Raw genomic sequence first — 138,958 nt, 5'->3', positions numbered from 1 at the left:
GGACCAGCAGAGCCCAGCCCCGGGGTCTGCCCTCACCAGCCCTGTCCCTGTCCCAGGTGCTCTGCTCTCCCAGCCCTCCTGTGCCAGTGTTGGGCCATCTCAGGATGGGGAGAGCCTGGTGCAGGCTCAGGAGGGTGGGCATGGGACTCTAAAACCTCTGTGCTCTGAGGATGGGGATTTGCTGAGAGCCTTTGCATGCCTTCCTGGGGGACTTCTCTTCTCCAGCTATTTGCCTTCCACTGGAGTTCAGCACTTTTGACTCTGAATAAAAGCCAGAAATTCCCCGGACTCCAGGAGCTGGATGAGTGGAGGGACTTTGTGACATTGCGGCAGAAGTGTTGAGTCATTAAACTGACATCCCAGAAAATGCTCTTTGCATTAAGGAGATTAATCACAGATTTCTTTATTTTTTTCTAAAAACCTCCTTAACTTCTGTGAATCCTTCCTGTGAGTCCTTCTCTGTGCTGCCTACGATACTTGGCCTCCTTGGCTCAAGCTGAAACTGATTTAGCATTAAAAATGCCATTCCCAACAGTATTAATAACACCTAAACCCTAATGGGTGGAAATCCAAAGAGCTGATCTCCTCTCTAAAGCAGCCTGCCAGCGTTCCTTCCCTGGGGAAGGGGCACAGTTTACAGTAGTGGGAGCTGCAATAAGAATCTTTCAGGGATGAAGTGGAGGGTTCAGTCTGGGCAGCAGAACTACTGAGCTGCTGGTGCCCACCCATTAACCCAGCACTGCTGGGATGGGGAGGCTGTGCCCAGGCCAGCTCCGATGAGCTCTGCCCCCCTGCTGGGTGGGGGGCTCTCCTTCCATGCCAGCAAGGATTCCGCTGGAGCAGCAGGAGGAAGCCGAGCAGGAGGGTGGAACCTGCTGGCCCAGGCTCTGGAGCAGCCCCAGCTCTGGGAGATCTGCTGAGCAGAGCAGAGGTGTGGGGAGAAGCTGTCAGGAGCTGCGAGAGTGGTGCCTGAGGGGATGTCCCTCTGGGACAGTGCTGGGGACACTTGGAGGGATCTGGCACACAGGAGCAGGGCTGAGCTGGGCATTGGCTTGTAGGAAGTGACCCTACAGTGCCCAGGGAGGGGAAGAGTAATTAATTCACCCTGTCAGGACCTCAGAGCATTCCTGTCCAGTCAGGAGAGCAGCTCAGAGCTCAGCTGCTTATCCTGAGCATGTAATGGATGATACAAGACTTCCACACAAGGATAAACATTATCCAATAATTTATTCTTAGATCTTTATACATGAGCAGAGATTGAGATTTATTCTCAGCAGTGCAAACTGCTTTCCATGAAGGTTGTGTCTTCAGGCTTTGAATTAAGATGTGCTGAGTTTATTTCTCCCTGCCACAGCTTTATGTGACCAGACTTCAGAATTGGCCTGGTAAATCCAGCAGAACATCTCTGGGCTGTGCCGTGAGTAAGAAAGAGAGATTTAATAGCACACATAACTGACTGGAGGAAAGACCCCAGTGCAGGTAACTGCTGGCACACCTGGGCTGTCTTTTGGGCTGAGCTTACAGCAGCAGGGGTGGAAGGTGCTGAAAGGAGAAGAGTTTTGCACCTTTTGACACAGAGCAGGAGATCAACCAGTTTGTGGATTTTTTCAAGAAAAGAAAACCACTGCACTGTAAGAGTAGTTTGTTAATTTGCTTCTCTCCTGATTTTACTGAGTTGATGTTTAGTTTCCCTCTATTTTGAGATGCAGATGCTCATATTAAGAAGAGGTTTGCACTCATGGCTTAATTTTACCCTTTTCCCAAGACTTGCTGACAAGTCTATTGATAAAAATGATTTTGTTTTCACTCAGTACAAACACAGATGGAAGAATATTTGGGTGTCTTAATAAAAAGATTGTCTGAGTGTCATTTAATAAGCTAAATATTTTTTTCTTTTTACAGTAAAACCTGAAATAGATCCATAGAAAAATAAATCCCATGGCTGTAGCATTTGCCACGTGGTGTGAAGATGCAGGATCTGGCTGCATTCCTGGCACCTGGGTGGGGGCACAGCAGTGCAGAGAGATGCCCAGGGACAGCAGATCAGTGGATTGTCACTGGGATGGGGTGTGGATCTGAGATTTTCCATGAGGTGGCCCAGAGGACTTTGAAAGTCCTGCTGTCACTGAGGTGACCTCAGCATTTGTTACAGTGTGGTGCTGTGGGTGATGTGCAGGGATCCCCCTCTGCCTCCTCCCTCCCCTGCTGCTCCAGCAGGGAGCTAGGCTGAGCCTGGAGCGAGGCACCCCCCAACCCTGTCAGCAGGGGCAGTGCCACGGTGTGACCACCAGAGCCCCAGAGAAGGCCTGGCTGCCAGGAACTTGTAAGGGAGCTGGAATCAGGGAATTGCCCCCTGGCCACTTCCAAAAGCTGCCCCAGTGACTTGTTCTCCACCTTGGGAATAAAGCCTTGAGATTTAGGAGGAACTTAGCCAGCTGAAAGCCAGCCTTCAAGTCCTTGCAGAAATTCCAACCAGGAATTAGTGCAAGCCTGCTTACAGTCCCTGCAGGAAAGCCACAGAACAGGTGGGTGCAGCCAGGGGACACAGGGATGGAGGGAGAAAAGCAGAGAGTGCAGGGTGAGAAGTGGTGGTGTTAAATATGAAAACACATCAAGCTGCTCGTGGTGGTGGTGTGGGAGAGGAGCTGGGGTTGTTTAGACAATCCTGGAGCAGTCTCTGCATCTCCTCCCTGTGCTCCAGCACAGGGACAGCTCTGAGAAGGTGAGTCAGAGCCTGGCCCTGCCCCGTGCCTGGGCCACGTGTCCTCTCCAGGGTAGGAGACCCCTGAGGTGAGCACAGGGGTGAAGTTCAGCCCAGAGGTGACACTTGAGGTGCAAAATGCCTGGCTCAGCAAGGTGAAGAAGCAATCAGCCTGTCTGCACGTGACCATCCCTGCTCCTGGTGATCGATCTGGAGACATCAGCACCTTCTAATAATGCTGCAGTGCTGGGGGGATGGAAAACAGATGGTTTGGCCAGCCCCTGTCTGAGTGCAGTGACTCAGGGAAGCTCTTTGCTCAGGGATGGGCACACACCTGACACCTCCTGGGCTGCCCCCCTGGCAGCCGGCACTGCCAGGGCTCAGTGCTGGGCTGCAGGCAGCTCCCCACCGTCCCATGGGCTCTCCACAGGGTGGGAGGGAAGATCCCAGAGGTGGCAGCCCAGGGTCCTGCAGGTTCTGGGAGCAGTGTCTGCCTTTGCAGCCCAGTGGATGGAGCAGGAGCGTGGGATACTGGCAGGGAAGGGGGCAGGGAAGGGGGCAGGGAAGGGGGCAGGGAAGGGGGCAGGCTGCCCCCAGCCCTCAGAAATGTCAGTACCAGCCACTGCTGGGATGAGGCCAGAGGAGAGAGCAGGAAGTATTCATTGCTGGGCATTATTTGAGCTGCAGCATGTTTTCCTTGGGTAGAGACAAAGGGAAATAAAGCAGCAGCTCAGTGTGTCCCATCCCATTCACACATTCCATCCTCAGTGGTGCAGGCTGATCACAGTCAGGGGATTTTCCTGGATTTATTCCTGTGCATGGATCACTGGTGGCACCAACTTCTTTTGGAGGGGTTTGGGATTGGGGTCGTTTTCCCAGTCATCTTTTTCCTGTTTATTTTCACACCAAAGAGCTCTTGTGGTTGCTGATGTGAGTCCTGTGCCATCAACTCTTACCAGAGACCTGGCAGTGCTCACCAGCCAGGCTCTCCTCTGGGACACCCTAACCTAAGCCTCTTTCTCCAGAAGGTAGGAGGAAATGCCCTGCTCAGGTTCCTCTTTGCCTCTCATCCCTGGATCCTTCTAGAGCTCAGCTAAAGCACAATTCTGACCTGCCTGCAGTAGCCAGGGCCAGGTAACCACCCCAGCCCTCAGCCTGTGTGAGGAGCAGCAGCAGCACTCGGGTGTCTCGGGGCTCCATCCTGGCCCAGGGCCCAGCCCTGGCTGTGCCATCAGACACCCTGTGAGAGCTGAGCTGTTCAATCATCTCTCATTAATGTCAGGCCTTGGAGAAGCTTTGGGATATTGCACATGGAGCTGGCAGAGCCAGAGCTGTCCCTGCTGGGTGGGCACTGCTGGCTGTGCTGCCCATGGAGGGGCTCATGGGGCCCTGCCACAGAGTTTCTTTTTTATTGTAAAGGTCTGAAAAGCCCTCTCAGATGGTGGAGTGCAACCCCTCCCCCAGCACTGCCAAGACCACCACTAGCCCATGTCCCCAAGTGCCACATCCACACAGCTTCTGATGTCACCAGGAACAGCAACTCCACCACTGCCCTGGGCAGTTGTGCCAGGGCCTGAGCACCCTTTCTGCGAGGAAATGTTCTGAAATATCCAATCTAAACCTCCCCTGGCACAGCTTGAGGCCATTTCTTCTCATCCTGTCCCTGCTTCCAGGGAGCACAGGCTAAAAGCCCCCTGGCTGTCCCCTCCTGTCAGGAGTTGTGCAGCGCCACAAGGGACCCCTGAGCCTCCTCTTCTCCAGGCCGAGCCACTCAGCTGCTCCTGGTGCTCCAGCCCCTTCCCCAGCCCCGTTCCCTTCTCTGGACACACTCCAGCCCCTCAAGGTCTCCCTTTTTGTGAGGATCCCAGAACCAGACACAGGATTTGAGTTGTGACCTCAGCAGTGCAACAGGGGCAGGCACTGCCCTGACCCTGCTGGCCACACCATGGCTGGGAGAAGCCCGGTGCCACTGGTCAGGTGCCACTGGCCTCTTGCCCACCTGGGGACACTGGGGGGGGTCCTGCACCCCCGAACTGTGGTGCAGTGACTTTGCCAGCTCCACAGTGCTGGGACTCCACTAGGATTTCTGCTTTGCTCAGTGGTTCAGGCACCAGTGCTGTGAGTTACTGGGAGCTTCCTACATGCAGCTGACGTCCTCTGGTCCTCCCACACGCAGGGACAGGCTGGTGGTTACTGCTCCAGCAGCTGCCTGTTGGCTTCCTCCCATTCATGCCAAGTTAGCACAAAATGATCAAAGCAGCCAGTCAAAACTCCTTCTTTTTCCCTGCAAATCATTGGTGGCAGAGATTTGATCCCTTTGAAGGGAAGAGCTAATTAACAACTCACTGAATTAAGTAGAAGGTGCAGTGTATGCTCTGACTTTTTGCTGTTTTCGGGGCTGTCACGAAGATTACTCATCCCGAGGAAATAATCGTTTCCATAGCGACTGATGTACTTGGTAGGGGAAGAATTGGAGACACAAATAAAAAAGACAAAGGCCAAATCTATAATGCAAGGAGGAGGATGCAAACACAATAAACCCCAGACTGCAGTGGGATGGTGTGAGTGGGATCCCAGGAGCAGGGGAGAGTGGGAAGGACTTTGACAGGGCGAGGGGCTGCAGGGCTTGGTGCAGGCATCTCTTCCAGGGAGTTCAGGTGGCTGCTGCTGCAGGATTTCTTGCTCAGCGACAGCCACAGGCCTCCTTAAAATCACAGAGAGGTTCAAGCTAGCCCAGGATGTGCAGAAAGAGCAGTGTTTGGAAGATAGGCAGGAATTAAATCTTCTCTCCACCTCTGCCTGTGAGATAACGCCTGACTTCATCCAGGTGAGTGATCCACCAGGCTTTTGCCTTATCCAGGCTGCAAGTCCTGTTTCTGTAGCCCTGAAATTCAGTGATCCCATACTCAAGAGCAAACTGCCTCCACCTGCCAGCACCAGCTCCCTGTTGACTCCTGAATTGCAGGGACTGCAGAGGAATGTGCCTGGAGCAGCCTGCCCTCTGCCCACAGAATGGTTTGGATTGGAGGGACCTGAAAGCTCATCTCATTCCACCTCCTGCCATGGGCAGAGACCCCTCCCACTAGATCAGGTTGCTCCAAATCCCATCCAGCCTGGTCTTGGACACTTCCAGGGGTGGGGTTGATTTGGTTTCTGATGGTTTGGTTGGAAAAAGGTCCAACAAGAGGCCTACAGACATTAACTGAGGCTGCTCCCAGGTGACATGAGTGCTGGAATCCATCAGCAGGCTGTGACCAATATCACCAGTCCCATCACCATGAAACACTCTGGCTCTACCACTCTCAGGTCTGAAGCCTTTGGACCTCAGAGCTTCTTCCAGGCGTTCTACACCAGGGTCAGTGAAACATGGGTTTTTATATGAGCTGTTTAATAAAGCAGATAGATCTGAGCTGCTCCCCTGAGGTCCCCAGTCACAGCTGCAGGTGTGTGCATGGTGAGCTGAAAGAATTGGGACTGTTCAGCCTGAACAAGAGGAAGCTCCGTGGCAGCCTCAGAGCCCCTTCCTGGGCCTCAAGGAGTTCCAAGAGAGCTGGAGAGGGACTGGGGACAAGGGCCTGGAGTGACAGGACACAGGGAATGGCTTCTCACTGCCAGAGGGCAGGGATGGATGGGAAATTGGGAATTAGGAATTGTTCCCTGGGAGGGAGGTGAGGTCCTGGCACAGGGTGCCCAGAGCAGCTGTGGCTGCCCCTGGATCCCTGGCAGCGCCCAAGGCCAGGTTGGACAGGGCTTGGAGCAGCCTGGGACAGTGGAAGGTGTCCCTGCCATGGCAGGGGGTGGAATCACCTGTAAGGTTGCTTCCAACCCAAACCATTCTGGGATTCTGTGATTCTTCTTTGAATCTTCTATGATTCTTCTTGGCAGGTGCCTCCAACCCAGCAGCCCCAGTGCTGCCTGGAACACGTGGGAAGTTTGGCATCAGGGAGGGCTGAGGGGGGAGACACCATGCTGAATAAAAATGCTCGAACAAGGAGGGTTGATACTGGCAATTCCCTTCTGGCTCTGGCTCCTGAGCTCCACGAGCTGTGGATAAATGCTCCTGCCAGGTGTCAGACAGACCCTGAGGTTTCGGGATTGTGACAGCCTCTGTGCTCTTGCTGCCAGGCTCTCCCCTGTCAGAGCCATCCTGTACAGCTACAAGCTGGCAAGAGGAATTCCATCCCTTGTTCCTTGGTCTTCTCTCTGAGGAAAAGGAGCTGGAAGTGCCACGGCAGCAGCGGGACTGAAGCTCTGGCTCTGGCTTGGCAGCCCTCCCTCGCTGCATGCCCAGCTCCCTGCAGAGTGCAGCCTTGCAGAACACACCTCCCTCCCTCCTGCTCCAGTGCCTCTGCCTCCTGCAAATATCCCTGAGGGCACCTCCATAAACCAGGGCTGCTTTGCTGAGGCAGAGGAACGTCACTGTGATATTTTATGAAAAATCCCTTCGCCAGGATTTCTTCTCTTGGGAAGCTGGGAAGCTTCAGCTCCTCCCTGTTTTGGTGCTGTGGAATGTGATTTGGAGAATTGTTCACCCAGCATGTGAATTGTTTTAATTTAATGACAATCACAGCCAGCTGTGTCAGACTCTCGAGTCTGTCACGGGTTTGTACTATCATTACTTTCTAGCCTTCTGATGTATCTTTTCTCTATTCTTTTTAGTATAGTTTTAGCATATAATATAATATAATATAATATAATATAATAGAATATAATATAATATAATATAATATAATATAATATAATATAATATAATATAATATAATATAATATAATATAATATAATATAATATAATATAATATAATCATATCAGCCTTCTAAGAAATATGGAGTCAAATTCTCATCTCCCACCTCATCCTGGGGACCTCACAACTCCACAGAGGAACATTTTCAAGGAATATGAGAAATGGCATCGCTGCTGCCCCAGGTAAGCCCGAACCCCAGCGTTCAGGGCAGCAGGAAGGAGGGACAGATTAGGATGGATGAGTTTTCCTCTGTAGAAGAACCTCTTCAAGAGGCAAATGTACATTTCTTCTCATGGGCACCTCTCCTGCACTCCAGCATCTTTCCCATGAGACAATCCCAGGTGTCCTTCTCCTGTGTCCAGAGCCACATCAGACCTGGGGCCAGGGGAGAGGGGACTTCCTGTGCTGGGCATTCTTCTCCAGGTCATTTGTGCAGGTCATCTGCCTTCTGCTGAGGACTGAAGGCAAATAAAGCACTGCCTGAGATTAAGAGGAATGGCAGATTTGTCTTTCCAAACAAGCTCTGGGTCTGCTGGTAGGTAAAACCAGCACTGGGAGATAAAAGAAACAATGGGAAGGATTCCACTGATTGATGAATGGAAAAAGATATTTGCCTTCACAAATAAACTGTAGGTTTGCTGATAAATGAAATTAGACATTGAAAGATGAAAGAAACAATGGGAAAAAAACCTAAATTCCATAAGAATTAAAAATTAAAGGGGAGGGTTATACATTAGAGGGAAATCTCTGGAATCAGGTGTTCTGGGAAGTCTGAACCTCCCAGGTACCTCAGCCAATGGAGAAAGAGAGAAGGGAACTGTGACTGGAAATTGGGATAAAAAGGAGGCTGTGTCCTCCAAAAATTTGAGAGACCCCAGGGGAATGCCACATGGCCTCTGCTTATATTCAAATAAAGTAAAAAGGATTCCTCTGTCTCCTTTTTGGACATAAACCTCTGATGTTTGTGGATTAATTTTCCTGACAAGATTTTAGGGGATGCAGATGGTTCAGACATGATTGCCCTCAAATCTTTCTTTTTTTTTTTTTTGGCCACCGCAGAGGTATCCTGGCATAGCCATGCAGGGCAGGATTTCCAAAAGCTGCCACTGACAGAAAGGGTGGCACTGGCACAGCTGCCCAGGGCAGTGGTGGAGACATCATCCCTGGAAGTGTTCCAAAGGTGGGTGGATGTGGCACTTGGGATGTGGGAACTGGGCTGTGCTGGGTCAAGGTCTGGGCTTGACTGATAGTCTTAGGTTGGAAATGGGTGTGTGCATCTGTTCCTGTCTGGTGGGGCAGTTCTCTGCTGTTCATTGGGCAGTTTTCTTTATCTCTCCCACAGCCCATCCTCCCTCCAGGAGATCTCTGCTGTTTATGGGCCATTAATTATTAATTATCTTCTGCTAACGGGCCAGGGAGTGTCCCTGCATGGCTGATCAAATTCCATCATCCCAGGGGAGGAGCCAAGCATTCCTACCTGGATCCAATCTTCCCTGGGAACAGCCCAGCAGCCTTTGCCCACTGCATTCCCAGAGGAGCAGCTTTCTGCTGCCCTGCATTCCCAGAGGGAGAGCAGGCCCATCTCCAGCAGCCCTGGAGCTGCAGAGGAAAACTCCCCCCTTGTGCAGGATCCCTGCTCCAGCAGAACCACAGCTGGCACTGCAGGAGGGCTGAGCCCCCCTGGGATGGGACTGTGCCACCACCCTGAGCCCCCCTGGGATGGGACTGTGCCACCACCCTGAGCCCCCTGGGATGGGACTGTGCCCACCACCCTGAGCCCCCTGGGATGGGACTGTGCCACCACCCTGAGCCCCCTGGGATGGGACTGTGCCCCCACCCTGAGCCCCCCTGGGATGGGACTGTGTCACCATGATATTTTATGAAAAATCCCTTCACCAGGATTTCTCTCCTGGCAAGATGAGAGGCCTCTGCTCCTCCATGTTTTGCTCCTCTGGAAAGCGATTTGGAGAATTGTTTACCGAGAATGTGAATTTTTTAACTTAATGTCTAATCCCAGTCCAGCTGTGTTGGACTCTCTGGTCAGTCACGGGTTTTTATTATTAATTCCTTTCCAACCTTCTGATATCTCCTTTCTCTTTCTTTAGTATAGTTTATAATATAATATAATATAATATATATAATATAATATAATATAATATAATATAATATAATATAATATAATATAATATAATATAATATAATATAATATAATATAATATAATATAATATAATATAATATAATATAATATAATATAATATAATATAATATAATATAATATATCAGCCTTCTGACAACTTGGAGTCAATTCTCATCTCTCACCTTGTCCTAGGGACCCTCACAACACTGCATCAGGACTGTGCCACCACCCTGCCACCCTGACACAGGGGGTCAGGGGCTATTCTGACTCTGGCATGTTTGTGTTGTACTACTGCATTGTTTTGTTTTGTGGTTGGTTTTTTTTTCCTTCCCTAGTAAAGAACTGTTGTTCCTGCTCCCATATCTTTGCCTGAGAGCCCCTTAATTTCAAAATTATAACAATTTGGAGGGAGAGTTTTACATTTTCCATTTCAGGGGAGGCTCTTGCCTTCCTCAGCAGACACCTACCTGTCTGTTCAAACCAAGACACTGACTTAAAGGTCCTTTCCAGCCTTAATGATTCTGTGATTCCATGCACAAAGGAGTTTGTAGCTTCTTGGACTGGGCAGTTGGTGGTCAGAACTTTCCTCCAGGAATGGAACACACCTGCTGGTGGGACAGGCTGTATGCTGGGCTCTCCACTGGTGGCACTGGAGTGACCCCCCCCCCGATATGGGTTGGGTGTGCTACGGGCACAGGGACCTCCCTGAGCACCTGCTGGACACAGCCCTTGGAAGGGCATCCCCTGCTGCAGGTGCCTGTACTTGCCAGCAGCTGGCACACCAGGGATTTCAGAGCAGGATAATGCCATCATCCCAGACCTTGGGATGCTGCTGCTAGCACTGAAAAATGTTTAATTGCAGGGTGGAAATTCCCTCTCAGTATTTTTGAGCCTGGGACATATTCAAGCAATTTCTTTTCTTTGAAAAACCTGTGGGAATTCATCTGCAAAAGGTGGGATCATTAGTGCTGGGAAAAGGCCTGCCTGGAACAAAGGCACCTTGGCAGCACTGCAGGCGTGTCTGAGCTGCAGGGCTGGAGCTCTGGAATGGAGAAATACAGAAAGGCATGGAATGGCACCGGGATGGGATGGGCATAGAATGGCATGGGGATGGCCATGGGATGGCATGGGATGGGCATGGGATGGGCATGAGGATGGGATGGGGATGGGTATTGGGATGGAATGGGGATGGGATGCACTGTCCTGCACCAGGGAGACTTTTTACACAGGCAGATAGTGATAGGAAGGAAGGGTTTTAAAGTAAAAAAGGAGAGATTCAGATGAGATGTTAGGAAGAAGTTCCTCCCTGTGAGGGTGCTGAGGCCCTGGCACAGAGTGCCCAGAGCAGCTGTGGCTGCCCCATCCTTGGAAGTGCCCAAGGCCAGGTTGGACAGGGCTTGGAGGAACCCGGGATAGTGGAAGATGTCCCTGCCTATGGCAGGGGGTGGGACTCTGTAATGTCCTTCCAACCCAAACCATTCCATGAGGCCTCTGTCAGGTGCAGAATGCCACCAGGCATTGTCTGTGCTCCAGGCTGTGTCTGTTCTCCAGGGCAGAGTGTGTCTCTGGGGATTGGTGGCCTCAGGTGGTGTCTTCAGTGTGGGTGAAAGCCCTGACCTCACTCTGCTGTTCAGCTGGATCACAGCTGTGCTGACAAACCCTGGTGACCAAAGGCTTTGGGCTTTCACATCCCCCAGCACCTCCAAGTCTGGCAGTGATGTGGCAGAGCCTGGGCTGCTCTGACCTGCAGCTGCTGCTGGGGGCTGGCTCAGACATCAGCCGTGCCTGTGTCATTCCCATTTGCTTTGACTTCCTCCCGCTGCTGCTCCCTCCCTCGCCAGTCCCTTGGTAAGAAATGAACTATTGATTCAGACACAGCATTCCAGAGCAGAGCACTGCTGGCCTGCACTGCAGGTGGAACTGGCAGGATCCAATGTTGTGGTTAATGCTGGGTCTGGGTCCTGCTGGGACCTGAGAAGGGGTTCAGCCCAGAGGGTTCCCCTGAGCCCCTCCTGACCCAGCCCCTGGGTGGGCTCTGCCTGTCCCTCTGGGGCTGCATCCAGAGGTGACAGAGCCAGGTGCAAAGGCTCCTCCTGTCTGTGCCACAGGCTGTCACATCCCAGTGCCTCCACCAGGAAGCAAAACCTCCTGCCTAGTGTGTCCTTTGTGTCCCTGCTCTCCTGGCACCCCTCTGTCCTGGTGGAGCCTTGGGATGACAGGGAGACATCCTAGTAATTGATGCAAAGACCTCCCTCCCTCACAGGGAGCTCTGCAGGTTAATTACCTCTCAGGAAACATTAATTTGACTCTTTCCTGATCACTGTCTCCAGGTGGGCCTTAGGAGAACAGGGCTTGCTTTTCCAGTGAGGACCTTGAGATTTTCCATGTAACCTGACTTTCTCTTCCTGCTTCTGCCCCACTGACTATTCTCAGAACAGAATGACTTCTTCCTTTCCCCACCCTTCTCTCTCAGAGAGGCCACCCAGCTCACCCCAGTGGGCCCCTGCACAGCCCTGGGCTTGGCTGGAGCTGAGTGCAGGGCTCAGACTCTCCTCGGGGCTCTCCATCCCCTTGCCCAGACAGGAACCTGCTAGAGCTCAAAGAGTGTTTGAAAAATGCTCTCAGACACCTGGTGGGGTTGTTGGGGTGTCCTGTGCAGGGCCAGAAGCTGGACTCGATGTGGGTCCCTTCCAGCTCAGGATATTCTGTGACCCTGACCACAGGCAGAGCCCTCTGAGCCTTTATCACCCAGCTCTGCTCTCAGGACACCCTGCACAGTCTCCTTCCTTCACAGGAGGTGGAGAAGTGTCTTGGTGCCCCAGTGGGGACAGCACTCCAGGGTTGCTGGCCTCGGTGGGAGAGTGACTTCTGTGTTTCCCCACCTGCCAGAGACCATGGTTTTGACCGGCAGGACTCCTCTGGGATACTGGGAACCTTCAATTCACCAGGAAGCACAGGGTGCTTGGAGTGCCTGAGCAGGGAGGTACTTGAGGAGCAGCCAATTAGCTCAATATAATGAGCCTTAAATACTTTCCTTGTCATCCCCCTCTTCTAGCTGCTGCCTTCTTTGTGCTCAGCCCTGCATCCAGGTTTCCATAGGCATTCACTCCTCTTTGCTTCTGTGATTACTTATAATTCCTGTTTAAATGCTTCTCATTTTCACAGTGTAATTAGGCAGATGAGCAGCTTTTGTTCTGCAGTCAAAAAGCAATTAGCTGTGCTTTTTGCTCGGTGGTTGTTTTTTAATTAGGACTTTGTTGATGGCTTTTGTCCTCAACACAAAATAAGGGTTGAGGGGTTTATGGGCTGCAGCTGCTGCCCAGGGCGAGAGGGACTCCCTGCCTGCCTGGGGAGGTGGCCCAGGGCTGTCCCAGCAGCCTCAGTCGTGTCCCAGCCACTGAGCTCCTGTCCCAAGGCCTGGGCAGGAACGGTGCTAGGGTGAGGTAGCCCCAACAATCCCGGGGTGTCCTGAGCTGGAAGGAACCCACAGGGATCATCCAGTGCAGCCTCCGGCCCTCCACAGACACCCCAGCAACCCCAGCCTGGGCAGCCCTGGCAGCATTGTGCAGTTGTTGCTGCAGGTGGTCAGTGCTTGTGGTGATGCCCCACAGAGGGATGCCCCTGGGGTTTGTTGTGCACTTCCTTTTGTCCCACAGAATCGTTTACTTTGGAAAAGCCCTCCAAGATCATTGAGCCCAAGCATCAACCCAGCACAGCCAAGCCCACCACTAAACCATCTCTCCAAGGGCCACATGCAGATATTTTTTGAACATTTCCAGCCATGGTGACTCCACTGTCTGTTCCAATGCCTCACCACCTTTCAATGAAGAAATTTTCCCTAATATCCAATCTAACAGCCCCTCTGGTACAGCTTGTGGCTGTTTCCTCTTGTCCTGTCCCTTGTTCCCTGGGAACAGAGCCTGACCCTCACCTGGCTGCAGCTTCCTGTCCCAGGGAGTTGTGGAGAGCAAGAAGGTGCCCCCTGAGCCTCCTTTTCTCCATGCTGAGCCCCCCAAGCTCCCTCAGCCTCTCCTGGTCACACCTGTGCTCCAGGAGATCACCCTGTCTGTGTGAGCCCTTCCAGCTGGCCAAGGTTGAAGTGGCTCAGCAGCATTCCTTAAACAACTGGAGCACTCCCCAATCCCATCTCTATTCCTGCAGAGTGGACAGTCCCTCCTCAGCTGAATGAGTGTGAGACAAAGGCACTGCATCTCATCTCACCATGGCTTTTGGGACTGTGTGTAAGTCACAGCAAACATCCCTGTGGGCAGAGCCCTCATCAGAAATTGAGGTATTTTTAATACACAATACCCAGCAGTTGATGAGGTTGACACCAATTTCCTCACTGCACCCTTCACCTCCCCTAAACTCTGCCTTCCTAATGGCACTGAGACATGGCCCAGTGTCCCATCCATCCCTGCAAGGCCAGGCAGCCCCATGAGCCCAGCTCAGCCCATGCTGTGCATCCCTGGGAAGGGCCATGACATCCCAGCCCAGCCCTCCAGCCCTTCCTGCAGCTCTTTGGGCTTTGGCTGCCCTGCAGGGAGTGCACAGGGGAGGAGCTCTGCAGTTCCTGCAGTGCCCAGAGGAGCCTTTGGAGAAGAGCTGATGGAAGGGACAGGGCTGTGTGGGTGTGCTGGCACTGGGCACGGGGGGGATGGAAGGGACAGGGCTGTGTGGGTGTGCTGGCACTGGGCACGGGGGGGATGGAAGGGACAGGGCTGTGTGGGTGTGCTGGCACTGGGCACGGGGGGGATGGAAGAGACAGGGCTGTGTGGGTGTGCTGGCACTGGGCACGGGGGGGATGGAAGGGACAGGGCTGTGTGGGTGTGCTGGCACTGGGCACGGGGGGGATGGAAGGGACAGGGCTGTGTGGGTGTGCTGGCACTGGGCACGGGGGGGATGGAAGGGACAGGGCTGTGTGGGTGTGCTGGCACTGGGCACGGGGGGGACGGAAGGGACAGGGCTGTGTGGGTGTGCTGGCAGCGGGCACAGGGCTCGCCCAGCAGGGCACTGGGCATGGGGCTTGTGCCACCAGCAGCCCTGTGCCATGGCAAGGGGAGCTGTGGCTCCCTGCATGGCTGTGCCAGGGGGATGCTGTGATGGGGAGCAGGAATCCGAGATCCTTCCACATCCCAGAGCCAGGTCCTGGGCTGCTCCCAGCACCTGGGAACTGCTTTGTGGGGAGACCACCCTCCCCTCGTGGGGGGCAGTGGCTGTGCTGCCCATGCAGAGATGAGCAGGAGTGGGGGACAGCCAGGGGGAGGTGGCCATGGCTGGGGGACACCCAGGGGGAGGATAGCCATGGCTGGGGGACATACAGAAGGAAGGTGGCCACGGGCTGCCCTGGCTGCTGGCCAGCTCCCAGGGCCCCAGCACCCAGCCTGTGTCCCTGCCTCTCCCCACAGCAGGGCAGGGTTGGGGCTGCCTCGGGGGCCCAGCAGTGCTGGGGGTGTTTGTGCTGGAAGTGTGGGCATCCACAGAGGGATTTGTAGCTGCATCTCAAAGTGTTTGGAGGAAAAATCAGAGCAGGTGCCCAGCACCCTGCACAGGGATGGCAGTGGGTGCCACCAGTGGGATGTCTCCACCCTGGCACACACTCCCTGCCCACAGCTGCCCTCACTTCACTGGCACAGCTGGTGCTGAGAGCCAGCTCTGGTTTTTCCCAAGGCAGATGGATGATGGGAGCTGTTTCACCTGCCAGCATCAGCACTCTGCTGCTAAACTCTGCTGCTAAACCCACCCTCCCCAAGGGCTGCTGGCAGCAGCTGAGCTGAGTGTTCCCCTCCAGGAGCACTGTCAGCTCTGTTAGGGGGGACACAAAACCCCAGGTGTCACCTCAACATTGATTTGTTTCCTCCTGTTGAATTCTGAGTAGGGTGGTTTGGGGGCTGATTTCTGTTGGGAGACACGAGTTAATGCCGTGCTTAAATCCTGCTGGGAGAGCCTGGCAGGTGTCAGGGTGGGCAGGACACCCAGCCACAGCACTCCTGGTGTCACCTGATGAGGTGTAACAACCACCATCAGCTCTGGGCTCAGGGGTGGAGGGAGAGAGGTGACAGCCAGGGATGCTTCCAAACCATCCTGCCCTCTGGCTCTTCTATTTCTTGCCTTTTTTTTTTTTTGCTGCATTTCAGGTGTCTAAGATGAGTCCATCACTGTTCAGTGCTAGGAGCAGCAGGTACTTCCTGATGGAGATGATTTGCATGGAATAACACAAAGCTCCATCTGCAGAGCAGCTCTCCTGGAGGATAATGACATCTTGGGCTGTGCAGTAGCCAGGACAAAGAGCACTCCCGGCTTGTAATCCCCTGAAAGGCACTCAATAGCACTTGAGCAGGGTGTAAGGGGGCAGGGCGGCGTGCCAGCCCTCTCCCTGCTGCCCAAGCTTATCCCAGATGCTATTCTTTAACAAAAGCTCTGAGTCCGGCTCTTTGCTCTGGCTGAAAGCAAAATCACAGCCATTCCAAGCAGCTCCTTTGGAACCTAAAATTATCTTCACATCATATTTCTTCTCCAGTGGTGCCAGCACTACATTTTCTCAAATTCTGAGTCAGACATCAGGAGAAAGAGCGAATATGTAATTGGCTCAAATACACAATCAGGGAATAACTCAGATTGGAAATCAAAGAAACAGGGCGGGAGACATCTCTCCTTTTTGAGGCCTTCATTTAAAGTGATCAGCTCAAGGCTAGGAGGCCCGAAGGATCCGTGGGTTCGCCATGGCAGCTTCCTGGAGTGATTCAGAGGAAGAGGCAAATGCAGCTTTGTCCACTAGCCTCAGAGCTGGGGGTCCGGCCTGACGAGAGCAGGTGGGGGTACACACCCCCTGGGTCCCCAATTTTGGTTCGCAGTCTCGGGTCCTGGCTCTAAGCAAAATCTTCTGAAGTTGTGATGAAGGGCCATTAAGGTTTTTCAGAGTCTCTGCTGGCTTCTCACCTCACCCCTGATGTCTAGAGACCACTTTGATCTCTGAATTCCATATTGGCCCGCTGGTTTAGGGGTTTATTAATTGCGTTTGGAATGGAGGCTTGCCCCATTGCATTTTGGCTCTAAATTTATCTGCATATCAACTCCTGGTTCCCTCCCCTCCACCGTCTGGGGGGATGCCATCCTCCCACCAGGCCCCAAGCAGGGTGCTGCTGATACAACAGAGTGAATTCCCAAGCATAGATGGCTAACGACCCGATACTTAACAGGTGATTCGACAAGCAGCTATCAAAAGCACTCCTCGCCAGAACTGGTTAAACTTGTAATTCTACAACTTTTGGAAAAAAAATGGGTAACCCTTTTTTTGTTCATAACAGGAAGACCTCTAAGACAATCCAGTTCAACCATTTCCCCAGCACTGCTGTGTTCACCACTAAACCATGTTCCCAGATCCCCATCCACACGCCTTTTGACCACTTCCAGGGACTGGTGAACAGTTCCAGGGGTGGTAAAACATTTTGTCATACCCAGGGATAGGATACAATTTAGAAAAGGATCCCAGCATTGAGCTGGTTTTCTCCTTTCTGCTGTCTCTAAGCCTTTAAGACCCTCTGGAGCTGAGGTTTGGGGTGTGGAGCTGTAGGATTTTGCTGTTCCTTTGTGTTTAACAGAGCAGTGCTTATCTGCTGGGCTGCCCACGGTGGTGCTGTGCCCATTGGAGCTGGGCTGTTCCTGCTGTGATATCCAGCTGTGCTGTGTGCAGGAACCCCTCATTCATTCCCTGGTTCTTGAGACATTCCTGAAAGAGCCAGGAGCCCTCAGCATTTTACTGGAAAATAAAGAGAAGCAAACCTGCCTGTTCCTTGCTGCTGGTGAAACAGGCTGGGACTCTCCTGTGCTGGGGTCCCCTCCCTCCCCAGGCTGCTGAGGCAGAGGGCATTACTGCTGCTGGGGATGGGGACATGGCAGAAGTCCTCCTTCCCCCGAGGCAGAGCCACCCAGCCCTCCCTGTCCCCAGAGTGCCAGGCAGCTGCTCCTCATGTCCAGCACCTCCCCAAGGAAACCCTGCCCACCCTATACTGCTCCTCCGCACTGAGCCCAAACCTCTGCCCATCCTCCCCTGGCAGGTGCAGCTTTAGAGCTCACAAAACCCTGACTTGCTTCTTTCTTGGCACGAGGACATGGAAGGAATGACACTAATTACATTTTTTCCAGGCCTGCTTTGCTGACCATGAGCTGTGGCAGCTGATGTGACTGTCACCGCTGCCACCACTGCCACTGCTGCTGCTGTGACTGTCACTGCTGTCACTACTGCTGCTGCCAAGCAACCTCAGGCTCTGTGGTCCCTCTGCCTCAAGCCATCCTCCCACGGGACCAGGGGCAGACTGGAGGGAACGCTGGAGCTGCCAGGGGGGTTTGGGCTGGGTATCAGGGAAAGGTTCCTCCCCAGAGGTGCTGGCACTGCCCAGGCTCCCCAGGGAACAGGCATGGCCCCGAGGCTGCCAGAGCTCCAGGGATGCCCAGGGTGGGGTTGTTGGGGCTCTGGGCAGGGCTGGAGCTTCGCTGGATGATCCCTGTGGGTCTCTCCAGCTCAGGGTATTCCATGGGCTGTGATCTCCTCTCAGCATTTCCCCCAAGAACTGCAGCCCCTTTCCCTGGAGCTTCTCGTGTTGCAGCGAGACCGAAGGCCCCTGCCATGCTGAGCAGAGAGAAGTGCTTGGTTTGGGAAGAGCTGAATGGAAAATGAAGGAATGGCCCAGCTGCAGGGAGCACGGGGCAGCTCCCCCAGGGCACAGGGGAGCCCTGAGCCACCTCAGGCTGAGGCAGCCCAGCTCCCACAGGGGGAGTGAATTCCTTCCTCCAGGACATTGCCCTGGAACCTGCTTCACTGAATTCAGAATTTATGAATTGTCCACATCAGTAACTTCTGCTTTGGAGAAAAGTTCTTTAAAAATCCTTCCTTCCAAGGACATTTTTATTCCAAGAGCATATTTTCTATTGTGACTTATATAACAGTGTAACATTTTAAAGTATCAGAAGAAAATGTACCAACTTTTTTAGGATACACAATTCCAAAATGATTTTTTGGGATGAAAATATGAATGTGCCTTTTTTCCCCTTTTACCCATATGCCGTTGGAAGAATTTCAAAATGTCAGAAATTTCTGGAAAATGATGGTCCTGCTTCCCTCCCTCCTGGGGCTCTGGGTGGGAAAGACCTGGACTTTTCCTTGTGTGGTTTCCAGGAGTGCCTGTGACTGATCCCTGTGCACAGGTTGGATGTTGTGGTTGTGAAAAATGGGTATTATATGATTGGCTTTTTGCAAATATTAAAATGAATATTATATGTGTTATGTTATAAAGTAATGCTGTATTTATTTTTTTTAAGTAGTGTGTTAAATATAGCTTTAGGTTATAACAAAATGTTAATAAAAACACTTTGTGAGTTTTTTTTTAAAGAAAGGAATGAGGTACTCACACCAGATACCAGCCACAGGACTACTAAATCTTTCAGAGAAAAAGAATTTATTGCTGTCTTATCAGAAGAAATGAACTTCTTCCTGCCTCACTCAGCCCTGAAGATGCTGTCAGGATTCAGAGGAAGAAGCTGGCACTGCCTAGACAGAATTCTGTGTTTGAATGAAAATTAAGCATCATGGATGAGGTGTATGAATATGCAACAGGTTATTGCTTTTAAGGGTTAATCCTCTGTAAACGTGGGTCCTTTTTCGGGCTTATTTTGCCCAGAAAGAGGCACCAAAACTGTCTGTAACTCTTTGTTTTTATTGTCTCGTATTGTCCTAATCCAAATTATTCAAATTATTATTACTCTAATTATATTGCTGTTTTTATAACCATTTTATTACTATAAAACTTTTTAAATTAAAACAAACCACGTGATTAGCGTTTTTCACAGGAAGAATTTCAAAATGTCAGAATTTTCTGGAAAATGGTGATCCTGCTTCCCTCCCTCCTGAGACTCTGGGTGGGAAAGACCTGGACTTTTCCTTGTGTGGTTTCCAGGGGTGCCTGTGACCAATCTCTGTGCACAGGTTGGATGTTGGGTTATATTATATTATATTATATTATATTATATTATATTATTATATTAGATTATATTATATTATATTATATTATATTATATTCTATTATATTATATTCTTTATTTATATTATATTATCTTATTATATTTATATTATATTATATTGCTATACTAAACTATAGTAAAGAATGAGAAAAGGATACTTACAGAAGGCTTAACAAGAATGAATAATACATATTCGTGACTGACTCTTCAGAGTCCGACACAGCTGATGGTGATTGGTCATTAAGTAAAACAATTCACATGAAACCAATCAAACAATGACCAGTTGATAAACAATCTCCAGACCACATGCCAAAGCAGCAAAACAGGGAGAAGCAATCAGATCATTATTGTTCTCATTTCTCTCTGAGGCTTCTCAGCTTCCCAGGAGAAGAATCCTGGCCAAAGAGGATTTCTCAGAAAATATCATGGTGACGCCGCAGGGTACCCTGTGCTGACCCCAGAGCAGGACGGCCCCGGGGTCCCGCCTGTCCCCGCCCCAGCGCTCTGCCCAGCAAGGAAATCGTCACCCCAAGGGACCCCGGCTCCCCGACCCGCTCCGACACGGCAGTTAGCGCCTTCATTAACGCCATGGATATTAACGCCTTTATTAGCGGCTTCCCCTCGGGAACAAAGAGCCTTTCTCTTGGGAGGGACAGAGGGAAGGGGAAGGGAAGGATCTGTGCAGCTCCTTGGAGAGAGCTCATCATGCACCAACCAATCTGAAGAGCCATTTGAAGCTCTGGGAGCCCCTCACCTAAGGCAGCGAGCCCTGAGTAACTCCCAAGATGATTTTGGTTGGAAAAGCCCTCTAAGATCAATGAGTCCAATCCAGCACTGCCAAGCCCACCACCAAACCATGTCCCTGCATCCACACAGCTTTGGAACACTTCTAGGGACTGTGACTGGCCAGTGCCTGACCACCCTTTGCATGAAGAAATTCCTCTTGATGTCCAGTCTGAATCTCCCCAGGCACAGCTTGTGGCTGTTTCCTCTTCTCCTGTCCCTTGTTCCCTGGGAACAGAGCCTGACCCTCACCTGGCTGCAGCTTCCTGTCCCAGGGAGTTGTGGAGAGCAAGAAGGTGCCCCCTGAGCCTCCTTTTCTCCAGGCTGAGCCCCCCCAGCTCCCTCAGTCTCTCCTTGTTCTCCAGACCCTTCCCCAGCTCCATTCCCTTCTCTGGACACACTCCAGCCCCTCAATGTCTTTCTTGTCCTGCAGGGCCCAAATGATGAGGAAGCTTCTCCCCCTGTGACTTGTTTTTAAAATTACAATTTATTGATTTCTTTCCTGCCTGAACTCCCTCCTCAGCCCTCAGCATTTATTGTGGTCATCAGAGGGGCTAGTCCCTGCAGGGATTGGGTCTGGATGATGGATTGGAGCATCTGTAGTCTCTGCTTTGCTTTGGCCAGGTACAATCCCAGCTGGGCTGTGCCAGGTTTTTCTGACACTGATGAAGAGACAGAGTGGGAAACTGCAGGCAGGTTTAGTTTGGGGACCCAGATGAGGCTCCTTCCCTGTAAAACATGGACAATGAGTCTTGCCTTTGTTTGCAGCCAAGGGGCTGCAAAGTCAGTGAGAGCAGGGAAATCCTGAGAATCCTCTGGAGAAGCCCAAAGCCTGCCCCGAGTGCTTCAAGGGAGCCAGCTGGGGTTTGTCTGCACTGGAAACCTCGCAGCTGCTTAGGCTGTAAGGGAGGATGCTGAAGGAAGGGAAAGGAGAAAGGATGGATTAACCTCTGTCCCAGCATTCAGGAGCCCCTGGCAGCCTGCAGCACTGAGAACGGGCACAGACAGCCCAAAAGGGGCTCAGAGGCTCTGGGCACTTGGGGGTGCTCATTTCCCAGCAGGAGCCTGGGTTACCCCACAGCTGGGGGCAGGGAGCACTGGCCTTGCTCTGGGGTTGGCAGGACACCCCAGCCCAGGATTATCCTGTTATCCTGCAGCTGGAGGGGCAGCCATGGGCAGAGCTGGCACCCACCTCTGCCCTTGACCCTGGACCCACCCCTCTGTCCCTGCTCATGGTCCCTGGTGTCACCTCCCTCCCGCCTGCCCTGGCACAGACAGGGCTGCCTCTCCCATCCCAAAGGGGCTCAGGGTGGTGGCACAGTCCCATCCCAGGGGGGCTCAGGGTGGTGGCACAGTCCCATCCCAGGGGGGCTCAGCCCTCCTGCAGTGCCAGCTGTGGTTCTGCTGGAGCAGGGATCCTGCACAAGGGGGGAGTTTTCCTCTGCAGCTCCAGGGCTGCTGGAGATGGGCCTGCTCTCCCTCTGGGAATGCAGGGCAGCAGAAAGCTGCTCCCCTGGGAATGCAGGGGGCAAAGGCTGCTGTGCTGTTCCCAGGGCAGATTGGATCCAGGTAGGAATGCTTGGCTCCTCCCCTGGGATGATGGAATTTTATCAGCCATGCAGGGACACTCCCTGGCCATGAACAGATGATAATTAATAATTAATGGCCCATCAACAGCAGAGATCTCCCGGAGGGAGGATTGGTTGTGGGAGAGATAAAGAAAACTGTCCCACCTGGTTTTAACAGGTGGCCTAATGAACAGAAGAGAACCTTTAACAGATGGCAATAGAACACACACCCCCAGCCACATCTGACAACCCAGGACACTGGGACAGTGGAAGGTGTCCCTGCCATGGCAAGAGGGGTGGAAGGAGGTGTTCTGCAAGATCCCTTCTTGCTCAAGCCATTCGAGATCCTGATCCTGCAGGCTGCTGAACAGCTTGGCTCTCACCCAAAATATCCCCCCCTGCCCCCACCTTGCTGTGTCAGAGACAGGTTAGAAAGGCTGAGAGCCCTGGGAGACAGGAGCAGCCTCCCTGGGAAAAGAGCCCCTGTCCCAGCTGAGAACTAAGCAGTGTTCAGATCCCAAGCAGCTCATTCCCAGAGCTCCAGGCTGTTTTGTGTCCTGGGCCATCCTGCCCTGGGGTGCCCGGGGTGCCAGGGCAGGGTCCTGCTCTGTGCGTGCCTGGCAGGCTGTGAGGAGCTCTGGCAATGCCATCCTGTTGGCAGCACTCCCAGGTGACATGGGGACACAGCTCTGGGGGTCTGGCAGTGTCAGAGGACAGCCACTCTTTGTGCAACAAACACTTTGACAGCAGCTTCTTCCTGCCCCTCCTTTCTCGTTATTTTTGGGGGGTGCTACAGAGAGGTGCTGGTCTGTCTGAAACCATCCTGGCTGGAAGTGAGCTCCAGGCTGGGCTGGAAGTGCCTTGGCTGCTCTCTCATCTGGCTGATGCTAATCCTTCCACACTGGGAGAGAAGGAAAACACAGCAAACTCCACATCTTAACAACCAGGATTTGCTTGTGGTGTTTGCTCCCTCCCAGGGCTCCCGGGGATTCCTTTCCTCTCGCCTGTGAGGGAGGAGTGCCAGACTGAGGGGTGCTCTCTGCAGAGTGTGGCTAATGCTGAGTGCTAGGGGTTGTGTTTTGGGGCAGCAGGGCCAGAAAGGAACTCAAACCTCATCAAATCTTGGAATCATTCAAGTTGGAAAAGCCTTCTAAGATGATCAAGTCCAGCCACTAACCCAGCACTGACAGGCCCACCACTAACCCCTGCCCCCAAGAGCCACATCCACACATTATTTTGAGCAGTGATTTGAGGTTCGAGGCATCCCTTGGCCAAATCACTGCACTTCTGCCCCAGCTTTCCCTCTGGATGAGCTCTCAGCAGGCATTTCCCAGGGGCTGAGGGCTCAGGCACAGCCAGCAGTGCTTCCCAGGAGTGAGCCAGGCTGGAGTGCTGGCTCTGAGGCACAGGGCAAAACCTGCATCCCTGCACAGCCCTGCTGGGCCCAGGGACAGGCTGGAGTGGCCTGCTTTTTCCAGAGGCAGTGATCCCTGCACAAGGCAGCTGCTCATGCATCTGCAAATTGCCTGCCTGGCACCCAGGCAGGGCACAGGAAAGCTCTGGAGAGCAGCCTGGGCACAGGGAAATGAGTCTGGCTTAAACCCTGCTGTCACCTGTCCCTTTGCAATGGGAATGTGAGCCCCAGAGGGTCTGGGGGGTAAAGGGATGCTGGCACCCCTGGGGCAGGGAAGGCAAGCTGCCAGCTGCTCCCAGCTCCTCTTGCCATGGGAGCAGTGGATTCTGGTGGGAGAGGAGCACTCATGGAGCTCTCCAGAGCCCCAGCACAGATCTGGTTCCTGGTCTGGAGAGCCCAGGGACAGGATGCTGGCACTGGCCATCCCCAGCTGCTCCATGGGAAGTTCTGGGTGTCCCACAAGAGCTGCTGGGGGGAATCTGCATCCAGCCCTGGAGCTGTGAGCAGCACGGGGATCAGCCACTGGAGGACAAGCACAAACACAGCTCCAGATGACAACCCTGCTGCCTGGGGAAGCACAAGGAATAGAAGCAGCACTTGGCTCTTCAGAGCAGCTCATCCTCCCAAACTCTTTAATGCACAACACCTCCTTAACCCTGCCCTCCCCACAAGCACTTCTAGCACTGTGATTTTGTGCCCTGCCTTCAACATGGCAAAATTTACCCCATTTCACTGCAAAATGAACATTCCAGTTTTCTGCTGTAACACCCAGCTTCTGATCTAGGAAAGAATTCAGCCAAAGAAAGGTAAACCAGATGTGTGCATTCCTTCCTTCCTCTTCATCACCTGGCTGCAGGCAGAGGGGCAGTGTTTGCACTGCTCAGCTGCTCTGCAGAGCTGAAATGGCTCCTGAACATTGCCACCCTGTGCCTGGGCCACTGCCCTCTGTGTGGGACCACTGGCCTCACCCTGCAGCGTGGCCAGGTCTTGGGGGCCCCTTCCCCAACTGGGGTCAGGATGAACATTTCCCTGCCCCATGGATTATTCTCAGTGCACCCCAAACTGCTCAGCCCTCATGAGAGGGCGTTCCCTTCATGGTTTTCCCTGAGCTTGAGAGCCCCAAGGATGCACAACTCCTGAATTCCAGGCTGTTGGTTGCTGATTTGGACATTGCAGCAGCACGTGCTCCTCTGGCACATCAAAACTCCACTGAGGCTGGTGAGGGGTTCCTCCCCATGAAGGGCAGCCTGGGATCCCTTACCCAGACTGATGGGACACTGTCAGAGGCACTTATCTATCCAACCTGACCTGCTGGACTGCTCTGCTCAGCCCTTGGAATGCAGCTGAGCAGGGATCCTAGTGGCACCAGCTCAGCTCCTGCTGCCTTGCACAGGAGGGGGATTTGTCCCAATGTCACCTCTCAGACCCAGCCCTGGGTCTATTGTCAACACAGGTGAAATTCCAGGCAAGGAGGAGCAAGAGCCACGTGCCCATCTGATGGTGTCTGTGTTTTTCCACAGAAACAGAGAACTCAACTCCACCTTGAGGGCTTTTCTTTAGCAAAAGATTCCTGTGCTTGTGCTCTTGAACTTCTGGGGTGATTGAAAATTGCACTCTTAGGAAGGAGAAGAGGAATTAAAAAGGCCCTCAGCCTTCTCTGTTCAAAATAACTCGTGGTTTTGAGAGCCTGGGCTCTGACTTGGGAACTCTCAAAGGCTGGAAACACCATAATTGGAACCCAGGGCCCGAGGCAGTGCCTTTGGAGAGCCAGCTGGAAAAGCAGCAGCTCAGAAAACTCTGTAGGGCTGTTAAAATCAAGGATTTAACAGCTTTTCCAAGTTTTTAGCTATCAGGATGTTCTGGTCACAGCTGGATGCTGATTTGTCTTCCAGCCACTGTGCGGAGGGCTACAGGAGAGTGAGATGTTCCCCATCCTGGGCTGGGAGCAGCTCCTTCATCTGCATGGGAGGGACCTTGGCAGGGGCAGAGCTCTGCAGGGATTTAGGATCCTCCTTAATGTAACAGAGCTGCTTCTGCTGACCCCTGAGCCCCTGGCCTCGTGGACAGCCTTGTTCACAGGGGCTGGAGAGCAATGTTTGCAGCAGCCCCTGGCCGTGCCTCAGTTTCCCCCGTAGTGGGGACAAGGGGATGATGGGCAGCAGGTCCCATTGTTGATTTAAACTCTGGTATGAGCAGAAATGAGATCAAAAGAGGACAAAGTGCCCTGGTTTTTTTCAGTATTCCCCTGTATGACTGCAGTTAACCCCCTCTGCCCTCATTTAAGATGGATCTGGCTTTTCCCATGTTCTTTTATGAGCCTTAATTACCTCTACATTTCCTCTTCTCCCAGCTTGGAGCTCTGGCACATCTGGCCAGGCCTGATTGTGGCTTTTTCCACTTCATCCATGGTGTCTTTGCTGTGTCAGGGCAGCATTAACCCATCTCCCTGCCCAGCCAGGGTCACTGCCAAGCCTCAGAGCAGCTCCCCAGGACTGATCTCTCCAGCTGGGAGTGCACGGAGCCATCAGAGCCCCTTTCCCCCCTTGCTGGCTCTGTGCCCTGCTCCTCAGCTGAGAGCACCCCTGTCCATCCACACCAGGGCTCTGAGCATCACTCAGGTCAATACTTCCACTGTTTTAATCCAGCACAAGTTAGATCTGAGCTGGGCTCCCTCCACACCACTTGAGCCTCACTGGGTGTTCCTGCGGCATTTCCAATTCTGAAAAATGGGCCTTGGAACAGGAAGAGAAAGGGAAAACAATTCCTGAGCTGCTCAGCTGATGGCAGCCTGAAACCCTGTGAGGAGCCTTTAGTGTCACACCACTGCAGGTGTGGCAGGGGAGTGTCCGGGCTGGAATGGCACAGCCTGGAGCTGGCAGCACAGCTGGGCTGGGTCTGTGCTGGCAGCAGGACATGGATCCATCTCTCCACAGCAGGCTGGACTTGGGATCTTGCACAGCACAGCCATGGACCAGCAGAGCTGGAGGGATGGAACACTTCCAGCAGTGTGGCCTCTTCCACAAGGGCTCCACAAGCCCTTTCTTTGTGGGTCTGATATTAAACAATCACTCGATTCAGTAAAAATCCACAGAACTGCTGAAGTTGGAAGGCCATGCTGGAACTCTTGAGAATGAAAACTTTCCTCACACAAAGAGTGCTCAGGCACTGGCACAGCTGCCCAGGACAGTGGTGGGGGTGCCATTCCCAGAGGGATTTATCAACCCTGTGGATGTGGCACCTGGGAGGAGGGGTTGGTAGTAACCTTGGCAGTGCTGTGGTATTGGATGGGCTCAATCACCTCAAAGGGCTTTTCCAACCTTAATGATTCCATGATTCAAATTCCTGCCCAAAGCACAGCCAAGGGAGCAGGTTGGTGTCCTGGTTGTAAAGTATGGCTTGGGGCTGTGTATTCTATTGCCATCTATCAGAAGTGGGGCAGTTATCCTCTGTTCATTGGGCAGTTTTCTTTATCTCTCCCACAACCAATCCTCCCTCCAGGAGATCTCTGCTGTTCATGGCCATTAATTATTAATTATCATCTGTTCATGGCCAGGGAGTGTCCCTGCATGGCTGATCAAATTCCATCATCCCAGGGGAGGAGCCAAGCATTCCTCCCTGGATCCAATCTGCCCTGGGAACAGCCCAGCAGCCTTTGCCCACCGCATTCCCAGAGGAGCAGCTTTCTGCTGCCCTGCATTCCCAGAGGGAGAGCAGACCCATCTCCAGCAGCCCTGGAGCTGCAGAGGAAAACTCCCCCCTTGTGCAGGATCCCTGCTCCAGCAGAGCCACAGCTGGCACTGCAGGAGGGCTGAGCCCCCCTGGGATGGGACTGTGCCACCACCCTGAGCCCCTTTGGGATGGGACTGTGCCACCACCCTGACTCTGGCAGGGTTGTTTTGTATTACTGCATTGTTTATTTTATTATTTTCTTCCTTAAAAAAGAACTGTAATTCCTATTCTCATAGCTTTGCCTGAGAGCCCCTTAATTTCATAACTATAATAATTCAGAGGGAGGGGGTTTGCATTTTCCATTTTGGGGGAGGCTCCTGCCTTGATCATCAGACACCTGTCTGTTCAAACCAAGACATTTGGTCAGGGCCATCTCCAGCTGGACTTTGAGCATCTCCAGTGATGGAGATTTTGCAGCCCCTCTGAGCAGCCCACTGTGTTCAGCCACCTCATGGTAAAATGTCTCTTTCTGATGTTTAGGAAGGATTTTCTGTATTTCAGTTTGTGTCTGTTGCCTTTTGTCCTCATGCTGGGCACCACTGGAAAGAGCCTGGCTCTGCCCCCTTTGCATCCAGCTTCAGTTATTTATATCCATCAATAAGGTCCCTAGCAAGCCTGCTCTGCTCCAGGCTGAGCAGTCCCAGCTCCCTCAGCTTTCCCCACAGCAGAGCTGCTCCTGTCCCTCCACGTCCTTCACAGCCACTGGTGGAGCTGCAGAAGCCTTTCTTGCTGCTTTTTTTGCTGCATGCCAGACCCAGATCTAGATGGACTTTGGCTGTCCTGACCCCATCCCAGCACACCTGGATTTGTATTCACACAGTGTCCTTGGATTCCTGGTTCAATTCCCTGCTGCCTTTGCTGGATTTCCTGCTTGTAAGGGTGAAGTGGAGGAGTTGATCCCTGACAATGAATTGTGGCTTCTGGACCCCTTTTCTCTCCAGGATTGCATCCTGTGGGACTCTTCCAAGCAGATCCCTCAGGAGGCTGAAGTCTGCTCTCCTGAGCCTGGGTTTGTGATCCTGCTTTTTGCTCTGCTCCATTCTCTCAGGACTCTCAGCTGCACTCTCTCCAGCCAAGGCTGCCCCTCATCCTTCACACTCCCCACCAGTTCTTCCAAGATTTTAGGTGTCAAGACACATCACAGCATTTCCCCTCTTTGTGTTCTTGTCCACCTGTGCTAGGGAATTGTTTCCAGGGTGTTACAGAAGCTCCCAGGATTGCTGTGCCCTGCTGTGCTGCCCTCCAACTGGTACCATAGGGGTTAAAGGCCACGGCTGCAAACAGGAACCCCCCTCCAGCTGTCTGAAGAAAGCTTCGTGCTCTGCTCTCCAACCCAGGGCTCTGCAGGGGACACACAGGACTCTGTCCCCCACATCCCTTTGCCTCCCAGCCCAGATTCACTTCCCTGGCTCATGATCCATCCCAGGGCAGAGCTCACCCATTCCTGCTGCCCTCACACTCAGGACAGCTTCCTCTCCTTGGCTTCTCACTCAGGGCATCCTCCCCCTCCCCACAATGACGCAGAGATTCATGGAAAAAACCCAGCAAATGTCACTGAGACGTGGCTGGGTGCCAAGGGAACAACGGGCCTGGCCAGCCCTGGCCTGGCACCTCCTGGCTCCCACCTGGACCCTCCCACCTCTCCAGTCTCTGTGTGGCCCTGGCACTGCACCCCCACGGCACAGGAACCCCTCTGACAGCCCCGTCTGGCGCTCTGCCTCTCTCCCATCTCCCTCTGTTTTCCCTCTCCCTCTGGACTCCCATTCATGTCTCATATTTAACTCTTCCCTGTTTCCTGACAGCTTTGATAGCTGCTCAGACATGGCCATGCTCCAAACGGGGCTGCTCCTGGAATTCCTGTCATTTCCTGCCAGTTTGCCTTCTCTGAGGAGGCTGCAGCCTTCTCCCGAGGGTGCTGCAGGCTCCATCCCAGCATTCCAGCCGGGAATATCCCCACTGCCCTGGCCACAGCCCCAGGCACGGCCAGCACCTGCTTTGGCACACAGCCCTGGGAAGAGGAGCTGCTCCCTTAGGATGTGGGCTGTGAAAAGGCAGGGTTTGCACAGCTCAGAGGGGGCTTTAAAGGGAGGCAGAGTTGTGTCTTCTGCCCTCTTTTCCTGGTGGAGACCCCCAAGCACAGATGGGGAAGCGAGCTGGGGCCTCAGCCTCAGCCTTACAATCAGTAGATGCTGCAGTACAAATTCCTTTGGCTGGAACACAAAACTCTCACCCAGCCAGACCCTTTGGAGGGGCTGGGAGCTGGGAGCCAATGTCAGAGATGTGTCCTGGGCACAGCTGCTGCGAGCTGGGCACCATCCCCTGGCACTGCCCAGGCAGAGCTGCTCCTCCCGCTTTGCCCCCTCTGCTGAGGGCTCTGCTCCCCTCATCTCTCCTGGCACACTCTGAGTTGCTGCTTTCCCTGTGCCATCTGTGCTCCCTCTGACCCTTGATGGGCTGATGGATGAGGGAGGGCTGGGCAGGCTCCTGGCACTGGGAAAAGGGAAAGCACCACAGAGATCTTCCAGGGGCTGGGGCAGCCCTGCTGTTGGCACAGCCTGGGGAGCAGGGCATGCTCAGGGCCGGGTTCTCAGGAGGTGGATGCACCTTAATGAGCGTTAATGAGCATAAATGAGAGGGCTGGACACCCAGACTGGGCATCAGCAGACCTCTGAGACTGGGGGTGCTCCCAGCCTGCAGCTCCCAGGGGATCCTGCCTTGGATGGCCCTCCTTTGGTGCCCCTCTCCCCTAACCTAGGGGGCTGCAAAGCTCCAGGCTGCCCACAGGCTCCGTGGTTTTCCTCAGCCCAATGGAGGTGTCCTGCTGTCTTGGTCCTGTCTCAGCCTGGTGCTGAGGGTGGAAGGTGCAGCAAAGGACAGCGAAACAACTTTTGCTGCTCTTCCTTTCAGGTCAGGGTGTCTCAAACAAGCACGGCAGAGCAACCACACCCTGCAGAACCTGCCTGACTCCTCAGGTCAGGAGGGATTTATCCCAGCTTCTGCTGGTCTTCACCAGAAGCTCCTGCATGGTTCTGCCATGACTTCAGTGACTTGGGAAAGCTCTGAGTCCCTAAAAGTTGGCTCCACCACTGATGCACCACTGGGCTTGCAAAACAGATGGTGCAGGGAGCAGGGTACAGAGAGAAGGTGAAGGTGAGGAGGAGGAGGTTCCTCCACCTGGAGAGGATCCCGTGTTTGGCTGTGGGAAGGGACCTGAGGGAGGGAATGGGACCCATGGAGAGGAACAGAGTGCCCTGAGGGTGCTGGTATTTCTGGATACCTGCAGCTTCCAACCACGGTGGCCCAGGAAGGGCTGGGGGCTGCTGGGTCTCACAGGGTTTGCTGGCAGCAGCAGTGGGAAGGAACCAGGGGACAGGGGTACCTCACTGGCTGTGCCTCAGGAGGGACACCAGGAACCAGCATTTCTTGGACATTTTGGAGGGAGGAGGGAGGATCCAGACTTCCAAGGAAGACTTTGTTTGCCTTGGAGCTTTAGGAAGCCCCTCTTTGATTCAAGAGCAAGGCTGATATTTACCTTTCCTTCTCTGCCCTCAGCTGTCAGCTCAGGCCAAACTTGAGACAGGGGAAGCAGAAAACCAGTGAGGGAAGGGATGGATGGGGAGCTGAGGTGGGAACAGGAGAGGCAGTGAGGAGGGATGTGCTGGAGGATGGTAAGGAAGGAAAGCAGATGAGGATCTGAGTATGGAGGCCTCCAGCCAAGCCACCAGTGCTTCTCTCAGCCTGTCTTTCATGTCTCGTAGTGTTTGGGTTTCTCTAAACTTAGAAAATCCCACATAAAGATTTTTTTATCCTATCACCAAGACTGCTAAGTGCAACCCAAACTAAGAGACACCACATAGAACAAATGCCTAAACATTAAACCCACAGAAATCACAAGCAAATGGTGCATTTGTTATTTCTGTGTTAACCCCAGGAGCTCCAGGGAGGATTGGAGGGAGCAGTGAGAGAGGATGCAGCAGGAATCAAGGGAAACCTGGTAAAGCTGGAGAGGGACAAGAAGAAGAGCATTGTGTGGGTGCAGGAGTCTTGACAAAAGCAGGTTCAGGTTCCTGGAAGCAGAGTCCTACACGCCCAGAGATGTGTGGAGGTGCCAGCACTCACACGACCTCAATTCTGACTCTGCATCCCATTTACAGATTTCAGTTGGAGCTGGGAACAGCCTTCTGTTTCTTCCAGGGTTAAAAGTTCAAAGTTTTGTCATTTGCTGGGTGCTAAGTGGAACCCCCAGTATTTGCTGCTTCATTCCACCCGAGCTCTTGATTTCCTCATGAGATGAGGATCAGCACTCCCAGGCTCATGGGATTGTTGGGATGCCCTGGGCAGGACCAGGAGTGGGATTCAATGATCCCTGGGGATCTGTTCCAACTCAGGATACTCTTTGATTCTATGATTTTAGCCTGAGCTTTTGAACTTTGCAGCAGACAAGCTTTCAGCCAGATTCTGCTTCCTCCACTCTCATAACCCAGATCTTAACCCATTTTCATAGCCCTGCCCAGCCCAGCAGCTGGCACAGCTCCTTGGCAAGGCTCTACTGGGGCACATCCCCCATTCCAGGTCCTGCTGAGCTGAATGTGGTGTGCAGCAGATGTTGTGCCACCATCCTGAGCAGGCTGTCACACCCTCACAGGAGCTCTCTGGAGGGGAGTGGCTGCTGAGTCAGTGTGGGGACCCAGCTGTGCACCCCAGCAGCCTGGGGCAGTGCAGGAGCAGGGATGGCAGCACAGGGATGAGCTGGAGAGGGCTGACAAGCTCCTGGCATCCTGCCCCTGCTCACAGTGTCACCTCTCTCCAGATGTTTCAGCTGCCCTGAGCCTGTCCCTGCTCCTGGGGTGGCTCTGGGGAGGAGCCTGAAGGAGCAGTGGCCCATCTGCCAACCTGGCTCCTGAGCCGCTCACCTGGAAGCAGGCTGGAGCTTGAGTGTCCCCAAACTTCCAAGACCTGCCTGTGCAGCCCAGGCTGGAGCTGTGAGCAGCTCTCTGCATCATTGTACTGCCTTTCTGAGCTCTGAAGGAGCAGCACCCTTCCCCTGCCCACTCCAGGGCAGACCTTCCCTCTGCTGTGGCTCCATCAGCATCCATGGCACAAAACTGAGGATCAGCCAGGGGTGGGACCCAGGGGTGGGACCTGATTTTGCAGCCTGCAGGAGCCTGGCTGAGCAGTGAGGAGAGGGTTTGCTACTGCCCCACATCCCCAGTCATCTGCTGGGGAGCAAAAACCACATTCCACTGTGCTTGGGCACGCTGTGCCCAGTTGCCAGAGGTCTTGGCCGCGGGAGACCAGTCCTCAGTGCTGCATCCCTGGGCTGGTGCCACGAACAGACTTTGCTCACAGCCCTTTTCCCCAGCTGCTGGACCTCAGTGACCTCAGTGATGCACTGGGGTGCATCAGGGAACAGGGAATGTCCTGGTATCCTGAGAGGAACTTCAACAGCACTGGGGAAACCTCTGTGCTGGGTCACTGCAGCCCAGGAGGCACACGGAGGGCAGCACACACCCAGCACGTGGACATGGCAGAGCTGAGCAGCACCAGGACTAGGGCAGCAAGGAGAGACAGGGACCAGAAAGGGTTGGGGCAGCAATAGGGTCACTCTCTGGGTGTCAAGGACGAAAGGGCCTCTGGGAACCTGGCTCCTGTGCTGGCAGCAGGGAGCCCAAGTGGCCCAGCAAGGGCAGGGCTGGGCTGGCAAGCAGAGTGCAGTCCTTCCAGGGATTCCTCCCGAGCATCATGCCCAGATCCGAGCAGCCTAAACCCATCTGCAGTGAGGGGGTGGAGAGCCATCAGCACAAGCAGGAAGCACTGTCAAAAAAAGCCTCGTCAGTGTTGTTACATCGGTGCAATCATGTCAGAAACACAAAAAGGCAGCGCCACCTGCAAAAGAGCAAAGGAAGAGCAGGAGCTGCCTGTGCCAGCCCCAGCGGGGCTCAAGCCCTGCCAGGGACCGCACGGAGCTCCTGCCGTGCCCCCGGGGATGGGCACACCCGGCCTGAGCCCTGGGCCCGCAGGTGACAGGGCACGGTTCCCTCGGGCACACCCAGCCCCACACGGCTCCCTGGAAGCCCCCCAGCCCAGCACAGCCAGGGGGAACAGGGGGCTCCTCTCCTTCCCCATCAGCTGTGCCTCCTGGCACCAGGCACTGCCCCAGTGTGCCCTGAGCCCCCCAAAGCCGTGGGGAGCAGGGCTGCAGCCCAGGGATGGCATTCTGGAGGTGCCAGCTGTGTCTGGAGAGCATCAATCACTGCTGGCTGCTGCCCCACCCCTGCCTGCTGCTCCTGCCAGCTCCTGCTGCTGCCTCTGGGAAACCAGGGATGTCACTGAGCAGTGGCAGCCCTGTGCCAGGGCCTCACCTGATGCCCAGGGGAAGGCAGACTTGCTCCCTGACCCTGCCTTTCCCCAGTCCTGACAGTGATCCAAGCAGACTGTAGGCAGCACGTTGGCATGTGGAGGCTCCTCGTCAGTGCTCCCTCCTCATCCTGCACTGCCCTCCAGTATGGGGCTGCTCAGGCACTCCCCAGGGTCCCTCCCAGGTGGGCAGGGTGTGCCAGCAGCAGATGCCAGTAGCCAGGGGCTCCTGGGGCACCCGGGGAGCATGCCAGGACACTTCCCTTCCCCTGTGCCAGGTAGATTTCAAACCTCCTTTACAACATCACTTCAAAGCTGGCCTGGCAGCCCAGGAGTAATATGTGCTCATGCACAAATCCAGGGGGATGACAGTCCCTGAGGGGGAGCAGCAGCTGGCATGGCCCGAGGAGCAGCTCCTGCCAAGCTGCTCATCTCCCCAGGGAGGATCTTCCCTGGTGCTTCCTGGCTTCCCTGACCCTGCTGTCACCTGCCAGGGGCTGCTGAACTCCTGCAGGGCCTGGGAGCTCCTCCCTCTGTTCTGCCACAGCCCAGCTCAGCCTGGCACCCTGACAGTCCCCTTGCACACCTACAGGCCAGGAGGTGCCTTCAGGAGCAAGCTGGGGATTCCTGGCACTGCTGAAGCACCAGAGACACAGAAGAGTCACTTGGAACTGCCCCATATTAAACGTTTGGGATCTGCTTGTCAAGCCCCAGCAGCTCTTCCCAAGCTGTCAGAACGTGCTGAGTGCACGCTCAAACCCCCACCTGCTCTAATCCTGAAGGGACTCCTCTGTTTGGTTCCTTGCTCTGCTCCACTTCATGAGAAGATCTGGTGTCTCCCTTTTTTGAAGGTGGATGCATTGTGTGCAGGAAGCTCTGTGTGGGAAGGAGAAGGTGCCTCTGCTCAGCTCGAGCCTTTGCTGCTCCTGGACAGCCCCAGCTGCCCCCCTGCCCTGTCCCACGCCCTGGTGGGGATTCTGTGCTCCAGAAGTTTCTGGGCACCTGTGTGGGGCCATCCCTGAGCTCCAGGAACATCCCTGCTGGGGCAAATGAAAGGCTGGCAGAGCTGGGGATGCTCATCTGGAGGAGGCTCCAGGGAGAGCTCAGAGCCCCTGCCAGAGCCCAAAGGGGCTCCAGGAGAGCTGGAGAGAGACTGGGGACAGGGGATGGAGGGACAGGACACAGGGAATGGCTCCCACTACCAGAGGGCAAGGATGGATGGGATATTGGGCAGGAATTGTTCCCTGTGAGGGTGGGCAGGCCCTGGCACAGGTGCCCAGAGCAGCTGTGGCTGCCCCTGGATCCCTGGCAGTGCCCAAGGCCAGGTTGGTCATTGGGGCTTGGAGCAGCCTGGGACAGTGGAAGGTGTCCCTGCCCTGGCAGGGGGTGGCACTGGTCCATTCCAACCCAAGCCAGTCTGAGATTCTATGAATTCATCCACGAGTGGAAGAGGTGCAGGAGGGAGGCTCAGGCTCGGTTCCCTCCCAGCAGAACAGGATTTCTTGATGAAGAATGAAAGTGCATCCAAGGACCTGGTGCCCCTGCCCAGTGAGGAAAAGTTTGTGTCCCATTTGAAAGGTCTGATGGCAAAAATCCAAGAGGGAGAAATAAGAAAGTTTAATAAAAGCCTTCAGGAAGAATGGGAGGGTGCAGTGGAGCCCGAACAAGGCTGAAGGAGGGAGTGTGGTGGAGACTCCTGGCATCTGAGCAGGGCAGAGACCAACACCAGCAGCAATGGGGACAACAGGGAAGAGCTGGGAATGTCCCCTGGGAGCAGAACATCCCAGGGGCACACTGAGCCAGGACAGGCCAGGTACCATGAAAAAAGGGAGAGCCTGGAAAAAGGGAATAGTGCAGAATTTCTATACATCAAAGATGGATGTGTGAAGATGAATGTAGAGCAAAGCAGAAATGCAGAGAGGAAAATCAGGCAGACCAAGGAAGAAATGAGTTCTGCCTTGAGGGATAAGACTATGAAAATAGAAATCTGTCTGTCCAGGAAAGTCTTGGTTAAGGCAGTGGGACAGAGAAGGGAATACCTGGTGACACGTGAAATAGCTGAACCTTTATGCTTTAAATGTGTACAGAAGTGTTCACTCTACCCAGATTACAGTTGGCAACAAGAGACTCGGAGCAAGAACAGAATAATGGGGAGGAATAGAGCATGGGAATATTCAAATTGTCAAAATCTCATAAAGTCTACCTTGGCATACATGAGAAACCAGTCACAGCCATCTCTGACCTCAGAAAGCACAGGCACAGGTGAGGTCCTCTTGGAGGGGAGCAGGGGGAAGCACAGCCTGTGGCATTAAAAGGGAGTTGGGAAATCCACTGGGCAGCCTGGCTTTGATACTGAAGAGATTCAAAAGGAATTGTTACATGGGATATGCTAAAGCTCTCAAGGATAATGCATGGTAAGGAATAGGCAGCAGGGATTTGCCAGTCATACAAAATATTGAACCAATGCAGTGTCCATCAGTGATAGGGACTCAGCCCAGCTGGAAACAGGGAGCAGTGGATATTCCATGGTGTGCTTTGGCTTCCCTGGGATTTTGGGATGTGCCATGGGAATGCTCCTCAGGAAACACAGCTGAGGGGGCACAATCCTAGCTGGGTACAGCACTGCGGGGGGAGCTGCTCAGCCTGGGCAGCTCAGCTGTGCTCACTGAGGTCCTGTCAGGTCTGTCCTGGAGCAGGTCCTGGTCAATATTTTCATTAACCACAAGGTGGATGGAACAGTAATCATGCTTATAAAATGCTGAATTAAAAACAGATCACAAAGGCTGCAACTGCTTCAAAGGACATGAGCAGAATGTAAAATAAAACTCAACTGCTGAGAAATGACTGGGAATTGGTAACAGCCGTTCAGTAAAGACAAATGCAAAGCAGGCGACCTGCAATGCACCACCCTCGTACAGAGATTCTGGCTGGGGACCAGAGGCACTGCTGGGCACTCTGCTGATGCCTGCTCTGCCTGGGCACCTTCTGCTGCCAGGGCAGGGCCAGCACAGGGCATGGCCAGAGAGGTGACCCCTGTAAGGCAGGGGTGGAACAATGAGTTTGGTTTGGGAGGAACCATAAAGCTCATTTTGTTCCATTCCCTGCCATGGCAGGGACACCTTCCACCATCCCAGGCTGCTCCCAGCCCTGTCCAGCCTGGCCTTGGACCCTGCCAGGGATCCAGGGGCAGCCACAACAAAGGACAGCTCCAGTGCTGCTCTGCTTGGCCTGGGGGGAATTTCAGCCACGTTGGTTTTTTTAGTTTTTACAGAGATACAAAACAAGCAAACTTACAAAAGAAAACAAACAAAAAAAAGCTTACAAAACTATGTAAGCTTTCTATCAAATTTTAAAAAATCTTTACAAATCTGTTTCCTACACAGCCAGAGATTTCTGCTGGTCATCTCAAGGAGCAGGAAGCAAACAGGTGAAAGTCCAGAGGAGATGCTGACAAGCTTAGTTAAAAATTTGAAAGACTTGAGCTTCAAGAAGGGGAAGAACAAATCAAATCTGGGCCTGGCAGGGTGAAGCCTGGGCAGGGATGTGAGAAGAGCCTTCTAAAATGTAAAAAACCACTAGAAAGAGATTAGTGATCACTTATTCTCAGGTCTACCAAGGGTGTTTTTTCCAGTAATTGGTTTAATTTGCATCTAGAGAGATTCAGGGTGGATTTTGATATTGCAAGGGGAATTTCCTTGTGCCACATGATGATGCATCAAAGGCTGGCTGGGATCAAGGTGCTCCAAAGCTGCCTTCAGTTCCAGCTGTTCTGGGGCTGCCAGACACCCTGGAGGGACCCCCCTGTGCTGGGGTTCCTGGGGAGACATCCCCGGTGAGCCAGGGCTGGGCAGGGAGGGTTGGGGAGAGTCACCCCGGTGCAGGGGGGAGGAGGGGAGGCCGTGGGGGCTGATGTCCTTCATGTTCCCCTCCCCAGCTCCTGCTGCCCCTGCCCTGGCAGAGGGAGCTCTCTCCCTGTGCCGGAGGGTGGAAGCCGTTCTGTGAGCTGTGCCGCTGAACGGGAAAATCATCTCCATGAGCTCCAGTTGTCCCCTTTGTACTGCATCCCTCTGCCTCTCTAGCCTCTCCTCTCAGTCTCTCCACTCCTGTTTTGCATCTCCTGCGTCATCCCTTTTCTGCTGCACCCCTCCCGCATCTTTCATCTTCCCCATCCCTCCAGCTGTGCTCCTCCTCCTTTCGAGTCTCTCCCTCTTCATCCCCGTTCTGTCTCACAGCAGCTCTTTAATTCAGCAGCTTGGCATTTCCATTTCAATTGCTTTCCTGCCTCCATCCCCGACCTGAGCAGAGCCAGGGGCTGCCTCCTGCCCGCGCCCCCGCCCGGGGCTGGCACAGGGACGGTGCTGCTGTCTCCAGCCCGGTCCCATTCCCTGGCCATGGCAGGCTGTCCCCAGGCTGTCCCCAGCCCTGCCGGGACAGCAGGGCTGTCTCTCAGAGAGGCAGTGACAGGGAGCACCCAGTGCTCCCCAGGGACATCCCTGTGGGACTCCCCACCATTCCCAGGGCACCTGCTGGCTCTGCAGGGTACCAGGCACACAGCTCTGTGCCTCCTGTGCCCATCCGTCCTCGTGGATCCCCCCTGGCACACTGCGGACCCCATGGCAAAGGCACAGGCGAGGACAGAGCTCTGCTGAGGGTGTGTCCCCAAGGGCTGCTGGCTGGGAGCAACCAAAGGGTTTCCAGCAGGCTCTGGGAGGAAGACTCTGCTCTCTTCAGGGCTCTGCTCTCATCAGGGCACCCCTGGATTCTGAGGCTCTCCCAGTGCACGGACCTGCCCAGCTCTGCACACACCCTCAGAGCAGCCACAGGGTCTGGTAAAGTTTGCTCCTTCCCAAGGGCCATCTCCACATCCTCCTGCTCATCTGGATGTTTTGGGGGCTGCTGTTTTGGGGCTAACTGCCTCTTTCCTGCAGTTTCACAAGGCCCTGTGAGCATGATGCCCTGGTCTGTGCAAAGCATCAGAATCTCTGCTGGCCTGCCCAGGCTGCAGCAGAGGTGCTGTGTGGCCCCCAGGGCACCTGAGCATGCCCTGCTCTCCCAGGAGAGCCCTCTCTGCCCTGCAGGCACCACCACAGCCACTGGTTTTCCACCAGAGGCACCAGTTGGGCACCAGGGCTGTGGTGGCACCATCTCTGCTGGAGCACCTGGGCCATGACCTTTCAGGAAGTTTTACCCTATTTCAACCTGAATATTTGAACTTTGCAGTGGACAATCTTTTGGCCAGATTCTGCCATCTTTACCCATTTTCATAACACACAGCCTGTAGCAACCATGTGGGTTGGGGTTGCTCTTCCTCTTCACAGTGTGCCCAGTGTCACCAGGACTGTCTCCAGGCAGAGGCCAGCCATGCCCTGTTCCTAGCCCCAGCCCTCCCAGGGCCAGTCTCTTGGCCTGAGAGCTTGTGTGTACCCCAAATGCCCTCTCCCACATCCCTCAATTCCCTTCTTGCATGGCAGCACATGTGAACATCCATCAGAGACCACTGGGCTGGCCTGGGACCTTCTCCAGCTCCCCAGCTGCCCTGGCCCTCCTGAGGCTGCAGTTGGTTCCCCAGCTGCATCACTGGAGAATGGAGAGCTGGGAAATCCCATCCTGTGATACCCATGGATATGGGAGGCCCTGTAGTGAAATCCCCAAGAGCAGAACCATTCCCTGGTGCACTCCCTGCACTGGGAGGCAGAGCTGGGGTGGGGACCTGTGAGCAGGCGGCTGCCCCCCCCCTCCCCAGCTGCTCCTGCCTGCTCTGGAGGCTCAGCCTCACCAGATCTGCCTGTCTCCCTTCCAGTGCTGCAGCCTGACCAGGCTCAATTGGATTTTCACACAGGCCAAGAGCTTCCAGCCTCCCAGGCTGTTCCTCTCCTTCTCTGCCAGGTGCCAGTTAATGGTTAATCTCCAGGAGCTTTCCTCCTGGCAAACAGGGAGCCCTTCAACATTCTCCTTCACCTCCTGGTTAAAGAAAAACCAAGAGGGCCAGTTGGTATCTGGGGAACTTCTTTATGTACCAGGTGGAAGCAGTGCCCACTTTGCAGATGCCCAGCCAGTGCAGGAGCAGCTCCAGCCACAGCTCCATGCCAGCTGTGGCACAGGGCAGAAGAGGGGTCAGGTTCACTTAGAGGACGGAATCATGGAGTAACAGGGTGATTTGGGTTGGAAAGGACCTTAAAGACTATCTCATTCCACCCCTGCCATGGGCAAGGACACCTTTCTGCAGCCCAGGTTGCCCATCCCCCACACAGCAGTTCAAACCCACAAAGGAATTTTCAGTGAGATCCAATCAAACAGAACATCCATAACTCCTTTGGAAAGTGATTCTTCTAGGATCTATGAGAGTGCATTTCCAAAACACTGGACTTGAAGTGAAGCCTCTCAAGCTCCAGCAACCAAGATGGAGAAGCTGGGGTGGATGGAGCTCGGGAGTAGCTGGGGATGGGGGTCCTGCAAGGACTTTGCTGGGAAAGGGACCCCATTGGGCCAGAAATCAGAATTCCAGGTGTCTCCTTCTCCAGGAGCAGGGCTGGCACTCTGATGTACTCAGGGAGCCTCAAGCCCCTTTCCATGGATTTAAAATCACTCTCAGAGTGCAGGCAGAGTGGGCTTGGGGGGCACAGGTCTGCACTTGATGTCTCCAGAAGCAGAGCTGCTGCCCAGGAGTTCAGGTTCTGCTGGAACAGAGCCAAGGGGAAGGACATTCTGTGGCCTTGGGTGTGTTTCAGTGGGTGTGTGGTGGCCATTGGTGGCCTCTGTTGTGGGGCTGGAACCAGAGGCTCTCTAAGGACCTTTCCCAGCCAGACCATTCCAGGACTCCGTGCCAAGCCATGGACACGTGGTGACCCTGGCACCATGAGCAGAGGGGCTGGTGCCGCCCTTGGGGACAGCAGCAGGGCCCAGAGCTGTGTTCCTTCAGGCTGGGCTGTAAAACAGCCCTTGATTCCCATCCTCTCTGCCATGATGGGAAAAGCAAACAGGAAAAGGAGTTCTCGCTCGGGTTGTTAAATTTTCATGGTGATTTAACAAGGCTGGTTGAGAGTCATTTTCCAGCTGATTTCAGTTCCTTTGAGCTGCTCCTGGGCTGCAGGGCCTGGGCTGCAAATGTGACAGCAGGGAGCTGCTGCTCAGAGCCTTGTCAAGGAAAAAGGCTGGCCTGGGAAAGGGTGCTAGCAGCGTTTGATAAGAGGTGATAATGCTAATTTTGGTCCTAAAATCTTTCTGAAAAAGAAATGAGGTGCTTGTATTGATCCCAGCAATTACAGCCACAACGGGCTCACACAGTCAGGGAACATCCACTTCTGAGCTGAGAGACAGCAGAGGCTCCCTGGATCGTGCCTGCTAATCCTGACAGAGCTTTGTGGAGGAAATTCTGCCTTTGGAGGAGAAATCAGAAATTTATCAGCTGTCAGAAACTGGGCCCTGCTCTCCCCTAGAATCACAGAGTCATGGAATGGTCTGGATTGGAAGGGACCTTGAAGCTCATCCAGTGCCATGGCAGGGACACCTCCCACTGTCCCAGGCTGCTCCAAGCCCTTCCAGCCTGGCCTTGGGCACTGCCAGGGATCCAGGGGCAGCCACAGCTGCTCTGGACACCTGTGCCAGGGCCTGTCCACCCTCACAGGGAACAATTCCCTCCCAATATCCCATCCAGCCCTGCCGTGGTAGTGGGAAGCCATGCCCTTTGTGCTGTCCCTCCAGGCCCTTGTCCCCAGTCCCTCTCCAGCTCCCTCCAGGCACTGGGTGGGCTCTGAGGGACAGGCTGGCCCACATCTGCCTCAGGGCTGGGTGTCTCACCAGTCCCTCTGACCCCTCTGCCTTTCGTGCCAGCAGGAGCAGGTGGCAGGACCTGGCTCTGCCCCAGTGCCAGCTGGGGCTGGTATCCAAGGTCTGGCATTCCCTGGGGTATTTCTAAGGATGCCTACAAGGAGCTTTTGCCAGAAAATGTCCCTTCTGGGGTGTCAGTGCAGGTGGGCCCTGCATTCCAGCCAGGGCTGATGCCTGGATCTGGTGCAGTGCAGCTGGGGCAGTGTGACCTGCTGGGTGTCCCCATGCTGTCCCAGGGTGTGCCCAGTGCTTGCAGACACATTTTCCAGCAGGAAGGAGCATTCCCAGCCTGCAGCACAGCACAGCCATTGCCTCAGCACAGCTGCTTTGCCCGCAGCAGCCACGGCCCTTTCTGTTGTGCCCAAAGCTCGGCGGGGCCTGCGGGGGGAGCAGGGCCAACACATGGCACGGGCACGAGCAGCAGGTGGGGCTGCAGGAGGGCACCAGCCCGGGCTCCTCTCCTCTGGGTGACCCCTGTGACCAGTGCCACTGTCACTGCTGCCCACAGGACAGCCTGGCAGGGGGGCAGGGGCTGGCAATGTGCCTTGTGGCAAAGCAGCCGAGCTGAGGGGGCGGGATGAGTTCCCCAGGGCTCCCACGAGGCAGGCCAAGGGCTCTGTTGTCACCACATTTCTCTTCACAGAGAAAAGCAAGGCACAATTCTTCCCAAGGATTTCTGAGATTCACATTCTCTGAACCTCAGAGAAAGGGAAAACACAATTCTTATCACTTGCTGTGCCTGTGTTGTGCCAAAGCAGAATGCAATATGGAGATTGTTTATCCACAGTGAGGATGTTTTGTTTCCTTGGCCTGTCAGGGCCAGGTGTGTGCGTGTGTGTGGGGTGACAGTCACGAGATTCAGTGCAGTGTGTGCAGGGTCGAGTGCTTGGCAGGTTCAGTTTTAGATGTATAGAATAATACAGTATAATAAAGTAATTAATTAGCCTTCTGATATCCATGGAGTCAGACACATCATTCTCTCTGCCCTTGTTGGAGTTGTCTTTGATTTACAATACTCTGTGCCAGGGGAAACCCTTGGGGGAGCTGTGCTGGTGCTTCTGCTGCTCCAGGACTCATCTGGAGCTGTCCATGGGAGCACCTCCAGTGCCAGTGTGGGAAATGGATTTGTAGGGAATTTTCCAGGCCTGACAGAAGGCTCACATAGTGTGCATCTGTATGCAAACTTTGAGCTAGGAAATGCTGACTTAGAAATGCCATGGAATAGGACAGACATTGCTGAGAAAGAAATGGAGCTAGAAACAAGGGCCAAAGGATGGCCTTGCAAATAAGACTGGATAATTTGGAGAAATAGAACTGTGAAAGATGCATTGTAGTGGGACCCCCAAAGGGTAGTTTTAGATGATTGGCTTTAAGGCATCTACAGCAGTCATCGTTTGAGCCTGGCGCAATGCCAGTGCCCCCACGAGATCACCTCCTTCTCTGGCACCCACTGTGAGATGTGATCAGAGACAGAGCAAATCAGGCTCCAACTTGAGGTTGAAAGGAAAAAAACATTTATTAACCTACAACTACAAAGGAAAACACTAAGGAAAACACACAAAACACATAGAACCCAAGATGAAAACCTTCCAAATTTCTTCCTCCTCCCCCCCACCTAGATTTCCAATTCCATTACCACCAAATCCACCCTTTAGATAATCAGTTCTCAATTCCTCGAGAAGAGAGAAGTCCCTCTTGCACCACAGACTTCCCCAGGAAACAGTAGAAACTTCTCGTGTTTCTATGTCACGTGTGGCACCGCCCGGAGAACATTTTGCCATCGTGACTTCTTCCTTCCATGTCCAGTGCTCTCACCACTGCACATGGACCAGAGCTGCTTCTAGGGTTTTTCCCTTTAAGGATACTTTGTCCAGTTCCAAAAAGAGCACAGTCCCTCTCCTTTTGGGACACCTGTCCCCCCCAAATTTCACCCCCTGGGGCCGAGGGGTCTCTTGAACAGAGATCATCTTCCTCTTCCTCTTCTTCGAAGACGGAGGGCACCACCACCACCCTCCTCACCCGTTGTCTCTGTTCTCACACCTCCACATCGCCGCACTCTCCTGGCTCTGAGCCATTGCCTCCCCCTAGAATGCAGTCTCTGTGTCACAGGAGCACAAGGGGTTCTGCTGTGGCTATACAAGCAAAGTCCAGCCAAAGGCCACTCCATCATCTCCTCCCACCTAGGATTCTTCTCAACATCCTCTCAATCTCATCAACTTCAGGAGGAATCAGCATTTGCAAGGTTTCCATCCTCCCCAGAAGGGTTAAAAGTCCCAGGCTCTGTCGGTTTGCTTCATCAACTCCCACGCCTGGCTGCCCTGCTGGGCACCCCCCCCCCCTTCTCCTTCACGCCGGGCCACTATCACAGGTGCCAGCTCTGTCTCTCTCTCCCTCTCTCCGGGGGCGGGGGGGGGATGGAGGATGGCTGCCCGAAGCCCTTGCAATGTTCTCCTCCACCCTTGGGCCCAGGCCTGGCCTACCTCTCTCTCCGGCTGCATGGCTCCCCTCCCCCCCTGCCCAGCTCGGCCGGGCAGGGAGGGTTGAGGGTCTGCTCAGTCCCAAGCCGAACTCAAAGAGGAAGTTCCCGTGGGAGATCACAGCTTTTAACCCCCTGTGTTCTCAGAGGCGTATCCATGCCCTCAGTGGACAAACCAGGTGCCAATATTAAATCTGAACACCGATTGGCTTGCCCACACCATCACAAAAAACTTCATTTCCTTTCAAACCACGACAACAGCGTGGTGCAGCAAAAGCTGATAGGCCAAGAAACCCTTAATAGTGTACTGTAATTAGGAAATAGTTGGCTTCTGATTGTGATGGCATGAATTATAACAGCTGTATTGTCTCACCCTCCTCATGAGACTGAAAATAGAATAAAAGTTTTTAAAACACCTCTCAGTTACCCCATCTCTAAATCAGAAAAGGGCATAATCCAACAGCCAGTCTGGCAGTGCTACCCACTCCTGGTAAGCATTGGCCACCAGCTCCCTGCTCTCAGGCTTGGGACAGGCCCTGGCTCCCTCCAGGACAGGCCAAGCTCGTGTGCTGAGGCTGCTGAGACTGAGCCAGGGCCCCTCCAGGCTGAGTCATCCACAGGGGACATCCCAGGGGACGAGGTGGGGATGGATATCAGGACATCCCTCAAACACTGCCTTTGCTGGGGGGTTGTGCACAGAATGGAGTGTTTCCCTCTGACCCAGCTGGGCACTGGGGATCTCCAGCTGTGCCACTGTGGCAGACAGGAGCACGTCCCCAAAGCACCCAGCTGCCATCAGCACTGGCTGCTGGTCCCTGTGCCCCCAGCTGCAGCAGAACCCTCAGGGCTCCTCTCCAGGCTCAGTGCCTCAGAAGTGTCAGCAGGGAGGCCTGACCCCCACATCCCTCCCCAGAGTGACTCTGAGTGTCACTGCCTGCAGTGTGTCTGAGCCCGGGGCGCTGTGGCCGCCCCCTCTTGGAACAGGCACAGAGAAACTCTCTTAATTTTGTCACCCACTGACTGCCTTGAACTGCACAGCTCTGCTATAATTGGTATTTCTCTTTGCTTGTTTGAGGCACCTCTCTTGCTTGTTTTAAGCGTTGCTATTTCACACCACAGCAATTTTAATGCTGTGAAAGATCTGCTCCGTCCAAAGGACAAAAGCCAAATCTGGTGGTGGTTACTATTTACTGTTCCAATAAGTCTCATCCATTCCAAGGTCCTAATTCAAAGCCTTCCTCCATGCCTACTCCTTCATCCACTGTCTCTGTGAGATTTTGAGAACTCTCTGTGAATCCATTTCCTGCATCTCTCGTACAATAAAAACTTCTTTGATAGTTCTGTCCATCATTTGTTGCGCACACTGCAAGTATGCAAGGTGTCACTACCAGAATCACCACCAAAACACCCAACACATGTAAACCCGTTTCACAAAGTTCCCTTGGCCAGCCTTACCCACCCCAGGGCACTGGGGCAGGCCCGGGCCCAGCAGAGGGGGCCCAGTGCACCCTGTGCCAAGGGCAAGTGGCCCCTTAGCTTCTGCCAGTGCTGGGGGCTCCGTGGCTCCCCCAGATCCCTGTGTCTGCTGTCCTGGGCTCAGCTGCCATCCCCTGGGGCTGGGGGAGCTTTGGTGAGCCCTGCACTGCCTGCAAGGGCTCAAACAAGAGCACGGTCACCAGAGGAGCCTGGCCAGGGAGCAGAGCTAGCACTGCTGCACTGCCCCTTCCCTCCTCTCCTCACTTTGGGCTCACCCACCAGCTGAAGCTGGCAGGGGTCTGGAGGTCTCAGAACCACTAATGAACACCCTTAAAAGAGGTGCCTACCACCAAGCTGTGCTTGTGCTGCTGTGAGAGGTGCTGTGCTGCTGGGAGAGGCTCCATCTGGGTGTTGGACATGCCTGGCAGGGGCTGGCTCTGGACAGATCTTTATTTTCCAAATATTATTCATGACCCTGTGTGTGATGAGCAGTAACAAGGCTGGGATCTCACTGAGTGCTGCTGCCAGGGCGTCTGGGCCAGGGATATTGGCTGTGGAGCATTGGAAGTGTTCTCACAGCACAGGGGGCTGAGCCTGGCAGCCCCAGGGACGCTGCCCTCAGTGCCCTCAGCCACGGGGTCAGGGTGCCTCATGCCAGAGGCTGCAGTGGATGTTGCTCGGAGTCCAGGGCAGCAGGAATCTGGGATAAACAGGGTTTGTTTCCCCAGGCCTGACTTCTCTCCTCAGCTCAGCTCTGGGCTTGTGTTCCCTGTCTCAGTGGGGTGCAGCCCTGGGCGGATGCTCCTCCTGTCCCATGGCATCTGTGGGGTCCTGTGTCCTCACTGGAACCTCACTGAGGATCTGACCTCCCCTTTCTGGGGCTGCTTGTGGAACTGGGTCCCACAGGGATTCACAGCATGGGCCAAGGCTGCAGGAAAGAGAGTCTCAGCACAGCCCTGGAGCACCAGGAGCAGCCTGCCAGGGGCTGGGCTTGGGGACAGGGGGGAGCAGAGCTTTTCCAGGTTCAACACACTGAGGGGCCACCTCCAGGCTGGGCTCAGGGGTGTCTGGGATGGGGACAGCAGTGGGGAGGTGATGGCACAGCACTGTGGCAGCCCCAGGTGCAGGGACCCCATGGCTCAGGGACCCCCTGAAGGTGCAGAACTCCCTGCTGCATCCTGCCTATGGATCCCACTGATCCCATGGTCCTGGTGCCCCATCCCCATGCTGCCCCCGTACCCACAGGCACAGCCAGCAGTGGGGCAGAGCCAGGAATGAGCCCAGCCCTGAGCCTCTCCCTGGGAGTTTGGCTGCAGATCCTCTGGGAGAGATGGCTGTAATTTAGCAACACTGGCTCAGGCTTTTCCTGCTAACCTCCCCAGGCTGTCAGGTGCTGGTGGGCAGCAGTGAGGGTCTGTCGTGCACACCCTCCCAGGCACTGGGAGCAGCCAGGTAGGATGAACTGCCCAGAGATCAGCTCCAGGGGCCCCCACCCCATCAGGGTTAGGCCATTTGGGAAGGAGCCCCGTGTCCCAGGGCAGAACAAGTATCCTGTCAGCCTGGGGGACACAAGTCCCTTGGAGAGGGCAGGGTCAGGCTGTTCCCAGAGCTGGGAGGCAGCTGGGGAGGGACTGGCAGGAAGGCAGGGCTGGGGGGTGCTGCCAGCCCTCAGCATCCACCCTGCCTGCCCTAATGGAGCGGGGATGGAGGGAGCAGAAGCTGCCCCTGCTCTGGCACCAGCAGGTCCCTGGCAGGGACGGGACAGCACTGACCCAGCTGGGGTTGGCTCTGGCTGACCCAGGGCTCTCCTGCTGGGTGGGTCAGGGACAGGCTCTGCTGGAGCTGCAGAGCTCCAGTTCCCATCAGACAGGGGCCAAAGGCTGGCACTCCACAGGGCCAGCACAGAACATCTGGAGAGGACCTGGCACTGAGAGGGGAGTGAGGTGCGTGCCCATCGAGGAGGGAGACTGCCTGCCCTGCCCTGCCTGCCCTGCCCAATGATGCCAGCACTGGCACCCTGGCTCTTGGGAGCACACAGCACACCATCTCCAAGACCAGGTGTTTGCCTTCAGGGAAGGCTGGCCTACCCTATAGCTGCACTTGGGACACTGAGATCTCTTTCTGCCCAGTCTCTGCGTGAGTTTCTGATATTCTCTGGGATGCTTGGTGAGAGATGGGAACCATGTGAATCCTGCATCCAAACCCAAGAGCACCATGGCAACATCCAGACCTCCCTCCAGAGTGTTTAGCATCAAATGTGGCTTTAGCAGATGTTTTTGTAAGCTATTTAGCCCTCCCCATTTGCTGATCCCAGACCAGAGTCTTCCTTCTTGTACCTGGCAAAGCCTTGCAGCCTCACTCAGCCCTTGTGGTTTTGTTGTTGTATCCAGGGGGAAGCTTCTCCTGGATTCCCTTCATTCAGCAGGCATCCCAGAAAGGATTGTAACCACACTGTACCACACTGCAACCACAATATCCACTGATTGCTCTGAAGATGCTGGAGGGAGCTCCTGCTTGTTGTGATCCACATCCCTACTGCATCAGCAGAGAAGGGAGGAGTCCCCACGTCTTCCCCAGGTATGGAACCCAGCTAGGAAGCACAAACTGCTGGGGATCCTTGGGAAAGAAAGTATTATGCTTCCTACAGTGATCCCAAATCCTCCCTGTATGAAACTGAGTCTCACGCCTGTCTTAAAGCCACAGACATTTACGGTCATCAGGTATGAAGCTGAGAGAGGTCCTTGAGAACTGCCAGCCCAGCCTGGGGCAGGGGAACACACCTGGCAGCAGCTGAGTGAGCTCCAGCACCCTGGGTGTCCCCAGGAGATTGCCACAGAGATGCGGGAGCCACAGGATCCAGCGTGGGAAGAGGCTGGTGAGAGCACTCTGTAACCTGACACCTGCAGCCAGACCCGGTAATCAGGCTGTTAATTGGAGCTAAATGATGGCTGAGATGCTGCTCCTGGAGTGGAGGTCAGTAATTTCCTTAGGCTGTGGCCAGGTGACCACCACTCCTCAGCTGAGTGTCCCCCCACAGCCGGCTCAGGCCCCTGGGACTCTGGGGGACAGTTCTCCAGGCTGGTCTGTGCAGGTTGCAGGAGTTCCACATGGCTTGGTGACTTTCCCACCTAAGCAGATCCTTAGATCATTCTTGACCCTCTCTTGATTTATCTTCTGCCATTCCAGCTTTTATCTTTCCAATTTTCCTGCCTTTCATTGAACCACTGAGTCACTGAGTTGGAAAAGAGTCCAAAATCATCAAGTTCGCCCACTGACAGCTGTGGTCACCACTGTGGTCACCACTAAGCCATGTGCCCAGGTGCCACATTCCCACACCTTCGGAACCCTTGCAGGGATGGCACCTCTGGTGCCATGCCCAGCAGTGTTAGAAGCCAATATTTTTACATGGTCACCTCCTCTGTGTGCTGGGACCACGGGCTGCTCATCTCAGGTATCTCAAACCCAAAACAGATGGCTTCCTTTCCCTTTCCCTTTCCCTTTCCCTTTCCCTTTCCCTTTCCCTTATTCTTTCTTCATTCCCTTCATGCCTGTGACTCCTAATAGAAAAATCCATACAGTCTCAGGATGTTTGCACTGAGAAGGAAGAGCCTGGGCAGCAGATAAGGTTAGGCAGAACAAAGTCTTGGTTCTTGGGCAAAAATGCCACTTTCTGCTGGTCGTGGGGGGGGGGGGGGTGCTGGGATTCCTTCTGTGATTGGCACTGCAGCCCCCTCTGGGGTTCTTGCTGGGATTAGCACTGCAGCCCCCTCTGGGGTTCCTGCTGGGATTGGCACTGCAGCCTCCTCTGGGGCTCCATCCATGCAGGGCATCCCCCAGCCAGGGAATAACTGCAAGGACTCCCTGATTCAGAAGGCTGAACAATTACTTTATTAAGCTATACTGTATTATTTACACTACACTAAAGCTATATCACACTAAAGAAAAACCCGTGACCCTTTCAGGCAGTCAGGACACAGCTTTGACCCAACTGGCCAATCCATCCAAACAACTATCACCAGTGTCCAATTAACAAATCACTCTCATTAAACAATCTCCATAACACATTCCTCATGTGCCAAACAACAGGAGCAGCAAGTAGAGATAAGAATTGTTTTCTCTTCTCTTTCTGAGCTTTCACACTGCCTTCCCCAGGAAAAATCCTGGGTGAGAGAATGGTGTCTCTCTCTGTTAACAGAGTATGTGAATTCCACAGGGCTCCCTGCAGCTGAGGGAGGCAGGACAGGCAGAGTTAAAGAACATCCATCCTCCTCACAATCCCCAGGAGGGATGAGGAGCTGGGTAGGAGTATCAGATGTCACCCAGAGGGGTGACGTGGGCAGGGTGGGTTAAAGGAGCATGTCTCCACATCCACTCTTCTTTTCAGGCCTTGTTCTCCACCTGTCCCGGCCCTCCCTCTGGGGCTCAGCTGCTCCCAGGGGGACAGGCTGGTGTCCCTCTCTCTGCTCTGACCCTGCCACCTCCACACTGGCAGTTAATTGAGCTGTTAGAGCCTTCCTTGAAGCAGAGCATGGCAGACCTGTGCCAGGGGCTCCCTCAGGAGAACTGCACCTTCCTGGCAGCGTCAGGATGGGCAGACACAGGATACCCACTGCTCTGCCTGGCACAGTCTGGGGCAGAGCCTTGGCATCCCCCACACAGGATGGCAGTGCTACCCTGCAGGGATGGTGCAGGCCTGCATCCAGCTGGTCCGTGCAGGGAGCCTGGCTGAGGAGGGAGTGGATCCAGGGGCTCAGGACCCACACCTGGGGCTGGAGCAGGACCTGCCCAGCCCTTCCCCCTGCTCCTCACACCTCACAGCACAGCAGGAGCCCCTTGCCAACACTGTCGCTCTCACCAGCTCTGCTGCAGCACCGATGCTCTTTTTGCACCTGGTTACAGCTGTGCTGGGTGGCATCAGGGACCCCACACCCTGCCCTGGGGCTTGGGGCCAAATATCCCTTCCTCCCAGTGTCCCAGGTGTGTGGCAATGCTTCCACTGCAGGCCTCCTACCTGCAAGGAAGCAGGTGGGATGTGTCCTAACTCTGACATGGGTCATTAATCTCTTTGATTAATTAAAAAATGCATTTCATGCCCTTTTATTCCTATTTTTCCACCATGTGCATAACTACCTACAGTATCCCAACTGTCTGAAGGGCAGACACTGAGAGCATTTGGGGAGAAGGTCCTTGGGAGCCCTTGGGAAGCAAAGGATGAAGGCAGTGGGATGTCTGCTCATCCCCTGAGACTTCAGGGCTGCAGACATGCAGGCATAATAAGGGCTGGATTGCCAGATCTGGTGACAGTCCCTAATGACATCTGTCCCAGGGACTTCTTTGAGATTTGGATCTCACTCGAACAGCCTGGAAAAAGATGGCATCAAGAGCTGGAAATGTTTTCTTTGGCTGGAAACATTTGCCTGAGCTTCCCAGTGCTCCCACCACCCAAAGGATGAAGGGCAGGAGGTGCCCAAGAGCTGCAGCAGCTGTGGTCCCTCTCCTATGGGCTGCCACCCCCTGCCCATGGGCACCCCCAAGCCTCCCTTGGGGGCTTTTGCTGAGGGGGCTGGAGCAGAGGAGCACACAGGGAGCATCTCACTGATCCCAGCTGGCAGCCAGCTCCCCGAGCTGCACAAAGGGCCTTTTCATGCCCTGCATAAACAAGCAAGAGCCATGAAAGGTTGTTATCGCAGAGCATCAGCACCAGCAGCAGCTCAGGCAGGGATTCCCAAAATAACCTCCTCCCAAAAGGCACAGACACACACACCCCCTTTTCCCTGGTGCTGGGATTTAGGGAATAAAGGCTTTGGGTTGCCCAAGCCCCTCTGCAGAGACCTGCAGACCCAGCTCTGTCCCTCTGTGCCAGGCAGGGCCTCCTTCAGCTCAACACAGCCCTGCTCCAGCTCCTGCTGCATCCCTGTGTCAGTGTGTCTTGGTTTGAACAGACAGGTGTCTGCTGACGAAGGCAGGAGCCTCCCTTGAAATGGAAAACGTAAACTCCCTTCCTCCAAATTGTTATAATTTTGAAATTAAGGGGCTCTCAGGCAAAGATATGAGAATAGGAATAACAGTTCTTTACTACAAAAATTAAAAATACAAATGCAACAGTACAAAACAAAGCACTGCCAGAGTCAGAGCAGGCCCTGGCCCCTGTGTGTCAGGGTGGTGGCACAGTCCCATCCCAGGGGGGCTCAGGGTGGTGGCACAGTCCCATCCCAGGGGGGCTCAGCCCTCCTGCAGTGCCAGCTGTGGCTCTGCTGGAGCAGGGATCCTGCACAAGGGGGGAGTTTTCCTCTGCAGCTCCAGGGCTGCTGGAGATGGGCCTGCTCTCCCTCTGGGAATGCAGGGCAGCAGAAAGCTGCTCCTCTGGGAATGCAGTGGGCAAAGGCTGCTGTGCTGTTCCCAGGGCAGATTGGATCCAGGTAGGAATGCCTGGCTCCTCCCCTGGGATGATGGAATTTTATCAGCCATGCAGGGACACTCCTTGGCCATGAACAGAGGATAATTCATAATTAATGGCCCATGAACAGCAGAGATCTCCTGGAGGACGGATTGGTTATGGAAGAGATAAAGAAAACTGCCCAATGAACAGCAGAGAACTGCCCCACCTCTAATTGATGGTGATTGAACACAGCCCCAAGCCACATCTTCTGACTTAAGACACCTGGAGCATCCGTGGAGCATCCTCAGCAGGGCTGGTGATGGCTGCATGTGGCCCTTCCCAGCACCGGGGCTGTGAGGACTGGCTGAAGGTTTGCTCTGGGCCTGAAAGGTGGAGCTCCAAGAGCTCCAAGGTGCTCTTCCTTGCAGGAGGTTTGTTTCCACAGCTGCACCCTGGAGCTGGGCCCCAAGCTGCACCCCTCTGATTTGTCTCCTTCAGAGAAGAGCAGGTTTCCATGTAGAAATGCATTCCAGAGGCACTGCTGGAGGATGTGCTGCTCCTCTTGGCCTTCTTTCCCATAAAGCCAGGCCAGAGTGACTGCAGAGGTAAATTGAGAGAGGAAAAGTTGATGGAATGAAAGAGCTTGGAGGCTCTCAAGGAGATAGAGACATAGACCCAGACTGGTTTGGGTTGGAAGGGACCTTGAAGACCATTCAGTTCCATCCCCTGCCATGGCAGGGATACCTTCCACTGTCCCAGGCTGCTCCAAGCCCTGTCCAGCCTGGCCTTGGGCACTGCCAGGGATCCAGGGGCAGCCACAGCTGCTCTGGGCACCTGTGCCAGGGCCTCCCCACCCTCCCAGGGAACATTTTCTTCCTAACAACCAATCTAAATATCTGGTCTCTTAGTTTAAAACCATTTCCCCTTGTCATGTCACCATCTGCCTGTGTAAAAAGCTGTTCTCCCTCATTTTTATAAGCCTAAATCACTGAAAGGTGCTCCAAGGTCTCTCTGAAGACTTTTCTTCTCCAGGCTGAACACCCCCAGCTCTCCCAGCCTGTCCCAGAGCAGAGGAGCTCCAGACCTTGGAACATCTCTTTGCCCTCTCTGGACTCACTGCAGTAGCTCCACATCCTTCTAATGTTGGGTTCCCAGGGCTGGAGGCAGCTCTGCAGGTGGGGTCTCACCTGGGTGGGCAGAGGGGCAGAATTCCCCCCTCACCTCTGCCCACTCCCCTCTTGATGCAGCTCAGGATGTCTCCCTGGGCTGCTAAAAATCTGGGAAAAGCCTGACGCCCAAATCTGTCCTAAAACTGAACTGTGAAACATCTGCCAGCCCTTTGCAATTTATGCCAGTCCTCGTTGATTTGTGGGGGGTTTGTATTGTTTCAGGTTGATTCTGCTGGACAGTGGGAATCTGGTCAGGACATCCTCACTTGGGATTACCTCACTCTCAAAAGAGGAAGCTTTTCACATGGAGCTCCCAGGGCACACAGGTCCCTCTGTTCATGCTGAGGCTGCAGGAAGCTCCAAGGTTTCCCTTGTGCACCCATGGAAAACCAGGGTGGACACTGGACAGGCAGAAGGGCACCTCCACCAGCTGAGTGGTACCTGCACTTGGGGTTTAAAACAGCTGTGTTTTCTGGAAATGTGTTCAATTCATGTAAAAAAAAAATCTGAACAAATAGCAGCTCCCTTAAATGTCTTTACATTTCTTGAAATATCTTTTAATTTTCAGTTAAGCTCCCGAAAACCTTGCAAAATTTACACTTCCTTAGTGTTTTCTGGGGGAATAGAGAAGTCTTGCTGTCCCCTCCCTGCCCACCCCATCTGCCTTGTGTGGTGTTTCCATTTGCTCCCATCACTGCAGCAGGAATTGGACAGGGATGCAGGAAAACTCATTTATCAGCTATTGAACAGCCAGGAGAGCCCAGCACAGCTGCGGCTACCGAGAGCTCCCTGGGGATTATTTTGCCAGGGAAGCTCTTTCCCTCTCCTCAGCAAGCCAGAGGTGCATTTTCCATGCCTTCAGGGCTGTTGGAGAGATTCAGTCCATAGCTTGGTGGTCAGGGGAAGACAGGCTGGGTTGTTTGCAGCAGTGTGAGATTAGGAGTGAAGGATTCACTGGGGAAATCTGTTCTGTATGTTCTTCTTCCAGCTCCCTGGCTCCCAAAGAGGATCCTACATCCCAAGGGGACAGTGGCATTAAGGATATCTGTGCTCAGAGTGCTGCCAGTGCAGTCACCCACTGACTTATCTGACCCAAATTCACTCAAAAGGGTGAATTTACATTTCCCAGACTTTCCTTTGGAGTGTGACAGAACCCCCTGAGCAGCCATCACTGTTTTCCCTTTGAAGGCCTGGAAGATGAATGCAGACAGTCACAGCAGCTTGCACACAACTGCAAGTATTTTTTTTCAACAACCCAGTGCAGCTTTTCTCCTGTATAAATTCCTTACAAATTCACACCAGTTGAGTCCCCTGCAGCAAATGCTGTCCCTTGCAGGGCAGCCACCCCTGCAGCAGGCAGAGCACCTCTTCAGCACTGTCCCTTAAGGATGTGCAGCGGTGGAAGGTTGGGAAGGAAAGCTGTGCCTGCACAGGGGATCTCAGCAGCCAGCTGGAATATTTATTTGTAAATGAATGCCCTCCCTCAAGCTGGCTCCCATGCAGTGGGGTGTTTCTTTTTTTTTCCAAGACGTTCCTGCTATTTACCCAACTTTCCAGCTGGGCTTCTCCACTGCACAAAGGGCAGGACCTGCCTGAGTTTGTACAGTGAGTCAACAGCTCAGCAGGGGATTAGAGCCCACAATCCCGCTGGCATCACTGCCTTGGCTCGAACCACTGGACCATGCAGCCTCATTTTGTTCCTGGTACTCTCTGCTGGTATGTGGTTTGTCAGGGAAAAAGCCTCGGCGTGGCTAATAAAGGAGGCACTTTCTAAAGCATTCACACAAAGCCTGCCTCATCCCAGCGCTCCAGCCCAGCCCTGGTGCTGAGGGGTCAGGCTCCCTGTGGGACTGGGAGCCACAGGATTCCCTGGGGCTGGGGGGGAGGAAGCTGAGGAGCAGCACCCAGAGGCAGCTGGCACAGAGCCCTGGCACCCACGGCTGCCAGAAGGTGACCATGTGCTGACACACTGTGACTGCCTGGCTGCAGAGGACAGGCAGAGGCTCCAGGCTGGAGCTTCCCTGCTGGGAAGGGTCCCCTGGTCTCCCTCACACCACTGGAGGCCTTTTCTGTCCCTCACACTGGGAGAGACACTTAGGGCAGCCATGCCACCAGTTAAGGGAGCAAAGGCAGGCCCTGCAGGGCAGTCAGGGCACGAGGTGCTGTTGGGAGTCCTGCTCAGTAGCACGTGAGCAGAGGGCATCAGGTACTGAGCTGGGAGCCACCACAGCTCTGGGAACCCAGACCCCAGTGCTGGGCTGGCACCTGCCTGCAGCCTTCACTGCTCAGAGTCAGCCACACGGGGGGCAGAGAGGGCCGAGTGTGCACCTCCCTGCCCCTGTCCGAGATCCAGACCCATACTCAGGGCTTACACTGGGAGCAGAGTGGCCACTGCATCCCTGCTGTTCATCCACTGCATCCCTGTGCCCCCACTGCATCCCCTCTGTGCATCCAGCGAATCCCTCAGCATCCAGTGCATCCCTGCTGTGCATCCAAGTGTGCCCATGGTTCCCACCTGTCCGTGCTGTGGGTGCACACAGATTTTGAAGAGCATCAGCCTCCCCTTTCCGTTTACATCTCCTGGGGGTGCTGCTTGCCCTTGCACCCCCAAAACGCACAAGTCTGGCCAGCTGCTGATGTGGACATCTCCCGGGGCCGGCTCACGGGTGTGCCCCCAAACGCCGACGGTGGACAGCCAGCCCGGGGTGCTCCACGAAGGGCCGGGCACCCCCGGGAGCTGCAGGACCTGCCGCAAGTCCCGCACGGGATGACAGAGGGGGCTCAGCAGGGACGAGGCCTTGGGGGAGGAGACTGAAAGTACCGGCTCCCGCGGGACGTGCTTGGGGACCCCCGGGGTGTCTCGGTGCCCCGGGGACGGAGGGAGCCCCGCAGCCCCCGCGGGCCGGGAGCGGCTCTGGGCGGGGGCGGCGCGGGGCCGTGCGGGCGGTGCGGGTGCGGACCCGCCCCTCCGCAGCGCCGCACCGCGCCCGGCCCGCCCCGCGCTGCGCCGCGCCCGCCGCACGGCGGGGCAGGAGCGGGCACGGGCGGGCAGCGGCGGCGGCCGCGCCCGGCACACGGCGGTGGAACGGAGCCGAGCCGAGCCGAGCGGGCAGAGCCAAGGTGAGCTCAGGCCGGGGGTGCGGGGCCGGGCAGCCCCAGGTGCTGCGCGGCGCTTGCGAGGAGAGAGGCGGGCAGGGCTGCAGCCCCGGCGCCGGGAAAGCTGCCCCGAGCCGGGCCTTCCCTCGGCGGCAGCGGCGCATCCCGCTCCGCGTCCCGCCGGGATGCTGCGGGCGGGGCCGGGCCGGTCCCGCGGGGCTCCGGCGGCGCTCCCAGCGCCGGGCAGGCAGCGCGGGCAGGCGGCAGCGCCAGCCCCGTCCCGCGGGAGGGACCGGGCGACCCCCGGCATCCGTAGCCCCGGGGATGCATAGCCCCGGGGATCCGTAGCCCCGAGCTGCGGTAGCACATTGAACCGCCGGGCTGTGATTTCAGGGAGACGATTTACATTAGAGGGAGAATGTGCAGAGAGCCAGGAACAACTTGGAATGGGTCCTCGCATATTTCTGTGGTTATTTTTGGAGTACCGTCATATGGCAGGAGGTGGGCTCTGGAGGTATCCTTGAGCTCAGCATTTTCTCCATAGGCTGGTTACCCGGGAGATTGTACTAGAGGACCTGCGTGGCCCTTTCCCCATCAGTGGTTTCTGTATTTCCCATCGCTGTTTCTCTGGCTGTATCTCTGTATTGTTCCCTCCTGCTGCCCGGCCCTGAGCCCGTCTTGGTGGGGACCCTTCTGAGGGCAAACAATGGTCTGGGTGTGCGGCTGGGCAGTCTCGGTGTGCTGCAGGCGATGGCAAAGCTGTGCTTCGTTCAGCTGTGGATGGTGTGAGGTGACTCCTGATCAGCCTACCTTCTCCATTGCTGTGCATGAGGTGTGGCTTCTCCAGCATCCCCAGCGAGACCAGCCCATGCCTCCATCTCCTTCCTGCACTTAGCTGGTACTTTCCCTCCAGTTTTCTCCCGCTACACTTGCCCAAAGGGATTTTTACTCCAGAAAAACTCGGGGTGTGGGGAAGCACGTTGTTTCTCTGCTCTGCTCCTTGTGGGTCTCCACATCCTCTGGCTGTGCCAGGCTCCTTGGACCATGGCTGGGGAGCAGCTCTGGTGGCTTCAGCTGCGTGTCCTTGTTGCCGTGGGGCAAGTTTGGAGCTGAGGGGAGGCTGCCTGGCTTTGGGTGATGGTCTTTTCAGGAAGGAAATTAGTTAATTACTCTTTGATGATGTTGGTTCAGAGCCTGGCTTGGCAGGCATGGCGCCCTTCTACGGGGCTCCCCGGGGTGCTGGGTCTCTCCATGAGGACCTGTCTGCTGCCTGCAGGGACACAGGGCATGTTCTGGAAGCTGTGGTAGGTCCAGAGCTCCCCTCCTTACCCAGGGATGGCCTCTGTGTTTGGAGTCAAGGGTGCAGCTGCCTCCTGTGGGCTGTGAGCCCCTCTGGGAGGGAAGGATTCCCATCTCCTCTCCTCTTCCGACCATCCCTGTGCCATGGGGATTGCTCTCCTCCATGCAGCCATTCCCAGCAGAGCCCTGGGCAGGGCTGTGGGGTGCAGAGCCTGTGTTTGGGCAGGACCCTGCTGCTTTGGCTGCTTGTGGATGTTGTGCCTAGGACTGCCTAGAATTTTTGTTTTTTACCAATTTTTGAGATATGAGCATTCTCCAGAACTCTTAGGGGAGATGTTTTGGTCAGGAGGAAGCATCTAGAAATGGTTTCTGGAGTCCAGTATGGGATTTCTAAGCTAAAGGTGTGAGTGCTCCTGGTGTGCAGAAGGGGAAGGTTTTGGTGCCTTCCCTGTGCAGACACAGAGTGTGCTGGGCCCCCTTCCCTGGGCTGCTGCCACCACCACCACAACCTTCCAGGGTAATGTGTGATGTCTTTGTGGCCAGGAGCGGTGGCTGGCTCGGCTGAAGAAGTCACTGCAGCATAGAATGGGGAAAGTCTTTTTCTTCCCCCAGGCAGCTGAGCTCCCTATTAAGCTCTGGGTGATGACCTTGGTCCTGGTGAGGAGCTGGATCCCTCCCTGGTTTCTGGAATTACATGAAGGCTTTCTGCTGGCAGCACCAAGCCCTCGTCCCGCGGGTGTTCCAGCGTCACTCCAGGCATCCTGCCTGTCTTCCCCTTGCTCCAGCACTGCTGGGGACTTCTGCTTTCCTACAGGAGCCTTCCAGACACACACAGACCACTCAGGTGCCTGACTAATTCTGTCCCTAACAGAAGAAATCTTTCCCATAACTAATTAAGGTTTCTAAATTAGGAAGCTGCTGAGAATGACCTGTCGGTTAAAGGGCAGGGGGTGGGCTTGGCTCTTCCTGGCCTTGCTCCGAGCTTCCTGCTCAGACTCACAGACATCACTGGAGCGTCCTTTGCCTTAATTCTCCTTGGCTGTACACTTGGGCTGTTTCCCTGCTGCCCTGGGCACGGAGCTCTGGTGCCAAGTGGCAGCTGGGACGCGATGGGGAGCGCGAGGAGATGGCTCAGCTCGCTAGGCTCTGCCGGAGCGGCGTGGGCGGCTGCCAGGCCTGCCTGTAGTAGACTTTCATGCGGTGCCTGTCACTTGGAGGTCTGAGCTGAGCCTGAAGCTCCCTCTGCCAAAGGAGGAACACAAAACAGTGGCAGTCCCTGGGTGTTGGGAGCTCCTGCAAAGGGAAACTTGTGCATCCATGAACACCTGACTCTCTCGCAGCACCTAAAAATGTGCTGCGGCTGTGACAGCCATGGCTGCCATTGTTCTCCTCAGAGCACTCACTGCCTCTGAGTCAGCAGGTTTGGGTTTGTCACAGCCTGTGCAGCTCTGTGGTGCTGAGCACTGGGGCTGGCCCTGACCCTGCTGCAGGGGTATGTGGGCTCTCAGCCTCGGCTCAGAGGCACTGGGAGCTTGTGCTGTCCCTTGAGCCTCGAAGGAGTTGGGTCTGTGCGAGCTGCAGGAAGCTCCAGCCTCCCTTGGAAACCCCTTGCAGCCCCTGCCCTGTGCCATTCAGGGCTGTAAAGCTGAGCATCACTGCTGCTGGCCAGGTTGGTCCTTCATCATGCTCTTGTCTGGATTACAGGAGGTGGAAAGCATGGTGGGAGGAGACTGTCAGTGGTGGGGATATGTTGCAAGGCTCCCCTGGGGCTGCAGATCCAGCCTTCCTCTCCTTCCAGCCCTTGAGGGGAAGCTTGTGGGGTGTTCAGGACCTAAGTGTGTCTTCAGATGAAGAGGAGGAAGTCTGGGCAGCCACCTTTTCCAGTGTGGAAGCAGTGGCTGCTTCCTGCAGCAGCTCTCCTGTGCACACAGCGTGTCCCTGGTGCAAAGCAGGGTGCTGGGCCCAGGCCCTATGGATGTCCCTTGTCTTGGATGGCAGCTGCTCCCTCTGTCCTGCCTTGCTCCAAAGGGATGCTGAAGCCATAGAATCATGGGTTTGTGTTGGAAAGGACCTTAAAGTTCATCTCAATCCAACCCTCCTGCCATGGGCAGGGACACCTTCTGCTATCCCGGGTTGCTCCAAGCCCTGTCCAGCCTGGCCTTGGACATGTCCAGCCACAGCTTCTCTGGGGAGCCTGGGCCTGGGCCTCACCACCCTCACAGGGAAGGATTTCTCCCTAGTATCCAATCCTAAGAAGAGCTGTTGGGCTGAAGTTTGGTATGACTGGGACAGGAGTCAAGGTTTGCTCTCCTTGCACTGGGCAGGGAGTGATGTGACTGTGTGGAATGGGACAGACATCCCAGAGCCCTGGATGGGTCATTTGATACAAATTCTTGTCTCGCTGTCCCAGTACACAGCTGAGGGGGCTCTGGATGCAGCTCAGAGTTGTCAGTGTCCTGACTGGTGTGTGCACACCCCTGAGCCCACCCTGCCCCTTCCCCAGGAATGGAAGCAGCAGACAGAGCTTTAAAATCTGGATGATAAATCTCTGGAAGAGGATTTTCTTTCCATCTCCTGCTGATGGTCTGTGCAGCCCTGTGCAGGCTCCTGGGGGCTCAGCAGTGCCCGGGCTGGGATCCTCCCGCAGGAGCTGCCCAGCAGCCCGGGCTGATGCGGAGCACAGCCCGGGGGATGCTGGCCTGACCCCATTGTGCTCAGAACACGAGACAAATGAGGCTGAAGCTGCAGATCTGTGCCTGCCAGCAGGTCAGCAGTTTCACTCGGCCACTTGGCCTCTTTGTGGCAGTGAAATGTGGCCGCAGGTCGGGATCTGCTCCATCCCCCTCTCGGTGCCCAGCCCGCTCCCCTCCAGCTGTGACCGAACTGGGAGCACCTGGCTGGGTCGGGCTGTCCCCGAGCCCCCCTGGAGCCCTGGCGAGGCGCTGGGGGGAGCAGGAGCAGGTGCTGCACCAGTGTAAAGCGCATCCTGCGGCTGAGGCGATGCTGAATGGGGATTCACAGCCCAGCCCTGCTGCCAGGTTCCTCCCACCGGCTCCTTCCTCCCTCTGCTCCTACTAACCCACTGCCGGGGCCCCTCGCTGCCTGGCAGCAGCGGAGATGTCTGCTGCTATCCTTCCCCGAGCATCAGATGGAGAAGAAAACACAGGGTGGAGTCAGCTCCGCACAAAGAAAATGTTGAGGTATCGTTTCTGCCTTCGGTGCATTTTTTAGGTGGCTGGGGAGAGATTAAACAGGATCTTAACACATTCACAGCCCCCTTCCCACCTCATTTTCCTGTGAATCTGTTGCTGTCATGGTATCTTTTGGATTATATTTTTAGCTTTGCCTTTTCCTTTTTTTTCCCCCCCTCCTCTCCTCGTATCAGGCTTTAGAAGGGAAACACGTTTCTATGGGAGAGCAGAATGAGCCATTTCACGAGACATTTTGTTATGGGCAGAAGGGCCGGGAAATCTGATTGTGTGTTTGAAATGACACATTCCCCTTTGTAATCAGCTCATCGAACTGGCTGGGGCCATGCCAGCAGCGAGCGAGCGAAGTGTCCTGGCCGGCCGGGGGCGGGGATGGCCCGGCCCGGCCCCTCCGTCCTCCCCCGAGCATCTCCACCGGCCCATCCCCAGGTGGCCACACGGGAAGGGGATGGGGGTCCTGCGGGTTTTTCTCTCGGTGATCCCGTGGGGAGCAGCTGGATGCTGTAATGAGGTGCACTCTGGATCTGGCAGTGTCTGTGCTGGCAGGAGCACGGGGGATCGGGGCACCTGGCACAGCTCTGGGGCTCTGGGGATGCTGAGAGGGACGTGGCAAAGGGCTCGAGGTGGGAGAGGGGTCCTTGGACAGTGGGGCTGCTGCTCACTGTGGGAAGGTGTTATTTTTGACTAAGATACAGACTGATGTGGTGATTGTGAACTTTGGCAGGGGAAAATTCCAGCCTGAATTCTCAGCAGTATTTCCCTTTAGCAGATTTTACTCATGTCCTGATAGATGAAGCTTGTGTGGAGTGGCCAGAACAAGAGAAGCACCCTGGGAGGGCTGATCTGGCTTGGGTCTGCACATCCCTTCGTGGGGCAGGGGCTGTTACCTCTGCCAGTTCCCTGGGGCTGTTCTTCAGGGAACCAGGGAATGCTTCCTGCTGGTAGGGCATGGTGGCCATGGTAGCATAACATGTCTGGAAGTGTCCAAGGCCAGCCTGGATGGGACTTGGAGCATCCTGGTCTAGTAGAAGGTGTCCCTGCCATGGCAGGGGATGAAACAAGATGGGGTTTGGGGTCCCTTCCAGCCCAAACCATTCTGAGATTCTATGAGATGAGTAAATTCCTGCTTGTCACCTTGGTCTGGTGTAAGACCTGTCTGACTTGGGGTGACCAAGGGAAGTGCCACAGGATGTAGAGAAGGTGCAGCTGCCCATGCTGTGTTTTGGGGACAGGGGCACTCTCAGCCCTCCTGGCACCTCCACGCTGCTGACAGAGCTTTGGAGCTCAGTCTCAGCCCGGGCAGGCCTGGGAAGGCCATGGTGGTGTGGTCCATGGTCCCTGGTGTGGTCCATGGACTCCCGTGTGTCTCCAGGGCTCCTCTCCAGCTGCACTCCTTGCCCGTGTGTGCCCCTGCTGTGCTGGAGGGGACACTACGAGTCCTTGTCCCTCAGTTGGACCCATCAGCAGCTGTGCCAGGCACTGCTTTTAATCTGGGTGAGTTGGGGCAGTGCAGGGCTCCTTCCTAAGCCCGGCCAGCGGTGCCTCCATCCATGTGCCACCGTGTTCCTGTGCCTGTCCCCGTGCCTGGGCCGGGCTGGCTGCGCTGACGAGGTGGTGACAATGAGGTGACTTTCTGCTCTGGGGAGCTGCTGCTCGTGGGCACAAGTGAGCAGGGCTGGGGGAGGCCTCACTCCCACTGCCAGGATTCCCAGAACACTCCATTAATGTGATCCTAATTGATCAGTGCCTCACACCCCAACAGAGCCATGGCTCAGAGCTGGCACAGCAGCCACGGTGCCTCTCACAGGGCAGGAGGGATGGGCTGAGGGGATGGGGAGTGCAGGGGCTTTGTGTGGCAGACTGGGCAGTGCTGAGTGCCACTGCCCTGCCCTGCCCGTGGTGGCTGCATCCTCCATCCTGCCTCACAGCTGGAGCAGGGTGCAGCCCTGGGAGCCCTGGCTGCCATACTCCTCCTCTCTGCTCTTGCACCTGCCTGCCCATCTCTGCTGGGCATCTCTGGACCCCCCCTTGAGCTGGGGTGAGAGAAATCCCAGCACACAAACCTGGCAGCAGCGTGGAGTACCCACAAAAATCATTGGGCCCCACAGAGAAGGAGCAGGACCACAGAAGCTGTGCTGGAGCAGGGAGAGAATCCCACAGGTCCCCTGTGTGCCCTGTGCCTGCTGCTGGAGTCCAGCCCATGGATCAGCTCAGCCTGGTGGCACCCATGTCCTGCTGGAGAGACAGAGCCCTTCTCACAGGGGCTTGGGCTGCTCTGCCTCCTGAGCCTCTGAGCAGGAACAGCTCCGTGGGCAGAGCAGGCAGGTGAAGAAGGGAGGTTTGTCTGGGCTCTGGGATGAAGTAGTGTGGGCATGAGGGTACTGGCATGGGACAGCAGCCCCCAGACACCAGTGGCATCCCTGAGTCACACTGGGACACAGCCCCAGCTCCACGCTCATGCTCCATGGCAGTGGTGCCTGTGGGTGGGGGGACCCGGGGCTGTGGGTGCCACCAGCACTGGAGCTGGGCACAGGTTTGCCCTGTGTGGGCACCCAGCCCTGCTCCCCACAGCCAGGACAGCTAAGGCAGGCTGGGCAGGGATCTGTGCCCGCTGGGCAGGGGTGCACCCAGAGCCAGCCCGTGGTGACATCCTGCCTGTGCTTCCCCAGGGTGACAGGCACAGGGCAGGGCCACGCAGGTGGCAGCTGCCATCCCCTCCTTGTCACCTTATCTCTCCTGCAGCTCACCTGCTCAAAGGTGGGTTTGTCTTCTTGGAGGTGCTGAAGCTCACAGCTTTATTACATCAGGTTTTCTGGCTGGGAGCAGCCTTTGTGCTGCTTGGGTCGGTGCTGCTCAGGGCAGGCTCTGGGCTGCACACAGCTGATGTTTGCTTGTGGAGAGTGAAAGGATTTTGCTGAATCCATGGGAGAGGAGGGAGCTTTGCATAGGCCTGCTTTGCTTCTGCCTGGGGGGAGGCTGGGCCTCACCTGTCCGAGGATGTTCAACAATTAACCCTTGGAGAAGCGGGAGCTATCCCTGCCGAGCCAGACCGTGCTTCCTCCTCCTGTGGTGCCTCTGGGCAGATCCTTCTCCCTGCCCAGGTGCAGTTGTCATGTAAAAGAGGCTCTGCAAATGCTGCTGCAGGCTGGGCTGTCCCTGCTGGCTGCTGGTTCTGCTCCTGCCCTGCTGGAGCTGCCATGGCCAGGAGTGGGGCTGTCTCGGGGTTCCTGCTCCAAAGCCCTGCTGGCCAGCTGCTGCCCTGGAGCCACGGCCATGGTGACAAAGAGGTGGCACAGATGGCCTGAAAGGAGAGCCTGGGCCATGCCCAGGGGATCTGGTGGCACTCAGAGGTGTGTGGGCTCTGCTGTAGTAAATATTTGCTGTTCTCCAGGAGGGAGCGGGGCTGGCTGCACATCAGGAGAGCAGAAGGAGTCTGAGGCAATGCACAGCTCCCGTTTCCAGCAGGGAGATTGGTATGGAATCCAAACACAGTGCTGGAGCTGGGCAGGCACCCTCTGGTGACAGCTCTAGCTGTCCTTCTGAGTGCTTGCCACATCTCTGGGCAGGACTTGTCTCTTCTTTTTAACCAAATCTGGTTTCTTCTTTGCAGGTTGTAAATCGTGCCCGAGCTGAGTGCTGAGAGCAGCCCCTGGAAGCAGCGTGAGTTTATCCTGAAAGCTTTTGTTCTCCTTTCCACATCCCACATGAGGCTGAGTGGGTTTTACAGCACAGAAAAGGTTGTTCAGCATGGAGAGATGCTGTAGGGAGAGGCTTGTCTGCCAGGAACCCCTGGGAATCTGGCCTGCTCCCACCAAAACACTAAACTGCTGGGCTTGGGCTTGTTGTGGCTCTCTTTGTGCTGGGATTGCTTCCTGCTTTAGCTGGGACTGGGGCAGCAGCCCCTTTGCCCACAGAAATCCTGCAGGCTGCCTCGTCCCTGTCCACTGCCAGAGGGGTTTGGGGTTTCAGTGTTGGGTTTCCCCTCTCTGGGTTTCTGTGGTCTCTGTTGTGAGGAGGATCTAAGTGTGTTTGCAAACCATCTCTGGATGGTTTGCTAGCTGTGGATCCCTGCCCAGGGCTCAGGTCCCTGGGCTCACGGGGCTGGACACAGCTGGCCTCTGGTGCAGCCTGGGAAGTCTGGGAGGAGAGGGCTGAGCTGCAGAATTCAATTGCTGTGATGCTTGGAAGAGTCAAGGGCCTGTGGCCCAGCCTCTTTAGGGACACCAGGGTCCCTCCAGCTGTGGGACTCCTCCATTCCAGAGCCCCACTGCCCAGCACAGTGGCAGCCATGGAAACCAGATGTGAGCAGCTTCCAGCAGCCCTGAGGGCTGGGGGGACAAGGTCCTGCTCCTGCTGTGGCTCTCTGACCTGCAGAGTGAGGTGAGCCTGGGCAGAGCTGCAGCATGACCCTCACCCTGCCTGAGGTGGGAGGACGATGTCCTTATCTGAAAATTGGGATGAGGAGCCCCACAGCTGGACCCTGCTGTGCTGGCTCTGTCCCTGGTGACAGAAGTGTGTGACAATGTGCACCACGGGGCTCAGACCCTGCTGCCCACGGGCCTTGGCTCCTGCCACACAGGGCAATGGCTGCAGGTTCTTTATCCAAGGTTTCACACCCAGAGGGTGCTGACACTGCCCAGACTCCCCAGGGAATGGTCAGAGCCCCAAGGCTGCCAGAGCTCCAGGAGCATTAGGAAAACGCTCCCAGGCACAGGGTGGGGTTGTTGGGGTGTCTGTGCAGGGCTGGGGGCTGGACTGGATGGTCCTTGTGGGTCCTTTCCTGCTCAGGATGGTCTGTGGGTGTGGGCAGGGGATCTGGATCCCTGCTGAGGGCTGGGATGGGCTGCTCTGGTGGGCTCCTGGGGCTGGAGCTGCCTCTGGCTCACAGCAGGGCAGGTCTCTGCTGTGTTTTATGAGCAGTTTCTCACCAGCTCTCCTCCTCCAGGCATTTTGCAAGATGCCAACTCCACCTGTGCCTGGGGGTGCAGGTCTGCAGGGAGAGCCAGGAGTGGCAGGCATCCTCGTCCTGCCTTGTGTGCAGGGCTTTGGCAGTGGGGTGAGCAGTCTGCAGCTGGTTGAGGCAGAGCTGCAGGCCCAACATCAGTGGTGGGTTTCATGTGAGTTTCATGTGAGTTTCATGTGGGTTTCATGTGGGTTTCATGTGCTCCTGCATGGCCACAGTGTCCCCCAAGGGTGGGACAGACCCCAGGCTCTGTACCTGGGGTGGGTGTCTGGGCTGGGTACCCACAGGGAGTGTTCTGCTCCTGGGCAAGGCCACCAGGAAACTCTGCCCCTGGATGGGAGCAAATCCCTGTTGGGGTCCCCCATGCTGGGCTGGCATGAGGAGCAGGAAGGAGGACGTGTGCCATCCCCATGGTGACCCTGGTGCCAGCCAGCCCCTTGCCCTTGCTGGTGGCTTTTGGTGGCCCAGGTGCAGCTGGGGGCCCTGGCCCAGGTCTGGGTGTCTTGGTTTCACAGTTGCCCCTTGTATCTCCGGGGTGCTGGGGCTTGGGCAGCTGCAGCTCTGTGCCCAGGGAGGTGTCCCCTGCTTTGGGGGGATTGGTGACACTTTGGTTGTGGCACAGGGATTGTGCTGGAAATGAGCCTCTCCTGTCTCTGGGTTCCTGCAGCTCTTTCACTCTGGGGCTGGTCCCACCTCCTGGGCAGGGGTCCTGCCTGCTGGGGCTGGCTGGGGGCTGATCCTAGGGGAGCTTGCTCACAGGACACGGTCATCCACCAGCTGGTCACTGCAGGTCCTTCCAACTGAGCTACCCCATCGTCCTCAATGCTGCACAAGGTGTCACCTTACCTTGGGGAAAATGACACTTTGTCACCACTTCAGACCCTGACAGGGCCTTGTGTAGTGCAGAGCAGAGGATGATGATGGTGGGGAGAGTGCTTGGCCCTTCCTTTGAACGGGGGAAGATGGGGGAAGGCAGGGCTGAGCCTGTGCCAGGACTGGGCTCCTTTTGGTGCCTTCCCTTGCTCTGGGTGCAGTTCCCCTCCTCGAGTCCTCTCCTCCTCCAGGCCACTGCATCCCAGGGTGTCTGGCCCTGGGTTCCTCTTGCCCAGGGAGCAGCTGCTCTGCCCTGGCTGCCACATCCCAGCACAAGGCAGCTGAACCCGTGCTCTGTGCCTTCCTCTGCAGGCAGGAGAAGGATGGGAGCAGCTCTGTGCCAGTCCCTGGCTGGGTGAGGGGTGTTCCACAAGGGCTGCAGCAGCCCTGCCTGCTCCTGGAGTGCAGCCCAGGTGCCTTGCTGGTGCTCCACAGTGGGCAGTGGTTCACTGAGCTGGGTTCCCAGGGCTGGCTCTGCCATCACAGCCTTGGGCTCAGCCTCCCTGCCCTGCTGCACCAGAACATTCCAGGGCTGTGCTCTGGTGCCATCCCTGGGTGAGGGTTGGAGGAGGAGGGCAGGGATGGCTGCAGGCTGGTGGTCCTGCTCCCTGCCTGGGCTGACTTGGCTGTGGCACCTTTTGGACAGTCACTCCCCATCCCAAAAGACAGACGGAGGGTCAGCAGGGCAGGGCCAGCTCTGGGCAGGGCAGGGCAGGGCTAGCTCCTGGCACCAGCCCCAGGCAGAGCCCCGGGCTCTGGGATGTGTCACTGGGGGTTCAGTCCCACAGCTCTGCTCACAGGCAGTTTTTAGTGCCTGCAGAGCTCAGGTGAGCAAGGAGTACCTGCCCAGGTGCCCCCTCAACACTCTGGGCAGGATTAGGTTCCTGTAAGAGGCATTGGCCCAGGGCACTGCACAGATCCCCTCTGGCCTGAGAAGAGCTGTTGGGCTGTTTTATTGAGCACCTGGGGGATGAGGCTGCTCTATGCTCCCTGCCCCAAATCAAGAGGAAAGTGCTGCAGCAGGACTGGCAGGGCTGGCAGCCCTGGCACAGGCAGTGGGAGCTGGCAGTGCCGCCTGCAGGTACCAGGGCAGAGCTCTGCCTGGCCCTGCCCTGCCCCAGGGCTGCTGCTGCACTTTCCTCTTGATTTGGGGCCCATCCTGGCTGCAAGACATGCCTTGGTCAGCGAGCCCTGCTCTGTGCCATCCCAGCTGCTGGGGCTGAGCAAACAGGTTTGTGGTATGTGGCAATGTGGGCCCTGGAGGCTGTTGGAGCTGCCAGCTCCCTCGAACTCTTGGGAAAGGCTGGCTGCTGGCAAACCTCTGCTTGCCTTGGCCGAACTTTAACCTCTTGTGCATCACAGCACTCAGGAGCTGGGTCATGGCAGGGCAGCCTGGGGTGCCCACCCCCACCTGACCCCCGTGCCCAGCTCTTGGAGCCACCTTGGCGCAGAGCCACGCTGGGTGCTGCCCCTGCTGTGCCTGCAGGGCTGTGTGCTCAGGCTGCAGGAGCTGGGGCTATGGGAGGAGGCAGCTTTGCTGCTCTGATGGCCCTGTGCTCAGCCAAGCCCTCGCAGGTGATGGAGAGCTCTGGTGCCACCCTCCACACCTCTCCTGGCCAGGGCTTTGGGCTGGGCTGGGCTCCTGCCCTGCTGCACCAGGGATCCCTGTGGGGCTGGGTGCAGGGGAAGAGCTGTCTGCTCTCACATCCCTGCAGAGGAGGATTTGCCACTGGGACGGTGTTTCAACAGCTTTTCTGGCACAGCAGGGCCCAGGGGATGTGGAGCCGTGGGGAGCATCTGGGCAGGCCCAGTGGGGGCTGGGGATCTGCAGGACTTGCTCCCAGGGTTACAACAGAGGCTGGGCCGTGTTCAGGGGAGCACCTGCCCCGGTGCTGGTGTGATCTGGGGCATCATCTTCCAACAGCACCTCCAGCCCCTTTCCCACAGCCCTTGCTGCTCTTTCCTTTATTGTGGGCCCCCCTGAGCAGCAGGCAGGACACTTGGTGGGGCATTGCAGGGAGCTCTGCACTGTGCAGAAGCTGTCAGAGCCTCAGGCCACTGGGCTTGCTGGATGCAGTGGGAGGTTGGGGCTCGTGGCCACTGGTGTCACCTGTCCAGCTCCCATGTGCATGCTCCCATTGAAGGCAGCCAGTGCTGGGACAGTGCTGTCACTCCACCTGCTCCAGCCCCACCTTCCTGCAGCCAAAATCCCAGGGGGGCAGCACAGCCCCTGGGGTGGGGGCAGGTGGAGCTGCACCTCCCGTGCCTCGCTGTGAGCTGGTGCTTTGTGATGGGCTTTGGGTGGAAATTGAGGCTGGATGGATTTGGGAGGGTGAGGGAAGGAGAGAGCTGCCCTAATCCTGCTCTGGATTCAGCTGGGCTTTTGTGCACAAGGCTGCTCAGCTGTGAGTGAGAAGGTGCCCGGGTTGCCGGGGAGACAGAGCCGGGGGATGTGGCGGGTGCTGCAGCCCTGGGAGATTGTGTCACCCTTGTGCTGCCACCAGAGCCAGTGACAGTCCCTGACTGGGTTGTCACCCTTGTGCTGCCACCAGGAACAGCCCCAGTGACAGTCCCTGACTGGGTTGTCACCCTTGTGCTGTCACCAGGAACAGCCCCAGTGACAGTCCCTGAGGCTGCTGCAGGGGACACAGTGCTGAGCCATGTGAGACCCTGGTGGCTGTGGCTGCCCTGGGTGGTGCCCTGAGGTGAGAGCAGGCTCGGAGGTTGGGTGGCTTTGGGTGCTCCTGGCATGGAGCAGGGCCCAGAGGCATCTCCAGGTGTGTCTCCTGTGCCAGCCCAAGCACAGTGATGCTGTCTGGGAGGGCAGGTGGCCTTGCCAGCACTCATCTCATTCCCCTGCTGAGCAAGATGGGCAGCCCCAACCCTTGGAAAGTCCAGGCTTCTCTTCTAGAAGGGTCTCAGATCACCTTCAGGTCCCCAAGAGGTGACCAGAGGCTGGTGAGCAGAAGCACACGGTGCTGTGCCAGCCCAGGCTGGCTGGGACAGAGTGCTCAGGCTGGGGTGGACCTGGCTGACCTGGAGCCACCTCTGGCTTTGTGGTCCTGGTCCTGCCTGAAGTTTTCCCAGTTTGGCTGGGAGGGCAGGGGCTGTGCCAGCCTCTGCCCAGGGCTGGTGCATGATCCAGGACTTCCTGGACACAAATTGCTGTGCTGGGATTTGCTGTGGTGGGGCCAGAGCTGCTGTGACAGTGGGATCCCTGCTCCCAGGGTAGGGCTCAGGGTGCCTGGGTTGGGACCCTCATCTCAGAGCAGGAGGTTCTGGTGGTTCTCTCAGGCTCTGCCTCCCTCAGGCTCTGCCCTTGGGTGTGGTGGGGAGGTTTTGCTCAGGTTTGCTTTTTGCTTCCCCTTTATTTATTTATTATGTTTTTAAGGTTTTCCTGCAGCCCTTCCTTCTCTTGTCATTTAATTGTCCAAGTTCCCTGAATATTTGTCACCTGCCTGGGGGTAGAATTTGAGACACATCAAAGGTAGCTGAGCTTCTGCAGGCGCTGAGAACATCCTCTGGGAGCTGGGGAGAGATTAAACAGCAAGGGAAAAAAAAAAACAGCTGTTGTGCTCAGGTTTGGCCAGGAGGTAAAATGGAAGAGATGGGGGAGAGTGAGGGAGAAGCAGCAATATTGGCTCTCCAGAAAATGTCTGCCCTGTGCCTGGCAGGTCTGGCCTGGGGTCCTTCTGTGTGCTGAGGCCTTGGAGGAGCTGGGTGGGAGCAGGGGCTGGAGCAGCTCTGCTGCAGGAGCTGGGGGCTCCAAGCACAGATCCCAGAGCCCCTGGGATGTGCAGCTGTGGGTTGGCATTGCTTGGGGCTGGCCCTGCTGAATGACTCAGCTCCTGCTGCTGGCTGGAGTGCAGGAGGGGGGCAGGGAGCAGTGCCGGCTTCCCACAAGGGGCAGAGCTGGTGGCAACCCCTGGGATGCACAGGGGGCCCAGCCTGGGAGTGGAGCTGCTGCCTGCACAGGTCTGAGCAGGACTCCAACTGCAGCTCAGCAGAGGCAAAAAAGGAGTTTTCAGCTTTGTCCTTGGGAGTGATACAAAGCAAAGGGGATAAATCCCAAGCAGTGGCAGTCTGTGGTGTCAGGCCTGGATGGAGACAGTGCTTGCAGAGGTGTCAGTACCTCGGGCTCTAGCAGAAACCAGTGCCAGCTGCACCTCCCAGGCCTTGGCAGAGCAGCCTTTGGGCTCCTGGAGCTGCCCTGGCCCTAGTGGGGCCTGTGACCAGCTCCCTGAGCCTTGGTGAAGCTGCACTCAGAGAAAAGTGGATTTTTGGGATGTTTCTTTCGGTTTAAAACCCTTATGACAACAGGCATTTTGTTGCAGAAAATATCTCCTTAACATATCTTAAAAAAACCCCAAAATAACCCACCTAAGATATTCTCCTCCACTTCCCTGAAAAACCTTAGGGATTGATGCTGCTGGTGGGTGAGCCAGTGTGGGATGCTGTGGGCCAGCACATCCATATGCCAGCAGGGATGGATGCCCTGGCTGGGGCTGAGGGGAGCTGGGGACTTTGGGGAGCAGCCAACTGCAGCTCTCTTGGGCTCCTTCAGTGCCCAGGGGGCAGTGCCAGGGTGGGAAGCTCATGGAAGCCTCCTTGTGCTGGTGGGTGCATTGATTTCCTGCAGCTCAGTGATCAGTCATATTTTTCAGGTGCCAAGTCAAAGGCAAAGCTCAGGTTTACTCCCTGCCTCTGACCTGTGAGAGGTCAGAGCTCTGCTAGAAACACCAATGCTGGGCATAGTTAAGGGAAGCCACCAAAGGTCTATTTTCCAGCTGTGGTTTTCTGTGGTTAATACAGCAGTTTCCTGCTCCTATTTCCAGCTAGGTAATCTGTCTTCCCTCAGAAGGGAGATGAACAGCAGCATAAATTGCAGGCAAGACCCAAAAAGACATTTGCAGGAGTAATTCTCTTCCTTGAGTTCCTGCCTGTTTCACTTACAGATCTGCTGCTCTTCTCCCATGAACTTGTAGCCTTTTCTTCCACACGAGTGAATTTTGAGGTGTTTGGAGGAATGCTGGCCTCTGTTGGCTGAGGGTGTTCAACCTGGAGAAGCCTCCAGAGAGCCCCTTCCAGGGCCTAGAGGAGCTCTAGGAGAGCTGGAGAGGGACTGGGGACAAGGGCCTGGAGTGACAGGACACAGGGAATGGCTTCCACTGCCAGAGGGCAGGGTTGGATGGCATATTGGGAAGGAATTGTTCCCTGGAAGGGAGGTGAGGCCCTGGCACAGGGTGCCCAGAGCAGCTGTGGCTGCCCCTGGATCCCTGGCAGTGTCCAAGGTCAGGCTGGATGGGGCTTGGAGCAGCCGGGGACAGTGGAAGATGTCCCTGCCATGGCAGGGGTGGCACTGGATGGGCTTTAATGTCCCTTCCAACCCAAACCATTCTGGGATCCCAGTCAGCTGGACTGGCTCTTGAGATGGGCTCACATGTGATGAAGGTGTTTCCATGTGTCCTTTCCCTTCCCTACATGCCATTTATCAGTTTCTGGAGGCAGCAGCTGCACCTGGGCTGGGAGGGTCCCATCTGGAAGTGCTGCTCCCTTTCCTGGAGGCCTTTGAGTGGGGCTGAGCTGTGGGTGCAGCTCAGGGCAGAGGAGCACATCCCAACAGAGCCATCCCGGTGCTCCAGCAGGGAGGGAAGGCTGCCAGGCACCAGGGCTGCTTCCTGCCTGCTTCCTGCCTGCTTCCTGCCTGCTTCCTGGCCCCCCTCTGCTGCCGGGCTCTGCAGCAGGGCTGGTGCTGCTGGCAGGGCCGCGGTGGCTCCTGAGGGATGCTGGTCGCTAAGCAACCAGCAGAGGTGGAGCTTCCTGGGTACCATTCCCAGCACATCCCTGCCTGCATCCCTGCCTGAGCCCTGCCTGCTCTGGCACCCCCTCATCCTCCCAGGCAGCTCAGTGGGAGCTCCTGCTGCCCACACCCCCTTGTCCTTGGGCACAAGAGCATCACCAAACCCTAATTTGGGGTTTCTCTGCCCAAGATCACCCAAACCTTGCCCTGAGGAAGGAAGTTGTCTTGAAGCTCTGTTGGCCCTTTTGCTTGGGACTCCCACCCCAGCGCTGCCCTGCCTGGCTCTAGGAAGCAGGGCCAAAAGAGGGGAGCCCCAAAGCTCCTGCACCCTGAGACTCCCTGCAGCCCTCTGCCTGGGCTGGGGCTGGCTGTGGAATGCTGCAGGAGCAGCCTTCCCTTCTGGGACAGGTGTGCCCAGGGAGCCTGGGTGCCTTGGGTCCTCCTCAGGCTGTGGTTCTTTGTGACAGGGACAGCCAGGCTGGGACAGGAGGGCTGGGTGTCCCTCGGGGTGTCTCCAGCCCTGCCTGGGCACGTTGTGGCCCTGGCTCCTGTTTCTTTGTGCCCTTGCCAAGCTGGGTGCTGGTAAGGCACTGGGAGGGTGTTTGGCTCAGGTGACATCCTGCAGGTGGGAAGGAGCCTTCCCTGTCTGCCTGGAGGATGTTCTGGGGGTGGCTTTAGCCCTTCAGTGAGTCCCCAGGGCTGGTGCATCGTGGGCCATGGCACTGGTGGATGTTGTGTGCTGAAAGTGGAGAACCTGCTTTCTCCCCAGCCTTCTCCTCTCCAGCCAGTGCTCCTTGCTGGACTTTCCTGGAGGAGCTGAAAGCCCCAGCTGTGCCATCAGACCATGAATTTCCCCTCTCTCCGCTCCTGGTGCATTCCCAACTCTGCTGACTGTGCAAGCCATGCCTTTTGAAAGGTCGGTGTTTCCCTGGAAGAGGCACATTCCTGTCTTTATGGGGCTGCCTGCAGTGATGGAAGGCACAAGCTGGGCAGCCTTTGGCTGTGCAGGAAGCCCCAGTGGATTGCCAGACCTTCCCTAGGGCAGTGGGCTGGGGTTGCTGTGGATCCTGCCACAAGGATCTGTCCTTGATGCACCCCCTGCTCCCAAGTGCCCCACTCCCGGGATGCTGTGCTCTGGGCTGAGTTTTGGGGTCCCTGTGAGCCTGCAGGGGTGTGCCTGTGCTGTGTTACAGCTGTCCCCAGGCAGGGAGGGCACTGGTGAGCAGCAGGGACGGCTCTCAGGGAGCCCAGGCTCTGCCTGGGAGCAGAGGATGGTTTCTCATCACTGCTGACAGAGAAAATCTGCTTGTGCTGCTGGGTGGCTGTCCCAGGGAGAGAGTGAGGGAATTGGGCTGGAACTGGGGAGCTGTGCAATAGCAGCATCCCCGTGTCATCTCCACAGGCTGTGGCACTGGGGAGCTGCTGGACAGGTGCAGCCAAGGCCCTGGCATGGCTGAGGGCATCAGTGGGGCTTGGCTTTTGGAGCTGAGATGGGAGGGGCCCGTGGTGCCAAGGAAAGCAGGAAAGTGCCCAGAGATGTGAGCAGGCAGGACGTGCTCTGCCCCGAGGGTGGTGCTGTGATACCAGGGCTCAATGGTGGCACATGTTGGCTGTGGTGGTGCTGCTGGTCCCATCCTGCTCCGGTGGGAGCAGGGGGAGAAACCAGGGCAGACTGGGGGCTGCACGGTCTGCTGGCTTTTCCCTCTCCCTGCTCCGTGGTGTCTGGACTGTGCTTCCATCTGGAGAGGCACCGGGTGCTCACAGGGGCTGACTCAGGGCTGTCCCCCCTCCAGCTGGGACATCTTCATTTGGGTGTTAATGAGGCTGTGGAAGGAGTTTCTTGGCTTCTGAGGGGACACAGCAACTCATTCCTGCACTTGTTTGCTCAGCTGGGAGGTGTCACTCAAAAGGGTGGGAGTGGAACTTTGCTTAAAGTGGCCCCACAGTTCCCACAGCTGGCACAAGGACCATGCTGTGTGAGGGGAGCAGGGAGGACGCTGCCTTTGCATCCTGCCAGCCTCAGAGGAGGAGGAGGAGCCTCAGCCCTGTCCCCCACGATGCAGCAGAGGCTGTGCAACTCTTCCCTGTTTTTTCCTGGTGCCAGAAGTGTTGTGGCCAGAGCAGGCTGGAAGGAGGTTTGGTCTCTCGGGATGGGCTCTGGCAGCTGTCAGGGTGAGCTGCCATGGCTGCCTGACTCCAGCCTGGCTCGAGGGACGACTCCCTGTCAATTTGGTGGCTTCTTTCCCCCCCTAAGTTTCTCATGATTCATTTTTGACGTGTGGCACAACGCTCTGGAGCCGAAGGGATGCTGATCTTCACTTCCAGGGCGTCCTTTTGTGCAATGAGCTCAGGCTGCTCCATTAACCCTGGCTCAGGGGCTGGCACCAGGGCAGGAGGGCACTGCCCATGCCCTGCAGGCCCTGATGCCGGGGGAGGATGGGAGGGAGGCCCTTTGCTGCCTGTCAGCAGGGTCAGATGTCTTCGTGCTGACTGGCTCGGGCATGATGAGCGAGCAGATGTCTGGGCTCCTGGCAGCTGCTGACATCATGTAAATCCATAATTGCCCAAACACGCAGTCAACACGTGTCAGTGAGGGCTGGGCTGGCTGCAGGAGAGCAGGGAGCTGGGAGAGCCCCCCACACCACGGGCTCCTTTTGGGTGGTGGATCCCAAAGCTTGTGGAGGTGTCCCACAGGATCACTGTCCTCACGTGAGTGTGTTCCCACAAGATCATCCCACCCTTGCTGCCTTTGCTCTCCTGTTTTTCCCCACTTGACCCAGTTCTTCACTTGGCAGCTCCAGCCTGGCTGTCACACTCTGTGATGACGAGCTGCTGTCTTCTCTGTCTGCTGCAGTGGTGTCTCAGCTGGGCCTTGGCTCCTTCCCCCTGGCTCAGCATCCCTGGGCAGCTGCAGCTCAGCTCAGTGGAGCTGGGCACACCAGCTCGACAGCCCCAGCCTGCCTGGGGCAGGACAGCACCACCTGTCTGGGCAAAGGTGTCTGAAGTGGCCAGCAAAGCCCTGCAGGGCCAGTCCCCAGGAAGGGACCAGTCCAGCCAGCCTGGAGGAGCCCTTCCTGCCCCCCCTGGTCAGGCAGGCTCTGGCCTGGACCTGTCATTGGTGCTACTGGGACAGGAGTGGACGTGTCTCAGTGGTTTCCATGGGAGCAGCCTCCCGTGGCCAGTCCATAGTGATTTCCTCCCCCAGCAAGTTCAGACCTCTTAGCTCTTCCCTTCCTGAGCTGCAGAACCATTCAGGCTGGAAAAGACCTCCAAGGTCACCGACTCCAACCTGTGACTGATCACCACCTTGTCAACTAAACTGTAGCCCTGAGTGCCACATCCAATCATTTCCTGACCACCTTTAGGGGTGGAGACTCCACCACCTGCCTGGGTAGCCCTTCCAATACCTGGCAACCCTTTCAGTGAAGAGATTTTCCCAAATATCCAATCTAAAACTGTGCTGGTGCAACTTGAGGCTGTTCCCTCTTCTCCTGTCCCCGTTCACTGGGAGCAGAGCCCGACCCCCCTGGCTGTCCCCTCCTATCAGGAGCTGTGCAGAACCAGAAGGTCCCTCCTGAGCCTCCTCTTCTCCAGCCTGAGCCCCATTCCCTGCTCCCTCAGCTGCTCCAGCCCCTTCCCCAGCTCTGTGGCCTTCTCTGGACACGTTCCAGCCCCTCAAGATCTCTCTTGTGAGGGGCCCAGAACTGGACACAGCCCTCAAGATGAGGAGCTGGTGCTTCCTGGCAGTGCTGCTATGGGGTGGGACAGCTCAGGTCAGGTTGGCAGGACAAGGTGACAGCTCACCTGGGCTGGTGTGAAACCTGTCACAGGTTGAGGTGAAGAGGGAATGCTCACTTCCTGCCTTTCGTGCTGCCCTTCATGTTCCCAGTGTGATGTTTTTGAGCTCAGTCCCACCCTGCTGGGCAGGAGTACAAGGTTCTCTCCTGCTCTGACCTCTTTCCCAAGGCTTCTGGCCAAGGGATGGGGGCAACAGGCTCGGAGGAGGCTCCTCCCTGGAGGTGGAGTGCCTGGTTTTGCCTCCACAAGGTCGGGACTGAAGCACTCAGGATGGGATTTTGTGTTCAGACTCAGGTGTTTATTATTTCTTATCTATATCACAGACTTACAAGCCATGGGTTCTGTAGTATTTCACTAACAAGGTACAAAATGGCTAACTGTCTTTCTCTACAAGGTCTTTTAAGGCTAAACTATCCACTTAAGAAATGACACCTAAATTGTTTTTACTTTTAACCCAATAACTAATCACCCATGTCCCGCAATGTGGACTTTCCTGTCCAGTTATAAAATCCCACCCAAACCCATGGAGAAGAAGGAGAAGAAGAAGGACCAGTCTCTGCCCCAAAACCTCCATCTTGCTTTATATATATTACAAATAATATATTTATATATATATTTATATATATATATATTTAGAATAATATATTATTATATTATTCTAAACCCCTAAACTCTATGTTTTCCACCCTATGATATCACATACTTCTATTCAAACTCCACATCTACAATCCCACTTCTATCATTACATTTTGGAAGCTTCTCCACAGCCTCAGGTCAAAAGCCAGTGTGGCCCTGCACGTGCTGTGGGGACAGGGATGGGGCAGGGGGAGCAGGGGACGATGCCTGCAGGCACCAGGTGGCTGCAGGGAGGGTGGGGTGAGGTGGGTGCTGCTGGCAGGGGGGAGCACAGCCTCTACCGGGGTCCCTTTGCTCCTGCAGGAGTTGAGGTGCCCGTGGGGTGGGGTGTGAGGCCAGCAGGGAACTGCTTTAGTGTGAGTGCAGAACACAGGAGAGATTGTAGTTGTCTGAGAAAAGACTGAAATGGGCTAAGAAACCCATATGTGACTGCCCTGAGAAGCACTGAGGGAACAGCTGGACCTGAGGAGGGAACATAGAGAACAGGCTTGAGAGAAGTGTGTGGGGACGAGGGGTCAGAGAAGATTTTTCAGCAGAGGCAGATTTTGGTGCTGTGATCACAAAGCTGTGCTGTGCCACTAAAGGGGACCTGCAGGAGCCAGGCAGAGGAGGAGGGAGCCCCAAGGCCCATGCAGCTGCAGGCAGCAGGGTCTGTTCCCTTTGGGAGCTGCAGAGCCCTGCAGGCAGGAGGAGGCACTGGCTGGGTGAGGTTGGTCCCAGCAGGTGCCCAGGTGGGCAGAAAGGAGCTGCTGGGGCTGCAGGGAGCTTCCTGGGCAGCCCCACAGGGCTCTGCAGACCTACTGCTCTCCGAGAGCCTCTGGAGCAGCCCTGGCATGGACCGAGGCTGGAGCCTGATGGTCCTGAGCAGGTACTTCCCACCAGGGATGGAGTCAGGTCCTGCTGGTTGGATGGTGGCTGTAGAGGGCTTCTGTGATCCTCCAGGGCTGTTGGCTTCTCCAGGACTGAGCTGTCACTGCCACTGGGTCTCTGCAGGGCTGGGCCATGGGGGACACCGAGGCCTGGGGACAGTTGGGAGCTGCAGAGCTTCAGAGAGTGGAAAGGCAGAAGGAGCTTTGCCCTGGCTGCTGGAGACAGAGACAACAGCCCAGATTGGAGGGAGGGAGGGAGGTTTGCTGAGATGGAGAACAACTCTCTAAGCTGAGGATGATAAAGCCCTGGTGCAGGTGGTGGTTCAGGAGAGGAGTTATGGAATCCCAGACTGGTTTGGGTTGGAAGGGACCCTAAAGCTCATCATGTCCCACCCCCTGCCATGGACAGAGACACCTTCCACTGTCCCAGAGTGCTCCAAGCCCTGTCCAACCTAGCCTTGGATACTGTCGGGGATCCAGGGACAGCTACAACTGCTCTGGGCAACTTGTGCCAGGGCCTCACCATCCTTACAAGGAAGAATTTCTTCCCAACATCTGATCTAAATCTCTCTTGGTTTAGTTTGGAATGGTTCCCTCTTGTCCTGTCATTCTCTCTGCATGTAAAAAGTCTTTCTCTATTTCCAGTGCCCTTAGGCCCTGGAAGGGGCTCTGAGCTCTCCCTGGAGCCTTCTCCTCTCCAGGTGAGCACCCCCAGCTCTCCCAGCCTGGCTGCAGAGCAGAGGGGCTCCATCCCTGTGGCCCTGGGCAAGGAGCCTTGTCCCACTCTCCTCTCCAGCACAGGCTGCTCAAGGCTTGCTGGGATGGACGGACGGATGGACGGATGGATGGACGGACGGACGGATGGATGGATGGATGGATGGATGGATGGATGGATGGATGGATGGATGGATGGATGGATGGATGGATGGATGGATGGATGGATGGATGGATGGATGGATGATGGAGGTGCTCCCTGTGCTGAGCTGGCTGGGTTAAAGCAGCTCTGGGGGCACAGTGTGGCTCTGCAGTGGGGCCGCAGGAGCCCAGGGCAGGCTGTGAGCTCCACGCCCTCGGTGAGTCAGCGCTGGGTGGTTCAGCTCGGGACAGCCCCCCTGCTGCAGCGGGAGGAGCCACCGGAGATGTTTTCCCTCCCTCATCTTAGCAGCGGCTCCTGAGCCTGGCTGCCAGGTACAGCAGCTCTGAGCTGGGGACATGTGCTCTGCCTGCCAAGGGAGCTCCAGCACATCTGGCACAGCTGTAAATCCCGGGATGATTTGGGTTGGAGGGACCTTGAAGACCATCCTGTTCCACACCCCTGCCATGGCAGGGACACCTTCCGCTGTCCCAGGCTGCTCCAAGCCCCATCCAGCCTGGCCTTGGGCACTGCCAGGGATCCAGGGGCACCACAGCTGCTCTGGGCACCCTGTGCCTTGGCCTGCCCACCCTCACAGGGAGGAATTTCTCCCCAGTATCCCATGAATTTATCCCCAGTAACCCTGCCCTCTGGCAGTGGGAAGCCATTCTCTCTTGTCCTCTCACTCCATCCCTTGTCCCCATCCCTCTCCAGCTCTCCTGGAGCCCCTTCAGGCACTGGAACTGCTCCAGGCTCTGCCCAGAAGCTTCTTTTTTTCTAGGCTGAATTCCATTCAGCTATTCTGAACCAAGCCAAGCAGGTGCTTCAAAAATCTTACTTGGGCATCTTTCCATGTCCTTTCTGGGCTCAGATGCCCTCACCTGGAGCCACAAGAACTGCCCTCTTGGGGCTTGGCCACTCCTGCAGCTCACAGTGGGCTCAGAGGCTGTTCTGCATGCCCAGTGCATGGCCAGGCTGGTGCTTCTAGCCTCTGCTTTCCTTCTGAAGGACTTCTGCAGAGCAGGTGCCCTGTGCCAAGCTGAATCCTGGTACTGGGGGGGAGGGGGGGGGGTTGGTTGCATTTTGCAAGTCATTGAGGGGTTCTCAGTTTGGCTGTTGTGGTGTCTGGGCACTCAGATACCAAAGGATTCTCCTCAGCTTTGTGGGGACACGAATGCTGTTGCTGTACCTTTGTACAAAAGTGAGACTGGGGAGATGTTTTCTTAGCAGAATAGAGCCAAAACCAGGTAAGAAAGGCTGTTCCAGGCTGGACCTCTTGCCATCCATCTCTGCCAAGGCTGCTGTGAGCTGGTTCAAGGGGGATGTCTGGCCATGGTCCTTCCCTGGTTGCTATTCCTGGCTCTTGTTCAATCTCCTTTGACACCCTTTTAGTCCTTTTGTGTATCTGTGAGATGCTTCAGAGGATGGAAATTTCCAAGTTCCAGTTTCCCTGCAGCAGCTGGAAGCAGCTAAGCCACACGTGTGCTGCAGGACTCAGAGTTTCAAACCCTCGGGTTTCGGGTGGGTGCTGTGGGCAGGTGTGGGCACTTTGGTGCTTTGGGGTTAGTGCAGGAGGGGTCACGGTGTGGTGGTGACACTGCATTAATGTGGATAAACCACCCATTATAAATACACCCTTACCTGCAAACAGACAGGGAAAGCAGCCTGGGCAGGGCAGGTCACTGCTCAGAGACAGCCAGGAGAGTGTTAAAGGGCCTTAAGGAGGAGGGAATGGGAGCAAAGCCATGGGGTGTGGGCACTTCTCACCTGCAGCAGCACTGGGCCTGAGGGGTCCCAGCTCCTGGGGGATGTGGGGAGATGGTGGAGGGCTGGGAGCATGTGGGGCTTGTGGAGGTGGGCATGGGGCAGCTACACTCCTGCTCCTCCAGGCTGGGTGGCATGGCCTGTCCCTCCCTGTCTCCTCCATGGAGGGTGGGGAGGGTTGGGCACCTCTCCTCTGTGCCCCTGAGGATTACCCTGCACAAGGAACTGCTGGGGGAAGGGGCTTCTCCCCCAAACAGGGACCTGCCAGGGTCCTGGGTCCAGCACAGCTGCTGGGGAGCTTTGCTTTTTTGGTTGCATTTTGCAAGTCATTGAGGGGTTCTCAGTCTGGCTGTTTGTGGTGTCTGGGCACTCAGATACCAAAGGATTCTCCTCAGCTTTGTGGGGACACAAATGCTGTTGCTGTACCTTTGTACAGAAGTGAGACTGGGGAAATGTTTTCTTAGCAGAACAGAGCCAAAGCCAGGTAAGAAAGGATGTTCCAAGCTGGACCTCTTGCCATCCATCTCTGCCAAGGCTGCTGTGGGCCAGCTCGAGGGAATGTCTGGCCATGGTCCTTCCCTGGATGCAGGTCCTGTTTCAGCTCCTGGGGAGCTTTGTTTCAGCGAGAGCCCAGGGGGTCATGGGGACCCCAGGCACTGGAGCACTGTCTGAGATAAACTGGGAAGCACAAGGATGGATATCAGTGAGCCTGGCTGTGTGGGAGGCCCTGGAGGCTCCCTGGAGCAGCGGGACACCCCTGTCCCACGGGACCTGGGGCATGGCCCTGCCTCTGGGGTGGGAGGAGGTGACAGGAGCCTGATGTGGGCAGCACTGGGGGGCTGGGATGGGCTGGGGGTTCCCTGCAGTGCAGTTCCAGTCCTGGGGCAGGACTGAGGTACCTCCTCCTCTGCACCTGTGTCCCCTCTGTGTCCCACTGTCCCGGGGTGTCCCCTACAAGGAAGGTCAGAGCTGCTGAAGGAGCCCATGTGCTGCTTCCCACCCTGCTGCCGCTCCGAGCTCACTTGCTCTCTCTTCTCCCCACTCTGATCCCTCTTGCATCCTTTCCCTTAAAAACATTTCTCTCTTATCTTTGGTAATTGCCTGTGAGGCCTGAGAGCCCCTGAGGCCTCTGAGCTGTCCTTGCCTTGGCAAAAGCTGAAAATCCTTTTTCTTCCCATGCCTGGGAAGAGGGGTTCTGTCCTTCCCTGCAGCTCCTGGGCTCCCTGTGCCATGACACCAGGGCATGGTTCCAGGCACAGCAGAGGTTCCTCATCTGCCCTTACAGATTCCCCTTGGAGCTGTGGGTGCTGCCCAAGGACAGGCTGCTCCCTGGTGTTCCTGCCCTGCTGAATCCCAGGAGTCAGTGGCCCTGCCCCTGTTCCTTAGTGTGGTGTGGAATCCTGCCATGGGTAGGGGCCTGTGTTGCACCGCTTGTGTTATTTAGTCTCATCTGGGGACACTGGGGTTTTTCAGGGTCCTGATCCTGTTCCAGTCTGTCAGTGGTAGCAATGGGGCTCGTGGCTAAGCAGCCACGGGGTCCCTCTCTGTAGCAAACCTGGCTGGGAGAGGGTCAGGTAGGGAGGAACCAGAGGGAAGCCTGCCCTGGTGTCTGCAGATGTTCAGAAAGTGTGAGTCAGGCATCCCAAAAATGGGGAACTGGGCTAAACCCCACAAATATTCAAAGAGCAGCCCCTCCAGTGAGTGCTCTGAGGTAGGTGCTGAGGACAGAGCCAAGCAGACATTGACAGGGACAAGGGTCCAAGTGGGGTGTTTTGGGAAAAGACTGCTGTGGGCATGGGTCAGCTGTGCCATGCCAGAGCTCCTGGCCTCCCAAACCCTCTCTTCTCCTGCTCACCCTGCAAGGGCAGCAGGACACGTTTGGGGACAGTGTCTGCCTGCAGCTAGGTGGGACTTGGGTGCCTGAGGGTGCCTCTGCTGGCTGGAGGTTACAGGGAATGAGGAGCCCTCACCTCATTCCTCATTCACCTTAAGTCCTCAAGGACTGATGGGGCCTGAGATGGCAGCTGGGTATGGGATGAGGCTGGTCCCAAATGCCCGTCCCCAGCTGGGTGAGTGGCAGGAGGGTGCCTTGCTGTGACTAAGCCCCATGTGCCTCAGTTTCCTGCCAGGACTGGGTGAGCTCAGGGAGGGGACACAGGGAGGACAGTCCTTTCTCCCAGCACGAGGCCAGTGCAGCAGCTCTTGGCCAGTCTGGTCCCCACATGGAGAGCCATCGTGCCCCTGGGCCCAAGGGCCAGCCCTGAGCAGGGCTGGTGCAGCCCAGGGCCCAGCCCTGTTCCCCCTGCTCCAGGCCCCCCTTCCCTGGCCTTGGCTGTGCCAGCCCTTCTCTGCTGGGAGTGCAGGGCAGTGGGGCAGCCCCTTCCACAGTGCCCCCACACTTCCCTCCTTCCCTGAGGGCATGCCAGAGTGTCCAGGGAGGGATGTGCCCAGGGCTGGTTCAGGTGAGGTTTTTTCAATTGATTTTTTTGGCCTTTCCAGCACAGCTTGGCCATCCCTCCCCTCTCTCCACCCCAGCTTTATTGCTACCAAATTAATGAGGAACATGTTGGTGCTTGAAGTCAGAGGCTCTATCAGCAGCTCTCTGCCTTCCCCCAGGTTCCCAAATGCCTCCAAAGGATGGCTGGCAGCTCTCCCAAGGTGAGGGTGCAGGGATGGCACCAGTGCCCTCCACCTCCACAGCATCCTCTGCTGGGATCTAAGGGCTTCCTGGGCCTCTGCACTGAAACCAGTGCCCAGCTCAGCCCTGAGCTCTTCCAGGACTTGAGCTGTGTCCCTCTGTGGTCTGAGGGAGCTGGCTCTGCTTCTGCCTGAGCCTCCAAATCCTGCTCCAGGTGGCAGTGGGGGATGCAGCAATGCCCTCCTGTGCCATGTGGGATGACAGGGATGTGAGGAAAAGGTGCCATGGGGTCAGAAGAGCAAGGGAGGACTCTGCAGCAGCACTGCCTGTGCAGGAGCTTGGCTCAGTGCTTGCTTGGGGGGCACTTCTGGGGCAGGGGGAGCACCTGTGGGACCCCCAAACTGCTCCTTCCCCCAGGAGGCATCTTGGTGTAGTTTCTTGGTGGGTGAGGAGGCACAGGATCAAGCCCAGGCCCATCTCCATGGGATGACTCAGGAATTAGTTGAGTTCTTGCTGAGCCTGTTATCACCATGGCAGTTTGGGGGGCTCTTCTGGGGGTGGCACCGTGGCTAATGTCCTTCTGCTGGCCTCATCCCTGTGCTGAAACACAGATGAAGGCCTCTGGGTTCTGCCTCCCCCTCCAAAGTGCTGCCTGAGTTGGCCTGTGCCAGCCCAAGGGGGTCACTTGCCTCTCCTTAGAGTGGAAATGTCAAGCTTGTCCATGGGGTGCCAAGAAGGGATGCAGGCAATGCCCTCTTGGGGCCAGGCTCTGCTCAGCAGTGCCCAGGGACAGCCCTGGTGGCCTCGGGCACAAAGTGACACACAGGAGGGGCCCTCTGAGCTCAGGAGGCACTTCTGCACTGGGAGGGTGGCTGAGCACTGCTGCAGGTGCCCGGGGAGGTGGGGGTGTCTCCATCCCTGGAGAGACTCAAAAGCCACCTGGACACATCCTGGGCAGCGGGCTCTGGGTGGCTCTGATGGAGCAGGGGCTGGGCAGGGTGACCTCCAGAGGTGCCTCCAGCCTCCCCCAGCCCCAGATCCACTTTTCAAGCACTATGAAAGGGCCTCTGGCCTGGGCAGTGTGCAGGGGTTCAGTGGGTCCTCCTTGGGCACAGTGAAGGTGCTGATGCCACAAGGCCTAAGTGCCAGTAGGAGGACCCCTTTGGAACCTGTAGGTGTTCAGGTCTCCCCAGTCCTTGTGCACCCTGGGGGTCTCACCAGTCATGGAACCACTGAGGCTGGAAAGAAATTCCGTGTGTCAAGTCCAACCCTCATCCCTGCACTGTCGAGGCCACCACTCACACATGTCCCCAAATCTGAATGTCCTTTAAATTCCCCCAGGGATGGTGACTCCACCACTGCCCTGGGAAGCCTGTGCCAGTGCCAGATGACCCTTTCCAAGATTTTTGGAGCTCAGTGGAATTTCCACAGGCCCCTCTGCAGTTAGTGGGTAGTGGATGCAGTGGGTCCCTTCCAGCCCAGCCACAGCCTGAGCCCCTTTCTCTGGGTCCATCATTGCTTCCTGCCAGGGATGGAGGGAAGGTCCTTCCTGTCCCTGTTTTCCCCAGGATACCTGATGGAGCCACCAGGGACTCTGTTCAGTTGTGGGTGGCACTAGCCCTGACCAGTGCTAAGCAGCCAAGAACTGGTCACCCCCAGCACCAAGCCCCAGTGGCTGCAGCCTCCTGGAGAGTTGGGAAGGGGACATTCAGGGCTGGCAGTGCCATCGGGGGTGCTGAGGCTGCCTAGGCACGATGGGTGCTCCCAGGAGGGCTGCAGGGTCTGGGGGGAGTTGCAGGCCCCACTGCAGGCCTGCCTGAATTGTGGGGATGGCACTGCCGAGGTTTAGATTAGAATGCAGGAAAGGATTTTGGAGGAGTATGAGTTTGCTGGGAACTGTGGGATTCCTGGTTCTCCCTGGCTGCTGTGTTTCAGAATGGGACCCCTGGGCTGTCCCAGTTCAGTGGCTCAGGAGTCCCTGTGAAGGTGTCCAGCCTCGGGGAGGGCGCGGAAGGAGGGCTGTGGGGGTTGGGACCCCTTCCCTGCCCTTCTGGTTCCCCCAGGGCTGATGTTCTTGACTGGGGGAACAGTCCATGAGCACCCCAACCCATGGGTACCACTTGGGGAGCTGATACTGGTGAGCAACTGCGCACTCTGGGTTTCTCCTTCTGCATCCAGCGTGGTCACCCACACAGTGAATGCCTGTACCTCCACACCCAGAGCCTGACAGGATCTCCCAGCAAGTCCCAGACTTGTGCTTTGTCCCCTTGTGCTCCTGATGGCTCGGCATGCCCAGGACTCCCATCAGCGTGTGCCCGAACTGGCTGGTCCTGCCTGGGCACCGCTGCTCCCAGCAGGCTGCCCACACCTGGTGAGGGGACCCCAGCCCTGCCTGTCCCCCGGGACCCCGCCGTGTCCCTGCCTGTGCTCTGGGTGTCCCCGCTGCCAGCAGGAGCCGTCCCTCCGCCCGGCGGGGTCAGTGCTGGGGTGCAGGAAGCCCCTGTTTGTGGGGTGCGAGCACCCTGCAGAGTGTCCCTCCCGTGTTTGCTCCGCGGGGCTGTCCCTGCCAAGGGACGGGCAGGGGACGCGTGCCCTGGGGACAGGGATGTGCCGGGTGTCACGCTCGGCGCTTCACCCTGGGCAGGTCCGGTGAAAGAGCCTCTGTTCAGCCGCCGCTTCTGGGACAGCTCGGCCCAGCCTGAGTCTGGATGGCAGCGCAGGGTTTGCTGCCCCGGGACCCGTGGCAGGGCTGGGAAGGGCAGGACCTGCTCCTCTACGCCAGGTTACCTTGGCATAGAGATGAGCAGCCGAGCTCTCCTTCCCTGCCGGGCGTGCGCAGGGAAGGATCTCGGCGGGAGTGCCCGGCCCGGGATGAGTCAGGCGTTTGCGGGGACGGGGGCGAGGGGGCTGGCACCAGCATCCCGGGGGACGCGCCTGGCACGCCCGGGAGGGCAGCTCCCCTCCCACCTCCCATCCCATCCCATGCCGGCTGCGGCAGCAGTGCACATCCATCCATCCATCCATCCATCCTTCCTTCCATCCGTCACTGCGCGGGGCGTGGGAAGAGGCGGCTCTGCAGAAGGCGCTGCCTCGGACGCAGCGCCAGCCCGGCGGGATGAGCCGTGCCGGGCTGAGCCGCGCCGGAGCCATGGGCAGCTGGCACCCAGGTAGGGCCCCCCAGGGCACTGCGCGATGCTCGGCCCCGCTGCTGCTGCCGCTGCTGCCCTGGGTTCAGCCAGCAGCGGCTGCCTCGGGAGGGCTGGGGACGATGCGGCTCCTGGAGCCCGGGGGCGATGGGGGCGCTTGGACTTGATCTTGGAGGTCTTTCCCAAACTTGACGGTCCTAAGATTCTATGACGGGGCATTTTTACAGCCCGGGACACTGCACATCTCTGCCCCTGCCAGACCCCCGTGAGGAGATCAGGGTTCAGTCTCCAGGAGCAGGGGATCCGGTGTGTTTCTGATCCCCCCCTTCACCATAAACAGCTCATATGATCCTCTGGCCCTGCTGCAGAGCAGCACAGGAGAACTCTCAGGCTGCACTGCGGAGTTGTTTGGGGATTTGCGTGTCCCGTGCCAGGGTGGTGAGGTCCCAGGGGTGGCACTAGGGCCCGGGGGTGGCACTGGGGCTCAGGGTGCTGTGTGCTGTCGGGGCTTTGGGCTGCTTTTCTTGTTTGCTGTTTCTGTGGAGGATTCCCAGGACTCCCCACCGGGCTCCCTCAGGTTTGCAGGATGGGTGCAAGGCACTGCCTGTGCCCCTGTCCCCTGCCAGCTCAGCCCTGCCCGGTTGGGGTGCTGGGTGCCACAGCCCCGGTGAGCATCTCCGTCCCGTGCCCGGTGCCATGCAGCCACTGCCACCCCCCCAGAGTGCCCCCCATGTCCGTGCGTCTCTGTGGCAGCATCTGTCCCCACTGTAACCCCACAATGTGATGGGGGCTTTGCTGCCAACATCAGCCCCACTTGGCAGGGGTAGGGGAGGAGGTCACTGGGTTGTCACCCACCCCTGTGCTTCCCAGCGGAGCTGGAGCGGGTGGAGCCCCGTTTGGGCACTCAGCAGGGGGGCTGCTGCCTGCCTGGGACCGAGGTGCTCCGGTGGTGAAGTCTCTTGGATGGGCAGAGCCTCCGCAGGGAGCGAGGGGCGTAAGGGGCAGTCCGGGAGAAAAGGGGGATGCTCAGCCGTGGAGAGCAGCCCGGCAGTTGGGAGTGACTGGGCAGGGACGGGGGAACAGCCTGCAGGGAGGGGAAGGGAAGGCTCTGCGAGAGGAGCGCTGCAGCGGCTGGAGCTGGGAGATGCTGGGGAAGTGCTGGGGCAAAGCAGCTGGGATATTCACTCTCCAGCTTGAAGGGGAAGGAGGAGGAAAACACCAAGGGGAGGAGGAGCAGGCAGGGAGATGATGGGAGGAGATTCCAGGCATGACAAGCAGGTCTGCCTCTGATCCTGCTGAGGCTTCCTTTGCAGGCGCCGTTCCCACGTGCCTGTTCCGGTAGCCTGGAGCTCCATCCGGCTCCAGCCCTCTCCCCTGAGGAGAGCATCCCCCAGCCCTGGGATCCAGCTACAGCTGCATCGAACCAGCCCTTGATGGAAACTGGGCTTGTGCTGAAAACTCACCCTTGGTGAAAACCAGGCATGGGGCACCAGGGCCTGTGGGTGCCAGGAGGAGTCCTTTCGCCACTGCCTGCACAGGGCAGGCTCTGGGGGTTTGTGCCCATTCTCTCCAACAGCCTCAGCACGAGATTTGCTCCAATGGGACAGGCATGAGCAAGGCTTGGTGCTGGGAGGGCTGGTGCCCAGAGGGGTGGGGTCCTGCTCCTGCTGTGGGAATTATTTAAAAAGAAATAACTTTAGAACTCCACTGAGTTCACTGCAGTTGTGTAAACCTCTTTTACATGTTTGTGACAGCAGATATTTCAGTGGAATTGTTCCTTTGGCAGTATTCTGGGACCTGTGTCCTTTCTGAACCCATGGCCTCCACTCTGGGGTCTCTGCTGGGAGGGTCCTGTGGCATGGGTAGGGCTCCAGGGCTGCTGCTCCCTGTCTGTGCTGTGCTGCCCCCCTCCCATCAGGGACAGCTCCTGCCCATGGCACAGAGCTGCGCCCAGGACAACATCTCCTTCTGCAGCTCTTGAGGGCCGTGGGGAGGCCATGGGATAAAAGAGGGACAGGGGGCTGGGACAGGTTTCACCGTGAGTGCGCTCAGGTCACTGCAGAGCCTGCAGGTACCCCCAGGGTGCTGAGCACCCCCAGCTGGGCACAGATGGTGGTCATGTGGGTGCTCATGTGGGTCTTAGTGTCCTTCTCCCACAGTCCTGGGTGTAGGTGAGTGCAGGTGACCAGGCTACCACAGAGGGTAGCAGTGTCCCACAGCAGGTGCCACTGTCCCCAGGGGCTTGGTGCTGCCAGGCTGGGGCTGGCCCTGGGCTGCAGCAGCACCGGGGTGAGTGGCAGTGCTGGAGGAGCCCCGGCCTTCCCACTCAGCCCCAGGGCGGGCTGGGAACGGCTCCTGAATGCAGCCCTTGTGGATGTACCCGGGAGCGTGGCAGTGCCATGGTCCCTCCGTCAAGGCTGTGCAGCTGCAGAGCTCAGCTGCAGCGGGGCTGTGCCCGCAGCCACTGCCCCTGCCAGCCCTGGCTCCCTCCAACAGCTCCTGGCCCCCAGCAATGACCCTGTGTAGGGACCAGTGCCTCCCCAGCAGGGCTGCAAGGCCAGAGACTGAGGGATTCCCTGCCCTGGGAGCAGGGAGATGGTCCCTGGGGATTTGCCAGGCTCCCTTAGCAGAGCTCTGCCACCCTGTCACTGCTGTGCCATGCTCTCACTGGCTTCAGCTGGAAGGCAGTCCCTGGGATCAGGTTCCTGGCGCACCATCAGAAGATTGGAACTGGAGATCAAGATGCAGAAGAGAGATGGGATGAATTCCCAGCTTACTATACTTAAAAAACCCCTAATTTCCTCAGGGATCACTGCAGGGAAAAAGTAGTTTGGAAGAAAGTTTAAAAATGTCAAGTGAAAAACTCAGCATGTTTTTGGCCCAAAGTGATGCGTTGTCATTTTAGAGATTTCACATTGATTAAAAATTCACACACTGAGATCCAGGCAGAAGTGCTTAGGAATGATCCACACAGGGACCAGGGCTTGGAGTGAGCAACTGCTTGAATTTGCAGTGGAAAAAAGCAGCTCTGTTTCCTCTGTTGAAAAAACAAACCAGCAGTGACCTCTGAAAGCTCCTGGTGGCCTTGGCCGAGCAGTGGGGTCTGTCAGGAGGAGCTGATGCTGCTCAGGGTGGGTGTCTGGCTTGTCATGGCCAGGAGAACATGGCTGTGGCACAAGGGGGTGACATCCTGGGCCTCCGGGTGTTTGCTGAAGCCTCCTGGTGACCACCCAGCCAGCGCAGGCACGCGAGGGGAATGTTCCCGGGATCTCCTGGCTGCGAATCCGGCGGAAGGCGTAGGCTTGACTCCCTGTCTTCTCCGTCACCTCCTCTCCGTTCCCTCCACCCCCAGAGCCAGTTTTAGTCATTTTTCTGGGAAGGTTTCACATCTTCCCACGGCTGAGGACACCTGAAGGGCAGCAGTGGGACAGGAGCTGTGGTGCGGGATGGGTTTCTTTGTGAGTCTCAGTGACACTGAGCTGAGCCTGAGCTGTGCAGTGGATCCAGGTCTACCAGGGATGGGGCCAGAGGGTCCTGGGCAGGCTGGAGGAGCTCACGTGAACCTCATGGAGTTCAGCCAGGCCAAGTGCAAGGTCCTGCACCTGGGTAAGGTCACAGGCTGGGGCTGGCTGGGTGGGGAGCAGCCCTGGGAGAAGGACTTGGGGGTGCTGCTGGTGACAAACTGGGTGTGACCTGGCCATGGGCACTGGCAGCCCAGCAAGCAACCCTGCCCTGGGCTGATCCCACACTGGGCAGAGGTGAGGGGGGGATTCTGCCTCTCTGCCCACTCAGGTGAGACCCCACCTGCAGAGCTGCCTCCAGCCCTTGGGACCCAACATCAGAAGGATGTGGAGCTACTGCAGTGAGTCCAGAAGAGGCCACAAGGTGCTCCAAGGTCTGGAGGCCCCTCTGCTCTGGGACAGGCTGGGAGAACTGGAAGAGGAGGATCCTCCTCTTCCAGAGAAGAGGAGGATCCAGGGAGACCTTGGAGTCCCTTCCAGGGCCTAAAGGGGCTCTAGGAGAGCTGGAGAGGGACTGGAGACATAGGATGGAGGGACAGGACAAGGGGGACTGGCTTCCCACTGCCAAAGGGCAGGGATGGATGGGATACTGGGGAGAAGTTTTTCCCTGTGAGGGTGCTGAGACCCTGGCACCCTCACAGGTTGCCCAGAGAAGCTGTGGCTGCGCCTGGATCTCTGGAAGTGTCCAAGGCCAGGTTGGGCAGGGCTTGGAGCAGCCTGATATAGTGGAAGGTGTCCCTCCCACAGCAGGGTTTGGAATTTGAATAGGATCTTCAGGCATTACTCAGGGCTGCTGGTGTGGCTGCTCTGTGGGCAGGGTGGGTGATGTGACCACAGGGTCACAGATGCTCCAACTGAGCCACCTTGTGCAGCCACAGCCCTTGGACTCAGGGGGGCATGATCCCAGCAGGTGCTGCACAGCTGGACATGGCCTGGTGGGGAGCTTGCAGGGCCTGAGCAGCCTGAGTGGAGAGTGGGTGATGGTCCAAAGGGTTCTCCATGACCTGTGGAGTGTGGACCCTCCGAGGACATCTTGCTAGCCCATGCTGTGTTGGCATAAAATGTTTCAAAACCATAAAGGTTCCAAAAACACACTGCTGAGCATCCCAGCATGGAAAGTGCCTTCCCCTCTCTGTTCCTGGCCCTGGGTTTGTTTTTCAGGCAGCTGGGGTTGGAGGCAGGAATCCACAGGGTCCCAGGCTGGCCGTGGGAACCCAGCGTGCTGCTGCTGCTGGGGTGGCCAGAGGGGAGCAAACCAGCCAGCCCGGATGTGAGCTGTGGAGCTGTCCATGTTTGCCATTTCCTGTGTCACTGCAGCCTTTCCCCTGACTCACAGCCTGCCTTTTCCTCCCACTCCTAGAAAACAGCAAGGGAAGGTTCCAGCCAGTGCAGGGGTGTGGGAGCAGAGGGTCAGAGCAGCCCCACTGCCTGCTCTGCATGACCAGGTGCATACCTGTCCATGATGGGTCCCTGTCACCGGTGTCCCTCCCCACTGCTGGCTCTTGTCCTCCAGAGTATGAAATCCTGGTGTCCTGTGCTGGTGTCCAGCCCTTTGCAAAGCCAGCTCTTGGCACAGACAGGGATCTGGGCTCTGGCAGTGGATGTGTGAGTGGACAGGGACTGGGCTCTGGCAGTGGATCCGTGTTAGGCAGAGATGGGCCCATCCCAGGTCTGTTCCAGCCTCCCCCGAGCAGTCAGGGCATCCCAGCCGGCTGCCCGGGCAGCATCCCCCAGCCCCGGGTGACACCTGCTGTCTCTCCCCGGTGGCGGTGACAGCGCGGTGACCGGCGGTCATGACAACGGAGACAGGCCCCGGCTCTGAGGTGAAGAACGCGCAGGAGGACGCTCCGCAGCAGCAGCTGGAGGCGGCCGCACAGGGCCCCGCGGCCGCGCCCAGCCCCGCCGGCCGCGACACCGACCCCAATGAGAAGCTCGGGGCACAGCCGGACACCCGAAACATGGAGCCGGTGAGTGGGTGTCGGCCGGGGAACGTGGGAGGGGACGGGCAGGAGCAGCACGGGAGGGGCCGTGCCGCCGCTCGCTGCTGGCCGTGGGGCCGTGAGGCGGGCCCGGCCCGTGGGCGCTCGGGGGCAGTCCCGAGAGGAGACCCTCAGGCGGCACCGGCCGGGCTCTGCCGCTGCCCGCACGGCTCCTGCAGGCAGGACGGGCCGCGGCAGCCGTGTGCCCGCGCTGGGAATGGCCCTGCTGGCCCGCCGTGGGAGTGGCAGTGGTGCCGTGTCCCCACTGAGCTCCCCGGGCCCGGCTGCAGCCGGGTTGGCTGTGGGGGTGGGGGGAGCTGAGCTGCTGCCCTGGTGGCTGGGCAGGGAGATTTGGGTGCCGAACTGATCCCCGGTGTCCGTTTTCCAGGGAGCTCGGCTGTGTTGGCAGTGTGGGTTGGTGGAACTGGGCACTGTCCATCAGCAGGTGCCCCACTCTGTGGGCTGTGCAGAGCCTTTCCCCTCTGCCCTTGTGTCCCTCAGGCAGGGCTGCTAGGTAACCCTCTCTGTGTCCCTGCTCCAGGGCACAGACATGGAGGACAAGGACTACAGCGAGACCGACGGGCTCTCTGACAAAACAACTCCCAGCAAGACCCAGAAGTCACCCCAGAAAACCACCAAGAAAGTGAAGAGTGCCCTGTGCAGGGTGACCCTGCTCGATGCGTCCGAGTATGAGTGTGAGGTGGAGGTGAGTCCCAGATTTGGGGGCCTGTGCTGGTACCAAGGATGGGACACTCCTGAGACCCTGCCCAGTCCAGAGAGTCCTGAAGGACAGGACTCTTCCTAAGACAGCTTTGTAGTACCTCTGTCCTAGGGAAAAACACACACAGAAATAGCCATTTAAGTTGAAATTTCAAAATTAGTTAAAAGTCTGGAAAGAAAGACCCTTGCAAGGGATATCAGCCCAGTGAAACCAAATTTGGCAGCTACTCATAAGAGAAAACAGTGTCTAAGTCAGAAGCATAATGGCTGGGGATAGAGCTCTGCCTGGCAGTTCAGGCACCTGGCTATGGCTGCAGGATGGGACAGAGGGGACATGCATCTGTCAGTGGCTGCACCAAGGGTGCTCTCCATCACTCCACATGCTCCTGGCTCCTGGTGGCCCTTGTTATGCTGTGCTTGGGGATCCAGCCATCACTGCCACCAGGAGCCCATCCCCGCAGCCCTGGGACCTGGGTATCCCCACAGTGGTGCCCCATCCCTGCAGCCGTGGGACACCCTCTGGGACACTGCTTTAGGGACACACAGGTGATCCTGGGGCTGCAAAGCTGGGATGTGCTGAAGCCCATGCCGGGTGAGAGCATGTTTTGGTGGTCATCTGGAAGGTGTCCAGGAGCCTAAGGGACCAGCTGACCATCAGCCTGTCCATGTCTCTGACAGAAACACGCCCGAGGCCAGGTGCTCTTTGACATGGTGTGCGAGCACCTCAACCTCCTGGAGAAGGACTACTTTGGCCTCACCTTCTGCGATTCAGACAGCCAGAAGGTGAGCATGGGGGGTCCCTCTGCAGCCCCCCCCTCCGAGGTGGGGGCCCCCCTTACCTGCTGTCTCCTTATTGCAGAACTGGCTGGACCCCTCCAAGGAGATCAAGAAGCAGATTCGCAGTAAGTGCCTGGGGAGGGTCCATCCTCCTCAGCCCTGGGGTGTCCCATGGGGCTCCTGGATAGCTCAGTGTGGCTGTCCTGTAGCAGGTCACCTCCCCTCCTGCCCTAGAGGGGACCTTTGGCAGCTGGCCTGGGGACAGAGACACTGTTGCTCTTTCAGCTGTTTGTTACCCACCTCTTCTCTTACTCATGAGAGGCGAGGGGACAAAGGACTCTGTCTGTGCCACTGGAGAGCTGTCTGAGACTTGGTGCTGCTCTGGGCACCACCTGCCCTGTGTTGGGGGGGACAGGGATGGTGGGGAGAGTGGGGGTCCTTGCTGGGACAGGTCCTGGGGTACATTTGCCATGGTATTGCCTTGCTGGGATGGCAGAAGGGCTGTTGCCCAAGGTGGCACCTTCTGGGGCACAGGAGGCTTTTGCTGGGATGCTGAGCTTGTGGCTCCTGCAGTTGTGATGCTTGGCTGTCCCCAGCTCTCTGGGGAGGATTCCCCAAAAGCTGTGCTGGAGTCCCAAGGGCTATGCCCCTGGCAGCCTCTGGGGCCCCCTTGTCCCTGCCCTGTGCAAGTCTTGGAGGGAGCAGCAGGATCATCAGTGGACACACGGATGCGCCTGTGCCCTATGTGCAGCCCCATGGGTGCTGTCCTGAACTGCTCTCTCCCCTCCCCAGGCGGGCCCTGGAACTTTGCCTTCACTGTGAAGTTCTACCCTCCAGACCCTGCCCAGCTCACAGAGGACATCACCAGGTGAGGACAATGGGCCTCCTTCCTGGAAAGCCCCAGCCTGCCCTGGGGTCACCAGATAGGTTCCTGGGTCCCCTGCCCCACTCTGACCACCTGCCCGTCCTGCAGATACTACCTGTGCCTGCAGCTCCGTGCCGACATCATCACGGGGCGCCTACCCTGCTCCTTTGTCACCCACGCCCTGCTGGGCTCCTACGCCGTGCAGGCCGAGCTGGGTGACCATGACACCGAGGAGCACGTGGGCAACTACGTCAGTGAGTTGCGCTTCGCCCCCAACCAGACGCGGGAGCTGGAGGAGCGCATCATGGAGCTGCACAAGACCTACCGGTGAGCCCTGGGAGGGGACAGCATGGACAGGACAGCTGCCCCACGGCCCTGGGCTGCCCAGCCACGTGTCTCCCTCTCTGTCTCCCTGCAGGGGAATGACCCCTGGCGAAGCAGAGATCCACTTCCTGGAGAACGCCAAGAAGCTCTCCATGTATGGGGTGGACCTGCACCACGCCAAGGTACGGGGCTGGGGGCTGCCAGAGTGCTGCTCCTTCCCAGCCTGCTCCTGCCAACCTTCCTCCTGCAGGGAAGGCTCCTGACATGGCTTTGGTGACACCAGAGAAGCTCCAGAGATCAGACTCCACCAGCCTGGGGTTCACTGTTCCCTCTGCCAACCAGGCCCCTGCAGCACTCTGCAGGAGGGATGTGGCACTGCTGGCCAGGCTGGCTCTTGCCAAGCTGCTGACCTGTCCCCTCCTGTCCCCTTGTCTCCTCCAGGACTCAGAGGGCATCGACATCATGCTGGGCGTCTGTGCCAATGGCCTCCTCATCTACAGGGACCGGCTGCGCATCAACCGCTTCGCCTGGCCCAAGATCCTCAAGATTTCCTACAAGAGGAGCAACTTCTACATCAAGATCCGCCCGGGGGAGGTGGGTGCTAGGTGCTGGTGCAGCCCCTGGGTACCTGTCCTGAGGAATTGGGGCTGATGGTGAGGATTTTCTTCACCTGGCTCTGGCCTCTGCTCCAAGGATCCCACATTTATGACCACACTGGCCAAGAGAGCATATTTCCCACATTTCCTGTGGCATGGATTTCCTTTTGTGTTGTCTTGTGACTTCAGCAGCTGAGGGACCCCAGGATCCCATTCCTGACTGATGTCGTGACCCTGCTGGTATAGGGAGCTTGCCCAGGAATGGGGGTTAAGGGCCATTTTTGTCACATCTTCACAAGGTTTTTTCATTCATTTTCAGACTTTATTTCCACTCATTTATGGTGGGAAAATGCATTTCTACCCACATGTTCCAGCAGGCTGGAGGGTAAGGACAGCACACCTGGAGTGATGCCCTCAGACCAAAACAGCTGTAAAAGCTTTTGGTTTCTTGAGGGAATTTGTCTTGCACTGAAAAGCCATTTACAGCTGAGGAAAGTGCTTAGGCCAGAGGTGTGAGGTGTATCACTGCTGGGCATGATGCTGGGCATGGACCATCCCAGCATGAATCTGAAGAAGATTTTTGAGGGTGTTTTGCATGGTCACAGCTCCTGCCAGAGGAACCTGAGGACTTTGACAAGGTCCTGGCGTATCCCCTGGCGCAGGATGTGCCTGTAACAGCCTGTCTCTGTCTCCCCCAAGTACGAACAGTTTGAGAGCACCATTGGCTTCAAGCTGCCCAACCACCGCTCAGCCAAGAGGCTCTGGAAGGTCTGCATAGAGCATCACACCTTCTTCAGGTGAGGCACCTTCTCTAGACCTTCTCCAGGCCTCTTTTCCCAGAAGCAGACACATTCCTGCTTCTGCTGCAGTAGGTGCACGTGGGGAGCAGTGCCAGGGGGCCTGATTGGGGCTCGCTGACACCATCCCACCCCTGTCACCCCCAGGCTGGTGTCCCCAGAGCCACCCCCCAAGGGCTTCCTGGTGATGGGCTCCAAGTTTCGGTACAGCGGGCGCACGCAGGCGCAGACGCGCCAGGCCAGCGCCCTCATCGACCGCCCCGCACCCTTCTTCGAGCGCTCCTCCAGCAAACGCTACACCATGTCCCGCAGCCTGGACGGAGGTACAGGGGACAGGGGGACACTGCTCCTCTGGCAGAAACAGCAGAAGCTGCCCGGCCTCTTGGGCTGGGTCACAGCAGTATCAGGCTTCCTTCTGGAGGCTGTCCCCAGCCTCATCCCCATGGCACAGGGGCTGTCCCCACCCCTAGGGGTAGCTCAGACTGTGCATGCACAGAGGGACATGGCAGGGCTGGGGTCAGGCAGCTCAGGGACACATCACCCCTTCCTCTGTGCCCTGGGACCCCTGGAACCACCTGACCCAGGTGTGAGCTGGCAGGGGCAGGGGGCTGAGGCAGGAGCTGGGTGGCAGGGCTGGGGTGACCCAGCTGTCAGAGCTGGAGGGGCAGGGGGCTGAGGCAGGAGCTGGGTGGCAGGGCTGGGGTGACCCAGCTGGAAGAGCTGGAGGGGCAGGGGGCTGAGGCAGGAGCTGGGTGGCAGGGCTGGGGTGACCCAGCTGTCAGAGCTGGAGGGGCAGGGGTCTGAGGCAGGAGCTGGGTGTCAGGGCTGCAGTGACCTGGCTGTCCCCCACGGGCAGAGTTCTCGCGCCCAGCCTCTGTCAGCGAGAACCACGATGCCGGGCCTGAGGGTGAGAAGCACGATGAGGATGGTGAGTTTGGCAGCAGGAGACGCTCTGAGACAGAGGATGAGGAGGTGACCACCCCAACGAAGATCAAGGAGCTGAAGGTACAGCCGAGGTGGGCAGAAGAGGGTGGGGGTGGAGGGGTAGGCAGGGCCTGGGTGCAGGCAGCAGGGCTGGGCTGCAGGCAGGAAGGGTCACCTTGCGGCAGGCTCCCTGCAGCCCTGTCAGTGTCAGCTGTGCCCCAGGCTGGTGGGACCCTTGGGATGTGGCTCTTGGCCCCACCAGTGGAAGTGGAGCTGTCACAGAGGTTCAGATTAGCTTGGATTCCCCAGAGCCCTCCAGGTGGTCTCAAGGCTCATCTCCAGGCAGGGCTGGGCCTGGAAGCAGCCCAGTTCTGGGACAGGGATGGGGACAGGCTGAGCACATCAATGCCCACCACTACCTGGGCACAGCCCAACCCGTCCTGCCCTGGTCCCTGGGCTGTCCCAGCCCATTTCAGCCCCATGCTGGGAGGGGAGGGGGGTCCCTACCAGCCTATCAACTTAACTGTGGTGTTTGTGACAAGTGCCCTCAACTGACCCTGCTGGTTACTTTTAACCCTCTCTTTGCTGCCAGCCGGAGCATGAAACAACCCCCAGGCACAAGCAGGAGGTATTCTGTCTCTGGAGTATCTTAGTCCTCATTGGTGCATCATATTGTCCATCCTTCCCAAAACAAGTCCGTCTGTCACCCTATTTACTGGAATACAAGATGCACCGGGCCGGGGGTTGGGTGCTGGAGGAGCCCAAGGAACAGACAGCTGGGGATCAGCTGTGGCATCTTCTATCCCACTAAGTGAGGTGGTCCTGATCGTGCCTGTGAGCAAGAGCCCTCCCAAGGGCCAAGAGCCCCTGGCCCATTGGGATGACTTGGCTTCTGCTCGTGTTCCTGACCCGCCATGTCCTCACCTTGTGTCTCCTCTCCTGTGGAGCTGGTCCCATCCTCCTGCTGGCACCCGACCCACGCTCTGCTCCTGCCTGACCCAAATTGCCTCATCTTCCCCCTGCCCAGCTCTCCTGCAGCCCCCGGAGAGCTGGGCTGGGGCTCCCCAAGCACTGTGGCTGCCATCCCACCCCACAGGGGCCAAGAGGCTCTGAGCTGCTTAAGGGGGCCAGCACTCACACCAGCCCTGTGCCTGCCCACCCTGAGAGGGGCTGAGCAGAGAGGGAGGCTGAACCCTCCTTGCACAAATTGTGCCTGTGGTGGCCCCATCAGGAACGATTCATCCTGGCCTCAAATCCAGGGATGTTCCCCGGGGGATCCCCTCTGTGAGCAGAGATTCCAGCTGGAGCTGGAATGGGAGTGCTTGCCAATGGCAGTAATGGGAGTAAGCACTGCCAGGGGATGGGGTTGGCCACGCCGGCACCGCCCAGGCTCCCTGTGCAGCCCTATCGGGGGTGGACATGGGCCCCGACCCCGCCCGCCTCATCGGGGGTGGGCTCCGGCCCCGACCGCGCCTGCCTCATCGCTTGCCCGCTGCATGTGCATGTGCTGCGCCCAGCCCAGAGGTGGGCACACCTGAGCCCCCCTCAGCTCGGGCATGCGGGGCCAGGGCGGGACTTTTCCTGAGCTCTGCTGAGCCCTCTGTGTCTGGAAAATTCGGTAGGGCTTTTCCTGGGACTCTCACGGGTCTCTGCTCTGTTGCCGGGGAGGTGTTTGGGGGCCTCCTTTTGAACCTCAGGAGAGCTTTGGGTTTGGGTTGGAGGCAGAAGCCAGGTTCCTCCTGGGAGCTGGTTTGCCCACCTCTGCGGCGGGACGAGGGGGCACCCCGGCGCCGTGCCCTCCCCGAGCCACGTTCTGACACTGACCCCTCTTCCCTGAGCACTCTGAGCTGTCCTCTCTCCACAGCAGATCAGACTCACCCCACCCTGGGCTGATCCACAGGGATCCAGTCTTGAATCCATGCTGGACATCCCTGCCCAGCCCTAGACCTCCACCCCTTTGACAGAACCTGCTCTGGAGGAGCTGTGCTGGAAATGCCTTTCTGAGACAGAACCTGGGCTCCCTTTGTGCCTAGCACCAGACAACAGCAGAGGCTGCTGGTGTTTCCAGCAGAGCCCCATTCCTTGCTGATCCCAAGGCTCTCCCCTCCAGGAAGCTTTAGCATGTCCCCAGCCAGGAGGACACAGAGCCCTGGAGATGCCACCAGGCCATGCTGTGCTATTCACCTGCTACACACATTCTGCTGCTGCCTGCAGTGAAAGAGCTGCTCCCTCTCCTACAGTGAGACCTGCAGACCATGGTGCTCCATTACTCTCCTCATTTGGCTCCTGAGACCCTAAATTCCAGCCCAGTGTGACACCAACCCTCCCGGTGCCCCTGCTCATCCCTTTGGACTGGGCTGCTGCTTTAACCATCACTCTCTTCCTCTCTCCTTCCCAAGTTTTTAGACAAGCCAGAGGACGTTTTGCTGAAGCACCAGGCCAGCATCAATGAGCTGAAGCGGACCCTGAAGGAGCCCAACAGCAAACTGGTTCACAGGGACCGGGACAGGAGGCTGCCTTCCTCACCAGCCTCTTCCTCACCCAAACACGAAGATGAAACACCAAAGGGAACCCCTGAAAAGGCCACCGAGGTTTGTTCTGCTGCTTCTCTTCCAGAGAGGATCAGGATCTGTTGGGTAGGAGTCCTTCAGCTCCTGTGCTGCCCTGAGGGAGCTCAGTGGCAGTGACGTGCTGGGGACAAGGGTGTTGTTTCTATGGTTTTGAACCATTTTTACTGCTGGTGGAGGGGCACTGCAGGAGACTGTGCAGCCCTTGTCTGGATGGGTTTTGGGGCTACCTGAGAGGTGGGCTGGGGCTCTGGTGGCCCATGGGGTTGGGTTTTGCTCGCTCTTCTCAGGAGCAGCATGTGGGGCTGGGCCAGTGCAGCTTCTGCCCGGGGGTGTCCCAGAAGAGCAGGACCAGGCTCCTGTGCAGGGGTGCCCTGTGGTGCTCTCAGCAGTGGAACCTGGGTGGTGGGAGGAGGTGGAAGATGAGTGGTGCCACACTGGTTCCCACAGCCACCTCCTGCCTTCTGGGTATTCTGCACACTGGCTTTGCATTGGGACCATGGGGCAACAGGAGAGCACTGGAACTGGGGTGCCAGGACAAAGCCCCAGGTGCTGGAGGGGTGTGGATGTGGCACAGCTGGGCTCTGTGGCCTGGGTCCCTGCTGGGCTCAGTGCAGGCAGCATGTGACAGGCGTGTCCCCTTGCCAGCCTGGATGCCCTGTCCCCCTGCCAGGGACCTTCCCTGCCTGCTGTCCCTTGGCGGGTCTCTGAGCCAGTGCTGTGCCCACAGCAGGGGACATGGCTCCAGGAGGGTGGGTGCCACATGTGGGGCTGCTCTGCCCTGGCTGCCCCCTGTCATGGAGAGGGCACAGGCTCTGTGGGGAGTTTGGGATGTGTCCGTGTTCCCAGTGGGCCCAGCACTGCCCAGAGATGGGGGGGGCTGTGGCCCCTCACAGAGCACTCGGCTGGGAAGAGGAAGAGGGGCTTTCCCCCACATTGCTTTTACCATGGAATATATCAGGTGCAGAGCTGTGAATGGAGCATCTAGAGCTGGCACAGCTGTAACCTCTGTCCATCTATCTATACATCTTTCCATCCATTCATCCATCCACTCACCCACCTGCCCACCCTTTGTTCCTTCATTCCTTCTCAAATTCTCTCTTTCTCTCTCTCTCTCTCTCTTTCTCTTTGTTTCTGTCTCTCTGTCTCTGTCTCCCTCTCTCTCTCCCCGTGGGTGCTGGGGTTTCCATGCTGGCACAGACGATGGAAGAGGACACCTTAGAGGATTTTGCATCTGAGCATGGAGCTTCCCTAAGCATGGAGTCTTTCACACAGAAAAGCCTTGTCTCCTCTCCTGAGGTTGTCACCATTCCCTTTCTCCCCCACCTCTCACTCCCACCATGGGGGTCCCCAGCCTGCCAAGGGGTCTTGTGCCCTCTGAGCAGAGCTGCCCATTGGTGGGTGCCCTTTCTGGTGATAGGCAGGACCCCTCCCAGGACAGGGCTGTTGGTGAAACCTCTCCCCTGGCTGTTCCTGCTGGACTCTGTGTTCCTGGAGAGAGTTCCCAGTGCTGGTGCGGGGCTGTGCTGGAGCCCAGTGCTGAGGGTCCCAAGGCAGAGGTGACCCGATGGCCTGGACACCTGGGTGGCTGCTCCAGCAGCCTCAGGCTGTCCTGGCTGCAGCTGGAGTTCCCTAGGCCCAGGCACCCTGACAAAGGGCATCCTTGGAGGCATCCTTGAAGCCATGCCTGTGCACAGCCAGGTGACGCTCCATCAGTGTGAGGGGTGTGAGCTCTCAGCACCCCCTGTGTGTGGGTTTAGCTCAAGGGAGGGGACAGCCAAGAGTTGTGCCTTCACTGTGCAAAAGCAGGCTGGCATTTGAGCCTTGGTTCTGGCATGATTTGCCCCAAGGACATGTGGTGCTGGGACACTTGTCCTGCTTGAGCACCCCAGGGAGAGGCAGAGGGGTGGGGGACAGGCTGGGCACACTCTTGCTCCAAGTGGATGTCCCTTAGACCATGCAGAAGTCACTAGCATGGGCAGGAGCCTGAACGTGGGCTGGCTGAAACAATCCCCAGGAGGCAGGATGGGGGTCAGGGCACAGCCTGGGCTTCAGGAAGGATATGGCACCTTCAACGGAGCAGCAGCATCTCCTGGTCCATGTTGGCACCCTCCCCATTCCAGTATTTGGGAGCTGGAGGACGGAAACAGCAGGTGTGAGGTGTACATTCATCTCCTGAGTAGTCTTGCCCTCGGTGTGCCCAGCCTGAGCTGGGGTGCAGGTGCTAAGGTGGCCTCACCAGTGGTTTCTCTCCAGGCATCTGTGACTGAGACTTGGCCCTGATATGTCCCCATGTATACCCACAGGCCAGAGCCTGTGGTCTCCCTGAGAGGTTCGTGACCCCAAGGGGGTGATGGCACAAGGACAGCACATCTGCAGAGCCTGGAGTTCTCATCACTGCCAGAAGGTCCCCTGGGCTGCAGGCCCACTGGGCTTGGGTGGTTTGTCACTTCCAGCCCTCTGACCCCACTCCTGCTGGAGGATAGGAGCGCTGGACTGGGCAGCGCCGGGAGCCTCTCTAGCCCCCAGTTTTGTCCCAACATTTGATTCCCTCATTATCCTTGCCTGAGGCTGTGCTTTCCTCTCAGGTGAGCTGGGTCTCTCTCAGAGCAGAGAAAGGCAGTAGGGGCACTGAAGGATGCCCAAGGGAGAAGCCCCCCACATGCCTGGGGCTCTCCAGGGCTGTGGCCCCCGTTGGTAGGAGCAGAGGCTGTCTCTGCTTGCTGCTGTTCTCTTTCCTTTCTGTCTCTTGTGCTGCCTAGGCCACAGTGGGAATGGCCTTCCCAGTTGCTCCTGTCCCTAGAGCAGATGCATGGGGAGGGAGGGAGGGAGGGCAGAAGTGTGAAAGTCACTTATCCCGTGGGAGGTTAAGGCTGGTTTCTGGACAGAGCCTTCCCAGCATCATCCCTTCAGAGGCAGCTTTGTCGTGGCTCCATCCTCCAGCCCACTGACCTCCAAAGCTTACAAGCTCCCTGCTTCCCCGGGGGATGTGCCCTAGTATCCAGAGATTTGCTCCAAGCATCCCCCAGAGCCCTCAGTCTCTGGAGACAGAAGGGCTGCCCTGAGCTGTGAGCTGTGGCCACAGCCCTCCAGAGCAGAGTTCACATCACACCGAGGAGCTGGATGTCCCTTGAGCTGGGCTGTGCTCATCTCAAGAGTCTGAAGAAGCTGGTTTGGGAATAAATCTGAAACTTTGGGGTTTTCCTGACTGGTGAAGAGGTCCTGTAATGGATGAAGATGTTCCAGGGGTCAGACTTTTTGATCTACATTTATCTTGGACCTTAACTCAGAAGAGGAGCCTGAAGAAAATCATCTTCTTTGCTCAGGGAAGATCTCCTCCGAAGGACTCTGGTTTGCAGCCAGAGAAGAGAAATGAGAGGGCTTTGCTGAGGAGATTTGTACACATGCCTACAAGCTGTCCATCTTTGTCCTGGCTGAGAATGGTTTCAGCAGTGAGACAGCAGGGCAGGAGCAGGAGAGAAGCTGCTGCACCCTCAGGAAAGTGAGCGATGTCCTGGTTGAGTGTGGCTGCTGGACAGGAGGGAGTGCAGAGGCACTGAGGGCCAGACACCAGCAGGGCTGCCCAGTCAGGGGGGGATGCTGCTGCCACGGCTCACATCCACCTGGGAACAGCCCCGGGGCAGCCACTGCTCCTGGCAGGCACTGATGGGCTCTGTTCCCAGTTTCATGGACTGGGAAGGAACAAAAGCTGCACTGGAGGCAGGAGTGGATGAAAGGAGCTGGTGCAGGGTAAGGGGCTATGGGAGAGGCTCGTGCTGGAGGGTGCTGGGGGTCAGGTCTCCTGCAGACTCTGCTGCTCAGAGGGGCTGCCTGACCAGGGCAGAGTCCTTGCCAAGGATCCCTCTGGCACCAGAGGAGGAGGGTGCCCTTGCTGCCCGTCCCCGTGGATATCCTGGCACTGCAAGAAGCTGGTACTTTCCTGCCCTCAGGGGTGGGGTGCTCTTTTGTGGGGGCCCACAGGCTGTACCACAGCACAGCCCCCAGGTGCTTCCCTGCGGGCTCTTGGGGGTTTTTGGGGGCAAAGGGAATCTTGGCAGAGCCTGGGGCAGGGGCAGGTGAGGGGCTGCAGTGAGGGCAGGAGCAGGGCCTGCAGCGCTGTGCCAAGGGAGTTCTGCTTCCTTTGACACCTGGCAGAGAAAGCAGCAGCTGGGAATGGCATTCTTCTGCTGGGGCTTTCACTGACTTCTCATTTCCTTGTGGGAGCTCTTCCATTAGTAACTGGTTTTCCTCCTTTCTTACTCTCCTCTAATATTATCTTCCCTCCCTCTGGCTCTGCTCCCCTCTGCCCCCTGTTTCCCCTTCTCCAGTATCAGTCACTAGGTTTGCATTTTGGGTGCAACTGCTCCAAACATTCCCCCAGTGCCCTGCATGGGGTGAGGCTCATGTTTCCAACTATTCCTGGCTGGAGAGGGCATGGACAGGCAGCCCCCTCCTGGGGCCTGGAGTGCATCCTAGTGCCCTCGAGGGCCATCCTTGCCCCTGCTGCAGGCTGTGCCCAGGCAGGCTGTGCCATGCCATGGGCAGTGCCAGCCCCATGGGGACCCCCAGCACTGCCCTCCTCATGTGCTGCCAGGGGTGGCTGAGCTGCCTCATGGTGCAGATGTTCTCCTGAAACTCTCTTCCCATGAGTTATTTCCTACCTGCTGTTCCAAAAGTGGCTGGATTTTAGCGGTGTTTTGTTCTTGGCCCTCATGAGGCCTTTAGCTGATGTGCAGGATGAGCACATGGATTGTACAAGGTGTCCCTGGCAGCAGTGACCTGGTGTCCCCTGCCAGCAGCACGGTGACATTCCTGCTGTGGCCGTGCTGCAGGATGCTCCGTGGCCTTTGCTTGGTCCTGCTGCTGAGCCCGTGGTCTTTTACACTTCACAGGGAGCCTTTCACAGGTGACAGTTGCTGAACACTTGTTTTCAGCATGGCTGGGTTCTGAGGAGATGTCCCTGATGAGCTGGAAAGGAGGGATGGTCTTTTGGGGAATCTGAGCTGCAGCATCTTGTAGGAAAGGGACAGGGCCTTGCTGATGGCTTGCAGTGGTTTCTTTCCCTGCTCGTGCTCTTGGAAGTCTGACAAAATCTTAGAGCACTTAGATCTCAGCATTATCCACTATTATCTTAGTGGATAATGCTGAGAGTGAAGCTACCCAAAACCCAGGGCCTTGCTTCCAATGAAATCTCACCCCTGGGAGTTGCCAGAGGCAGCTGAAAACAAGGGGGCAGCCAGCTGTGTTCCCCTGCTTCCAGAGAGACCCTGGTGGCTGTTCTTGTGTCTGCTGGGACAAGAACACTCCACTCCCACTCTGTGCCACCAGCTGAGCCCCAGGTATTGCAGGTGTGTCTGTGAGCCACTACCCAGAGCAGAGCACTGTCCCCAGAGAGGACACTGGCTCGGTCCCCAGTGTGACATCAGCCCCTTATTTCCAGCCCCTCTCTCCATCAATGAGTGGCTAGGCTCTTTGTACAGAGCCTCAACTCTGGCCTTGAAAAGAACAATAGTAATAATAATAATAATAATAATAATAATAATAATAATAATAATAATAATAATAATAATAATAATGACAGTGATGATGATGATGATGTAGCCAGCCCCGTGCCAGGCAGACTAGCTGTGCTACTTGTGCCAGCAGCACTCAGGGCCAGGGTGTCTTATGCGTTTAACTCTTCTTGCTCCAATTGCAATGCAGGGCTCGGAGCACTGGGTATTTATAGAGAGAGAAGCCCCTAGGCTGGAAGCTGTAGCTCTGAGGAAAACTCTGAGAGCCAAGACAGAAGAAGCACGTGCAGGGACCTCGGAGGGGAACACGAGTGGGAGCCTGACGAAAGTGGTGGTGACGGTAGGGAAAGCCAAGGACGTGGCAGGCCAGGAAGAGCCGGCAGCTGCAGCCTTGGAGACGAGGAAGAGAGCCAAAATGATTGCTAGTCCTGAGGATTTTGAGTCTGTGTGGGAGGATGAGCTCTATGAGAAGGAAAGCAGGAGTGAGTCCAGCCCAGGGGAGGCACATCCACCCACTGAAAGTGCAGAGGGGGAGCCCCCAGAGTCGGGCAAAGGTGCAGCCACCAAGGAGCCAGGGCTGCCCAAGCCCTGTCAGCAGCCTGAAGAGAGGCAAAGGACCAAGATTTTGGAGCCAGAGCTTCCCCAGGGAGAAAGTGAGGTGCTCTCCAAGGACCGTGCTTCTGCAACCTTCAGGAAGCAGGAGGCCAGAGTGCCAGCCACGGCCCCAGAGCTCCTGAAAATTAAAGTGAAGGCTGGCGATGACAGCTCAGAGACTTCTGCAACCCAGAGGATCATCTACTTAGGAGATCCAGAGGGGGAGGAGAAGGACAGTAAAGCACATCTGGTCTCGGACACTGGTGGGTGGCTTGGCTTGGAGGAGAGACCAGAAGCCCCAGTAAACACATCCAGGGAGGGGTCCGAGCATGTCACACCTGTGGCAGAAGGGTTCCAAGCCCTGTCCTCAGCAAGTCACCAGCACAGGACAGTGTCTGAAAAACCCACTGGAGCACAAGAGCCACCTGGGATGAGCTGTGATGAGACCAGCCTGGAGGGACATCCCCTCTCAGGGTGGAAAGAGCTGTCCCTGCAGCCAGAGAAAGCACCTGGTGCGGGGGTGCCTGGAGAAGCACCCGTGGGAAGTGAAGGCCTGCTCGGTTCCCAGGAGGTGAGACCAGAGGAGATGGAGCTGCAGAGCTCGGGGGGAGGCTTGAAGCCATGTGGCCTGACAGGGGATGGCCCCAGGGCTGAGGAGCACAGAGGGAGCCTAGACATCTGCCCAGCACTGGAGGGGCTCTCAGGAAGGGTTGTAGGAGACAGTGACAGGGAGGAAAGTACCAGAGTGGTTCTTCAGATGGAAGAGATAGAGCCCAAGTCACCTCCATCATCAGCTGGATCTTGGCAGGGCCACACTCACACCATGGGGCTGGAGGGGGACAAACCCAGTGCTCCTGTCCCTCCACCCCTTCCCCAGAAACCCAGCCCAGTCCCTGTGGAGCCATCTCCAGGTATGGAGCCTCAGGGCACAGACCTGTCCCTGGGCACCAGCCCTGCCAGAGAGGTGGCCATGCCCGAGCATGTGAGCCCCTCTGTGGAGGTGGCACTACCCATGGGCACTAATCCCGAAGCTGAAGAGCAATCCCAAAATGTGGGATTTGCCTCATGGAAACCCCATGAGGTGAAAAGTCCTGTTACAGGAGAACCACCCCAAAACACAAACACTGCAGCAGAGTCGATCCAGGTTAGAGACCTGGCCACCAGGGAGGTGGCCCAGGACATGGACACAACACAGAGCAACGTGCCTGCCACTGAAGAGCCAGTGCAGGAAGAGAAGCCCATGATCAAAGAGCTCTTCCAGGGTTCAGGGTCAGGGAAGCCGACTAGAGATGAAGGCTCTGGGATAGAAGAACTGTCCCATGGCAAAAGCTTTGGCATGGCTGAGCTGCCCCCCAAGGGGGAAGATGCTGAACACCAGACTGAGACAATCCTGAGGGATTTGCCCCTCCACACTGCAGATCCCAAAACACAAGAGCCGCAGCGGGACTCGGAGTTCAGTGTTGGACAAGATCTGCAGGGTGGGAGCCAGACAGTCACAGAAAGCACCAGGGACAGTGACCTATCTCCAGAGCAGCCACCACAGGATGACTCTCCCCCTAGAGCAGCTGCTGATGTCCCACCCTTCCAGTCCCCTGCAGCAGGATTGTGCCAAGGAAGCAAGGCATCCCAGCTCTCTGCCCTGGTGAATGAAGGCACAACAGGGCAATCAAGTGGTGAGACACATCCAGCAGAGCCTGGGGTGTGGGTGGCTGGGCTGGCAGGAGCTGTGGCCCAGGAGCACAGGGATGCTGCCATGGCCCCAGGAAGCCAGGAAGACAGCAAGAGTTACAGGGAAACTTCCATGGCCTCCAAGATCAAGATGTTTGAGCAAGGCAAAGCGGAGCAAAGGGCAACCCAGGAGGGACAAGAGCATGTGCCTGAAGCTGAAACATTGGTGACAGCCACAGGGAAGGCAAATCTGGCACAGGATCTGCCTTTGAGCACCAGCCTCTCCTCACCCTCTGCAGTGAGACCTCTGTCCAGCGTGGGCGCCTTGGCCCTCAGGCAAGGGGCTGGTTCAGGAGACACCTCCCAGCCTCACTCCCTGAAGGAACGAGTCTCTGCTGAGCCCGAGCACGAAGAAGACAGTGCCGACCTGGCCTCACCCGACTCCGGCTGTGAGCTCACCCTGGCCGAGGCCGTGGTAACTGCACCAAGCCGACCGGACGTGACATTCATGCGCATGTTCTGTGGCTCTGCCCGTGTCCAGTGGCTCCTCACACATCCATTGACTGGCAGCAGGCGCTTTGCATCCCTGTCCTCTCTGTCTGTGTGTGTGGTCAGGCTTCACTGGCTGCATGCGCAGCCGCTGCCCAGTCGGTTCATCAGCTTTTGTTTTGCGCCCCCCCAACATTTTGGCCCCCTGGAGAATGCCGCTCGCTGAACCCAAGAGGGGCACCCGAGCTCCGTGGCCGGGAGCAGGAGCGGGCGCCGGGGGGTAGCTGGAGGAGCTGGGACTGTCACGGACACGCAGCCCCAGCAGCAGCGTGCCCACGCTTCCAGCTTCACCCCTGCATTTCCTACGTTGGTTGATTACCCCTTCTTGCTTAGCTGCCACCCTGCCCTGCCTTCAGCGAGCTGGTGGCCGGCTGATGGAGTAGCTTCCCTCACTCTCGTGAGCGCTAGAGCAGCTCCTGCAGAGTTCATTTCCTTCCAACTAACCCTTTTCTCTAATCCAGAGCAAATCTCAGCAACCAAGTGGGGAAGAAAAGGATTTATGTGACCCATCAGTAAAATCCAGCCTGAAAGAAGAGAATGTAAAGGCTGCTGTTCGAGTGGTCTCGCAGGTCTCAGTGCTATTTTGCTAAGTGCTTCTCCTGGCAGTGTGAGCGCTCGCCCCGCGGCCAGGGCTGTGCTGCCCCTCCGCTCTCCTTGCAGGGCTCTCTGTATGTATTGGTCAGACACACCCCCCCACCTGTGTCTGCAGGCGTGTTCCCCTGGTGCTGCTGGACACCCTGTGTTTCACCCATACCTCTCAACCTCCCACAGTGCTGAGGGAGGGGTGTGCTGGCACGGCCCAGCCCGTGGGGGATGGCCCTGGCTGTAACGCCTGGTGCAGAGGCCAGGAGGTGGGGTTTTCTCTGGCATCGGTGAGCTTAGAGCTGTTCTTAAGGGTCAACTGGGTGTAGATTTTCCATGGCTTCATGGCAAAGTGGGGCAATGGGATACGTCCCCTCCGATGGCAGAGTTGAGAGGTATGTCCATGTCTGGAGAAGAGTGGATGGAGGGAGGTCATCCCTTGGCTCTGGCCATGCTGTCAATTACACTGACCAGGTCGCTCTGAGACTCACCAGAGGCCTCTGGAGGGGCAGTTGATGTCAGTGGGGCAGACTCACCCCGGGGCAGCTGTTGGGCTGGACCTCCCCCCAGGGTGATGCTTCACAGGATGCTCAGTGGAATTGGCTCACTCCTCCTCAGTGGAATTGGCACCCTCCTTTGCTTCTCCCTCACCGTGGCTTATGGGCCCTTTCCTTTCAAACTCTTCTCTCTTTCTTTCCCTTGTTTGTTTTTTTTTGAGTCACTGACATCAGATAGCCCTTCGTCTGAGCTCTTTCTGAATGTCTCCTGTCAGACCCAATGTTTTGCATCCATCTGCTTCCACCAGCGCTCTGAAGTGCCTCCAAACTGGCCGAGCTTTTTTTTTGCCTGACCGAGCCTTTTTGAGATGATTCATTGCCAACAAACTTTTGGCACAATCCAGTGGAGTCGCCTTCTCTCCCCCAGCAAAGCCACTGCTGTCAGAAAGGTTTCGGTCTCCATGCTTGAGTTGTGTTTGACTCTACCCTGTGATGTTTGCTGCAGCCTTCCTTCTCTTGCTGCTGCCGTGTCCCCACCGGCGCTGCCCCGCGGTGCTCACGGCTCCGTCTCTCCACGATTGTGTCTCCTTCAGAGAGCGGGCATGAGGGAGGGCCCTGAGGAGAGGGTGAAACCGCCCCGGCACAGGGCTCCCGAGAGCGACACCGGCGACGAGGAGCCCGATCAGGAGAAGGACTCGGTCTTCCTGAAGGACAACCACTTGGCCATCGAGCGCAAGTGCTCCAGCATCACCGTCAGCTCAACCTCCAGCCTGGAGGCGGAGGTGGACTTCACCGTCATCGGGGACTTCCATGGCACAGCCTTTGAGGACATCTCCCGCAGCCTGCCCGAGCTGGACAAGGACAAGAGTGAAACAGAAGATGAAGGCCCGGTTTCCTTCCAGCACACAGACAAAGTAGTTCCTGGACTGGAAGAGGATGTCAAAGGCAGGGATAAGGTCTCCCAGCCCAGCCCAGATGTCTCCCAGCCAGAGGTACACAGGGACACCATTCACCGAGACTGGCCCGGTGCCATCGTGCCTCCGTGTCCCTTGCACCCAGCGTTGCCTGGCGGGTTGCGCTCCTGGCTGCTTTTGGGGAGCATGGCTGCCACCCCCCGTTCCTGCCTGGTGCACGCTGTGTCTGTGTTGCATGACTCTGTCGCGTGCTTCATGCATCTGCTAACCAGGAGAAGTTGTTGTCACCTCTGTCCCTGCGTGTGGCTGCCCCGGCACAGCCCACAGCAGCATGTGTGCCGCAGGGAGGGAATGTGGCACTAACTGTCGGAGCTGTCCTCGTGTCCTGCATGAATTCAGTGACCAGTCTGTGTAGTGCAGAGCCATGTGCTGCCCACTAACCTCTCTGGTCATGCTGGGGCTGGGAGGGATTGGCCTCGTGGAGCCATCCTGGAGCTCATGGAGGGTCACTCTGTGCTGGGAGGGGTCATAGCAGGGCTAACAAAATTGCATGTGCATGTGTGTGGGGCTGAGTGCATTCACGGGGATGGAACAGCAGAACCAGCCCTAGCTCCGTATGGCCTTGTCTCTGTGCTGGGCCGGAGCCATCTCTGGTCCACCCACCTAGGGCAGCCTCTAGCCCTGCAGGTAAGTCCCAGTGCTGGCCAGAGCTGCTGAGATTAGTCCCGACCTAAAGCCAGGAAAGAGCTGCACAATTATATGGAGCTGTCTCTGAGCCAGCCTGGAAACCCTGGTGTGTAGCTGTGGCTGTGGGGGATCCACTCCAGTGCTGTTGGCTCGGGAATACTGAGCACTGGTGAAGCATCCCCCATGCAGGAACCCTTGGCAGCTCCGGTTTCCTGCAGCAGGGCAGTGCTGGCAGCCTGTGTCCATTCCCCTGTGGCTCTGACACTCCAGGTGTACCCAGAGCCACCAGGAGCTGGTACAGATCACAAAATGACTGTAGCACAGGCATGAAACTGGTTTGGTGGCTCTCAGTTGGCTTTTGAAGAACAGTTGTCCTTATCCATGGTGTCTATAAATCTATCCAAAAAATCCCAGGGACAGAGCAGCAGGCCTGATTTGGGGTGTGTGGGTCACAGGGCACTGTAAGTGGTGCCTGTCTGCCCAGGGCAGTAGGCCAGCCCTGTAGTTTGCCTGGGTAGGACTCAATGTGACACTCAGAACATCGTGTGTGTGGCACCTGCGAAGGACCAGGGCAGGGATGCTTTGCCAGGGGCTGCTGCACAAGGAGCACAGAATTAGAGTGGCTGGGCTGGAAGGGACCTTAAAGGCCATCTCTTTCCAGCACCATGCCATGAACAGAGCACTCAGGGCTGTTGGCATCGTGCCCCAGGGCCTGGCTCTGCTGACTCTCTGCTGTTCCTCCTGCAGCCCTCAGCCCCAAAAGCAGATGCTGTGACTGTGAAGAAGCCCGAAGGAGAAGGCTCCGCTCCCCATCGGGTCAGCACCACAGACACGGCCCAGGTGACATGGTGGCTCCCCAGAGAGCCTGAGCCCTGAGGCTGCCCTAAGCATCACTGAGGCCTGTCCCTCGCAGCAGCACTGGGAGGGTGGCAGCTTTGTGTGGTGGTTGCGGGCCTCTGCTCACCCTTGGTGTGGTGAAGTCTTCAAAAAACACAAGCTAAAGTCCAGCCAGAGATATTGTCTAAATGTCCCTGGCCCCACCTGCCATGCTGCTGGGCAGTGCTGGCACACAGGAACATCTGTAGTGGTGACAGCCACCAGCTGGCTGTAGCTTCACTGCCCTCCCTGGCTTTCTCTGGCAGCAGGATATGGCCACATTGTCCCTGCAAGTGTCACCCACTCCCTGGTGGCACCTCCAGGCTCACCTGGTTTCCTTTGCTCTGGCAGGTGGACGGAGGCACCCCGGGCAGCAGAGACACCACCACCACCACTGCCCAGGCTGGCACCACAGAGACAGCGCCGGTGACCTCAGTAAGCGGGGCTGGCCCTCGAGGGTGGGGGAGCCACCGTCCCCTGCACTCCCTCTGCTCCTGTGGGAGTGACTGGGGCCAGCTGTGCTGGGGGGGCCCTGCCCCATTGGGGGTGGGGGGAAACAGTTTGGAGGGTGACACCTGCCATGTTTGCGCCATGCCAACGTGAGCCAACGTGCCTCTCTGCTCTTCTTTCAGGATCACGGCACCAAGGCTGGCAAAGGGGCCGCTCCCACCACAGACCTTCGCTCCCTGTCACCGGTGAGGGGGGACCTGGTGCCACCAGCAAGGCCAGGCTGGGGAAGCCAACCCTGTGGGGCTGGAAATGGGTGGGATTGGTCCCACTGGGCCCCCTGCTGTGTTCCCAGCACTGGTACCTGGCTGATATTTTGGTACTGGGAAGGGAAGAAGGATGCTCAGGAGTTTGGGGAGCAAGAAGTCAGGAGGCCCCAGCCTGTGAGCTTTTTCCTATACCAGATCCATACCTTGAGCATCTGCCTGAGGAGGATAATTCCCCAAAATACCCCAGTGCCTGGTGCATTGGGCTGAGATGCATTTAGCTCTGGGTGTCCTGCGGGGTCACCCAAGGCCACCCACCCACAAAGTCTCCTGACTCCCAGTGGAGATGGTGGCCACCATCCATCCTGCCCAATACAGCCCTTCCTCTGGAAAGGGATTTCTTACTCCACCCCTTTGTTTTGATGGAGTCCAGCCTGGCCAAACACCAGGTGCTGCTCCAGGCTCATCCCTTTGAGCTGCAGGGAGAGCTGCACTGGGGCTGGGGTACCAGTGCATCCTTCGCAGCCTTCCCAGCCTTTGGCATGCAAAGTGGGATGGACAGAGGCAGCCTGAGAACTCTGTGCTAGAGTGGCCCTGAGGGTGGGTACAGAAGAGCCAAAAGCAGCTGTGAGACTCTCGGCCCAGTGCAGAGGCCCTCTGTAGCTGCTGTGAGCTTGGATACCTGTGGAAACCTCTCCCTGTCCCCCCCCCACCCCAAGCCTTTGATGCAGTTGGAAGGACAACTCATTGTCTTTTTCCCTTGCTGTGCTCTCCCCTCCCTGCTTGGCTGAGGGGGTACATCCCAGTGGGAGCTCCTGGCTGGCTCCCAGGACTGGGGCTCCCAGGACTCCCCTGACCGCACTGCTTTGTGTCCCGCAGATCTCGGGCGGCTCCGCTGGCAAGGAGGTGCTCACCAGCATATTCAGTGCCACTGCAGAAACGCTCTCCACCTCCACCACCACACACGTCACCAAGGTGAGAGCAGCTCCAGGACTTCCTGAAAGCCACTGGAATTAGGGGATGGGTGGATTTATATTGTGCTAGGTACAGCAGAAAGGGCCCCTCTCCTTCCAACAAGCCAAGAGCTGTGTGCTGTCCTATGGAATGGCAATCCCACAGAGTGCTCTGTGCCCTGGGTGCTGCCTGTGCCATCCAGCCAGGTGTGACCACAGCATGCAGGCACAGCCAGGGGTGTGCATTCAGCCAGGGGCAGGCCAGGGCTGGGAAGTGAAGGAGACAAGGCAGTAGCAGAGGGTCTCACCCATGGCCATTGCATCCCCAGATTAAATACACGCTTTTCTTCCAGGGAACAATGGACAGGATGGGAGGAAATGGCCTCAAGTTGCACCAGGGGAGGTTTAGATTGGTTATTAGGGAAAATTTCCTCACAGAAAGGGTGGCCAGGCACTGGCACAGGCTGCCCAGGGCACTGGTGGAGTCCCATCCCTGGAGGGGTTTCAAAGATGTGTAGCTGTGGCACCTGGGGATGTGGTCAGTGGTGGCCTTGGCAGTGCTGGGGGAACAGTTGGGCTTGGTGATCTCAGAGAGCTTTGCCACCCTCAGTGATTCTGTGATTCTAGAAAGACAGCAGCAGCTCTGTGAGGGAGCTGAGCAGCAGGAGGGTGCTCGGCACCTGCCCCAGCCCTTCTCCTTCCCCCCTGGGGCTGCTGTGTGCCACACTTCTCCATGAGCCAGGGGAAGTGGGACCTGCTGGACTACAGGGCAGTTCCTGAGGGGATGCTGGTGCTGTTCCTGCTCCTGTGGCAGAGTTCCCTCCCCTGCCTGGAGCTGACTGCTGGGACAGGGGTGAGAGCTCTCCTTCTCCTCACGCAGACTGTGAAAGGAGGGTTCTCCGAGACCCGGATAGAGAAGCGCATCATCATCACGGGAGATGAAGATGTGGACCAGGACCAGGTAGGAGCAGGATGCTCTGCCTTTGCCTAGTTCTGGCTTGCCCTGGATGCAGCACTGCATGTTTCTGCTTCTGGCTGAATCTGTTAACTGCTTTTGGCCAAAAACTGACCACCAAGACCCCAGACCTGTCCAGCAGGGCGGGTTCCCATGGGTGCAGTGACCCTCAGGCCATCTCCCACCACGAAGCCATGGCAAAGGCCACATCCCAGTGCAGAACAGAGTGATGACATCACTTTTTTACGGTCATAAACGCATTTCTAGGTGTCCTTTCTCTGTTGAAATACTCTAAAGTGACCTAGGTCACCTCTCTCTTCCAGCACAATCTCACTACAGATTGAGCCTCTCCAGGTGATGGTGCCTCAGTGTCAGAGGACAAAAAGTGACACACTTTTGGGATGAAATAACAAAGACTGACACAATTCTTTAGGTCCACAAGGTCACTTTCCTGTGGCCTCACAGGGATTTGTTACTTAAGAAAAAAAATAAAGAGATAAAGTAATTAAAAGGCTCTGAAATAATTTTTAGAATTATAATAATAAATTTTATAATTCCAGTAGATTTTTTTAGTGTTTTCCTCTGCCCAGGTTTCAGTAGCGCATCTGTACAGGAAAACAGCAGAGAAAGGCAGCTCGTGGGGGCTCCGAGTCATGGATGAATTCTCAGTCATGCTGGATTCCCATGCTGGGCTTCAGCCTCTTCTTCCAGGCTGCTGTGGGTTCAGCTCTGAACCCCTGCATTCCTGTCCTCCTGGAATCCCACTCTGCTCCTTGGAATGCAACTCAGCTGCTTTCTGGCTGCAGTCAGGGTGCCTGATTGCAGGAGAGGGAGGATAAATGCTCTCTCTCACCCTTCTGCTTTCCAGGCACTGGCTTTAGCAATCAAAGAGGCAAAACTCCAGCACCCTGACATGCTGGTAACCAAAGCTGTGGTGTACAGAGAAACAGAGCCCTCTCCAGAGGAAAGGGACAAGAAACCTCAGGTAGGTGGAGAAGCTGCCAGGTGTGATTTACACCTGCTGGTAATGGTGCTGTAACAGGTCATGGTCTCTGGTCCCCACCAGCCACAGATGGTGGCATGGTGGCTCAGGGCTCAGCCACCTGGTTCTGGTCAGGAAGCCACTACCATGCCACTGAAAGCAATGCTGTGGATGTCACCCTGCTGTTCTGCTCAGCACAGGGCTCGGAGGCATTTGATGTAAAAAGGAAAGGACTTGGAAAGGACCTGCTCATCCCCCTGGGGTAGGAAGGGAATGAGGGGATCTCATGTTTTTGGGTAGGCTGAGGCACTTAGCTACAGGTTATGCAAACCCAAAGTATCAGAACAATGTTGGCAGAAATTATATTTTCTTTACAAAAACTGTACAGGCTTTCAGTACCACTCAGATCCCCAGGTTTAGTTTTTATACACACACAGGTGTAGGCAGCAGCACGCAAGGTTTGCACCTCCCTGCAGACACCCCAAAGCTGTCACAGTCCCAGACACTTCTCTAGGGCTTGGGGGGTCCTGGCCCACCCTGAACCCCTTCTTTGACCCCATTCCCCCTGTCAGCCAGGAGATGCAGCTCCTCTGGGTTGGCACAGCCACCAGACCCCTGTGTGGGAGCAGTGGGGACAGAGGTGGAGAGGAGAAGGAACAGTTTTGGGGGCTCCGGCAGCAGCCAGGCTGCAGGTGCCTTTGGAGAGGCTCCTCGGAACTGGGATTTTCCATTTCTTTATCATATGAAGGTTCTGTTTGGCAGCTTTTAAGCCTGGAAAAGTGACCAGCAATGCAGCTGGGGAAGTCAGGAGAGGCTGGTGGATCTGCCTCACCCTGTCCCACAGTACAAACGAGTCCAGACATTCCTGTATCCCATAGGATCCACCCACTTTTAGTTAAATGGCTTAAAGTGAGGGAGCTCCCTTCATGTCCTTCATGCACAGCACCAGCACAGTGCCTGAATTCCTGCTAATTACCAGAGCTCCAGCTAATTAAATGCAAACTCTGGCCCCAAGTGTTTGCAAAGTTTCTATTCAGTGCCCTCATCCAAAGAGGAGCCTCCATGGACTGCCACTCCATGACTTGGTCCTTTTCATCTGCCTTGCACAGGAATCTTGACCAATATGTTCCTGGAAGCCAACATCTGTATTCCAACCTGGAGAACAGGGGAGAAGGAGCCTTCATGCTGGATTTATCAGCAAGACATAGACATCCTGGCTGCAATGTTCATGGCAAGAGACAAAAATTTTTAAAAAAGGAATAGCAAATATATTATATATATATATACATACATACATATATATATATATATATATATATATAAACAGGAAACAAATTGCATCCTTGCACTGCTGCTATATGCTGGAAACGAATAGCAAACAACACCACCAACAAACAAAGCCAACCCTCTGCAGATAAATTGAAGAATTTCCTGGATTCCTGGATTGGTGATCAAATCAGATTTAAAGTCATAATAATAACAATAATCTTGGTAACAATACAATAAGCCACCATCTTGCATGTTACATGAAAGGACACACAATCATGAGTTCATTTGTTGCACACTGAATGGAAAGGAAAACTGCTTTGCAACAAAGCAAGTAAGCAAACTGAAGTAAAAAACCACAAGCAGAAGCAAAACCATTCCCCACCTCTGGAAAGAAGAGAGAAAAACATTCAAGTTATGACCTTAGAGTTATTTTCCAATTCACAAGTGTTGTTTCACCCTTCTCCTTATTCCATGCTGGTTTTTTGCATTTTTGGGGGTTCTGTTAACTCTTCCCCTTCCCTTCCTTATCTTCTCTGTGCACTTGTCCAACCTCTTGTTCTCTGAAGGTATTTAGGAATGGGTTTCATTTCAAACAAAGCAAATGATATGTACATGGTTCCTCATCTCTAACAAGCGGCCTGTGGGGTTTCCTATGGATGTGCATTTCAGTTCTGTATATTATTCTATATAACAGAGGGGGAGGGAGGGAACAATGCTGAAACAATTCAACAGTGCTGGTACAGACGATGCCAACATTTTTAAAGGTTAACTATTGGATTGACTGTGGTTGGTGTACTTGGAGACTCTTAGATCACCCATGGGACTCGGAGTCCCGCAGGAAGGAATGGGAAAGGTTTTGGCTGCTGCTGGCTGGGGGGGAAGGGGAGAGGGCGAGGGGCAGGAATGTCCTGCTGGTGATGTGCAGTGTGTGGTGGTGAGGTTTGGAGGGGCAGCGTCACCTGGAGGGGCACAGAAGGCTCCAGCTCCGAGAGCCGTAGGCAGGATGGGCTCCCAGCCCCCTGAGCCACAGGGTCAGCTGGGAGCGAGGTGGGAGCCGCAGGGCTCGGGGCTCCCCTGCAGGAGCCCTGCCGGCGAGTAGGGGGGGGTTTGCTTTGTTTCTGGATCCCAGTAATGGAGGTACTTGAGTTTTGTAGTGGGGTCAAAGGCAGAGGGGCTGCTTGTGCCCTGCCTCCCCCACTGCCAGGGGTGTGATGGCAAAGGGCTGGGGACAGCGCTGGCAGGGCCATGGCAGTGCTCCCCTGTCTGCCTAGGGACGGGCAGTGCAGGGAGCGTGCTGTGTCCATCCCTGCAGAATGTCCCCAGCGTCCCAGGCTGGATGGGAGAGCCCAGGAGGTGTCAGTGGAGCTGCTCCCAGCTCAGCCTTCAGCCGAGGCTCCTCCAGGGCTGCCTTTGGAAGGGGACCGTGGGCCAAGCCCAGGGCCCTGTACACTGTGAACCAGGCAGTTCAGGTAGGCTCCCAACCAAAACCAGAAAGAAAAGGAAAGAAATGGGTTTCCTTCTTGGAATTGTCTCTAGCTCCTGCAGAAACAGAAGGGCCCATGATTCTGCACCATTTTGCCTTTAGTCTCCCACCCCTGACACAGGCTGTGCCCAGGCCCGGGTGTGTTGTGCCAGGCCCTGCCAGGGCTCGCAGGATGCCCGAGCAGGAGTGCCTGAGCCAAGAGGATGCCGTGGGCAGCCCCTGCTCCCACCTGCGCTGCCCAGCAGGGAGCTGCTCCCCCTGACAGCTGCTCTCTGTTCTTCAGGCAGAGAGGTGTGGAAGGCAAGAGCACAGGGGCTCTGCCCAGCTGCCAGCCACGCACCTCCAGAGAGCACAGCCCCAGCCTCAGAGCACTTAGGGCAGCTGCAAAGAGGCTCCTTTTCTCTCGTTTGTTTTCCCAATGCACCCAAGGCGGCCGTGCCCAGCAGTGGCACTGCCAGGGCTGCTGGAGGGTGTTCACCATGGCACAGTTCAGGGTCGGGGGAGCCCACCTGGCTGGGGCACCTCCACAGCCCACCCGAGGCTGCTGTGAGCCTGCAGAGTTGATTTTGGCGTGGTGCCCAGCCTGGGAAGCGAAGGCTGCCCTAGGATTGAGCAGCCTTACAGAGTGAGGCTCCCTGTGCTTGGGCTGCCGTGAGTTCTGTTTGCAGTGAGCAGCCCCTGGCTCCCGCAGCGTGTTCATGGGTGGCACTGTCAAAGCCTTTTTTTTTTCCTTAAAAAAAAAGAAAAAAAGGACAGAAAAAAGCTCACTGCTTGTTCTCCTGGCAAGGTGTGGCTTACAAGCCCATCACCACACTCTGTTTCAGATAGCTGGCCACTGCTTGTTTTCTTCCAGGGGCCTTTTCTGTGGAAAGGGGTGGGAGACATGAGTGCCTGTTTTTACCCAATCCCACAAATTCATTCTGAACCTGGCCTGCGATTGCATGAGTAATAATAACAGTAACAATAACAATAATAATAATAATAATATTTATTTTTATTTGAGAAGCACCTTACCAACCAACTGCAACGCTCTGTTGTTCCTTCACTAACTCTCCTTTTCTCTTCCCTTGTTCTCCCTCTCCCCCTTTGGTCATACTCCTTTTCAGTGCTCGGTGGTGTATGCGTGTGTGCTCACTGTTCTTGTATTCAATAAAAGTGAAATAAATGTGTTTGATGCTAAATCAGCCATGCGTCTCGGTGGACTCTTTCCTACTGAGAGGATGGAGAAGGGAAGGGAGAACCTTGCAATGGGAGCACTGCACATGGAAATACTGGGCTTTATCTAAAGAGAAGATGGTAGCAATCACAGAATCCCAGAATGGCTTGGGCTGGAAGGGAATATAAAGCTCATCCTGTTCCATCCCCTGCCGTGGACAGGGACACCTTTGACTAGACCAGGACGCCCCATCCAGCCTGGCCTTGGGCACCGCCAGGGATCCAGGGGCAGCCCCAGCTGCTCTGGGCACCCTGTGCCAGGGCCTGCCCACCCTCCCAGGGAAAAATTCCCTCCCAATATCCCATCCAGCCCTGACCTCTGGCAGTGGGAAGCCATTCCCCGTTGTCCGGAGTCCCTCTCCAGCTCTCCTGGAGCTCCTTTAGGCACTGGAAGGGGCTCTGAGCTCTCCCTGGAGCCTCGTCCAGGTGAGCACCCCCAGCTCTCCCAGCCTGTCCCAGAGCAGAGGGGCTCCAGCCCTTGGAGCATCTCCACGGCCACCTCCGGACTCCAACATCTCCACAACCCTCCAGAACTGCAGAGCCCAGACAGGGACGCTGTTCTCAGGTGGGGTCTCAGCGCACCAAGGACACATGAAGGTGTTGCCAGGTCGGGAACTGCAGCTGCTGCAGCCGGGAGCGGCTTCATGTGGGGGGTGCTGAGCCTGGGACACAGCGCGGGGCAGCGAAGGTGCTTGTGAGAATGCTCGGGATGCGGGGAGTGCTGGGAACTGCCCATCTCTGGGGACCCCGAGCCTGTCTGCTGTTCTGGAAGGGAGGACGTGGTGCTGGGACAGCGTCTCTGTATCACAGTGAGGGTCCCCGTGTGCCTGTTCAGGGGGGGCCTCTCGGTCCATCAGTCCCAGTGACGGCTCTTGTCCGTCTGTCCCGCTGGGGGGTGGAAGCACGGGGGCCCAGGGGAATGGCAGGACTGCGGGCCGCTTTTGGGGACAATGGGTCAGCGGGGAGCAGCCGCCAGCCACGGAGAGGCAGAGGGGAGCAGCGCCGGGCCGGAGCTGGGGATGGGCAGAGGGGACAGGGACCGAGCAGGGACCGAGGCGGGGGCGATCGGAGGCACTTTCCGCGGTCCACCGGGCACCGCCGCAGCGTAGCTCGGCCCTGCCCGAGAGCGGCGCGGAGGCGGGGCCGGGCGGGCGGAGGCTCCTCCCGCCGCCGTGCCCGGAACCGCCGGGCCCGGATATCCGGGCAGGGCCGCTGGGTGCTCTGTGCCATGGCGGCCCTGCGGTCGGATCCCGAGCTGGCCCGGCAGCTCTTTTTCGAGGGCGCGGCCGTGGTGGTGCTGGACGTGCCCGAGGGCACCGAGTTCGGCATCGACTACAGCGCGTGGGCCGTGGGGCCGCGGTTCCGCGGCGTGAAGATGGTGCCGCCCGGGCTGCACTTCGTGCACTGCAGCGCGGCCGGCACCGGCGGGCGGAACGCGGGGCCGCGCTCTGGCCGCTTTCTCAGCCTGCAGCGCCGCGAGGTGCGGGTGCTGCGCTGGGACCCCGCGGGTGAGGCCGTGCGGCCCGAGCCGCCCGAGCAGGGCGAGGCGCTGCGGGACAGCCTGCGGGAGCTGGACCCCTTCCTGGGGCCCTACCCCTACGAGACGCTGAAGAAGTGGGTGTCGCTGAGCAACTTCATCAGCGAGGCGGCGGCCGAGGAGCTGCAGCCCGAGAGCGGCCAGATCTGCGCCTTCGCCGAGGTGCTGCCCGAGGCGGCGGGGCGGCACACGCGGGACCGCGCCGGGCAGCGCCGGCCGCCGCTGGGCGCCGAGTGCCGCAGCTATGCCGAGGGCCTGGCCCGGCTGCCCCGCATGCGGCCGCGGGCCGGCACCCAGATCCGCTTCTCCGAGCTGCCCCGGCAGGCCTTCCCCGACGGGGCCACCCCCGAGGAGATCACCCGGCACAGCATGGACCTGAGCTACGCCCTGCAGCGGGTGATGGAGCAGCGCTACCCCGACCGGCCGCTGGGCCTGCTCGGTGAGCCCCGCCCGGGGAAATGGCATTTCTGTGCTCCGGGGTGCAGCCTGTGCCTGCTCCCTGGCGCGCCGAGGGCTCTCTTCAGTGCGGGGCAGAAGTTTGTGGAGTTTTTAGCAGCCATAGGGGCTGTTCCCATGGCCTGGAGGAGGCTGAGGCCAAAGCTGCAGCTCCTCCCGAGGGGCAGCTGAGATCTCTCTTCTGTTTGACCAGGGAGAGCACCCGAGGGAACGGCTGGAGTTGTCAGGGGAAATTTAGGTTGGATATTAGGAAAAGGTTCTTCCCCAGAGGGTGCTCGCACTGCCCAGGCTCCCCTGGCACGGCCCCGAGGCTGCCAGAGCTCCAGGAGGATTTGGACAGCGCTGCTAGGGATGCCCAGGGTGGGGTTGTTGGGGGGTCTGGGCAGGCTGGGGCTGCCCTGGGTAATTCTTGTGGGTTCCTCCTGACTCAGGATATTCCGTCATTCTGTTCTGTGACTCTGGTATAGGAACTTGGTGCTGCCGCCCAGATTGCCCCAGATGAAGTCAAAAGCAGCTGTCAGAGGTGGCCCTGGTGTCTGGCACCTTACCTGTTCAGGGAACCTCTTGAGAAACCTCCCAGGACCTTACAGAGTCCTGGGAGCATTGAGTGGGGATGGGCACCCCCAGCCCGTCGTTCCTGTTAGGGAGGGGCTGTGGGCCTCGTTCCTGCTGCAGGGACCAGCCCCTCCTGGCCCAGCTCCTTGTGTGCTCCATGTGCTGCTGGTGACAGTGGCAGTGCCCGGGCTGTGCCAGCCCTGCTGTGGGGGCACCACACCTCCCAGAGCTCCACTGCTCTCCAGCCTGTTTTGCAACCTGTGGTACAAACAAATGCTGGCTTTGTGGAGATCCTGAAGCAGGTTTTTGTTTTGTTGCAGGATGGAGGGAGAAGCCCTCCCAGCTGGAACCCAGGTTTGGAATAATCCTTTGTTTGTCCCTTCTTTAATTTTTTGTACATTAACGTTATACAATTTACTCGTTTTTCAAAGTTACCAAAGACAACTGTAGGATGTAGAGAGAACAAATTACCTTAGGGAATGGTGGCAAAGCAGCTGATACCAAGCATCCAGTGTGATGAACACTGGCCCTTAATTCAACAAGGCAAACACACTCTTTGAGGCACTGCTGACCTCTCCCAGAATTCCAGGACAGTGCTGTTTGCAGTCCTATGTGGTACTGAACACTCACAGAATAACGCAGGGCCTGCCTTGTTGTTTGGTGTTGTTTGCTGTCTGTAGAGTCCCTCTCCAGTGCTGATAATCACAGGTGACCTGCCCCGTCCTGCTTTGCTTTGCTCCAGCTGAAGAGCAGCACAGGGTCAGTGTTTGATGTATGAATGCCCTTTGTAAAAGCCAGAGTTGAGAAGTCATTTGCAGAGCTTTGGGGAGGACACATTCCCAGGATATCTGTTTAGTCTTACATGTTTTGTTTTCCTTCCCTTCTCTGAACTCACACAGCTGAGTTGCAGTTTGCCTTCATCTGCTTCCTGATTGGGAATGTGTATGATGCCTTTGAGCACTGGAAGAGGCTTCTGAACATCCTGTGCCGCTCAGAGGAGGCCATGGGGAAGTACCAGGACCTTTACATCAGCCTCATTTCTGTGCTCTATCACCAGCTCAATGAGATCCCAGCAGATTTTTTTGTGGACATTGTCTCCCAGGACAACTTTTTAACCAGCACCTTACAGGTGTGTTTGGGGCTGTTCCCTGGGAAATGGAGTGGGAGGAAGGGCATCATCAAATCTGGGGAGAAACTGCCAAAGGAATTCCAAAGCTGTGTGGGAGATGGGAGCCTGTCTGAGCACACAGGGCTTTACTTGGACTTTTTCCCTCTGTTATTCAGCAAGAAATTCAGCTCAGCAGCTACAAGAGAGGTTGGGTAACTGCAGCATGGTTTGTTTGTTTAATTTTTCCAAAGGGCCATTCATTTTTCAAAAGAAAAAACAGCACACAAAGCTTTGGCATGAAGGACTGATGATGCTGGTTTTTGGAATGGTTTGCTCAGTGTACAGGGAAGCTGCAGCAAAGCTTTATTGAGCTAAGGGCAGGGATAGTGTTTAAGAAGCGTTTCCATTGCTTAGCACAGTGAGGATTTCCTGTAGTCAAGTTCTTATCCAGAGGGAATTTATGGTTATTCCAAAATACAAAAGGTGCTGCCTGTGCTGAGGCAGGTGGGGCAGGTCTGTGCCTCAGCCCCAGTGAAAGCAGTTACCCCACTGCTGGTGACCATGCTGGCAGTGCAGCAGACTGGCTTAGTTTACAAAAAAGAGCCCAAACCAGACACGCTGATAAAGCTGAGCAATGGGAACCAGTCCAGCAGGAAGCTCTGCTGCAGGTGCAGTTCCATTCCTCTCCTTGTTGACCCCTAGTTCTTGCTGTACTTCTGGGGAAGGTGAAAGTGTTTGGGTTTAATTGCTGGGTAAAATGTTTTGGGAAGCATTGCTTTAATCAAGTGGCTTTCAGATTTTTCAGTTCTGATTCTTAGAAGTCTTGGGAGGGTTTTAATTTACATTTTATTTCTGTTGGTAGATTTTTTTCCATCCCACTACAGGACAGGACAGCCCAGCTGTGTTTGCAGCATGCTCAGAGCAGTGCTATCAGTTCCCAGCAGTACCCAGAACATGGCACCTGCCATTCTCTCCTGCTGAGGGCAATTTGGGAAACACTTATTGCTGCTTCTGGCTGCCTGAGTCTTGTCCATCCCAGGGCTCCCTCAGTCTGTGTTTCACTCCCTCAGCAGGAGCTGTGCTGGTGTCAGGATCACCCCTAAGCCCTGGCAGGAGTCACCACATTCCCCTTGAAGACTGAGCCCCTTCTCACTGAGTTCTCCACTGCTCTGCTCCCATGGGATTTCCTGAAGTGGAGCTAGGGAAGCTCTGGGCCTTGCCTTACCCCACTTCACACACATCCTTCAGAGTTCTCTGCCGCAGCTGGCCCTGGGCAGATGCTCAGAGCTGTGGGGAGAGCTCTCTGCAGCTCCTGCTGAGCTCTGGAAGCAGCAACTTCATTTTTGGAGTTTGAGCCAAGGCAAGAAGAGCACAGCACAGCCACCAGTGACTCTACAGCCCTACCAGTGCTTGAAGAAAAAAAAAAAAAAAAAACAGCTTGGTGAAATAACTAATTTAATGTGCAGTTCATTGAGAAGAAGTAGGAAGTAAAATCTTCTATTTTTTTCCCCTACCAGCAGCATTGCTGTGTAAGAGTTCTGTTAGAAAGAGGCAGTTTTCCAGTAGAATGAGCAAGAAAAAGGCAAATGTTCATCCACAAAGCAGAGGACTTTGCTGCTCATTGTCAGTGTTTTATCCAGCTTCCAGTAAATAAGAGGCTGTGTTTTCCCCAGAGGAATTTCTTTTTATGGCAATTAGTTCTGTATCAGGAGTTCAGGAGGAGCAGAGCCAGGCTGGGCTAGGCTCTGGGGCTCAGTGCTCTGTTCATCACACTGGTGCTTTCCCCCTGAGGTCCAGCAGAGGCTGTGAATTTGTGACATGTCAATAGCTTTGTGTTTGGGGATGGAAGGCAGAGGTTCCTCCACACTGCAGCACCCTGTGCACAAGGGGATAGCTGTGCTGGGGATAACCAAGCTTCTTCCAGACAGCTCCTATTCCTTTCTGGCATTCAAGGTATTTTCATTAAGTTTCCTCTGTGTCTTGAAGTCTTAGTAATACCATGTTACAAAAATACTTTGGGAGATCTCTCCCCATGGAAATGAGGGGTGCAATTATTTGCTTGCCTTTTGGACACTTGCTGGAAATTTGCCTACTTGTATTTGAATTTTTTTAAAAAGCCTTCTATCAAGAAGTTTTCCTGAGCTCACCCTTTGGCATATTTCAGAATTGCACAGTACAAACTCAGTAACAAACACCCTCCTGCTTCAGACCAAGCTCTCACCTGAGTGTGGATTTGTGCGATGCTGGTTCGGTGGTGTGAAGGCAGGATGGGCTTGGCCTGTGAGGTGACAGGTGTGGGCTTTGGTTGGGTCCCCCCAAAGCTGCAACAGTCCCAGGGTGTAAATCCCAGCCTGGCTCTCTCCTGGTACTCCCTGGTGTCCCTGCAGGAAGGGGGTGCCCAGCTGGGGCTGTGGCTGGGCTCTCCCTGACCTCTGCTCTTTGTTTCAGGTGCTGTTCTCCAGCATGTGCAGCTCTGCTGTGGATGAGGCTCTGAGGAACAAGGCTGAGAAGTTCAAGGCTCACCTGACAAAGAAATTCAGATGGGACTTTGAGGCAGAGCCTGATGACTGTGCCCCTGTGGTGGTCGAGCTGCCTGAGGGTGTGCAGGTGGACTGAGCCAAAAGCCCCCTTAGGAGCAAACAGCTTCTAAAATGACCCTTTCTTTCTCTTCTCCAACCCTGCCAGCTTCTTGAGGGCTGTGTCTTGAAGCTGATCCTCTTTCTGCTGGAGAAACAGATGTGGGAAACCCAGGAGGATGCTGAGCTTTGTGACGGGCCCAGAGGTGTTGAAGGAGTTTGAGTGTTGCTATGTGGCAGCTTTGGAGGTTGGGGTTTTCGCAGCCCTCCTGCAGTGTGTCCTCCTGACAGACAAAGGCACAGAACCATTAAAGTTCCAAAAGACCTTTTGATATCATGGAGTTCAACCCTAAACCTGACACTGCCACAATCCTCCTGTACTCACCTGTCTTCTGCATCCCTGCTTCCCTCTCCTGCTGGGCTGGAGCTGATGCCCTGCTTGGGGAGCACCTTTGCTTTAGGGGTGTGTCTTGGTTTGAGCAGACAGGTGTCTGCTAAGGAAGGCAGGAGCCTCCCCTGAAATGGAAAATGTAAACCCCCTCCATCTGAATTGTCATAATTTTGAAATTAAGGGGCTCTCAGGCAAAGATATGGGATCAGGAATAACAGTAGGAAGAAAATAACAATAAAATCAACAATGCAGTAATACAAAACAACCCTGCCAGAGTCAGGGTGGTGGCACAGTCCCATCCCAGGGGGCTCAGGGTGGTGGCACAGTCCCATCCCAGGGGGGCTCAGGGTGGTGGCACAGTCCCATCCCAGGGGGGCTCAGGGTGGTGGCACAGTCCCATCCCAGGGGGGCTCAGCCCTCCTGCAGTGCCAGCTGTGGTTCTGCTGGAGCAGGGATCCTGCACAAGGGGGGAGTTTTCCTCTGCAGCTCCAGGGCTGCTGGAGATGGGCCTGCTCTCCCTCTGGGAATGCAGGGCAGCAGAAAGCTGCTCCTCTGGGAATGCAGGGGGCAAAGGCTGCTGGGCTGTTCCCAGGGCAGATTGGATCCAGGGAGGAATGCTTGGCTCCTCCCCTGGGATGATGGAATTTGATCAGCCATGCAGTGTTGGAACTCAGGCCATCCCTCTGGGAGTCCAGAGTTCCTGGGACCCTTGCCAGGGGGCTCGGAGACCCTGGCACACAGCCCAGAACACCAGCGGGTTTGATTATGAACCACGGAACAAATTGTCACCTTTCTAGAAAGAGATAAAAGCCACAATAGTGTAAATAGTGTAAGAATAAAATAATTACAGAGTGTAAATGTAGGTTTTAGGATTTTTGGTATAGGGGTTTCTGGGGACAAGATGGAGGGATTTGGGCATGTCTAGCTTTTCTTCTTCTTCTCTACCTCCATCTTCACTGGTGATGTTGGCACTTTTAGATTGGTTTAGAGTAGAAACCCACTATCTAATATAGATGATAGGTATTGGAAAATAACTGTAAATATTGTACACGTAGTCTGTAGTATATAAAGATAATACCGCCCTGGGGGTGGGGGGAGTGCCTCTGACTGTCCAGCTGAGCGGATCTTGGCTGGGCAGGGAGAAAGAATTTTATAGATAAGATGCAATAAACAACCTTGAGACTGAAAAAATGAAGAGCCCTGACTCCTTCAAGCACCAGGCTGGGAAAAGAAACTTTCAAACTTTTCTCGGGGTCACTCTGATCAGCTAGAGAGAGAGACCCCGACAACTGGGGTTCCCTGGGTGGGCTGGAAGAAAGACACGACAATGCAGGGACACTCCCTGGCCATGAACTGGAGATAATTAATAATTATTGGCCCATGAACAGCAGAGATCTCCTGGAGGGAGAATTGGTTGTGGAAGAGATAAAACTGCCCAATGAACAGAAGAGAACTGCCCTACCTCTGACAGGTGGGAAATAGAGCACACATATTTTACAATCCCAGACAGCATCCAACCCCCAAACTGCTCTTCATTCCTTCTCCCAGGCTCACTGGTGCTGGACAAACTTAAGAGTGTTCAGTCCCAGGGACAGTTTCCTCTGGCTTGTCCTGCACCATGGATTGCTGCTGCTTGTCTCATCCACCTGCAAATCCAGGCATGAGCAATGTGCAGCTCTCCTGTCATAGTGTGGCACAACTCCCTTTCTTATTGGTGTGACATGGAGCAATGCCATGGCTGGCTCTCACAATTACAGGGCAAATAGCCTGTGTATATGTTAAGAAATGTTTTGTAGATTTATACTTACATTTTACTCCCTTGTTTTGTTATCAGGGGTGCCCTGGGTTTGGGACATTTGGGAGGGTTGGCTCCTTACCATGGCAGCACCTGAGCTCCAGTCAGGATTTGAGGAAGAGATCTCCACCACTGGGCAGTGGAGGAGTCGATGGACAGAGCTTTGGGAGGATCTAAAGTGTTAAAAGGTGGAACCTCCATGGTGTGGGTGAGTACAGGGTGGGAAAGATCCTCTGCTCCTGGCACTGCAATATTTCCTCTATTCAGTCTTCTGTTGTATTTTTGATAAGGTTTTAATAAACCTTTTACATGTTTTGAGAGTATAATTTCTCACATTGGGGAAAAATTTTAAAACTCAAGGGTATATAAAGCTTTTCTCAACCTCATCTGAGGTGTTGCTTGGGCCACTCCCCCATTCTGTTGATCTAGATCGCATTTTAGAGTGTGGTGTGTCCTTTCAACAATTGCCTGACTCGTGGGGGAATAGGGAATTCCAAAAGTGTGGTGAACACCTCAGTCCATCAGAAACGTGGCCAGTTTTTGAGCTGTGTATACAGGGCCATTATTACTCCCACAGTGACTTCCCTGTTACTGCCACCCCCTCCTGCCCACTGCCAGGGCACTAGGCAGGGCATCTCTGTCTCCTTCGGGCTGGGTTGGTGCCCCTGGTTCCACCCTGGCACTGGGAATCTCTTGGGGTGGTTCTGCAGCTCAGGCTGGGTTTGTGCAGCCCTCGAGCAGCTCTGGTTTGTGGGGTGTCAGGTGTGAGCCAGTGGGTTCCTGCTCTCTAAAAAAAAACTGAAGGGGAAAGGGAGCAGGTGGGAAGGTGCAGAAATCTTGGCATTGCTGTGGTTTGGAATTGAAGTTAGCTCAGGGTTAATTTTTTTTTTTTTTGAACGAGCAATTCTTCCTTGGGGCTTTCTCTTGTCCTGCTTAAGGGTAAGTTGAATTTCTGTTCTTTGCTCAGTGTTTTGCTGTGGCAATCCTGCCTGTCTCTGTCCACTGTGCACCAGTTCCAGTCTTTTTCAGGTTTTATTAGGGTTTTCTGATGTTTGTTGTTATTCTATCCTTATTTTCCTTCAGAAATAACACAATAGAAATCCATTTGTGCCTCCAACAGCTCCCAGAAGGGAGAGGTTTTCCAGGGTCTCTTAGACACACACCACCTTTGTTTGGAGCACTGTTTATGTCTGCTGTGCTTTGGCAGCTGCACAGGGCCTGGCCCAGCTGCTGCAGATTGACTGGCTGGCACTGAGATCCTGGAATATGGAAAAAGATGGAGTGGAGCTCCTTGATTCCCCTCTCTGAGAAGGAAATCATTTACTCCTGGTACTGTTGGCAGTTGTCAAACAGTCTCAGTGGCTCCTTGGGCAGCCCTGCTCCTGCAGAAGGGATGTGCTGGCTCTGGCCATCCCTTCCTGCCACACTCAGCTCTTCCACAGCCACTCCTGCTCTCCTCCAGGAGCCTCCTCTCCTGCTCTGCTGCATCTGGGAGCTGCCTGTGAGAAAAGGGGGCACCAGCCGAGCTGGGGTAAGAGCAGAAATTTTCCAGAATAAAAGTCCATTTTGATTTAGGTGAAATGAAGATCTTTGAGTTAAGTCTGTAGCTTGCAAACATAGCTCTTAGTCTGACTGCCTGTTCTCCCAAAAAGCCTACGCTAGGAGAAGCTGCTGCAGCCAAAGGACAGAAATAAGGGGGGGCAGACAGAGAGACTGAGAGAAGGCAACCTGACCCAGGAACTCCTTCTGATAAAGAAGAATTAGCGGCAAGCCCACACAAAGTCACTAGAATGAAAATATATGAACCTGTTGTGAAATTGCTCGCATATGTGTTTGAGAAGGAAATAAAAAAGGATCTGGAGTTGCCAGAGGCACGCATGTCATCTTAGGAGAACGATTCCCACGTGTCCAGCGCTGTAATGGAATTACACTGGCTTTACAACTTTCACCAAGCTGTGGAGTTGGTTTGCTTCAGCAAATCAGGGGCTGGGCAGGGCTGGGGATGCTACGCAGAGCCTTCACTGCAGGGGCCTCATTAGGACAGCGCTAATGAGCGGCAAGGCAGCCTCCATGCAAATGAACCCCATGGGGGTCAATCAATGGAAGGAAAAATCCATGGGGCCACTGCTCTCGGTGCCCGGGTCCTGCCCCTGCCCTGCCCCGTGCGCTCCAGGGGAGCTGCAGCAGGAACGCCCTGAGTGAAAAATGCCAATCGCTTGGTTTTAAAATTTTAAAAGTTTAATAGTAATAAAATTGTTATAAAAACAGCAATATAATTAGACTAATAAAAATTTTGGACAATTGGGATTAGGACAATATGAGACAATAGAAACAAAGAGTTATGGACAGTTTGGGTACCTCTTTCTGGGCAACATAAGCCCAAAAAAGGGCCCACGTTAACAGAAGATTAACTCTTAAAAAAAACATCCTGTTGGATATTCATACACCTCATCCATGATGCATCAATTCCATTCAAACCCAGGATTCCGTCTGGTCGGTGTCAGCTTCTTCTTCTGAATCCTAAAAGGCATCCTCAGAGCTGAGCAAGGCAGGAAGAAGTTCGTTTCTTCTGATAATGGAGCAATAAATTCTCTTTCTCTGAAAGATTTCTTCTTTCAGAGAAAGAAGAAATGGTGTGAGTACCTCATTCCTTTCTTAAAGAAATATCCCACCTACATAGTTCCTATTTTAACTACAAAAGTTACCTTCTAACTACAAAACTACATTTACCATACTAATAAAATGTTAATACAGCACTACTAATCAATACAGCAAAATACACATAGTAAATATCTGCGTAGAGCCATCTGAGATGCACTTTTCACAACCTGCATCCTGCAGGGCTGGCACCTTCCCTGGAGCTGAGCCCCAGCTGGGAACCACCCCCTGAGCCACAGCCCCTGGCAGGAAGGCACAAGGGACAGAACGAGGCTGCCTTCCCTGGCTCCATCCCGGGAGGTGCCCCTGTGTCACTGTCATCTTTTATGAAAAATGCCTTCAACAGGATTTTCCTCCTGAGAAGCCTCAGTAAAGAAATGTAAACAATAATTGGAATGTGCTTTGGAGGTTGCTTACCAGCAGGTGAATCTTTGATTGGTTCTATGTGAATTGTTTTCAATTAATGACCAATCCCAGTACAGCTGTGTCAGGAACTTGGTCTGTCAAGAGTTTTTATTCTCATTCTTGTTTAGCCTTCTGATGTCTCCTTTCTCTTTCTTTAGTATAGTTTTAGTATATCATTTTCTTTTATTATAATATCATAAAATAATAATTCAGCCTTCTGAGAACTTGGAGTCAATTCTCATCTCTCACCTCGTCCTGGGGACCCTCACATCAACACCACAACAATTGGTGACCACACCACCCCTGTGTCCTGCACAAACTAGGACACCTTCCAGCCCCTAGAGCCCTGAAGGCATAGCCTGGAATGTTCCCCCTGGCTGAGGGAGCTGCAGCTCTCCCAGGGCCAGGCAAGGCTGCCCTGCAGGAGGAAGGTGCCAGCAGCTCCAGTGCCCCCCAGTGCCCCTCTGCAATTTGCTCTCGTGTCTGCCTGGACAGTTGATGTGTCCTTCCAGCACAGCCATGAAATAATTCAGAAAATCAGCTGGTGTTTGTAAAGGAGGTTTAGTGAAGAGTGGGAAGATGAGGGAGGGAGCCTGGAGCCCCTCAAACCCCCTGGGCTGGAGGTTGGGGTTAGGCTTGGGGGGCACTGGTTGCCCCTGGCACGTGTGGGGCTCGCCAGACCAGGTGTAGTTCTATCCTATCTAAAAGATTTTTAGCATTTTTTAGTATTTTTTCCTCCCCTCAAGGGCAGGTTTAGCCACATTTGTTGATTTTTAATAGCTAAAGCTGCTTCTCCCAGCTGTGATGGCTGTGCCCCCTTTTGGGGGAGGGCAGCTTAGAGAGGACTGCTTTGATTTTTATACATTACAGTAAATACAAAAGCAGGCTTCAAGTTTCTAAATAAAAAAATAAAATAAAAGGAAATTGTCTTTGGTCTCTATTCAAAAATCCCTGATTTCTCCCTCAGCTGAGGAGCAGCTGGAAGTGCAAAGAAGAGCCTGGAGCACCCAGGAGAGCTTAACCTGGGTGGAGCTGTGGGCACACAGGAGGCTGAAGAGTTTGGAAAAGAGGCATGTCATGGATATTATTGAAAAAGCTGAGTTTGGAAGAGACATCCCTTCCCAGCAGACATGGATTTGTGGAGGTTTCAGATGATACACAAAACAAGAGCTGTTTCTTTTGACTGGACAGAACTGGGGATTCTTTCTGCACTTCAGCAAGCAAAAAGGGGCCATATCTGTTGGGAAAAGAGCTCTGGGGCACAGGAATTTCCTTGAGAATCTGACCTGTTTCATCCTGTCAAGATTTTTCTCTCTCTCTTTTTTTTTTTTTTTAATGAAATTATCTTTGTTTAAACAAAGGCATGAAGTGACAGGACAGGGGGAATGATTTCCCAGTGCCAGGGAGCAGGGTTAGATGGGAGATTGGGAAGGGATTCTCCCCTCTGAGGGTGGGCAGGTCCTGGCACAGGGTGCCCAGAGAAGCTGTGGCTGCCCCTGGATCCCTGGCAGTGCTCAAGGTCAGGTTGGATGGGGCTTTTAGCAGCCTGGGACAGTGAAGGTGCCCCTGCCATGGTAAGTTGATCTTTAAAGTCCCTTCCAGCCCAAACAATTCTGGGATTCTAAACAGTGGGAATTCCCAGAGATTGTTTCTCAGGAGACAGTGTTGGGTGCCCCAGGCCAGCCAGGACAGGAATTCCTGTGGGATTCTGCCCTTATTGTGCCTTTTGCTCATCCCCTCCCTGGCCTGGCAAGAAGCTCAAATGTCCCAGGAGCAGTGCTGTCAGTGGTGGGAGTTCCTCTTGCTTCCCCAAAAATCCCTTTCCATGTGTGCTGGGAGGGAGGGAGGGGCTGCCTGTGCTGCCTTTTTGGGGAGGGCTCCCATGAGCAGCATCCTCAGGGGCTTCAGATCCAACTTGGCTGTTAAAATTTGGCTGGCAGGAGCAAATGAGGCTGCAGAGAGGGAAAGCTGCTGTGTCAGAGCAGGAGAGGGACCTCTGGGTGGCTCCATCCTCACAGGTTTGGCAGTGGATGGTGGCATTTCTGCATCTCTGCTGCAGGAACGTCTCTGTGCTCCTGGTCTGTCCCTGTGCTCAGCAGGGAATCCTGGGGCTGCCTAGCACAGCTGGCAGCAGGAGACAGCCCCACTGCAGCATGGCAGCAGCTCTCTGGCCATAGACAGAAAGAGAAAACTGTCCCAGAATGATGCCTGGGAGAGGCTGTGAGAAAATCAGAGGAAAGAATGAGAAACAATTCTTATCTTACCCTGCTGCACCTGCTATTGTGAACATGTGCAATGTGTCATGGAGATTTGTTTACCAAAGAGTGGTTTCTTAATTAACCAATGGTGATGATGGTTGGAGACCAATTAGGTTACCTGTAGCAAACTAAGGGATGAAAGTATGGGGTTTTTAATAAAGGTTATCATTATTGATCAGCCTTTTGTAATACATGGAGTCTATATCAATTATTATCCAGCCTGATTGCTGTTAGACTGCAGCCATTCCAAGGAATTGTTAGCCCAGGGTTATCCTGGGAGTGCTGTGACACGTCCTGGGCTGTCCTGAGCATCCCAGCTGGGAGCTGGTGCTTCCCACATGCCCCAATTCCTGCTGGTGTGGAAGGAATCCCCCAGGACTGCCTGCTCCATGGAGCACCAGGGTGTTGGGTCACACCTGAGCCCATACTCAAGACAGCGTCATCAGTGGAGCTCAAAATGCTGGATTGGAAATTTCAGCATCAAAACCACAAAAAATCTCACCCTTCTGTGAGACTAAAAATAGAATAAAAGTTTTTAAGCGCCTCTCAGTTGCCCCTCCTCTGGGTCAGAAAAGAGTATAATCCAGCAGCAGGGCAGGCTTTGCACCACAGCCCTGCCAGGACCTGATTTTGGGACAGCTGCTCCCTCCAGGCACAGCCCGACTGCTCCCAGTGACAGAAAGTGAATCATCCTTTAATAAGGTTTGATGGAGGATTTTATGGGGCCACATTAATATGTATTCACTCAGAGCTGAAACCCTTCTCTGGGAAGGTTCTTAGGCCCTTCAGAGGGCTGTGAGCTGCTCACACACATCCTGTGGGATGGGATCCCCTGCTCTGCCACCAGTGGCCAGCAGGTCCAGAGCAGGGCAATGCCACAAGGACTGCCTGAGCACCTCTGTGAGAGCCACAGATGTCCCTGGGGTGAATTCCTGGCACCTGGGCAGGAGGGGCTGGGGCAGGATGAGCTGGCAAAGTTTGGGAGAGGAGTCAGGCAGAATTGCTGGGCAGCCCCTTGGGCTTGATTTTTCCCTTTGTGTGAAGCACAGCCTCCTGTCTGGGGGTATTTTTGTTTTGTTTGTCAGACAGCCACTTCAGGATTTAAAAAGCATAACTTGAGAGTCTGCTGAGCTCCACAGACTTCTGAGAGACCTTGTCAGGCAGTCAGTGCAGCAGAGAGCAGTTAAACATGTCACCCAGCTGTGCTGTGTGGTCACTTGGGGGCTCTAATGGCTTTATTTCATTAGCACCTGCTCGCTGGGGAGGGCTCTGTGTGCTCAGCACTGCTGAAGCTCCTCAGTGCCCAGGAGTGTTCATTTAATGCACTGAATTTCTTAACAAGACTGATAACCAGTGTACCTAATGTTCCTTCCGGGGCTCTCGCTCGCTTCATTCCTCAGCAGAATTGGGCAGGTCAAGAGCTCTCCTGCATTAGCAAAAGATGTTCCACCTTCCTTATTATCCACTGTTCCCTGCAAAGATTCTTTTAAACTCCCAAGGGAAAAGCTACCTTTGATTTACTTTTTTTTCCTTCCTCTCCCTTTCCTTCTTCAGTGGCAAAACATTTATTTCTACTTCAAAAGATGAGATAACTCCTCTGATTGTGGCTGGGGTCCTCCACCAGCTCTAGTGAGGCTCAATCATCAGCCTCCCCACCCCTGAGGAGTGGGAGGACATGGAAGGAGATGGAAGATTTTGTCATGCACCAGCAGTAAACCATTTTTTTCCCCAGGGTCACCACCCAGTTGTCACCAAAGCTGCAGGAAAAACAAAATCTCTCCAACATTTTCAGTGTAAGAGAATCAAGGCATTGCTTCATTCTGGCCAGGATGTACAATAGAAATGGCATCCACACATTGCCCATGTGTGCAGTTTATATGTCTATCACATATAGACTTTGCTGGAATTTTTCCACACACTCTCACAACCCATTGCAATTCATTGGCTCCATGTTCATTGGTCCCACCTCGCTCAGTTCTCAGTATTTGTTTTCCTTTTGCTTATCAATCTCTTCACTTTCAATGTTAATTAGGGTCTCATTTTTATCTCTCTTTTCCCAGACCAGGTATCTCTGACCAAGCCAGGGGTGATGTTTGGTGTTGATGGTCATTAATGGCTGTTAATGGTCATTATCTTTTGTGTACCTTCTGTGCCACTCCCAGTCTGTTGAGTTTTAAGCTCATCTGACCTTGCCTGCTGGACCAAACCCCTGAACAGAAAGTTCAATTCCCTTCCCCTGTGCCAAGGGTGAACAAAACTGACTAAAACTATAAAATAAAACAATTTAAACTTGGTATATTTTCCAAAACAGTGAAAGCATCTTTTGGTGGCTTTGCCTGTGCACCCAGGAGGGTCCCTCAGAGCTGAAGTCCAAGGTGCTCAGCTTGGGCTTCAGGAAAGTTAATCCACAGACATCAGAGATTTATGTCCAAAAGGAGACAGAGGAGTCCTTTTTACTTTATTCAAATAAAGGGAGAGGCCATGGGGCATTCCCCCAGGGTTTCTCAAATTTTTGGAGGACAGGTTTTTTGACACTGGCCTTTTTATCCTAATTTTCCCAGCCACACTTCCCTTCTCTCTTTCCCCTTTGGCTGAGGTACTTCAGAGGTTCAGACTTCCCAGAATGCCTGACACCAAAGCTTTCCCTCTAATGTATAACTCTCCTTTTAATTTTTTAATTCTTATGGAATTCAGAGGTTTCCCCCATTGTTACTTTCATCTTTCAAAATCCAATTTCATTTGTCAGCAAACCTACAGTTTATTTGTGAAGGCAAATATCTTTTCCCATTCATCAATCAGTGGAATCCTTCCCGTTGTTTCTTTTATCTCCCAGTGCTGGTTTTATCTACCAGCAGACCCACAGCTGGTTTGTAAAGAGAAATCTGTCATTCCTCTCATCAGGCAGGGCAGCTCCTGAGTGTGCATCACTCAGCTGAGGGCCCTGGGCAGGCAGTGGGATTTGGACTCAGCTTCTGCCCCTGGTTCTGCCAAGTGCCCTCAGAACCTCCCCTCTGCCTCATGTCCTGGTGGGTGTTATAGATATAAAATATTATATTGGCTTTTTGCAGATATTAAAATGGATTGTATATCTGTAGTGTTAAAGTGACTTTGGTATAAAGACACAGTTTTTATTTCCGGGGTTCATGATCTCAGTGCAATAGCTGGTATCAGTGTGCTTGTGTTAAATGCCTGCTGGGTTGGGATAACACCCAAAGCACACAGGATGAGCACACCTGGACACATCTGGCAGCCATCAGCACTCACCCTCTGAAGGCAGTGTGGGCCAGGGCCCAGAACTGGAGGTGATGAGAATGGACTGAAACCACAGGCGAGGAATACACACGCTCTAAAAAGGTGAACCCAAGGAGGAGCCAGGCTAAATAATTCTTGGAACATGTGAACTAGTTTGGGGAAAAGTTTACTGAGCATGAGGGTCTATGAATATGTAACAGGCTGATGTAATTTAAGGTATTTAAGGGACACCTGAAGGTAACAGGGTGCTCTTGGCTCAGGGCACCGTGACAACCTTTGCTCTGTGCTCCTTGTCTCCCATTGCCCTTTACTGAACTTTTTCCATTTTCACAGGAGAGTTCACGTGTTTTCCACATGGGTGGGGGGAGCTCGAGTGGTTTCTGCTCTGCAGGGCAGAAGGGGAGGTGATGGAGAGAGGAACCCCTGGGAGAGGCTCTGGGGATTCCTCTCCAAAGGAAAGCAGCTGTGCAGCGTTCAGGGCTGATGTGCCCGAGTGTCCCCGGTCAGCAGCTCCAGGCCAGGAGCTGGGCTTGGCTCGGCCGTGAGCAGGGCTGGCTGCACCCAGCCCGGCTGCCGCGACAGGACCTGCTCAGCCTCCCTGTTCTGATGGTGACAAAGCCTTGTGGCCACAAAGGGACGCCAGCAGCGGCCCCGCGTGTCCTGCAGGAGCGGGGTGGGGGAACAGGAACGGGATGTCCCGGGCAGCAGCTGCCTGAGCACTGCTGTGCCCCCATCCCCTGGGGCTGCCCCTCTTCCAAAGCTGCTCCTCCTCCTCCCCACGGCCCTGGTTTCTCTCTCTGCTGCTCAGTGCTCGATGGGAGATGCAGGGCTGGAGAGCTCTGCTGCCCTCCCTGCCCCCGGTGTGACATGGAGCAATGCCATGGCTGGCTCTCACAATTACAGGGCAAATAGCCTGTGTATATGTTAAGAAATGTTTTGTAGATTTATACTTACGTTTTACTCCCTTGTTTTGTTATCAGGGGTGCCCTGGGTTTGGGACATTTGGGAGGGTTGGCTCCTTACCATGGCAGCACCTGAGCTCCAGTCAGGATTTGAGGAAGAGATCTCCACCACTGGGCAGTGGAGGAGTCGATGGACAGAGCTTTGGGAGGATCTAAAGTGTTAAAAGGTGGAACCTCCATGGTGTGGGTGAGTACAGGGTGGGAAAGATCCTCTGCTCCTGGCACTGCATTATTTTCTCTATTCAGTCTTCTGTTGTATTTTTGATAAGGTTTTAATAAACCTTTTAAATTCTTGGTAGTGAGGATCATTTTTCTCCCACCGGCCTGGCTGCCTCCCAAAGGGAACAGGAATGAGAGTGGAAGCTGTCCAAGGTACCTGCCCTCATCCACTGGCCCTGCTGGTGTGGTGCTCTTGTATTTGTGGGGTTCCCAGATGAAGTGTGGAAGGATGAATCTGACTCCATGTGCTCAGAAGGCTCATTTATTATTTTAAGATACTATATTATATTAAAGAATACTATACTAAACTATACTAATGAATACAGAAAGGACACTTACAGAAGGCTAAAAGATAATAATGAAAACTCGTGACTCTCTCCAGAGCCCTGACACAGCTTGGCCCTGATTGGCCAAAGAGTGAAAACACTCACATGAAGCCAATGAAATAATCTCCAAATACATTCCAAAGCAGCAAAACACAGGAGAAGCAAATGAGATAATATTGTTTTCATTTTTCTCTGAGGCTTCCCAGGAGAAGAATCCTGGGCAAGGGGATTTTTCCAGAAAATATGATGGTGACATGGTGGCTGCAGAGGGCTGGCCCCAACACACTCCTGGTGCTGGGAGCCTGTCCTGTGAGATGGGACACAGATATGTGACCAGCATGGTGCCACAGCATCCCTGGAAGAGCCCTTTGCCCTGGAGGCCAATGGGGGATGGGGGCACACATCACACCTGGCTCACTGTGGGGGTCAATGTGGGGAGTGCTGAGCACCAGAGGCACCAGGGCTGGCCTGAGGAGGTGCTGGAGGTGTTTTGCTCTCTGCCATCCCTGTGTGGCACCAGCAGCCCAAGAAAACACCCAGTGGGATCTCCAGGAGAGCAGAGCCCCTGCAGGTCTGGGGAGCAGAGCAGTCTCTGAAGATCTTCCCAGATGGGGATGGTGGCACAAGGACATGGGGCAGGAGTGTGCTGGAGGAGGTTTGAGGAATGCAAATGCTTGGATTTAGCAAGCAGACACAAGGAAGGCAGTTTTGGGGGATGTGTGAGGGGGTGAGGTGGGATGGGGACCTGTTGGACAGGGGGTGTCTGGCATGAGGAAGGACAGCAAAACCTGGTAGGGCTGAACGAGGGGATCTCTGCCTCCAACCCCACAGCTCTTCCTCCCTGGGATGTGCTGGGACAGGGCTCAGCCCCAGGGGAAGGTCTCTGCAGCAGGGCCAGTAGCCAGGGGAGGCCCCAGTCCCACACTGGGGATGAGAAATGTGCTGGTGGGGGGAGATGATGTAGAGGCACACAGGGTGAGGGGGGCTGGGAGCACGTGACAGGGCTGGGGCAGAGCCACAGGGACATCCCTCTGCCTGCTGGATGTGCTCTGAGCTGGAGATGACACGTGTGTAAGGAGTGACCCTGCCCAGGGGACACCTTGTGCTGCCCTGCACTCCCTCTGCTCTGGAGGAATTGGGTGTCAAAGCAGGAGCAGCCCATCAGTGCCACAGGCACTGGGGCTGGGGGGTGCAGGCTGCCCTGGGGGCACCTCCTGGCAGGACATGGGGCCATTGCTGCTTCCCTGTGCCCTCCTGGTGGGCAGCAGAGGCCTCAGGCAGCGGAGTGCCGTGTGCTGGGAAGACTTCAGCCCTGCTTGTGTCCTTGCAAGCAAGGAGAGCTCATGGAGAGGATAACAGGAGGAGCTTTTCCTTGAGGTGACCTTTCCTGCAGTGCTTTTGCTTTCCTTCCATCCTGCCTGGACAACATCTGGTGGATTTTCTGTCTCTCCCAGCAGTGCCTGAAGTTGCTCCCAGAGAAGCCCTGAGCTCTGGTGATGCTGATTGAAGGCAGCTCTGATATTTGAATGTGAGCTGTGCTGGGTGCTGTCCTCAGCCGTGTTCCCTCCTCAAAGGACAGCCTGGCTCATGACCAGCCCTGTGGTGGATTTCTCTCAGCTCTCCAGAGGAAAGAATACTAGGCCCCAAATCTCACCACACTTTGTGGGATATTGCCCACGGAGATACCCAGGATTTCTTTGGACTTATCTCAGGCTTTTTATCATGTTCCTATTAACCCAGCTAGTGGGAGCAGGCTTGCTTATCTGACAGAGAATGCTCTACTATTTTAGGAAAGCTGCAATGGGAGTCTGTCCCAGTCCTTTTCTCCTCCATCCCTTCTCTCCTGCCCTCGCAGCTGAAATCAGCATCAGCCTCCTTCATGTTTGGACTATTCCCGATATGGATGAGTTCCTCCTCTGTCACCCAAACACTTCTCACCTTAACACAATTAACCACTGTGTGCAATTTTCTTCAAGAACTAGGAGCACAAATCAGCATGGATAAATCAACTCCTTTGCTGAGAACAAGCATCAGATTCTGGATACAGGATCATCACCTGGAGGTTGAACCACGGACTAATCTAAGAGCTGTAATAAAGAAAATTAAAGCAATGAAACTTTTAAAGGAATGAAGATCAATGGAATGCTTCCCCATTGGCAGCCCTTCAGCACGTTCCCTCATTTCCCTGAGCCCTGGGGCCAGGCAGGGCTGGGACAGGG

The 138,958-nt window shown here is 55.9% G+C and overlaps 2 protein-coding genes and 1 long non-coding RNA gene across 6 annotated transcripts; all 3 read left to right on the top strand.

Moving 5' to 3' along the window:
- Positions 1-51,401: 51,401 nt before the first annotated feature.
- LOC127060296 (uncharacterized) lies at positions 51,402-126,973 on the top strand. The gene is made up of 2 exons (XR_007779183.1): positions 51,402-51,648; positions 125,473-126,973. It is a non-coding gene; the product is annotated as an uncharacterized LOC127060296 (long non-coding RNA).
- Positions 55,817-118,210, top strand: EPB41L1 (erythrocyte membrane protein band 4.1 like 1). 4 transcript variants are annotated; one of them, XM_050982061.1, is made up of 22 exons: positions 55,817-55,897; positions 63,992-64,041; positions 91,019-91,209; positions 91,763-91,927; positions 92,620-92,724; positions 92,801-92,843; positions 93,511-93,586; positions 93,692-93,910; positions 94,002-94,089; positions 94,349-94,501; positions 95,203-95,300; positions 95,448-95,623; positions 96,157-96,305; positions 98,624-98,815; positions 108,788-109,186; positions 110,543-110,611; positions 111,023-111,106; positions 111,304-111,366; positions 112,264-112,359; positions 113,218-113,298; positions 114,161-114,277; positions 115,384-118,210. In XM_050982061.1, the coding sequence occupies exons 3-22, from the start codon at positions 91,036-91,038 to the stop codon at positions 115,390-115,392; spliced, it is 2,556 nt and encodes an 851-aa protein (XP_050838018.1). In that variant the 5' UTR covers positions 55,817-55,897; positions 63,992-64,041; positions 91,019-91,035; the 3' UTR covers positions 115,393-118,210. The 4 variants fall into 4 exon arrangements, with proteins under 4 accessions (XP_050838018.1, XP_050838017.1, XP_050838019.1 ...); XM_050982060.1 differs by having other exon boundaries at positions 110,543-110,635; XM_050982062.1 differs by lacking the exon at positions 110,543-110,611.
- AAR2 (AAR2 splicing factor) lies at positions 119,440-124,805 on the top strand. Its single transcript, XM_030233315.2, has 3 exons — positions 119,440-120,217; positions 121,689-121,918; positions 124,346-124,805. The coding sequence occupies exons 1-3, from the start codon at positions 119,470-119,472 to the stop codon at positions 124,511-124,513; spliced, it is 1,146 nt and encodes a 381-aa protein (XP_030089175.2). The 5' UTR covers positions 119,440-119,469; the 3' UTR covers positions 124,514-124,805.
- Positions 126,974-138,958: the final 11,985 nt, after the last annotated feature.

Source organism: Serinus canaria, chromosome 20 (assembly GCF_022539315.1).
Source record: "Serinus canaria isolate serCan28SL12 chromosome 20, serCan2020, whole genome shotgun sequence".
NCBI classification, from domain to species: Eukaryota; Metazoa; Chordata; class Aves; order Passeriformes; family Fringillidae; genus Serinus; species Serinus canaria.
The sequence above is the reverse complement of the archived record's forward strand: the minus strand, read 5'-3'. Positions and strand labels throughout refer to the sequence as shown.

Bases quoted from the DNA above. Each gene is read 5' to 3' on its own strand.
- AAR2 (XM_030233315.2), top strand. From the start codon at position 119,470: ATGGCGGCCCTGCGGTCGGATCCCGAGCTGGCCCGGCAGCTCTTTTTC. The intron at 120,218-121,688 runs GTGAGCCCCGCC...GAACTCACACAG, and splicing joins CCGGCCGCTGGGCCTGCTCG to CTGAGTTGCAGTTTGCCTTC. The intron at 121,919-124,345 runs GTGTGTTTGGGG...TCTTTGTTTCAG, and splicing joins TTTTAACCAGCACCTTACAG to GTGCTGTTCTCCAGCATGTG.
- EPB41L1 (XM_050982060.1), top strand. From the start codon at position 91,036: ATGACAACGGAGACAGGCCCCGGCTCTGAGGTGAAGAACGCGCAGGAG. The intron at 94,090-94,348 runs GTACGGGGCTGG...TGTCTCCTCCAG, and splicing joins TGGACCTGCACCACGCCAAG to GACTCAGAGGGCATCGACAT. The intron at 113,299-114,160 runs GTAGGAGCAGGA...TCTGCTTTCCAG, and splicing joins AAGATGTGGACCAGGACCAG to GCACTGGCTTTAGCAATCAA.